At 42.2% G+C, this 126,084-nt stretch overlaps 1 protein-coding gene across 8 annotated transcripts; it reads left to right on the top strand.

The window, feature by feature from the left end:
- Window positions 1–28,188: 28,188 nt before the first annotated feature.
- On the top strand, window positions 28,189–117,070 carry COBLL1 (cordon-bleu WH2 repeat protein like 1). 8 transcript variants are annotated; one of them, XM_081923248.1, is made up of 15 exons: window positions 28,189–28,623; window positions 89,374–89,559; window positions 92,992–93,193; window positions 93,888–94,116; window positions 97,451–97,489; window positions 98,910–99,007; window positions 99,805–100,044; window positions 105,200–105,350; window positions 105,707–105,781; window positions 106,901–107,059; window positions 108,267–108,507; window positions 109,561–109,646; window positions 110,172–111,739; window positions 111,932–112,111; window positions 115,120–117,070. In XM_081923248.1, exons 1-15 carry the CDS (start codon window positions 28,577–28,579, stop codon window positions 115,207–115,209), a joined length of 3,591 nt encoding a protein of 1,196 aa, XP_081779374.1. In that variant the 5' UTR covers window positions 28,189–28,576; the 3' UTR covers window positions 115,210–117,070. The 8 variants fall into 8 exon arrangements, with proteins under 8 accessions (XP_081779374.1, XP_081779376.1, XP_081779373.1 ...); XM_081923250.1 differs by lacking the exon at window positions 28,189–28,623 and adding an exon at window positions 43,161–43,198; XM_081923247.1 differs by lacking the exon at window positions 28,189–28,623 and adding an exon at window positions 43,583–43,794.
- Window positions 117,071–126,084: the final 9,014 nt, after the last annotated feature.

Here is a 126,084-nt window from a genome sequence, read left to right as displayed (position 1 = left end):
AACAAGTCATTATTGTATTATGCCCAGGAGGCTAACAAGTAAATCGCAGTGCAATACCATAAATACACTTACAGTATTTAGGACTCAATGGGAGTTCTGAGGAGAAGTAGATAGGATTGCACAGTAAAAGTATTTATCTGTAATTCACTTTTTATCCTCACAAATTTGGGACACTGAGCCTTGTTTTTATTGAAATCATTTCTCATTGTATAGATTTAGTTTGAAGCACAATCCTCCCTGAACCCCACCTCACCCCCGCCAAAAACCCCTCAATTACCATAGATGGTAATGTGGAGCCTTTCAGACGTTGTGGACTTCAGTTCCCATCAGTCCCAGCAAGCGTAGCCAGTGGCCAGGAATTATGGGAGTTTTAGTCCAGCAATGTCAGGAAGGCACCAGATTGGGTATCCCTACTGTATCATGTGAGAGTCAAAACTTAAAACTAAAAGCCTATTGCCTGTCTCCAGCATATGTTGACTTCAAAGTAAGCCCCATTTATTTCAAAGCAAGTGATATCAAAGCAAGTATGCAGAGGGTAGCAGTTCTTCTATGATTTGTTTTTCTCTTCAGAATGCCAAAGAGGACGGGGGGGGGGGAGTAAATGTGGCAGGAGGGGATCTAAAATGCAGGATATAGCCTAAAGTAATATATTCAGGTTCATTTAATACAGAAGCAAAAGCTGGCAGTGAAACACAAAGAAAACCGAAACACAGGAAATTTTGTCTGAAACACTGTAAATGTTTCTAATCAGCCTCCAAACTCAAGCCAAATGTTAACTATTTATGGGAACAGCTTCCATCTCATAAATTGGAATCAGGCACTGACTCTGGCAGCGTTTAGCGAATGTCTAAAGCAAAGAGTTTTGACGGAGTGGGGGCTTCTCCCTCCTTTTTTGCCTATTGGAACTGTACTGCAAAAATATATATATAATAATTAGATTAGTTTGTGGAGCACTTTCCCATTTATGACATGTGGTTACCTCCATCACGCTGACAAGGCAATTCAATAATAATAATAAAAACCCTGCAAGGCAGCTTCCTTATACCACAAAGATCTGTTGAGGGAATTTAGAACACATTTCTGTTGCATTTTAATAGGATTTAACTGGTGGAAACAGAGTAGAGAAGCCAAGATGAAATGGCAAGAGCTGTCCTTGGAGAACCATCGGCAAATGAGCTGGAGACTGTTGACGGTCCATGGAATACGAATTGCAAACCCCTCAGGAAGAAGCATTTTGCCAAGTTACGAACAACTACGCTTCCCATTACAAACACATTCTCTTTATTCGCATTTTGGAAAAGTCACATTCGATTTAATATGTTAACGGAGAAGGCATGCTTCCCTATACAGTGGTACCTCTGGTTAAGTACTTAATTTGTTCCGGAGGTCCGTTCTTAACCTGAAACTGTACTTAACCTGAAGCACCACTTTAGCTAATGGGGCCTCCTGCTGCCGCCGCGCCGCCGGAGCACGATTTCTGTTCTCATCCTGAAGCAAAGTTCTTAACCCAAGGTACTATTTCTGGGTTAGCGGAGTCTGTAACCTGAAGCGTATGTAACCTGAGGACCACTATAGTTTGGTCTTAGCCTCAAGTCTAGTCCCAGCCTCAGGATTCTCCCCAGGCTCCAGACCTCCTCTCTCCAGGTGACATCCCTAACCCGTTCCAATCTGCGTCCACTTCAAGTGCTATGACCTGGCTGGAATGTGATAATGCCTCTTGCTTGGGAGTTGTAGTTCAGCAACAGCTGTAGGCCCAAAGGGTTCTCCACACACGTACTAGGCCAGAGTTTCCCAAACTTGGGTCTCCAGCTGTTTTGGGGGACTACAGCGCCTAGCATCCTTAGCTAGCAGGACCAGTGGTCAGGGATGATGGGGATTGTAGTCCAAAAACAGATGTAGACCCAAGTTTGGGCAATCCTGTATTAGGCCATCTCAGTAACGACTGAATTATATAGCTTCAAAACAAGCAAGAACATAACAAGGGCCATTGCAGAACATAAATATTGAGGCTGAGCTTTGCTCTAATTTGGTAGGCCAGATGGCTTTTACAAACATCAGAAGCCTACTGCTGCTTTTTGGACCAGTCTACAGACCAATATAATGTTGCACATCACCCCAGTCTCCGAGCAGGGCAAGATTCCAGGCGCTTACCCAAGGTTTGGTTCCCTTCTGAATGAGGCACAGTGGAGACACTGGTGTCTTTATGATATATGGTTTATTTTACACCTATATGCAACCTAAGCCTACGATGGAGGGGCTCACAGCATTAACACCCCAAGAGGGTCTTCTCCCATAGCCACAGCCTTGGATCCCAACAGAAATTGGGCATAGCATGTGTCTCCCAGCTGCTTCTAGCTTGCACACACAACTCCCAACTCTGGCCTTTGTCTTTCTCACCACCAGTGAATTGAGTGACTGAGAGGGGGGGGTGCACCCATTTGCTAGCTGGCACAGAGGCACTTCATTCGTTACCTTAATGGCTCATACTTAAGAGGACCATTACCTCACCAGGCAGGAAGCTAGCCTGGCCATTCCAGGAATGGAATTCACACTGGATCCAGGACTTTGAAAGGTCTCAGACATGCAGCCTACCCCTGCCCCACTCCTAACAATGTTATATTTAGGGCCTTTCCAGCCTTTTACTATTGCGGCTCACTAAAATGCACCACTCCATTATATGAAAGCTTGTAAAATGACTATAACCGCTTAGAGCACATTTTTAAAACAATCACCATGGTTGAAATGTTTTAGTGCAGAGCAGATGTGGGGAACCTGACCTCCCCCCCCCCCCGGATTCTTAATCTAGCCATACCGTACCCATCCTACTATTTCACATGCTGCTCTTCTGTTCCATAGAAATATAGCCATGTAGTCATGATCAACTGTGTGTTTGATTTCTGTGTGCAGGGCGTGTAAATGTTTGGAGTTGTCCACTGCCAATATGCAGACCCCAGCCACATTCCCCCTAGGCAGGCATGGCCAAACCTGGCCCTCCAGATGTTTTGGGACTACAATTCCCATCATCCTTGACCACTGGTCCTATTAGCTAGGGATGATGGGAGTTGTAGTCCCAAAACATCTGGAGGGCCAAGTTTGGCCATGCCTGCCCCAGGGCCTTTGGTCTTCAGGCAGCCTAATATGAGAAATGTCGCCACAGGCCTTACTAAAGCATGCTCATGGTGAGTGACAAAATGTATTTAAAATATCTTTTCCTCCACCTCTAAATTGGCAGCCCATTACTATTAATAATGTGGATTCTGTGTGGGGGTGCTAATATAGGATCTATCCACCGTTAGCCGAAACGAGTGAAAAAATAGTATTTCCCCCTCACACTGAACAAAACCACGCACCCAAACTTCAACACCAGCCTCTACCTAATCTTCAGCTCCAGGGGACAGAATAGCACGTACACATGAAGCCAGCAGATAAGTCCTGCAAGGGCCCAGCAGCGGTAACCATGGCTACAAACTCACATATAGACATTGGAGCGGTTGTGGCACAAGCCCCCGGCTCCTTAGAATGATGTACATCAAAGAGTCAGCCAAAGCTCCCTCTTCTCTTCTCTTTCCCACTTCCCTGGCAGACTACCAGCACCAGAGAGAACCTCACACAGAACATTAAATGCTGCTTCCAAGCTCCAGCAAATGGAGGTGTCTGGAAGGACTCAGAGGCCAGGAGGAAAGGGATACACAAACATTCATAAACACACACACACACCCTTTCACAAAACATTAGGGCAACATAAAAACATTTGAACACAAAACAAACAATCATACCTACATTAAAACCAGCATTTTTTAAAATAAAAAACCAACATTAAAACGTCCCATCCATGCAAAAAGGCCACAGATAGTTAAAAGCCCAAGGCCTCGTGAAAAAGGCTTAGTTTCAGTAGTCTTGACATGAGGACTAGGGTCTTTGCACCAGCCTTTGCATTTAAGCCCACGGGCAGCATGCCTCTACAATTTGCCGTTCCTTTCATTAAAACCATGTGACTGGAACTATTTGTACACATTCATACGTATTTATAAGACAGCCACAGGCATGCTGAAAAGCAGGAACTGCCTCAGCATACCAGAGTCCTTTTTTTGTGGGCAGCTGTGAAGAAGAAAAAAAGAAAGCAACCCCTTTTCTTCCCATGTTACAATCTCCACCCATGCTGCTATTTTAGACACAGGTGTACCCAACCCGGGAGAGACAACCCGAAAATACTCATATCTGGTGTTGTCTGCCAACCCACCCCCTCTTATTTGCTGTATTAATATATTACATTTCTAAAAGGTTTTTTTTTAATTAGCTCTTAGTAGAGATTTGGAGGATTAACCCTGTTTGAAACTAACCTACTTAGTCTGTGAGAAATGTCCAAAAAAAAGTAATTAATATGGATTAACTAGGCATAATAACTAAATACTTTTTACAGAGAGGAAGAGAGAGAGAGAGAGACATGCATAGATAATTTCGTATTTGTAATATTATTTTAATGCTGCAGAATGATTTGAGGCCAAGGAAAGTACACAGAAAGAGCAATTCAGAGCCTAAGAAGGTAAGAACTACCTTGCTAGATTAGGGTCTCATCCACTCCTTACATTTAAAGAACATGGCCTCATCCAAATAACCATGGGAACTGTAATTTGTTATGGGTCCTAGGAGTTGTGAAGGGTAAGCCAGAGCCAGTATCACATACTGCCCCAACATTCCTCAGGTGAAAATAAGGACATTTCTCTCTCACCCCCCCCCCCATAAATGCATGCGTGGATGTGACCTAGAACAAAGCCACATCCAATCCAGAGATGAATCTCCTGCATCAGTTAGCCAGGTGTCATGGAAAGGATGCTCCTAGCAAAGGCATGATGATCCTAGGCTTTCTATTTTGCTTGTTTATTACCAACACCTTGCAATGCTTTTCTTTGTCTGCTGGGGTATCATCTTAAGGAAAATGGGGGCCACCAGCTTTCCTGTTGCATTTCAAACCACATGAACGTAGAGGAGCGGGTGGCTGAAAGTGGGAATACCGTTTAGGAGAATGGAAGGGGAAAAGAGCCAGAATTAGGGTGGCAAGAGAGAACAGGGCTTCTGCACCTTTAATAGTCCAGTAAAAGAGGGATTTTCAGCAGGTGTTGCTTGATTAAAGGTGCAGGAGTGCTTTTTGCATATTATCTCCTGGGTTTGGGAATTCTGGTACTGGGTATAAAGATTGTCTGTGGAGATAGGACTTCACTGAAAGGACTTGCAGGTAACATTGCCTTCAGCCTCTGAGGGGGACAAGTTGAAACAAACTTTGCAACTAAAACCTTTTCCTTTTGTGGTCTTAGAGTAGTTGTGATGCTGTTGCTGCTGCTGCTGATGTATCGGGTGTGTTCAAACGCTGCATTGGCTGTAATCAGCTTCAGGGAGACCTAATTAGTTAATTTAAAGGGGCATGTTTGCAGATTATATGGTGCTGGATGAAAAGCAGACTGTCTAGTTTCCGGCCTTTTTTTCCTTTTTCTTTTTGCTCATCACACACCATTTCACTCAAAACTATAATTTCCCCTGACAAACTGGCAAATGGCTTCAGTCATAATGAGCTGAAGCTTACAGGCTGGATGAGATTAGGAAAATGTAGAAATGGCTTCAGCAAGGGCGTGGGGCACCTGAAATAGTCAGCAAATGACAGATTAGAAACATTTTCATTGTTGTGCATTACTGTATATCACTATGTTAGTGGGGGAACAGGGATCACCCCAGATCCCTGGGTGCCAGATTTCCCCTTCTTAAGTTCATGGGTGCTGGGGTTTAATCAGAGCTGAAAGGCTGAGCATCTAGAAGGCTCTTCATAAAGATACGGATGCTTAAATTTATCTTCCTCTTCTCCTCTGCCATGAAACCCAAGACAGCATACATGCGGTTCCCATGTGGTCATTGACCCAGGCACTGACCACCAGCCCCAGATCTGCTTAGTGTCAGCAAAATGGTGCTTTCAGACTACACCCTGGTAAATGGTGTGCAATCATAATCCTGACCTGCTTTAAGATGCTCCTGATCTTTCTGCCTCACTACCTGTAGACATCGTTCTTCATGTTCTTCTTTGTCCAGCAATGCCTTTCTGTATCTTGGAGTGCTCCTTTTAATGACTTCCCGTACAGATGCACTTCCTCCCCCCAAGGTTATCTGGACTTCCTGCCAGGGGCTTCCCAGAAACATCTGTCTGCCATTGTTTTGGAACAGGATGGTGTGTTTTACTCTCAGACTGATCCAGCAAGGTTGTCTTCTTAAGACCTGCACTTGGGGGTAGTGTAAGCACTGCGTCTGTTACTGGGGGAAGACTGTAGCTCAGTGGGAGAGAGTTCTTGTGTGTGTGTATGGAAATTCCCAGGTTCATCCTGCAACATCTCTAGGTAGGAATGGGAATGTCCCTTGCCTGCAACCCTGGAGAACCCCTGCTAAACAGACCAATGGTTCTGTGCATGTTCCTATGAGAAATTGAGTGACCTTGGAGCATAAACTGGAGAATAGGACAAGGTAGGAGAGGTAGGGGCTTCCTTCCCTTGCATAAAAGTATGAGAGACTTGGAAACAGCCTTTTCCTTTTCCAATTTCTCAGCCTTTTCCTTTTCCAATTTCTCATAAGAACATACACAGAACCATTGGTCTGTTTAGGGAAGCTTTTAATGTTTGATGTATTATAGTATTTGAATATTATTATTTTTGGAAGCCGCCCAGAGTGGCTGGAGATGCCCAGCCAGATGGGCAGGGTATAAATAATATATTATTATTATTATTATTATTATTATTATTATTATTATTATTATTCCTTTTGGGAACTGTAGCTTACCCTTCACAAAGCTATAATTCCCAGCACCCTTAAACTACAGTTACTAGGATGCTTTGGGGAAAGCTAGGTGCTTTAAATATACACTTCACTTCTCCTCAAGCTCTTTAGCTCAGTGGGGCACAGCAGCTAAGCCAAGCCTTGGTTTAGAGCAGTGTTTCCCAAACTTGGCCCGCCAGCTGTTTTTGGACTACAATTCCCATCATCCCTGACCACTGGCCCTGCTAGCTAGGGATGGTGGGAGATGTAGTCCAACAACAGCTGGAGACCCAAGTTTAGGAAACACTGGTTTAGGGTGTCATCCAAACCTGGGATCATGGTTAAGGTCTGTCTCCTCCTTCAGCATGATCTGTAGTCAAAGCTTTCCATATGGTTACAGCTCATAGTTAGGGAAATACCCTAATCAGGATTCTGAATTCAGATTGTTATGCACTGAGAAGCAAAACAGCCACAAACTCCTCTCCAGGAGCCAACATATTCACAAACCATACTTTGGTTTTCATGAGATGCGAACAAGGTCAATTCTGAACAACTAGAAAAAAATCCCAAAATGTGTCACATTGGAGCAACTTTTAGAAATAAGGAGACCCAATGTGGAGTGCTTTAATCCTAAAAATAGGTCATATAGAACAGTTGTAATAATCACACTTACACTATTGTTATCATTACTGTTAAATTCTTCTAAAGAAGCTTGCATTTCTTAGTATACGAGTGGTTCTGCAGCGTGTAAGGACATGTGCAAAACATGTTGCCAGATCTTTGTAACTTTCTGCAGCCAACAGTGGTCTTCACCCTGGAAGACACTGTCTGCAGCTTTCTCAATTATCGCCCATTGAAACCATTTCATTTAACAAACATTCTTAGTAACTCTGGGTTAGATCATCAAAATGCCTCTGCTGGATAGACTCCCAGGTTCGGAGCGTTTGTCTAATTTTCTCACCACAATCAGAGTGATGTCAAATAATAATAATTGTGCCTTGGCAGGGTGATGTAATGGCCCTGTAAATACATACTGGAACAAACTTTTCCAAGTTAATTGGAGATTTCTGCCAGGGCCATTGTAACTAAAAACATAGTGGTCAATGCTACGGGACACTTGACAATATTATTTAACGGTGGTTTCCCGTCACTTGTGATCTCATCTGTCCTGAGGAACCACTATCCACCCAGCGGCCAATGTGGATCTGATCATTTGGATTCAGGTGCTACAAGCTGTTGAAGTTTTAGTTTTTATCTCTCTCCCACTCCCCACGCACACACATGCATGCGACTCTAATTTAGACAAGACAGGATTAAGGAGACATCAGTTTCCAGTCAGCCAAGGAAGCGTTCATTGTATCAAGGCATAACCGGCCATATGTTGTTTCATCAGCAAACTGTATTGTGGGCCCATTTCTCAAAGAGGCCAGAGATAATCTCTGGGATAAGCGGATTCCGGAGCTTATGAATTCAAATAAACTTTGGCGCTGGGCAGCTTTTAAAAGACGAGGCAGAGGTGAGAGAGGGTGTGTGAAAATCGCATTGTGGGGGGGAAAGGAGAAGAATGAAGTAGCGCCGTAGGCTGTTTTCGTTTGATCTCATTAACCCTCTCTGGCCCACCTAGGGATTAAGGCAGGCATAGCCAACATGGTGCCCTTTGGAAGTTTAGATCCCGTCAGACCATCCATCATGACCAGCTGTCGAGGACGATGAGAGTTGTAGTCTGGTAACATCTAGAGGGCAACAAGAAGGTGGAGCAGACTGGGAGGTGGAGGTGTCAGCAGAAGTGGTGACAGGGTTTAGTGAGCAGGAAGAGGCTGTGGCAGAGAGCAGTTCAGACTCTGGAGTCTTAAGGGGAGGGTGGCCAAGAGGCAGAGCGAAGATAGGCTTCTTGAAGAATCCAGGGAACCCACCCCCCCTCCTGCTGCGATCTGATCTCCCCACCCCCTGATCTCCTGGAACTTGCAGATAAATGAAAAGGGCAGAGCAGGTGGGGGTTGGGCACAGACACAGCCTGAGATTGCACAAGAAAGACCCCTTCAGTCCTCTCAACTGCTTCATCGGGGCATGAAAGAGTTGCTGAGACCACTAGGTCAAGAGCTGTGGTTTGTTTCCTTGAATAAAGAGTTAATTTCCCCAACTTTGGTTGATTTATTGTTGCTGACTTATGCCTGACTCCAGCTCTGACACCACAGCTCCCTTGACCAAAGCAGGCAGCTGCAGCCGCGCCGATGCATGTGGAAGGGGCATTGATAATCATCAGAGGAGGGAGGGAGGGAGGGAGGGAGGGAGGGAGGGAGATGGGTGCTGCCCGTGGCTTCCCCCACCTGCAGCTCCCCTGATTATTGTTCAAGGCACCCCAGTTGAGAACCACTGCCCTAAAGAATCTGTAAAATAACTTTTGAAGCAGTTACAAGAGAAACGTGAAAGCCAGGTTTTGACTGTGGTAGTAACTTACTAATTGTGAAGGAATTACATTGGATAAAATATGCTTACTTGAGATTTCATTTGAAAGCAATACATTGGTGGGGAATATGTTTCAGAGATCCAGCGTGTTAGCGGTTTTGGTATGTTATAATTAGGCCTTGAGGGGCTGTATATTTAATTTCTGTAACAGCTTGGTATTGAATTGACGAAACATTGAGCTAAATCTGTAAATGCGGCAAATGTCAACTGTTTTGGATGGACAGGCAGAAACGTCCAAGTGGTGACACTTTTAACTTTGAATCACCTTGTGAAATTTGCAGCAGCTCTGGCTGCTATTGGGACAGAAACTAACCACCAGGGGGCACTCTGTACTTAAACACAGAGCAAATGGGTTGCTACCAACAATTTGGTATCCACGCTTAAAAACAGACTTTTCGGTTTGCAAGGCTGCCATCTACCACATTGGGCCATTGCCACATAGATATCACAACTGTCATCAAACAAATCCAATATAAATGTAATGAATGAATGAATGAATGTGTGTGTGTGTATCTATATATATATCTATATATATATATCTGCTTAAAATTCACCCAATATTGCATATAAAACACCACCAAGTAAGCAAAGAAATTTGTTTCCAGGTAGAAGTGCGTAAGGTTACAGCCTGACTTGGGTTGTGTATAGACATGTACAGGGTTGGGGCGCATGTCTCGCCTCTGGTCCCAACGCAGACAGAATTAGCTGCACTTCTTATTCTTGTGGTTCTGGCAGCAGCCTGTGTTTATGCCCTTGGGTTGCATCTGTGTGCTCAGTTCTGTTGAAATGACCAAGATGATTTCTTTTTCATGGTTTAATGTATTCCAGAGCCAAGGTGCCTTAGAAAGGCTTGGTGGCGGCAGTTTAGCTTCTAAGTGTTGAATGTCCTGGGTCAGATTTTTTAAAACATTTTTTTTAGCTTTATTTTGTGGGAGGGGTGCTGCAGAGTGGTGTGTTGTCCAGCATGTGCCTCTGGGCAAATTAAGATGGTGGGTGAATGAGTCCAACCAACACTGTGCTTTGTGGTGCCCAAATATCAGCAAAGTTTCCAGAAAACAAAAAGTAAGTTTGCAATGGCAGCAGGGCAGAGAGATCAGGCACAAAAGTTCCAGGTAGTAACGTGACAACTGAAAATGTGATGTTCGTCCAAGCTTTCATCCACATCTAATTCTTAGGATTTGAATATATTATCAGTCATTAGCTTCTTGCTCCTGTTTCTGCATTAGTTTCATTGCAATGTTCCAAAGATTTGTTTCAATACTCTTCTGTTGTTTCCAATAAACAGTTGTAATCTGCTTTGGGGACCAGTTTGCTGTGGAAGTGAGATACAAATACTGTATTTCACTGCATACCGGTTGCCACCACGTAATAGGCACACCCCCCTTTTTTGGGTCCTAAAATCGGTCCCAGAGCATTCCCCACATAATAATCGCTGAGGTAATTCTGAGCTGAGCTGGGGGTCGGCATGGGGGCTCCTGCCGGTTCCTGAGGCAGTGAGGGCTCATTGGCTTGCCAGCCTGAGTGGACGTCCAGTAGCTGGAGGAGGCAAGGCAAAGCCAGGCCCATTGCCACCGCCTTGGGCTGCACAGAGTCGAGAGGCAAGGAGGTGGTATGGGTGTGGGGCTCCTGCTTTAAACTGACGCCATTGGCTTTCACTTGGATCTGGCCAAGAAGCAGAGGTAGCTGGAGGAGGCAAGGTGAGGCTGCTAATGTTGCTCCTATTGCCACTGCTGCTGCTCACCTTGGGCTCTCGCTCTGGTACTCAGCCAAGAAGGGGAAGCAGCAGGTGAACCACCTCGGCCACCCGTCTGCAACCCCTTCCTCCACCTCTGCCCCGTAATTTACCGCATAATGGTCACACACCCCTTTTTGGGAAAGGAAAAATGGGCACAAACTGTGTGACCATTAAGCGGTCAAGTACGGTACCTCATGGAACCATAGCATTGTACAGTTGGAAGAGACCCCCGTGGGTCACCCAGTCCAAGTCTCGGCTAAAGCACCCATGACAGATGGTCATCCAATCTCTACTTAAAAACCTCTCCAATGAAGGAGAGACCACAACCTCCCAAGGCAGTCCTCTCCCCTTAATCTAGAACAGGCTTCATCAACCTTGGCCCTCTAGATGTTTTTGAAACTACAATTCCCATCATCCCTGGCCACTGGTCCTGCTAGCTAGGGATCATGGGAGTTGTAGGCCAAAAACATCTGGAGGGCCGAGTTTGAGGAAGCCTGACATAGAATGTAAATTGATACTGGACATTGTGTTCCCCTTAGTAAATAAACACTTCAAGCTCCCTTCCATCCAAGCAGCTATTTTGTTTTTGCAATAAGCATGGGGTTTTTTTAATTTCTGGAAAAAACAGTTGTTTCCTAATTTTCTTTGCAAGTGAGATCTGTTGACCTCTGCACATTGTGAGCAGCTACCAAGAGTCCTTTCCCCTTCAAAAACAGGGCAGTTGCTCAAAATAAAACTATTACAGCATTAGACTTTAAAAACAACTTGTCCTTATCTCACCCTTGTGCTTAGAACACTGCTATCAGAGATGTAGCGCAGTGCAGGATGACCAGCACAATAGAAGAATGTCAGTCACCAATGGGTAGGCCACACACACACATACAAAGGGGCCTGGTTGTCAGGATAATTTTATTTTTATTTTTACTCCTCCCTTTCAAATAAAAATTACCCATGGTGGCTTCCACAAGATTCATCAAAAGGAATAGATGCAGGAATGTAAGCTAAAGCAGGCTGCGAGAGACTTGTTCTGACATCCTTTACCTTTTCTGACAGAAGTGTCTCTCTGGGAGTTTTTCTCCTCCTCAGGCAATAGTCCACAAACTTCACAAATAGTGTTTCCATGGGGGAAACTGTTGCTTTTATGTTGGTTGACAGCAGGGCTGCTGTTTCTTTTTCAGCTGGAACCATAGGCGCCGACTCCATGGGGCCTGAGGGGGTCTGAGACCCCTCAAAAATTCGTTTGGGGGGGGCTCTGCCCCCCAATAATTTAAGAATATTATTAGTTATATTATGCTTTGTAAAATCACAAAATTATGTTGGTATTTTTTATTTTCCTTGTTTGACGATAGTTGCCTTTTAAAATACATTCAGTAATGAGTTAAAACAAAGCCACTCCCGATCTAGAGAGGGGGTGGGGTTGCGAGAAGCGGGGATTCCCCCTAGCTCATTAATATTCCCCGCCCACGGCGGCAGCCAATTGGCTGCCGCAAAGGGCGGGCCCTCACAGGTTCACTTAAGGTCGGGGCAGCCCGGGGCTCGCCCGTTTCGTTCCCCCAGCAGCAGCGGTTTGGAGGTCTTGGGCCCCCCCAATATTTTTTATAAGTCGGCGCCCCTGGCTGGAACTCATCAGAACTCGGTTCTGGAACTTCTCAGGTGGGCGCTTGAAGTGTTCATGGTGGGTTCTGACACCTCTTTTTCTAGAAAAATAGCACTGGTTGACAGTACATGCAGCCTGAGCTGTGAACCAAGGAGGAATAGTGCTAGCCCAATTTTGCTGCCCTCCCTTCCCAGATCAAGGCACATTGAACCCATGGCTGGCCAAGTTATTTTGACACCTGAGGCAGTGTATCCCACAAATGCCTCTTCCCTTCTGTGGCAGTCAATAATAATAATAATAATAATAAAAACAAAAAATCCTAAGCAGCAATTTTCTGCCATTTAGGACATCCTAAATCAGCTACCTGAGGCAACTGCCTTACTCTGCCTAATGGTAGGGCCTGCCCTAAGGGGAATACCTTTCAGTTTGTCTGATAGCCGTAGGAGCTGGAATTTCTGGAGAGGCACATTATGGTCTTCTCTCAAAAAGTCATCTATCTTCAGCATGTAACAATCTCACCCTCTGATGTTACAAGTTCTGATATTGCTTTTAAATTCTATCGTCATTGTGTATGGCATGTTTGTGTTTTAGTATTGTTCTTCGCCACCACTGTGGAAAGGCAGAATATAATTCTAAATGACGTAGAAATAAGCCAGTAAATCTTGCCAGCTGCCTTTTGAAAAAGTTCACCAAAGTTCTCCGGCGCATCGGATTTGAGCATGTCAGAGGGAAGGGCGGGGAAGAGGCGAAACGTAAGAGTCAACCATCTGTTACATTCTTGTGCATATAATAATCAGGCATATCATGGGAGTGGCACATTTCTGCATTCCGCCTAGAGAATGCCTCACAGCTTCCCCACTGCAGATACATTTCTGCAATCTATCCTTTCAGAGCTGTTGCTAAATTGCTTGAACAACAGTCTCCCCTTCAGTTGCCTCACAAAAAGTTATTGATGGCTTCTCGGTTGGGAAACTGAGCATCGTAAATCTTTGGAGGCAATTCCTGAAGATCATTCTCTTTGATATCATTCAGGGGACCTGCTAATGATTCACCTTTCCAAAAAAGAAAGAACATTTTTAATGCTGCTGTTAGGCAGCGAGACTCTGGAAAGGGTGTCCAGGGTGGGGGTGGAGAAATTTCACCCCATTCATATTTTTAAGGGCGCTTACCTAATTTGCTCCCCCCCAAAAAAAACAAGATGCAAAATGAAACACAGCCCTCTGCTGAAATTTGCATTTATCCAAATTTTACAATCCTTCAGCCAAGTAATGGGTACAAAATTGCACATATTATGCATACAGTGGTACCTCGGGTTACATACACTTCAGGTTACATACGCTTTAGGTTACAGACTCCACTAACCCAGAAATAGTACCTCAGGTTAAGAACTTTGCTTCAGGATGAGAACAGAAATCGCGCGGTGGTGGCACGGCAGCAGCGGTAGGCCCCATTAGCTAAAGTGGTGCTTCAGGTTAAGAACAGTTTCAGGTTAAGAACGAATTAAGTATGTAGCCAGAGGTACCACTGTATTTACTAACATGGCTGGGGCTCAGCAGCCTCAGTCTCGTCCTCCTCACCCACCCTCCAGCAGCCACTACAAGTTGCCCAAGGGAGGAGGTCAGCAGTGGCAGCCATGGAGAGGTAATAGGATGTTCCTTTGCAGCAACTGCAGCTGCATCCACTGTCGCTCAGGACAGGCGCTGGCTCATCCTCCACCCTGAGCTTGGCAGTGGCGTCACTGGCAGGGGAAATGGGACATTCCATTTGGGGCACTTGAAGTGTATGCAATATATGTGTATGGGAGGGAACCTAAGTCGTATACGGTCACTACTCATTTTTACTGGAGCGTGCGTTTATGAAAATCTAGCTCAGGGGTCCCTAAACTAAGGTCCGCGGGCCAGATAAGGCCCGAGGGACTCGTTTATCTGGCCCAGGGCAACCGCTGCTGCCCGCTCTTACCAGCACTGTGCTGCATGGCTGCCCACTTCCGGGTCAGAGGAGCACCAGAAACAGCTTGTGTGCATGTGCAAATGTTATTTGTGCATAAGCAAGCATTATTTCTGGTGCACATCCAGGTCAGAGGAGGCCCCTAGCACAAGCTATTTCCGGTGCTCCTCCAACCCGGAAGTGTGCCGGAAATAGTGTGTGTGCATGCGTATGGGCACGTGCTCCCCCACCCTCTGGCTCGCTGAGCAATCGGTTCTGGAGACACTGGCCCGAGGCGCAGTATGTTTGCTGACCTCTGGTCTAGCTCCTTGGACACAAAACACCTTTCACTTAGCATGTTATAATTGAGGGGTTTTTCTTTCTATCTTTGGAATGCAACTTCCCCACCAACACCACGTCAAAAGATAGGAGTTTTACCACATCCTGTAGAACTGCCGTTTTAATGATGCTCTGGTCTTCATATATCTCCACAGACAAGTGGCTGTGTTATCTCTAATGTCGTCGCTTAATGGAAGTGGTTTCAAACAGTTAATTCAGAGAAAGGGAGTTGGGGAGATGGATGGAAATAGCTCTGGGTTGTTTTCTGTAACTTCATTTGAAAGGAGTTATAGCTGCTTGGTGTGATTTAGGATATGGCTGTTTTAAGCATCTGGCTCCTGCTTGGGGCTTCAAGTCTAGGAAGAAGCAGTAGCTGGTCTGATTCATCATATCTTCTGTTTCTCCCATGTTTGACGCTGGCTGTGAGTCAGGCTTTCTAAGAAGTGCCTCTCAGACAGATGATCATACCATCTATTACTGCCTCATGGGAGATGTCTGGTATTCTGATGCCATGCCTGGGTAGAGTTATCTTTGCCTGCCCCAGGCACCTGAAACATAGAAGGATCGGTGCAGACGTAGAGCTGTTTATAAATCCACATACACAGCATTAAACGAAAGCAATTGGAGGTGCAGGAAGGAAAGAAGGAAGAAAGGAAGGCAAGGCACTGGGTGTGGAATGAACCGCAGACCCTCCAGGTGTCCCTCTTTTCCAGGGACAGTCCCAGATTTACAGAAGCCTCCTTGCTTTCTGATTTGATCCTGCTTTTCCTTAGGATGTCCCTGTTTTCATATGAGAAATGTTAGAGTTATCCAACCCCCGAGGGAGGCCCCATTAGCTAAAGTGGTACTTCAGGTTAAGAACAGTTTCAGGTTAATAACGGACCTCCAGAACGAATTAAGTTCTTAACCCGAGGTACCACTGTATTGCGTTATTAAATATGTTGGAAGCTGCCCAGAGTGGCTGGGGCAACCCAGTCAGATGGGTGGAGTATAAATAGTAAATTTATTGTCATTATTATCATGGAATAGGATGTCCCTATTTTCACTGGAGAAATGTTGGAGGGTATGGTGCTGCACTGTTAAGAATCTTTCACCAGTGCTGAACTGAATTAATAATTACAACAGGCCTAATTTATGACCCACTATGTTGAACACAGGGACGCGGGTGGCGCTGTGGGTTAAACCACAGAGCCTAGGCTTGCTGATCAGAAGGTTGGTGGTTCGAATCCCCGCAATGGAGTGAGCTCCCGTTGCTCGGTCCCTGCTCCTGCCAACCTAGCAGTTCAAAAGCACGTCAAAGTGCAAGTAGATAAATAGGTACCGCTCCGGCGGGAAGGTAAATGGCGTTTCCGTGTACTGCTCTGGCTCTCCAGAAGCAGCTTAGTCATGCTGGCCACATGACCCAGAAGCTGTATGCTGGCTCCCTCGGCCAATAAAACGAGATGAGCACCGCAACCCCAGAGTCGTTTGCGACTGGACCTAATGGTCAGGGGTCCCTTTACCTTTACCTGTGTTGAACACAGTCCACCAGCCAACAATCCCCCAGGCACTAAAACTAAGAGGCTCCTTTTCAGTCTTTAGTGGGCTGCCATAGATGGCTGATAGACTGCTTTTCACTTGTCAAATGACAAGTCATGCAGGCCTTGGTCAGAATGCAAAACCAGTTGCCAAAGCAGCAATGAATCCCAAATGAATCTGACTCTCAGCTTTAGTGTGATGAATTCAGGGAAAAAATGCAGTGTAAATTCTGAATATCTCTGTATAACAGCTAAGGTTAAGCACCTGATGCACGAGTCCCTATGTTTTTTGTTGTTGATGTGTATGTATGTATATATATATATTTCAGCATCTCAATTCAATATAAATTGAATTAGTGCACATTTTCTAATTGGGGATAAATAACTGAATTCACTAGCAGCAAGAACAATGTAGACTTTGTTTCTAGAGAGAGCAAACACTACAATTAGCATATGAATACTTTTTTTTTTACTCCATAATAAACAGAGCAAAAAGTAGGATTTATTTATCATGTTCCTCCCCCCCCCATTTTTTTTTATGACATGGATAAAATCACTTGCTTCTTAACACTTTTACATAATAGGAGGATATTTTATTATGCTGTTAATGTCATAATTTGGATAGCTACTAACAAGTGACAATTTGGACGTCAAGATGGGTGCCTGGGGCTGTGGTTTACTGGCACAACCTGTTGCTGAATAAATGGAAATCAAAAGATCTATAAGTAATGCTCTTTCACCTTTGCAAACTTTGTCAACAATATAGGCATTTGAATTAGGCTCGCAAATACGAACAAGCTAGACAGGACTGAAGCACCCTAATCCAGCAATTTGTTACGGAAATGGTGCCTTCGGGGGAAGGAACGAAGGTTGGAAATTAAACTTTTTTTTTAAAAAAAAGTAATATTTGTTTAAATTATTATTTTTTAAAGGTTGTGCATGATTTATAGAAATTGCAGTTGATAGCTCAGGCAGTACAGCATGAGATTCTTAATCTTGGGGTCATGGCTTTGAGCCCCACCTTGGGCAAAAGGTTCCTGCATTGCAGGCGGCTAGACTAGATGACTTTTGGGTCCCTTCCAAGTCTACAATTCTACGACATTTCAACAGCATTTACAGTGGTACCTCGGGTTACATACGTTTCAGGTTACAGACTCCGCTAACCCAGAAATATTGCTTCAGATTAAGAACTTTGCTTCAGGATGAGAACAGAAATTGTGCTCTGGCGGCACAGTGGCAGCAGGAGGTCCCATTAGCTAAAGTGGTGCTTCAGGTTAAGAGCAGTTTCAGGTTAAGAACGGACCTCCGGAACAAATTAAGTACTTAACCCGAGGTAACACTGTAGTGGATTTTCCTGATCCAATGGCACAAAGTTTGCATAGAGGTTAGACAACATTGGCTATTCACTGAGCATTTGTTCTGATGTATTTGCAGAGGGGTTAGACCAGTGCCTTTTTTCTAGAAAAAAGGGTGTTGGTACGCTTGCACTCCTTGTGGAGAGGGACTCGTGCTCCAGCCAGCCTCGGGGTGTGGTCTGCACATGCACGGGTCGCGATTCATCGCTTCTGCGCATGATGTGATTTTGCGCGTCTGCACATGTGTGAGCGGCAAAACCTGGAAGTAACCTTTTCCGGTACTTCCGGGTCACCGCAGGACGCAACCTGAAAACGCGCAACCTGAAGCAGACGTAACAAGAGATATGACTGTATCTTATTTTAGAGAATCCAAACAACATCTTTTTGAAACTGGATAAGACTTATTTCTGAGTAGACATGTTTAGACAATTCACTTTGACTTGCAAGCAAGACGTTTTTGATAACACAGGAAGAGACTTTTGTGGAATGGGGCCTCTCAGCCCCGTGGAGGACAATGCTGGATAATTTTATTATACTTTAGCTGTTCTGGTGTGGAAGCAACCATGTTTTCCCTTTCAGAGTCATTTAGTGGTGCGAGGCATTGTTTTTGCACAATTAGCTGGAATACGAAAGATTAATTGAAATAATGTATCTGAGAACAGAGGAGTTAATCTCCACTATACCAACTAGTGTGGTTCAGTGGTTAGAGTGGGGAGACCCGAGTTCAAATCCTCACACCACCACAAAGCTTAATTGGACAACCTGGGACTGGTTACTATTTCTCAGCCTAATTTACCTTGCATAATTGTTGTGAAGGGCATAAAGGCAGGGACAGTGTACACTGCCCTGAGCAACTTTAGGGAAGGATAATAATTACTAGTCTTGGTATAGCTCAGCAGAACAAGTGAGTTTTGTGGAGCAATTTACATGCGGCAGAAGCAGTTCCCGGGATAGGGTGTGACATCTGAGTAGGAATAATGACAGTGGGGGAAAGGGAGCAAAGCTTATGTGTAATAACAATCATTGCCTAATAGACTTGGGCATTGTATAGTCCAGTGGGAACCCACTGGTTGTTTTTTTCTCAAACATTTTGATTTGAAATCAGCAATTTATGTCCAAATTTGAGGAGGAGAGTTTATGTGGGTATTTGTGTTTGGGTTCATGGCAGTTACCCACAATGGTGAATTCAGTATAGCTCTGTTTACAGAACTGAGGTCACAAAGGATTACAGTAGTACCTCTAGTTACGAACTTAATTCGTTCCGTAGGTCCGTTCTTAACCTGAAATTGTTCTTAACCTGAGGTGTGCTTTTGCTAATGGGGCCTCTTACTGCCGCTGCGCTGCCAGCACGCGATTTCCGTTCTCATCCTGGGGCAAAGTTCTCAACGTGAGGTAACTCTTCCAGGTTAGCCCAGTTTGTAACCTGAGGCGTTTGTAACTCGAGGTACCACTGCATCTGTCATATAGGACGTGGCTGCCTTTGACATACAGGTGGTTGCGACAATTTGCTATCCTTATTTCACTTCTGAAGCACATACAAAACGTTTACAGGAACAATTATCATCGTAGTTGGTTACTCCAGGGCATAGCCTTTCCTGATTTGCAAATCACTCACCACTTTTTTTATAACTCACCCAAGCTTTTTCGTGTTCCTCAGCAAAGGCCTTTCTCTAATATCTCCGCAACTGTTTTTTCAACTTACACTTAAGCCTACAGGTAATCTGCAATGGTAGCAATTATAATTTAATGGTTAACAAAAGCCCCATTAATCATCATGGAATTCATTGCACTGATCCTGACCGTGTCTCAACAAGATAACAGGCAAAACATATAAACGTCTCCAATGTTTCTGAGTCAATTTGTTCACTGTTGACTTCTTAGGAAGAAGGAATAACAAAAAGAAAGACATTACTAAGCATGTTTACTTAAAGCAACTGCACATGCTACCCTGCCACTAGGATGCTGCCAAAAATTGTATTATCGTGGGAACTTCACCCCCCCTGCTGAAACCTTTACAAATCTTTACGTTTTAGAGTACCTTCGTCATGTTGCAAGTAGTCAAGCCACTAGTTCTATACTCTTAGGGACTGAAGACAGCACCAGGGTGACTCAGATTGTGCTAAAGTTGATCAGCACGATAAGGTTGATTAATTTTTACAGGTGTGTGTGTGTGTGTGTGTGTGTGTGTGTGTGTGTAACTCAGCACAGGGATGTTGGGAAAACTGAGTGCAGTCAGACATGCACTCTGGATTTTACGAAAGCTGATTTCAAAAAGTATAAGGAACTACTAGGTGAGATCTCATGGTCAGAAATACTCAAAGAGAAGGGAGTTCATGATAGATGGGAGTTTCTTAAAGGTCACAATCACAAACAGTTCCAGCAAGAAAGAAAATTTGTTGGCATCCGTCCATCTCAGGAGACAATGGAGGAGTGCGCATTTGAAGGCATCTAAAGAAACTGGCGCAGCTGCATAAGGAGCTTTCAGATGAGCTGAGATTTAAAAGGGACATGTTTAAGAAATGGAAAAAGAAGGAAATCATGAAGGAACAATATAAAGGGGTAGCTAGGCAGAGAGAATGTCAGGTGGGCTAATGTTCAGAATGAATACAGGCTTGCAAGAGAAGTTTAAAACAATAATAAAAAGGGGTTTTGGGGAGGCTATGCTCAAAGATGAGGAAGAACAAGGAATTTGTAGGTCATCTTTGTGAAGAAGACAGAGCAATGCTATCAGGTGACAGAGAGAAGTCAGAACTGTTCAACGCCTAGTTTGCCTCTGTCTTCTCCCAAAAGGAAAACAGTGCCCAACCTGTTGATAATAGAATAAACAATACAAAGAGGGAACTGCAGCTCAGGATTGGAAAAGAGATGGTAAGGGAATGCATAGCTACTTTAAATGAATCCAGATCTCCAGGGCTGGGTAAAGTGCATCCAAGGGTACTAAAGGAACTTGTAGGTGTAATCTCAGATGCTCCGTCTATAATTTTTTAAAGAAATCTTGGGGAACAGGTGAGGTCCCTGTGGAATGGTGGCAGCCAAAAGTTGCCAATTCTTCAAAGCGGGGGGCGGGGGAGGATCCAGGTAACTACCGACTGGTCAACTTGACTTTAATACCAGGAAAGGTCCTAGAATAGGACCTAAGTGCCTGTGAGCAATTAGAAAAGGATGCTTTGCTTACTAAGAGTTTGCATGGGTTTCTCAAAAGCAAGTCATGACATACTAATCTTACTTCTTACTTTTTATGGAGTTACAAGCTTAGTAGACCGAGGAAATGTCATGGATGTAGCATATCTTGGTTTCAGGAAGGCTTTCAATGACATTCTTGTGGAGAAACTTGTAAAATGCAGAGTAGACTATGTGGAATCTACATGCCTATTAAAAACGCTGTGAAGATGCTTTCTTAAAAAACGTTTTGAGAAATAAATTGAATTTTGCATAGCTCAGTCTATGTCTCAGTCTATGTCACATCTAGTGTCACATTTGTATATTGCACTTTACAACACATCTGGAATTTTTATTTGCAGCTGTATAGCTGAGTCCTATGCTACGGTTTACGTGGATTTGTGGCTGGTTGACGGACCGAACCCAGAGTGCTCACCAGGGGTTCTTTCTCATCCTAGAAAAATGTGGGAAGTGGAGTGCTACAGGGTTTTATCCCTGTCTTCCCGTAGAAGTAGTTCTCTCTACGCTTTGAGCTGTTTTGCAGTGGTTTGTCACACGGAGAAGCCTCGCTGATGAAATGGAATATATAGATATATAATTCCAAGGTGAGGTGAGCAAAAGGAAGAGCTCACCACACAGGTTAGCTGCTGCCATGGGGAGCAATTTGGGAGTCCTTGTTCCTGCTTATTCTCTTTCATCGCTCTTTCCTTTGCAAAGTGCACCTTGAGTAAGAGTACATGAAATAATAAGGAGGAGCGTCCCACCACCACAAAGTACTTTTGAGGCTTAATTAAATGGGTAGATTGCAAATGGGTGAATGATTAAAATGAAGAAACAACTATTGGCTCATAGCAATACTTCATGTGGCGTGAACCTGCCCCTACTTGTTCCCTGAGAGAGATACTTGGAGGCTAACATGATGGAACACACTGATTGAACAGAATGCTACAAAAACTATCTGAAAATAATAATAACAATAATGCAAAGCTATTTGGGAGAGGAAGATCCTAGAAGATCTCAAGTCATTGTCCTGTGTTTCATCATTGCGCTGCAACAGCAAAATTGTAATGCTGTCTATCTGTACTTTATTAATAGAATAAGGCACCTCTATTTTCCACCTAATTAGCTGAGTGAGTCATAATATGAATCTAACAAGGAAAACACCCTTCTCTTTTATAATCCACACCCAGCTTGCACAATGCTTTCCAAAGTCCATTGTACTAAATTTTAAAACATAGAATGTGTTTTAAAGACAACGTTGCAAATGATGCGTGCAAACACACGCACACACACACACACACTGTTCATCTTTAAGAGACCGTGGGACTTATGGCTGGGTTTGCTAGAAAAGACAAACATGGCAATTCTTCTGGGGTTTGATTAATACATGATTAGCATAAATTGTAACAAGCTGTCCCTGGTACCTGCAAGTTATGCTAACACAGGATAGAATTTGATAAACCTTAAGCATTCTGCACTACTCACCACAGTGAAATTTGAAGGTGGCAGTGAGTACATTAACTCAATAAAGTGGGCCAAGATACAAGCTGTGGGTAAGTACTTTGGGTAAATGATTGACCACATCACCATTGAGAGTGCTGCAGAAGATAGCACAACTATTAGGTTATGCCTGGTGTTATGCTGAAGCCTGATTTCTTTTGTCAAAAACAACTTCCAGGTCATTTTTGAAAACCTGAGAGGAAACTTGCCATTTTATCCCTCTTCTCTCAACACACTGGTCCTCTAACATTTTTTCAGTGAAACTGAACATCCACCTGCTGTTCCTAAACAATGCAGCACCTTAACTGCCCTAACACCCAGTTCCAAAAATTAAGCCCCCTCCGCAACATCTGGGATGCAATCATCATTTAGGAATGGTGGCTTTTTGACTGGAAGGAAATGAAAAATTCACAGTACTTTGGGCTAAGTGGCATGAACAACCCCAGAGCTGCAGTTCTTAAAAAGTAATATGACAACACAAGTTTGTGGACAGGGGAGCTCTTTATCAAATGACTTGTGTAGATTTATTGTGCACACACATTTCTGGGATGAACCCAGCTGAAGTGTCCTGTCTGTTTGTAATAACAACTCTGGAAAGACAGGAAATCCCACCCCATCTCTGCTAAATGTATGGAGTAGTTTGTGCTGCCTCCACAGTTCCTGCTCATCCTTCAATACAGTTGTTGCCTCACATTTCAACATGGCTTCCTGTTCTCCCGCTCAAAGCTTAGGCCACAAATGGGTAACCGTGTGGCCCTCCAGATCATGCTCAATTCCAACTCCCATCAGCCCCAGTCAACATGGCAAGTGATGATGGGAATTGTAGTCTAGCAATATCTGGAGGCTCTCCTTAATAGAAGGCAGTTCTCTTTCTGACCTGTTTGTATACATGGGACAAATCAGCCAAAGTGAAGAGTACAGTCCCATAACATCTCAGACCCTCCAAGTGTCCCTATTTTCCAGGGATGTCCCTGATTTAGAGAAGCCGTCCCGGTTTCTTATTTGATCCCAGAATGTCCCACTTTTCCTTAGGATGTCCCTATTTTCATTGGAGAATTGCCAGAGGGTATGGTAAGATGTCCCTATTTTCATTAGAGAAATGTTGGTGGGTATGGAGTTATCTGACCCCCAAGCCGTCTGAAGGCAATCCTGTATAAGGAAGGTTTTTTATGTTTAATGTTTTATTATGTTTTTATATATGTTGGAAGCTGCCCAGAGTGGCTGGGACAGCCCAGTAAGATGTATGGGGTATAAATAGTAAAATTATCATTATGGAATGGGATGTCCCTATTTTCATCGGAGAGATGTTGGAGGGTATGACACCTGCAATGAATGAACTCTGGGCAGAGGTACAGAATTCAACTCCTTTCTTTTCCTGAATGTGCTAGTTAGTTACCCAAAGAAGACACAGAACACCTTCTGCACAATCTGATCAGTAAATGGCTCAATAGTTGGTGAAATATTCAACTCTGAAATAGTCTGTAGCAGAGCCCTAACATAATGCTACGGGAAGCAAGCCGTCCCTTTGGAAACATGAACAAGAGAGGGGGCCTCTGTTCTCTACAAATCCTGTGACTTTTTGCCATTGGAAAGATCATGGGATGAACTTTTATAACACCAGAGATGTTAGAAATTCCTTTCAAAGCATTTGCTTTAAATTAATATGAATTTGGAATAAAACACTTGCCATCATACTCTAAAGTGCAAAATGTATTTTTAAAATACGTACCTCTTTTCATCAGCAAATTAAATCCCCAAAAGAACTATGCAACACATTTGGCTTCTACTCAAGAAGTGGCAACTGAATGACCAAATAATGTTGTATGTGGAGATGCCATCGGCGTATAGCTGACATCTTGCCCCTGTATTTCCGGCAACATATAATTATTCCTCAGGAGCATGGATTACATATCAGATTATTATGGGGCATAAAAATGAACTGATTGCAACAAATGCTCTGAAATTCACTGGTTTTTTGGGTGGGCAATGTAATCCTGAGATCAAAACAAACACAGAGGAGGCAATACAGGCATCGAAGAAAGTGATGTATTATCAGAAGCAATCTTGTAGAATCAAGTGACAGGCTAAAGAGGACCTATTTAGAGCTGAAAATAACTGAACATTTTCTAATAGGCAAAAGTATGTGTACACATGCACACTGCACACACAGAAAGACAAATGCAAAGGATTTCAGGAGTAATTTCATGGGAAATTACTTTCACTCTGCACTTGAAATCTGCCACAGCACAAAGGGTGTGACAATTCAACTGTTCATTGTCAGCAGCCTATAAACATGTTCCCCAGTGATGCTCAAGGTATTAAAAAAAACAAAACAAAAACCAGACACCCTATTCCTATTGAACATAAAATTTTAAATGACTTGAATGGGCACTCAGTGTAGGATTCACTATTTTTTTTCTTGCTTCCCTGCATTAGAGAATTGGTCACATGCGCCCCCACAAACAACATGAAAAAGCACAAAACCATTTTACGGAAGTTGAATTAATAGAATATTAGTGGAATAAAAGTTGATTTAATAGAAATGATCTGTGCCTGCAGTCGGAAAGTGCAAGTGGATGGGGCTTGGGAAAACAAGCACACAAAAGACTTTTCACTTGCTTATAGCTGACACAGTTGTACTCTCCTGGTTGCAGCTGTGGCTGATGTGTCTTTTGCATTTCCTCACAGCTGGGAATATGGGCACTGCTCCATTAACATGTGATAAAGGAATAATGCCAATGTGTCCCATGCTTCAGGGAACTGTAGCTTAGAGAGCAGCGTAAGTTCACTCACAGTAACGGAAATTTCCCACTGGTCCCTCTTCTGTCTTTATTTTGCCCTGAGAAAGAGGAGCCCAAACAGGCACAGGTAGTATAATTCCACTCCTTTTGATTTCAATAAAGCCAGTGTTCATCAATATAGTCACCGATCAGGTCCAGGACTGTTCACCTTACAGGGACTTAACAGAGACTGTTTTCTTTTTAGGAGCTCAGGCGACAGAGCACCAATGGAAATCCAGCCGATTCTCTAGCAGTTTTTGTCTTGGGCTGGGAACTAGGACAGCTTAGCAGGGTGTTTTCAGAAACAACATGTGATCAGGATGTAGATACCTGGTAAGCAAGCAAGGAGCAAAATGGAGCATCCATGCCAAAAAAAAAAAAGACCATTCAGTCTTTGAATAATCTGAAAATTCCAGAGAAAACACATTCATTTCATAAGGGGAAGCACGACCTGTCGATTTTTCTTATGCCATCGTTACTTTAAGCTATTCTGCACAGCGGCAGATTCCGGTGCGTTTGTGTGTTTTACCAAAGGAGCAGGCTGAAAAATCAACAAAAGATATAAAAACCATTGTTTGCCCATTTCCTTTTATTATGCAACTTGCATTATGTGGTACGCACTGTAAACGTAACGAGAACAAAGGCTTACTTATCCATATATGTAATGTGCTGTGCTTTTGATGTGAGATTAGGTACTGTTAAGATCTCTTGAAAGGACAGTTATGTAATAGGTAGACAACCAGTCACATTTATGATCTTCTTGCCAGCTTTAAGGAGACCAAAAACAAGTCCAGCACAGAGCCAGTTTTGGTTATCTGCATTTGTCAGATAAACAGCAATCATATGATGCCAACTGAACATAAGAAAAGCCCTGCAGGATTTCACAAAAGGCCCATCTTCCCCAGTATCCTGTTCTCACAGTGGCCAACCAGATGTCTATCAGAAGCCCTCAAGAAGGAAGTTTATTTACAAATGTACAGAGGGTCTGGCTTCTCCAGAGGATTGGGGGCCCCTGATGTCACACGATGTCCTGACGTCACAATGAGCCAGGGGGCAGAGCCAAACTCGCTCTGAAAATTTTGGGAGCCTGGCCTCCTAAAAAATACATTTGGGGCATCTGAAACTGTCTTGGCCCCTCAGAGTCAGTGCCAGGTGCAAATATGTAACCCACACAATCATTAAAAAGCACGCCCACAATATAAAAAGGCAGAATGCAACATATAAAAACAAAAGAAACAAAGATCCATAAAAGCGTAATTAAAAACATTATTAGATACTGACTGGGTTAAAAAGAAAATTCATTTCGCAGAGGCCTGTCAAACAAAAAAGTCTTCAAGAGGCATCTGAATGAAGGAATGGTTCTACTGAATCACTACAGTAGGGAGTTCCACAGGGCTTGGCCTGCCACATGGAAAAAAAGCTGTCCCTGGTGATGGCCCCAGGGGCTTGGGGAACCAACAGAAGTGCCCCATCAAAGGATCTCAGTGATCAAGGTGGAACATAAGGAATCAGGTAGTCCTTGTGACATGAGCACAACAGCAGTCTCCCCATCTGTGTTCCCCACAACTCCAATACATCTTCAAATCCCTGCTCAGTCAGCAAGCTCACTGAATGACCTTGGGCTTGTTCTCAGTTCTCAGCCTAAGCTTCCTCGCTGGGTTGTTGTGAGGATCGTAAGGACAAGGGGAGGAAAAAGCAGTGTACCCATTTTAAGGAAAGGTGGAACATAATACAGAGTGAGTCCTTTAAAAGAGGCCCCATGGATACAGAGTACACATGTTGCACGGGGCCTCTTTTAAAAGACTCACCCTGTATAAATGTAATAATAACTAAATGTAGCCTGGGCTTTTATGGGCTAAAACAGTAGTTCTCAAAGGTGTGGCAGGAAGATGGCAAGTGTGAAGATTCAAGGACCATCAAAGAAACATTTAAACATTTCAGGGTAGTATAGTATCAAATGATTATTATTTATTTGCAGAATATGGCTATTCTACCGTTCTCCACTTCATATTGTTGTGAATGGGGATTTTCATTTCTCAACAAATATGAAAGATCAGAAAAAAGAAAATCTTCTTTGTGTTGATGAGAATTTGTCTGTCTCAAACTGGACCTAAATAAATGAGATTTCCTGGCAATAGCAAGCTCACACCTCTCATCGAGTTTTTAATATTTGGTTGGAAGCCAAATAAATAATAATAATCAATAAGGGTAATAATAATAATTTAGACATTCTTAAGGTACATATGTAAGTAGCTCAATTATCATTATATTTTGGGAATGATTCATTCATTATAGCTGCATTGTTTTATACTTTCTGCACGTCCCATGATCACATTATAAAGTAGTTGTGCTCTGCGTTCTAAATCAAGCACTGCCAGGAGTTCTTTCTTTCCGTTTCTCAGGGTATTTCTTATCAATAACAAATTGGGCAGTGGCGCGAGCAATTCTTTATTCCCAAAGTGTGGCGCAGAGGAAAAAAAGCTTGAGAACCGCTGGTTCATCAGGCTGCATGAAGCAGAAGAGGCGGGAAAAGAGCAGGAGAGGTCGAAACGAGGAGCGCAGGGCGAGACGCTGCAGGATCAGTCCCTCCCACTCCCCCACCTGCAAGGGGCTCTCGGTCCGCTTGGCTTTCCCGCCCTAGCGGCCGGAATGGGGGACGGCAGCTTGGAGCAGCCCGTTAACGGGAACAGCTGCTGCTCCGGCAGTTCGCTGGGTGAAAAGAGGGGGGAATTCCAGCGCCGAGGCTGAGCCCGGGAAAACGTGAGGAGGGACGGCGGCGTGCGCGCGCGTGTGGCGAGGCCAGTGTGCGCCAAGGCGGGAAGCCGCAGCTAGGGCTCCCCCGAAGCGGAGGGAGGAGGAGGAGGAGGAGACGGCGGCCACCGCCAGCAGCAGCGCGGAGGAACAGGGAAGCTCTGTTTCCCTCTGGCGTTTGCGTCCGGGAAGGCTCCTCGCTGCCAGTTCCCCACTCCCTGGCGAAGTTTTCCAAGGTGTGGTTTCAAAGGGCAGCCTCCCATCCCTCTGGCGCTCCGTGCCGGGCTCCCGCTGAGCCCCAGGGGAAGCAGCAGGAGGAGGAGGAGGAGGGAAGGAAGGAAGGAGAGAGAGAGAGGGAGGGAGAGGGAAGTTCAGAGCGGACCGTCTGGGCGCGCGAGGGCAGCAGCCGGGGAAGGAGGCGAAGAATGCAGGGCTGCTGCCTCCCAGGGCGGCGGGACGGCGCGCTCCGTCGGCGTGGGGGCGACAGCCCTTGCCGCCGCCTCTGAGCGCGCTCTGCCCCTCCGCCGCCGCCACAGGTGAGACGGGCGGGCGGCTGCCTTTGCCTGCGCGCCTCGGCGGGAGCGCTTTCCTTCGCGCGCCGCCGGAAAGGACTTCCAAGCTCCTCCACCTGGAGCCTGCAGCCTCAGCCGCCTCGGAGAGGAATGGACGGCCAGACGTGCGCCGCACCGGCTCGCCTCCCTCCTTCCGGGTAAGCAGCACCCGCAGCCTTTGCCGTCTGCTTCAAGGCGCGCGGAAGCAACGCAAACCACCCCGACCCCCCCCCCAGCCCTTGCAAACCTCTGCGGATTGAACGAGCAACTTGGCTAAGTTGCAACAAGTTGCCTTTCTGGCGCGCTCCGCCTCCTTTTCTTCTGTCCTGGCCAAGAGGTCGAGAGTTTCAATAGAGGTGGAGCGGGGTGGGTGGGGGCGTTTGTGTTTGGGGTGGTGCTGGTTTTGACTCAACAGAGACCTCAGCACGTGAAGAACGTGGTCTGTAGAGTTGCTGTGATAATAGAATCCATGAAATGTAGAGTTGGAAGGGACCCCCTATGGTCATCTAGTCCAGCCCCCTGCAATGCAAGAATCTCAGCCGAAGAATCCCCGACAGTTGGTCATCCGATCTCCAAGGAAGGAGAGACCGCCATGTCCCAAGGGAAACCCGTTCGCCTGTCGAACAGCTCTTAGTCGAACAGGGCATTTCCTCTTTGGATTTAGTTTCTGATTCTTCCTGACAGTTTGGGTGTTCTGTTTGGGGATTGCAGTTAAGACTCGCCGGAGTACTTCTGAGCAAAGCATGCTTGCTTAGACTCGCACTGTAAGAAGCACGTATTTCATACTCACGTTATCTATCCATCCATCTATCTGTCTTTGTGTGTGTATCTCTTAAGCAGTGTATAGTATACACACTTGCTTGGGACTGGGAGCAGGCTGTGGGGCATTTACTTTGGAATAAGCAGATCAGGACTCAATGAAAAGGCATAAAACCCGAATACCCATTTAATGCTCCATGGTGCACATTTCCACATCAGTGTGCACAGGATCGCAGCCTGGTTTTGTGAGGTTGTTTTTTGTGTGTGGGTTTTTGTGTGTGTGTGTGTGAAAGGCGTTCTATGGTATAATGGAGAGCCAATCTGGTGTAAAATGCTGATATTTTTCCTGTTATAAAAAGTTTGTGTGTGGGAGAAACCCATCCTTAGAAGTAAAATACAATGTGGAAACACTTGGAGAGCGGGAAAAGGGAGGGGATGAGGACAGAGTGTTCTGGTGAAAAAATAATGCACCTTACAAGGCACCCTGTTCAGATTCAGTAAATACACCCATGGAGGTCAGGTCAACTTAGCTTCATAAAAGGCAATTGTTGGGCTCGAGCGTTTGAAAGGCAATACCTGGGAATGCTTAGGAATCTGCAGAGAGTTTGAAAATCTCCTTGGCTACGTAGCAAACCATCTTTAGCATGTATGTGACTGTGATGTAGAGTTGAAGGGAAATCTCTCTCTGAACAGGAAAGTATATGTTAGTGGAGGGAACAGCTGTGCTTCTAATAAAGAAAACCTTAAAACAAAATAAAAAATGCATAATCTAGTAGTGCAAGGAAGGCACTGCAAGAATAACCTAATAAGTGTGCTTCATCTTCTCCCTATCTTTTGGTTACTGAAAAGAAAAAGCCACTAAACTGAAAAGTTGAAACTTGCCTCCAGTCCATTGGAATGGTTAGGTTCAATCATGCTTCCAAGGGAAATTAAGAGTGAATGTTGTTCCTGCGTCTCCAGTTCTTTTCACTTCCTCCTCAGGGGCTGCATCTGAAGAGTTAACAAGTGTGCTGACTGTACTTAGCGTTTGTGTACACAAAATAAAAGAACAGGTAGTTCAGCACATGGCAGCTAGACAATCTGAAAATATTGTTGGAGAAATTCAGGTCCTGGCCTTGTCCAAAGAAACCAGGAGCAATGTAGCCAGGCTAAGTAACACTCTAGTCTCTTCCCCAAGGCATTTCATTGTTCATTTTGTGCAGGTATAAATGAGGGTGTATGAAACAGAGTACGCCGCTCTGAAAATAATCTAATCTGTCTTTTGTGTCAGGTTTGTGTGCAAGTATAGTGGAAGCACAAAAGTGCAGATTTCATTTTTCCCTGTAGATTATGATAGGAATTTACTTTAGCAACAGGCCAGAACCTGTTCTTTCATATCATTGTACGTTAATATGTCTTGGTTATAGGCAGGAAATCTGTTGGGACACCAAGCCTATTTTAAAAGCTTAATTATGTGGAAGAAATATTTTTTAGTAGTCTGGATTAGCTGACAGTATTGCAGAGAGTACTCGCCGTGTCTGTGAGCCAGAAAGAGAAGTTGGAAAGAGAAGAATGGGTCTGCTTCTTGTCTGTTGTCCATGCTGAAGCACAGCAAGTAGGGAAACTGTAACGGAAGAAGAACAAATCAGAACTCAAGTGCTGCTTGCTTTAATAATGCGAACAAAGGCTGTTAAATAAAAATAAGACAATAATGCAAAACGCATGTGCTGTGGTTTTGGGATCAGGGCCAAAGGATGTAATGAACACTCCGAAGGGACATGAAGTGGCTCAACAAAGTGAAAAGGCATCTGCCCCGAACGGTTCCTGGCTGGTAGACCACCTGCGAACCATATGTAAGGCCGCTCTGAGCTCCATGGAGGGAAGACTAGGATATAAATACAGTAGTACAGATAAGTGGCTGATGGTGTGTTTTTTTGTTTCAAGGCACCTGGTGTCTCCTAGCAAACTTCTTTTAGGTTGAAGTCCCTCTGCTTTGTGTGTGCCCCTTACTTTGATTCAGAATGGTGGGATATCCTTTGGCTTTTCATAGGACTGTTAAATTTACAGTGGCACCTCGGGTTACAGACGCTTCAGGTTACAGACTCCGCTGACCCAGAAATAGTACCTCAGGTTAAGAACTTTGCTTCAGGATGAGAACAGAAATCGTGTGGTTGCGGCACGGTGGCAGCAGAAGGCCCCATTAGCTAAAGTGGTACCTCAGGTTAAGAACAGTTTCAGGTTAAGAACGGACCTCCAGAACGAATTACGTAAGTTCTTAACCCGAGGTACCACTGTATACCTCTGGGGTTATGGTTTATTTTTTTTTTAATATAATTTTTATTAGGTTTATAATATACAAAATTCAAATTCCACATACATATTTCCATAAATCTAATGGACTCCCCCCATCCTCCGGACACTGCATTCTCTGTAAAACCAAAACCTCAGCAATTTGTTGACTTGTTTTAAACATAATAATATATCTTCCATTTTATCGTGATATCTGGTCTCTAAACATTTCAATCCAAATCCATTAATTTTTAGTTTCAACACAATAAAATTATTTCATTACACCACTTCTGTCTTGTTGTGCCTTATTTACCAATTCAAAGATTTACCGATACTGAAGCTATAATTTCCTAGAGAGAAGCATTTTTTAACATTCATACAACTTATAATGCTTTTTCAAATAGTCCTTAAATTTTTCCCAAACTTCCTCCGTTTCTTCTTCTCCCGAGTCTCGAATTCTGCCAGTCATTTCAGCCAGTTCCATATAATCCATCAGCTGCGTCTGCCATTCTTCCAATGTGGGTAGATTTTGTGTCTTCCAGTGCTTTGCCATCAAGATCCTTGCTGCTGTAGTGGCGTACATAAAGAAAGTTCTATCTTTCTTAGCCACCCTCTGGTCTACCATGCCCAGGAGGAAGGCCTCCGGTTTCTTGGGTAAGGTGAGTCTAAGCACCTTTTTTAGTTCATTATGTATCATCTCCCAGAAGGCCTTCACCTTCGGGCAGGTCCACCAGAGGTGTAGAAATGTCCCTTCCTCCTCTTTACATTTCCAACATTTATTGTCAGACAGGTGATATATCTTTGCAAGCTTGACTGGGGTCATGTACCACCGGTATGTCATTTTCATAATATTTTCCTTCAAGGCACTACATGCCGTGAATTTCATTCCGGTGTTCCATAACCTTTCCCAGTCTTCAAACATAATGTTGTGCCCCAAGTCCTGCGCCCACTTTATCATGGAGGATTTAACAATCTCATCCTGTGTATTCCATTTAAGCAGCAAGTTGTACATTCTCGAAATTAACTTAGATTTTGGCTCAAGCAACTCTGTCTCTAGTTTCGATTTTTCCTCCTGGAAACCCACTTTTTTGTCCGCTTTAAAAACTTCCTGGATTTGAGCATAATGCAACCAATCTCGCACCTTGTTTTTTAACTTTTCCATACTCTGCAACCTCCATTTATCTCCAATTTTTTCAATTATTTCCCAATATTTAGGCCAATGGGCCTCCATATTGAGTCTTTTACGTGCTTTGGCCTCCATCGGTGAGAGCCACCTCGGAGTTTTACTCTCCAATAAGTCTTTATACTTTGACCAGACCATAAAAATTGCCCTTCTGACAATATGGTTTTTGAACAATTTATGAACTTTAACCTTGTCGTACCACAAATATGCATGCCACCCAAAAGCATTATCAAATCCCTCCAGGTCGAGGACATCGGTGTTCTCCAACAAAATCCAATCCTTCAACCAGCAGAGGGCTGCAGATTCATAATATAACTTCAAGTCCGGCAGGGCAAACCCCCCTCTTTCTTTCGCATCTGTTAGTATTTTAAACTTTATTCGGGGCTTTTTGCCCTGCCAGACAAATTTAGATATATCCCTCTGCCATTTTCCAAAACATTCCACCTTATCCACGATCTGGAGGGCCTGAAACAAAAATAGCATTTTCGGCAAAACATTCATCTTTATAGCAGCTATTCTGCCCAACAAGGAAAGTTTCAGTCTTGACCATGTTTCCAAGTCTCTTTTGATCTCTGACCAACATTTCTCATAATTATCCTTAAACAAATTCAAATTTTTGGAGGTCAGGTGCACCCCTAAGTACTTTACTTTTTTAACCACATTTAGTTCTGTTTCTTTTCTGAACTCGTCTATTTCGGTAGTTGTCAAGTTTTTTGCTAAAACTTTAGTTTTTTGTTTATTCAGCTTGAATCCCGCCACCCGACCAAAGTCAGAAATTAATTCTAACGCTCTTTTAGTACTAGAGGCTGGCTCCTGTAATGTTAATACCAAGTCATCTGCAAAAGCTTTCAGTTTATATTGTTTCTCTCCGACCACAATTCCCTGTGTCAACCGGTCATTTCTAATCATGTTCAATAGCACCTCCAGGACTGAAATAAACAACAGAGGAGATAGAGGGCACCCCTGTCGTGTCCCTTTTTCAATTTTGAACTCCTCTGTCACCACGTTGTTTACTATCAATTTAGCTTTTTGTTCTGAATAAATTGCTTCTATTCCATTTTCAAACCCCCGCCCTACTCCCATCCTTTCCAAATTTTTCTTCATAAACATCCAAGAAATGTTGTCAAAGGCTTTCTCCGCATCAATAAAGATCAACACCGCTCTTGTATTTGAGTTAGTCTGTAAAAATTCCAAAATGTCAATGATGTTTCTTGTGTTATCAAATAAATGTCTGCCAGGGAGAAAGCCTGCTTGGTCCTTATGAATCACTTCATTTAATACTTTCTTAAACCTGCTTGCCAAAATGTCTGCAAAGATTTTGTAATCCACATTTAGGAGTGAGATAGGACGGTAGTTTTTAAGTTGAGTTTTTTCAGTTTCTGATTTTGGTATCAACGTGATGAAAGCTTCTTTCCACGTTTCCGGTGCCTTCCTCCCCTCCATAATCTGGTTGCAAACTTCCAACAATGGTTGTATCAATGAATCCTTCAATGCCTTATAATATTTGGAAGTAAGTCCATCAGGTCCCGGAGACTTGCCCAGTTGGAGGTTCTGAATGGCGCATTCAATTTCTTGGATTGTAATATTACAGTTCAGGGTTGCTCTCATTTCCTGGGGTATTTTTTGTAATCCATTAGTTGTGACAAATTGGTCCACCTCCGAGCCTTTTTGTGGCCTTTGTGAATAAAGTTCTTTGAAATATCTCTGGAAACACTTTCTAATTTCCTCGGGTTTCTGAACCATTCTCCCTTCAATCTCTAGATTTGTAACTGTATTAAGTTTTTGTCTCTTTTTCAACTGCCAAGCCAACAACTTCCCGCACTTATTAGCAGATTCAAAGGATCTTTGTTTCATTTGTTTAATTTTCCATTCCACCTCTTGATTTATCAGTTTCGAATATTGTGCCTGGAAAAACTTCACTTCTCTCAATACTTCCTTTGATTTAGGCCTGGATCTCAGTTTTTTCTCTCCTTCTCTTATTTTCTCCAAAATCTTCTCCTTCTTTTCATTCCAGAGCCTTTTTTTAATCGTGTTCTGCTGTATTAGAAACCCTCTCATAACTGCTTTACTTGCGTCCCAGATTGTTCTTTTTTCCACATTTGTCTTTAAGTTTATTTCAAAATAGTCCTTTAAAACTTTTTGGGCCTTCTTAACAATCTCCTGATCTCTTAACAAAGCGTCATTCATTCTCCATCTGAAAGATCCGGTTGTATTTAATCTCAATTCCATTCTCAAAGCGTTGTGGTCGGAGCAGGTTTTTGGGCAGATTTCCACTTTTCTGGTCTTAGGTGCCAGCCCTCTAGTTATCCATATTTGGTCGATTCGCGTCCATGTCATGTGGGCCTCAGAAAAGAAAGTTCCTTCCTTCCCTAGAGGGTTCTTGATCCTCCATATGTCAATCAAATCCAAATTGTCAGTCATTTCGAAAAAGGTTTTTGGTAGTCTGCCGTCTTTCGTTATATTAGCACTTTGCGACTTATCCATATTCACTGAGGCGACTCCGTTCATATCTCCCAACATGATAATGTTGTTGTAATCCAAATAATCCAGCATAGTCTCATGCAGCTTCTTGAAAAATTCCGATTTTCCATCATTTGGGGCGTATATTCCTAGAATTAAAAACTTTTCTCCTTGTGTCTGAATTTCAATTGCCAAAATTCTACCCTGTTCATCTTTAAATACGAATTTCGGTGACAAGTTCTCCTTTGCATATATCACCACTCCTCTTTTCTTAACTTTGTCCGATGAGATAAATTCTTGGCCTAGCCTTTTGTTAATTAACACTTTTCTGTGGAGTCTTGTCACATGTGTTTCTTGCAGGCAAATAATGTCCAATTGTTCTTTTTTCAAAATATGAAATACTTTTCTCCGTTTTTCTGGAGAATTCCCGCCATTTATGTTCCAACTAAGAAGCTGTAGAGACATCCTGGTCTACTTCTTAAATATCACAGTTGGGTATCTAATTTGTCCTCCGTTCCCGAAGGCTGTGGTGCCGGTCCGCCTCCAGATGGTACGGGTCTTGGTGGTGATCCCGGTGGTGGAGGCCAAGAATCTACAGCTCTCTTTTGAAGGTCCTCCTCGTTGTCGTGTAGGAACTTCTGGTGGTCCTCTGGTGTTTTAATTCTTACCTTCTTTCCTTTATAGGTGAATGATAAACCTTGAGGAAATTCCCACCTGTAAGGGATTGCGTTGTACCTTAACAATTTAGCCAAGTCTGTATATGAAGCTCTAAGGTCCAACAGATATTTAGGAATGTCTCTATAAATTTCTGCCCTTTTGCCTTCAACTTCCAGAGATTTTTTAAAATGTTGGTCTAGTATCTTGTCTCTTTCCTCTCTTGTTCTCAAACAAACCAAACAGTCTCTGGACTTGTCTTTCTTAACCGATCTTCCCAATCTGAAGGCCGTCACAATTTTAAAGTCTTTATCTTCCTCAACCCCCCAAAATTTAGAAAACAACTGTGTCAAAAATTCCTCTAGGTTGCCCTGCTCCAGCTCTGGGACGGCCCTCAGCCTAAGATTACATTCCTTACTTTTCAGTTCCACCATTGACAGGTAGGCTTGCTGTTCTCCTACCTGTCTTTTCAGAGGTCTTACTTCCCCTTTGATCTCCTCCACCTTTTTGCACGCTTGCTCAGCTTTTTGATTGGCTTCCGCAGCTAATTTGTAGTTCTCCGCCGTAGCTCCTTGCAATTTCTCAATAGCCTGAGTATGCTGGGAAACCTGATCTGTTAACTTACTGATAGTAGATGTAGCTCTGTCAATTTTAGATGACTGATCGTCCACCTTCTTATTCAAAAGTGCCAATTGTTCCAAAATTTGTTTCAAGACTGGATCAGTTCCTCCAGTTGCCATATCTTCTGTTGCAGGCGTTTCAACTTCTTCCTCCTGCGCCGTCAGCACAGTTGGTACCGAGGATCTGCGTTGATGAGTCAACGTTGTTTGAACAAGCTGCCCAGCTCTCTTATCTTTTTTCTTTTCTTTAGCTTCCTCAGCCAAGGCTTCCTTAGCTTTAGATGCTCTTGTTTTCCCTGGGCCACTCATTCCCCAGCTGCCTCTGTTCAAGGTCAAATAGTCTTTCAATCCATGAGAAAGGCAAGTCCAGAATGTAGACAATTAAACCACAAAAAATCCCAATAAGGTACAGTTCCCAGACCTCTATGCCTCCGCAAATCCACTAGGGGGGGTTTTCAAAAGAAAGAAAGTTTCTTTTCCACCATCAAAGTTCCTATTTCAACTTTTATAGTCCCCAAGTTCGTAAAGGAGGCTTTCAGATAGTTCTGTTTCAAAATAGTGCCACAAGGTAGCAGAAAGGTTCCAATATCAGTATTAAAGCGATAGTGTATCCATCAATGCAACAATTTGTACTTAAGAAAAAGTTTCAGCAGCCTGACAGTACTCCTTTGCAACACTGGCAGTCCGATAGCTCGGTTATCCCTTCAATTCCACGTCACTTCACAATAGGAGGAAGATTCCTTAGCGCAGTAAACCAAAAGATTTAATCCTTCAATCTTTTTGATTTCTAAAAGAACACAGTCTGTTAATGCCCCTTCATACTAATTTCAAAGTCTCTTTTGAGCGCTTCAGCCCACATCGGGTTCTTTGCTTTGCTCTGATTAGCAGGACCGGGAGACGGACTTCCTGTTACTCGCCTCCCGTTTTCAGCCGAATTAAATAAATTTGAGTCAATCTTTAGTACCCCTTACTCACGGGTAAATTGCAGCCAATTCCGATGATTTTCAAGAAGAAAGGTCGACGCTCATCAGCAACAGCAGCGCGGCTTCACTTCCGCGAAAAGAGCGATGAACTCACAGTGCCGCTCCCCCTTTCACGTTCCGGAGCCTCTTACGAGGTCCCTTCCTCGTTTCTGGGGGAGCTTCTGGCACCCGCCGAGTCCCACGGCCGCAGGCTCGCTCTGCCTACGGTTTGTCTTAATGGGTCTCCGCTTTGCCGCAGCGGACGACCCTTTTTCGCGGAGCCCCTCTTCACACAGTAAAGAGGACCGCCATTGCCGTTTTGCGCCGCCTCCGGAAGTCCTCTGGGGTTATGGTTTAGAATGCCTACAGTCTAAATTGTTTTTAATGTTTTTAATGTTTGTATTTTTTATTGTTTCATTTTTTATGTTTGCTGCCCTGGAAGGAAGGCCAGGATAGGAATTTAATAGAATATACAGAAAAGTCAGCTATAAACCAAGTGACCTTTGTTATGCCCCAGTTCATATATTTCACTTAAAACATGCGTGCATTTCTACTCCACTTATAAAATGTCTTAGACATGTAATTTTTGGGGGAAGTGCAAACAGATTGTTATTCCATTTAGGATATGACAGAGTAGCACTCTTCCAGGTTTTGTTTTGCATGCTGAAGATCTCAAATTCATTTACCAGCTTCTCTGGGTAGGGCTGTGTGAGATGCCTGTCTAAAACTTGGGGAGAGCTGTTGCCAGCCAGAGTGTAATCCTAGTACTATACAGGTTTCCTCAGAAGCAAGTCCCACTTTGCTCAGTTAAGCTTCATTCTAGGTAAGTGTGAATAGGATTATGCCGTCAAAGGCGTTTCAGGAACAATACCAAAGAAAATCCCAAAGAAAACATCATTGTCTCTCTTCCCTGTACGTGGGAGAGTTGTAGAGACGTTGCAGAGAAGTTTCGCTTATAAAGGCCATGTGCACAGAAGCAAAACCAAGGTAGCTTTGCTTTAGGGAAGGGCTGTCACACAATGTAGAACATACGTTCTGTGCGAAGAAGGTCCCAGGTTGGGGCTGAGAAGGATTGCTGGCTGAAACCCTGGAAAACTCCTGTCAGCTTAATGAGCAAGGTGGACTTGGTATAAGGTAGTCTTTTTTATATGTTCAGACATAGTATACAAACAGCTATTGAACTCGTAGGAAATGGTGCACAAGAATACTAGCATCTCTGGACTGTGCAACTCTCTCTTGTCCCTTGCCACTGGATATCTGCTGTGGGGACCAGGTAGGAAATGATGTGAAGAAGAAGAGAAGAAGAGTTTGGATTTGATATCCCGCCTTTCACTCCCTTTAAGGAGTCTCAAAGCGGCCAACATTCTCCTTTCCCTTCCTCCCCCACAACAAACACTCTGTGAGGTGAGTGGGGCTGAGAGACTTCAGAGAAGTGTGACTGGCCCAAGGTCACCCAGCAGCTGCATGTGGAGGAGCGGAGACGCGAACCCGGTTCCCCAGATAACGAGACTACCGCTCTTAACCACTACGCCACACTGGCGTAGTGAGTGAGTGAGCTGAAGCACCCTCGAGTTAGGAATGTCCTTTAGGTGAAGTACATTCAGTCCCCTAAATTAGTGTTTTCTGAGATGTGCTGTTAGGGAGGTATGCTTTGAACAAGATGAGAAAACCATTGTTGAGGTCACCTATAGCCTTTTGGTGACGATATCTGTTCCTCCTCCCCACCCCCTTCCATACTCTAAAATATGCTGTTGAAAAGGAAATATTTGCTAACTTTCATATCCATGTGGTCCTCAACTCAGTGTTGTGTTTTCATTTGTTTGGGGCTGCCATAGCGACCATAGGAAATACTGTAGATATGGGGGGGGGGGAGACCCATCCGTACACAAGATCAAGTGACTCAGCTAAGTTCCCTTGCTAAGTCATAAATGAGTAACATGTTGTGTATTTCTGGTGTGAGGTTCAGCCCTGGTTTGTAGTAGCTTGGTATCCACTAATCTTTATTTCCCTTAATTATTATTTTTTAACTGTTGGAATTTAACTGGTAAACACGAGCCACTGAAACATTTTATTGCAGCACAGCAGTTCCCACGCCTCTGAATCTGAACGAGGTTACTGGAAAGATTGTGTAATTCCCCAAAGGGGACAGTGTTTGTAATAGTAATTTCCTATGAATGAATGAACAACACAATGAAGGCAGTCTCTTCCATGAACTGATGTTCATATGTTCTTAGAATGGATGTGGCAGTTAAGCCCCACGCTAGCTGAAAGCAATTGATTTTTGAATGAAATATGCATGTGCATTCCTTTATTGTAACATCAAAATGCAGATGCTACGGCTGTAAACATCATCTGGAGGCTGGAATGAGAAACAGTAGGGATCATATGACTGCTGACAGGAGCAGCAACTGAAATGTATGATGCGATGCCATTGCATTGCTCATTTCTCCATTCCACTTTATTAGCTTCTGTTTCTGGGGGTGGGAAAAATTCATGGTGTGATGAAGTCCTATCACAAGGTTTAGTTTCTTGGATATTACTGGGGAGAGAAGGGGAGGAAAGAGATACGGGGAAGCTGCTTTAGAGGCAGCCGCATGACTTCTGTTGCATTTGATTTTTTTTACTATTAAGTTGCAGAAGTACACTCCCCACATAGCCCAAGTAACTTCATGTTTCCTAGCAGCTTGTTCACCCTACCACAAGGCTTTTTTAACTGAAGCAGCAACTCTACTGGAGTTGGAGAGAACATAGGGAACAAATATGTGTTGCACTTAAATCATCCTAGTTTCTCTAAGTAGCGAAAAATAAAACAGTTTTAAGGGCAGTGTGCTAAGGTCGGTGTTCTAACCACCTTTTCCTCCTTTAGCTTATTCTTGACTCCCTTGCCATATGAAAGGTACAGTTACCTCCCTAGTTTGTTTGCTGCTTCTAGCGTTTGAAGAGTTATTATGATGATTGTTGTTGTTGTTGGTCTTAATGTTTTCAGTAGTGACATACTCCTCAGATTCTTTTTTCTTTTGGCATCTGTTATTATCTGTGTGCCCTTGTTCCCCTGAAGTTTGTGTTCTTTGCAAAAAGCCGTATCCTTATGATGAAAACAATATTGTATAGATAATTACAAATTGATTCAAAGCTGAATAAAATGCACAGAAAAGCACACTTAGGTAAATATGTGATCTGTTTTGCAAGAGAAGTCGGGATAGGATCAGTATAATTGCTTGGGAAGATTGGCATTTCTCAAGAGAAGTGGGAGGTGGGACAGAGGATCACATGGTTCTTGCTTATGGATTTTACCATACTGGAATTCCGTTCTGCTTTCATTAAGGTTCAGGTTTTGTTCTTTTGTTTATGTTCCCCACCCTGAGCCTTTCAGGTGGGACAGGCTATAAATGATAATTAAGCAGGAATGCTATTGGCTTATCTCTGGCTACAAAAACCCAGTCCAAAGGAAAATGTGTTAAAATGGCTTGAGCTTTGGCCTGTCCCCATGAAGACGGGAGGTGAACAGCTGTGAGGCAGACACTAGTCATCTTTCTTTAGGGAAACCCTGCTCTGAAAAACATAGAAACAGAAGATATTGGGGTGTATGATGTTGGCTGCCCTTGTAGCAGTGGGTTTCCCAAACTTGTTGGGAGGACTACAATTCCCATCATCCCTGGCTAGCAGGACCAGTAATCATGGATGATGGTGGTTGTAGTCCAGAAACAGCTGGAGACCCAAGTTTGGGGAAACCCTGGGATAGAGTGTCAGACTTGGACCCAGACCCCCAGGTTCAAAAATTCTGTAAGTCATGAACTCCTTTGGAAGCCCTTTGGTGATTCGCTCTCTCTCTCAGCCTACCATACAGGGTTGCAGTGTGGGTAAAAAAGGAGGGCAAGAACCTTTTATACCACTTTGGAATTTATTGAAGAAGGGACAAGATAAAAATGTAGTAGTGATAACCATAAAAATGACTAGATAAGTTTGTGTAACAAATATTGAGAATAAAGAGGAAGAATGATCTAGTGAAATTCTGTAAACCGGTCCTTTCTGCTGCAGCTAAATAATATACATATAATATATATACATGAAATATAATAAATACTTTTGCCTTTAAGCCATTTGTTTCTCATCCCCGAAAAGAATGCACTAGCTTTTTCTGTGCTTCAGACCCCCTAAATTTCATTATTTATTTACCTGAAGAGAGGCTAGCGAACATCACAGTGCATTTTTTTTTAAACCACCAGTCCGACCTGAAAGAATACGATTATACATTTTAAGTTGGCTGCTCAGAATCAGGTTTAAGCACTTCCCTTTCTCCTGCAAAAATGTTATGCACTGCAGCCAGTTGAAATTTAGAAGATGGCGGTAAACTGCAGTGTGTGAACGTTTCCTTTGAAAATATCTGTAGACATAATTCCAAGCGGGCAGTTTCAAAACCCAGTGTTTAATTTTCTTTTATTGCTTTATCATGGAAGGTGCTAAGATGACCTCGTGGTAAGGAGGGTGGAAAGTGATTTTGGTAGTTGTAGTACCTCTTCTCTGTTCTGAAACTAAGCTGGCGCCAAGTAGGCCTATGACGCAGGCCTGTAGTGTTTTTAATCCTGCTGTGTCCAGGAATTGGTGTGGTTCCTAGTATAGCTTGCCAGAAATCCTCATTGCGTGTTTGAAATATCTTCAGTGCTGATGTTGTAGCCTTTCACCACTGGAGAGTGTTGCTGTGGGAAGCAGATCAAGGGAGCTTTTGGGGGTTGGGGAATGTAGCTACCAGGGTGGAAAAAAAAGATGTGTGGGAAGATAATGTGCACATGTGGAGCAGAAACAAGGGTGTGCAAGTAGAATTTAGCTCAAGATGAATGCTGTCCTGTCAGAAGTCTATAAACAAATGATAGGGCTTATGGATGACTATGTGTTGAAGGTATATTTTAAGAGAGAAAAGAGGTGCAAAACTTGAGAATATTACTGAATATGTTATTGTGTATATGTGTGTTCTGCAGGAAAATATAAATGCATTTGGGTGCTTTCTGTAATAGTATGGTGCTTTTATTCTTAAGTTTGAAAACAGCTCTTACTGCTGAGCACTTGGAAAAACTGTTTTGACAATTCGGTGTTGTGATTTTGTTTTAGGTGTGAAAACAGTTAGGAAATGGAATCGGTAAAGAGCAAGAACGCCATACTATTACAGAAGGCATATTAAATGCATAAATATACAATAAAGTAGTTAGCAATATGTAAATCTGGTGCGCTAGTATTGCACCCATAGGCAAAACAATGCCCCTGAACAGCACTGTGCTCTTAGATACCTTCTCTCTCAATATTTTGACCCTTACCCAGCCTACCACTGCATCCAGTCGCTGGCTTAAAACAGTCACAGACTTTTGGTTTGAAACACAAGGTGGTTCTTATTCTAAGTTTGAAACCATACTGGACCCTACTAGCGGCTTTACTGCTAGGAGACGGTCCATCTCAAAACAATCTTTCCAGTGAAAACTAAGGAGTTGGTTTTCTTTGTGCAGCCTGTTGAGGCCTAAACAACATTTTGGATAAAGTCGTCGACCATTTTGCGTGGGGATTCTGTTCCCCGCCACCACATGCGTTGGTGCAGCATGTATAAACGTGGCCCCCCTGCCTCGTTCTGCTCTGCCCCTGTCCTACCTTCTTCCAGATCCAAAAGGACCTGTTCATTGACAATCACAAGTCATCTAAAATGGTCATAAATCTGCATCTTGAAGGCCTGGGTTTTGCATGACAAAAAAGATGGCAGCTTTGAAAAGAAAAGGGAACAACTGCTACACTAATGCATGAGTAAGCATGCCTGGTAGGCAATGCGGGTTAAAGTATTTAGCGCGTAAGTAGTTTTATGTCATATAGATAACAGTGGCTATATGCCAGTTGTTTATATATAAACACTGTTATATTGTGTTTTTTCTTTAAGAATGATCTGAAGGTTCTGCGGCGATTAAGGGAACAATCTTCATCTATCTGGGAGGTGTTGCCCTAGGGAGCCTGAATGTTTGTCAGCTGCTGAATATGATGAAAAATTGTTTTCTTTTGTTGATTTGGCTGAGTGCAGCAGGACTCTTATGAACTCTTAACAAAAATTATACTGAGAACTATGAGAGAGAATGCTTCTTCAGCAAATTCTTAAGACTTGTGAAAGATTGCTGAGTAATATCTGCATTATTCTTTCTTATTCATAAACACAATTAAAATGCAGTGGACAAGAGTTTGCGAATAACACTGGAGCATGTTTGGCATTTGTGGAAAGATTTGTGGCATTGCGAGGGAGGTTGAAACCTGGCAGAAGGCGAGGCCTTTGACAGGGACTTTTGCATCCCACAGTTGTTTAAATCCAACTCTGGTCCCTGTAACCTCACTTCCTGCAGTGAGGGAACCGCCAGGAGGTCCTCAGAGCTGGATCTGTTTCCAGAATGAACAATGGAGGTATACAGGGCTGAAGCTGTTTAGGGCTTCAGCACTTTGAATTGTGCTTGGAAATGTACTGGGAGCCAATGTATAAGTTTTAGGACTGGTGTTCTATATGGTCCTGGTGGCCGCTCCCAGTCACCAGTCTGGCAGCTGCATTCTGGATTAGTTGTGGTAGTAGTAGCAGTAATAATAATAATAATAATAATAATAATAATAATAATAATAATAATAATTTATTTATACCCTGCCCATCTGGCTGGGTTTCCCCAGCCAATCTGGGCGGCTTCCAGCCGAGTATTAAAAACAATACAGTGTCAGACATTAAAAATTTCCCTAAACAGGGTTGTCTTTTAAAAGTAAAATAGTTGCTTATTGCCTTGATGGGAGGTTGTTCCACAAGGCAGGTGCCACTACCGAGAAGGTCCTCTGCTTGGTTTCCTGTAACCTCACTTCTTGCAGTAAGGGAACCGCCAGAAGGCCCTCGGCGCTGGACTTCAGTGTCCGGGATGGATGATGGGGGTGGAGACGCTCATTCAGGTATACAGGACCGAGGCCATCGTAGTTTCCAAGACACCTTCAAAGGGCAGTCCCATGTAGAGCGCATCACAGTAGTCCAAGCAGGAGATAACAAGAGCATGTACCATTATGGCGAGACAGCGTGCAGGTATACCAGATGCAGAAGAGCCTGCTGGATCAGGCCTGTGGTCAACCCAGTCCCAACATTTGTGTTCTCACAGTGGCCAAAGAAGATGCCTTTTGGGAAGCCCAAAAACAAGACCTGAGCACAACAGAACTCTCCCCTCCTGTAGTTTCTGGCAACTGGTATTCAGAGGCATAGTACTTTTGACAATGGAGGTAGTACAGTGGTACCTCGGGTTACATACACTTCAGGTTACAGACGCTTCAGGTTGCTAACCCAGAAATATTACCTCAGGTTAAGAACTTTGCTTCAGGATGAGAACAGAAATCGTGCGGCGGCAGCGTGGCGACAGCAGCGGGAGGCCCCATTAGCTAAAGTGGTGCTTCAGGTTAAGAACAATTTCAGGTTAAGAACAGACCTCCAGAATGAATTAAGTTCTTAACCCGAGGTACCACTGTATAGAGAAATCAGAAACGGTCTCTATAGTATCTCATTATGTAGAATATAAATCACAATAAGGCAGTGAGTAAAGATCAAAGTAATGGATAAAAACAATACATGAAACAATCCAACCACAGAAAAGTGTAAAACAAATCACCAAATGTCAATTCATAAATGCTCAATAACAAGGGCAGTTCAAAACAACTCAGAAGCCTAAAATAAAACAGTCCCTTCCAACAGGCTGTACAAGAAACACCCAATTAATTCATATTGCAATAAAACCCAAGAACCATTAGTATTATTCATAAGCTTAAAAACTGCACGATTAACAGCCTGTAAGACAAGACCTGCCATTTGCCAGGGAGGTGGCGGCGAATCTTTGGAAGCCCAAGATGTGCTGGATGTTAAGTAATCTACTCTGTTAGTATGAGAAACGTGGCTCAATCTTATTTAAAAGGCGTCTTTGAACAGCCCACAGAGCAGTGTGAACAATGCTTGTTCTGTGTTAGGCTAACAGAAGCCGGGCTCTGACATTCCTTAAAATACCAGTGGCCGAAAGAATTTCTGATGTGGCCTGATGACTTACCCAAATTCTGCCTCGATTAAATTAGAAACCTAAACAGTGTTGCTTTAAGATGCAGTGCCGTTTTGTTTGTGTGCTTCTGAGGAAGACTTTGTGACTTTTCCTTTTCTGTTAATAGTGGTGCATCTTAAGAACACTTGGAATTGTAACAAGAGAGCAGTGAAGGGTCTGGAACTCTTAGCCATTTCGGTCCTGAGTTTTGTCTTCTAAGTACAAAGAGATTTTGATTTCTGATTTTCTCTCTCTCTCTCTCTCTCTCTCTCTCTCTCTCTCTCTCTCTCTCATGAAACATTAACTCATCCTATAGAATAAGGCAGCTTCTCAGAACCTGGTTCGATCCAGGTGTTTTGAACTACAGTTCCCATCACCCCCAGACCATTAGCCATGTTTGGCTGGAGCTGATTATAGTCCAAAGCACTTGGGAAAGTTTAAAAAGACTAGAAGAAGTCAGCTGAAGCTGAGTTAATGCATGCATGCCCATTGCTTGGTAACCTAAATGACCAAAGAAACCAGTGCAGATCACCCTAACTGTCAGAGTTTCACATCATCTCCAGTACATTCCCCTACTCCCAACAGAGAGAGTTCACATGTTCAGCATGCACATGAGTCCCTGAGTGGTGTAGGATAAACCATGTACATGCACATCTGAATTAGCACATAGATCAAAAACAAATCAGAAGATGAACGTAGAAGCGGATCACAAGAGTTTCCATGGTTTCAGTCTAAATGGCTGTATTGCTTAGTTTCAAATATTCCCTGCAAATAGTCTTGTGTGTGTATGTGTCATCTGTCCCTTTCTGACTTGGTTGTTTTTTAAAATCAGAATACTTTCCCTAACTTTCCAACATAAAAATTGCATCCTTTTGGAAAATAATCATATGTTCCTCACAAAACGTATTAGAAATATACTTCCTGTTTGTGTGCCCATTGAGTAAGTAAGCAAAAGATTAAGCAAGCTTTGGGAATCGTTCGCCATAATAGGTTCAGGTTCAGCCACTAATCTTACCAGAAATGTGGTGGGAAGCTTGCAACAGGCTCTTCCTGTTGTACAGATAACAATGAATATTGTTTTCTTTGTTGTCATTGCACTGACTTTCACATGCTTCCAATTTAAATTGTTTGCAGCTGTTTTTCAATCAGAGTTAAATCAGACAATTAAAGAAAGGAGAGGAATACCTGAGTACCTCCCTATTGTTTAGCACAGCGTTGCAAGTTTACCAACTTTTGCAAAAGCCACTTAATATGTTTAATGTTTAGGTAGACTGGCAGAACAGATCTGATATTGCAGAATAATGCAGATTGTGTCTTTGCTTAGCTATGTTGTGTAATAATAGGAGGTGTGTGGGTGCTTTTTATTTTTTAAGTATTAGGTGGGTCAACATTTGTGGCCTAGGGAACATATAAAAGTTAAGTGTGTAGTATCTCAGCTAATTCAGGAAAGTGATTTTAAAATCTCCCTTGCATTGTTGTTCCCTTGCTCCATTGCTCCCTTGGTTTGCTGCATGTCAGGTGCAGCAAACTGCAGACTTGCGTGCTTTCCTTGCTCCAACCCCTGTGTGGCTGAGAGAAGATTGAGAATCTTCTGCTTCCACTTCAGATTGGCTGCAGTTTAGTGTGTTGTCGGAAATGCAAACTGTAGTTAATCTTAACTGGATGGTTGCTTTTTTAACCTAGCCAACTTCATATACTACAGTTTGAAATTGGTTTGTTTTGACAAACCACAGTTGTGATTAACCTCAGTTTGTCTGGGTGTGGTTATGAAGAACAAACCATGGCTACTCTAAAATGGAAGCCAAAGCTTCTAAACCACCTCCTCTTGGAGAAGAACGAGCCAGGTAGGGTGCATGAGCCTCATTCTTGCTGTGACTTGTCCTCATAACACTAAACTATGGTTCAGATTTCAGCTTTATGTATGAATGAGACCACTGAGTTAGACCATTGACTGTTTAACTGAGTACAGTGGTACCTTGGGTTAAGAACTTCATTCGTTCTGGAGGTCCGTTCTTAACCTGAAACTGTTCATAACCTGAAGTACTACTTCTGGGTTAGTGGAGTCTGTAACCTGAAGCGTTTGTAACCCAAAGCATTTGTAACCTGAGGTACTACTGTACTGACTACAGTGGCTGGGAGTTCTCCGGGGTTTGAGACAAGAGTGCTATTTGGAGATGGCAGGGACTCTACCTTGGACCTCTTGCTTATAAAGCATATACTCTACCACTGATGTATGGCCTATCAGCTGAAATCATGGCTGTGAATTCACTGACAATTGTAGACGTTGGTGTCACACATCTAGGCCACATCAACTCACCATCAAACGTATTGATTTACTCATGAGAATTGGTGATCATTATAAAAGACGAGTCAAAATGTGTGTTACAGAGGACCACACTTGTAGTTCTTCTGTTTCTCTCATTTCCAAGTGGTATTGGAATGGAAATAGTTGCCACCAAGGTAAAGCCTGAGGTGCCTTTTGTCTGTCCAGTTTTAGTTCAAATAGATTGATGTGCAAAATTGTAAAAAGAGGTGGACATGAGATTTGGAGATTAAACGCTGCAGCTTTATTAAAATAACCGAAATTAGAAATAACCAGTAGGATGAGCAAAGACGGGAGTAATTAAGCGACCTGCACTTGCCAGGGCAACTGGTATGACTGTGCAGCCACAAACAGCCAGGGCTCAAGCCTGAGCCACCTAAATAGCATCTGTGGGCTAATCTGTAAGGAGGTGAAGTAGCAGATAAACACATAGCAGCTGACTAGCTCTGCTGTGTAATGCCTGCCCAGGCCCTACCCCAGAGCACCATGTAATCCTTACAGTAGGTGCAGAAGCAGGAGTTGCCACCACGATAATATATCTAGAATACAGAAATCAGACAACCAAAGTCCTAACTGTATACTGTTTTTATTTCCTAGACCTGGACAGTACCACAAATATGGTGCTGATAACTATCCTTGACTGCAAGTAAATACAAAAGCAGGACCCTAAATTGCCTCTTAGAATGAATTAGAAACACAAAGACTGTGCTTTCTAAGTTTACTTGCGTCTCTAAATTCTGCTCTCTGTTTATCAGAATGGCCAAACACTATGAAGCCGAGGTGCTTACTGGGATATTAAGAAGCCTTAACATTCTCTTCCCTTATGGTTGTGCAAGTATTAAAAAATCATTCTCCTGATATTGCTCTTCCAGTCCTTAATAGTGAGGATGCCTTACTGTGCCTGTGAATAAATATTACAAATCACAGGAACATTGCAAGCTTGAGAAATACTCTTCTTTTTCTTGGGATGAAAAGGAACACACCCAAAAATTACCTGGCATAAAAACCCACTCTGGTCTCTCTCTCTCTATTTATAGTGGTGTAGTCCTTGGTTTTAATTCTTTTCCATCGTCCAAACAGCCAGCTCTTCATTCTACAGTTCCTTACACTGAAAAGCAGCCAAAACTAGCACAGGAGAGGGAGGTGGTTGTGGTTGTGGAAGGATTTCCAGCTTGCCAAAACTCAGCCCAGAGCAAATTTGTTTATGGCATAGTTGTGTAAACCTTTGGGAATCGTGTTCATGGAACAGCTGAAAGAATCACCCTTTGCAATATTGCCGGCTGGTAAAGGATAGGCTTTGTGTAGTGTACAGGCAGGGCTTGAATAGTTTACTCAACACCAACAGGTTGGGTTCCCAGAAGAAAGTTCACTTTTGTTGTGACAGCTCGGAGGCTTCCCTCCTCCCTCCTTCTTATTATACAAGTAGTCATTACTCTGATGCAGTCATAGAAACTCTGCTTGCTTTCAGAAGGTAAGTAGCTGGGATTTTGTTGGTGTACTCAGTCCTTACAGAGCGAAGACTACAATAACAATAACACTTTTAATTTATGTCCTGTCCCCTGATGAAGTTCTGTTGCATATTCATCAAAGATGCCACTTTGTGTTGCAGTTTGGTGTATAATTGCTTTTTCTTAGTTAGCTTTTATCAACAAGTTTCAGATAGAAAGGGGAAAAAAGCAAAGTTACTTGCAAAATAACTATAATAATGAACATATCTAACTCAGACCTTGAATTTCAAACAGAGTTAAGTTCTCTGTAACATGCTGGCATCCCTTGCCCCCATTTTTACTCTCATCAGATTTTAACTATGGAATTAAAAGAGAGATTTTGATGACAGAATACTGCAGTACTAGTCCTGGTGAGCAAGAAGTGGCAAATATGCACTGAATTTGCCACGGCATTTCCCCTCCGGAATATTGAGGTTTCTTCTCTTTCTCTAGTACAGGTTTATAAAGTCTCAGATCAGAAGAAACCATTCATTCAGTGTTCATGTCGCCATCATAATTTTGAAATTCACAAAGGTGAATCAATAGTTTGTCCATACTTAGACATTTAGGTATTCAAATCTAACTGATAAATGAACTCAGGGTGTGGGAATCTGGGTAAGCATATATTTAAAACGAATATTAATATATATTAAAATACTATATTGAAAAGCATATATCAAAAAGAACTTTTCAAATGTTTTATATTAATTGATGAATCGGGAACCTAAAGAGCAATAGCTTCGTGAGCCATCAGTTTGATTACCAGATCTTTAAAACATGTAAATTGATGCCTTATATCTGTCATCCCCAAAGCATCTTGAGAGTTTGCATTTTTCGTCCTGCTTTTAGGAAACGGAGATATTACTTCACTGGGCACAAACTGAATACAGTAATGTACATTTGGGTATGCACTGTATTTAAATATTTTTCACTGTACCTGATTGGCTGCTTCAGTTCTATTGTGGCCTTTTGGTTAAGATATTGCTTGCCTCTGATTTGGTGATTGAAAACTGATGTGGAAACTTGTGAAATACTTGCTGTTGGTTCAGCAAAGATTAATGTAGTCCTGAAATTATTTCCTAGAATCATAGAATGGTAGAATTGGAAGGTGCCACAAGAGTCGTCAAGTCCCAACAACCCACAGTGCAGGAATCTTTTGCCCAATGTGGGGCTTGAACCCGCGACCCTCAGATTAAGAGTATTCTGCTCTACCACCTTACTTGACTTTCTCTGCATATTGATTTAACAGTGAGCTTCTTCAGCCCGTGAAAATGAAAGTACGGTAGTTGTTAAACAAAAATTTAAAATGCATTGGTAAAATTAGTAGCTGACTGGTATTCTGTAAACAGCCTTAGGGGGTCAATATACTGTCACCACGTCAGATACTGGTTTGCTAATTGCGATTTTGGTGTTAGTTACACAGCTAACACCATTTGTTGTAACCTTGTTTCTGGTATGTCAAAAGTTGGCATTCTGGAAAAATTTACACTCATGTATATGAGTTTTTAAATATTTAATTTGGATAAAGCCCTTTTACATTTTTACATTTTTAAAACCAGACATCTGAACTTCTGATGCGAAACAGATGGCTTTATTTCAACATTTTGTTGTCACATTGCATCCACTTAGATGTCCTAATTTCTTTCTTTCCTTTTTTTCTTTTTTCTTTTTCTTTTTTTGCAAAAGATTGAAGATAAAATCCAGATGCTTCTCAGATAATGCCAATGGATGTTTCTTTCACTGGTATTTTAGCGCAGCCTATCTTTTAGGGTTTGGTGTATTGGAAACAGTGCAGCAGACTGGCGTGACCCAGAGATTTGGAAGAAGCCAAAACACTAGGTAAAATATTTGCATTAACAGGCCACTCATTTGGGTGACTTATCAAATTATTTCCGTGGATACAAATGCAAATGTCTTATTATTGAAGGGTCATCCACAAAACATGTTTAGAAATGGACCTGTTTGCTGAAGCTGATTTTTTTTAAAAAAGCAAATTGACTTGACTTATGGGATTGTATTTGGAAAAAGTAGCATGGATTACTTGCTCCAACAAAATCTATTTGTTCACATGAATCAATCCTGTATCAGTAATCAATCATCATACTGTTCTTTGCTGCTGTCAACAGCAAGGATGATGTGGGTTAAACTAGAACCTGGTTTAGAGAAAAAAACCCTTGTCACAGTTAGGTAAAGATTGTGTTTCATTGAACCTGTATATCGGTGACAACTGTGGAATGTTACTAAGAGTTTAGGAGTGGTTTTTGTTGGGTAAGCTTACATGCCCTGCTGGCCTGATTGCCAAATCCTTGGCATCACTACAGTTACTGCTTATCATAGCTGGCTCTCAGAACGGAGATTAAAATCATGACCCAGTTTCAGTCTGTGGTCTGAGAGCAAACTATGGCTGTTTTGCATGTCTCATTAAATAATAGTTAACAACAAACCATGGTTTAATGTTGAATGCACAGCCTGTTGGTGCATACTGTTAAAAGGTTTCTCACTCCCAGTGGCCCCTCTTCATGCTCTGGGCAAGTTGCCAGGAAACAAACTAGAGTCCGGCTTCCTGTGATGTCTCTCTAAATAAACCATGTGACATCTCTCTAAATAAACCATGTCGACCATGCACCAGCACATTGCTTGTTCACACGAAACAATAGTTTGTTTTTAACTCTGGCATAATGCCATTTGGAAACTGAGTTGGTGTAGACTTTCAGCAGTTGTTCCATATCTGGAGTGGATGGATAGAGGAATACTTTGTGGATATTTCTGTTTCTTACAACAAGGCAGCATAAGAATGGTATGCGTCCATAAATCGCTGTACAGTGACACACGTAATACTTCAGTTCCATGTGTATAATATGACACACTCTTTGGCTTTGCGTTTTGCAGCGGGGGAGTAGCTGAGATGCAGAAATAGCAGAGAACGGTTTTTTAAAAGTGGAATTATTGGTGGACTGAGCCAAGAGAGAGGGTGACGTTGGGACGCATGTGTGTCGTGTCTCCTTTCCAGAAAATAGTTGGAAGAGAGTTGCATAGGTCCTTCTCACTGCCTAGCATTTTAATAAAAAAGAAAGAAACTCTTTTATTAGTGAAATGGGAGCTCGTTATATTTTTTTACGGAATAGTATATTGGTTGCTTTATATGTAATGAAATTAATACTACTTACATGCACACAAATGCAGACAAAAATGCCCCCTTCTTCGTTCCATTAATGTTTTTACCTGTTCGTTTCATTTCAGCTTATCCTTTGTTACCTTAGTACTGATACTTTCTATGCACATGTGTTGCTTTCTTGCAAGACTTTAGGTTTGGCATCTTTCTTTCTTTCTTTCTTTCTTTCTTTCTTTCTTTCTTTCTTTCTTTCTTTCTTTCTTTCTTTCTTTCTTTCTTTCTTTCTTTCTTTCCCTTGAAGGATGGATGGTTCGGTGGTAAGATGAGGTTGTTGTTGTTTAGTCATTTAGTCGCGTCCGACTCTTCATGACTCCATGGACCAGAGCACGCCAGGCACTCCTGTCTTCCACTGCCTCCCGCAGTTTGGTCAAACTCATGTTTGTAGCTTCGAGAACACTGTCCAACCATTTCGTCCTCTGTTGTCCCCTTCTCCTTGTGCCTTCTATCTTTCTCAACATCAGGGGCTTTTCCAGGGAATCTTCTCTTCTCATGAGATGGCCAAAGTATTGTATCCTCAGCTTCAGGATCTGTCCTTCCAGTGAGCACTCAGGGCTGATTTGCTTCAGAATGGGTAGGTTTGATATTGAGTCTCCTCCAGCACCATAATTCAAAAGCATCAATTATTTGGTGATCAGCCTTCTTTATGGTCCAGCTCTCACTTCCATACATCACTACGGGGAAAACTATAGCTTTAACTATACAGTGGTACCTCGGGTTAAGCACTTAATTCGTTCTGAAGGTCTGTTCTTAACCTGAAACTGTTCTTAACCTGAGGTACCACTTTAGCTAATGGGGCCTTCCACTGCCGCCGTGCCGCAACCACACGATTTCTGTTCTCATCCTGAAGAAAAGTTCTTAACCTGAGGTACTATTTCTGGGTTAGCAGAGTCTGTAACCTGAAGCATCTATAACCTGTACGGACCTTTGTCGGCAAGGTGATGTCTCTGCTTTTTAAGCTGCTTTCTAGGTTTGTCATTGCCCTTCTCCCAAGAAGCAGGCGTCTTTTAATTTCGTGACTGCTGTCACCATCTGCAGTGATCGTGGAGCCTAAGAAAGTAAAATCTCTCACTGCCTCCATTTCTTCCCCTTCTATTTGCCAGGAGGTGACGGGACCAGTGGCCATGATCTTAGTTTTTTTGAAGTTGAAAGATGAGGTTATGAAGCAATAAAATTTGTACAAGGTCTTCTTTCCTCCCCAAAGAAATTAGGGTAATGAATTACTGAGATATATGTCGTGGATGGAAGTGCACTTCGATTTCTCATTCACCACCCAGGCCTAATAATAGAGGAAGTGGCAAATGGTTGCGAAGAGGGGAGGGTACAATAAGTCTGTCCAAACTAATCAGAGGGTTTTGTTTTATTTAATGGCAGAACAGAGGAGAAGGGGAGCAGATTACATGGTGTGGTGTGGGCCTCCCTGCCTCCACAGATCTTGTGATTTTTAGAAGATATGGACATACCATTACATTAAAAGGGGGAAAAAATGTGGTGTTTAGGAGCGGGGGGTACATTCCACGTAAGTAAAACTGGAATTAGCAGCTCAGCAACTAACACTCCCCAAAATAAAATACTTGCCATGTTGGAGGGTGAAGACTGGAAAGGATTTGTGGAAACAGTGATGCACAAAGCATGCATACTAATTACATAGCTGCATTTACAGGAGGAAAACAGGATGCTGGTTCTGTTTCTTTTTCTAAAAAAATAAACCCTTACAGTATAAATGAAAGGATGTGTTTCTATTTATAGAAGGCAGTGTTAGACCTTTTAGTCAACTGTATTGCATTGAGTAATAGTAAGTCACCATATTTATTGAGGACATGTTCCTCCTTGGGGGTTTTTTAAAGTGTGGTCTGCTGAGCTTTTCCAAAGTGTCTTACTTTCCCAACCTTTTAAAGATGACATGCTTCTGTAATTCCTTAAAATTATAAATGAAAAGATTTGTCTAATAATGTATGTATAGGAGTTTGCTATATACATTGTCTTAAGACTTAAAATATCACCGCGGGTGATTAAAATACTTTGCTGTATTATCTTTTAAAATGTTTTCAGCAGGCTTTCTCTTAGAAAACATACCAAATTTTTTTTACAATTATCAATGGTAAAAAGCAAAAAAACCCCACACACCCGTGATATTGAGGATTAAGGATTAGGGAGAAATTAGGTTCAGTTCGCATTTAAAAGTAAACCCCCCCCCCCAATTCTCCCTTCCCAAAATGATATGCAAACACAGCCATTGTTTGACATTCAATTCACACTCCTCCAGATTTTGCAATGAAATTCTGCAACCAAATTAGGTGTTCACGAGTGTGCTGGGGGGGGGGGAGAGTTGAAAAATGAGTGTACTAGGTGAAATTGCATATAATAATGTATTGGGAGACATATGCAGTAAAGGGTTGAAGATTTTTGCACATCAGAACTTTTTTTTTTAAAAAAAACCAACACACCTCAGACTGATGTGCAAATGTGGAGAACTGAGCTTAAGATTGGAATAATGAGAAATCGAGGGAATCTGAAATTGCTATATTGAGGACAACCTGTAGAATATTTATGCAGAGGGAACAGACTCCCATTACTTTCAGAAAAATAAAAGAAAGTGCTAGTTATTTAATCATCTCCCCTACCAGCTACAATTCTTTTCTTTTTTTAAAGAGAACGTTGTCATATTGTTTAGTCTGGTCCTTCTACTAGATCTATACATGCAGCAAAAGATGGACAAGTATGCACATATTCATTGTTCCTTTTAAAAAAAATCTCCTTGCAGGTGGAAAAGAGCACAGTCAAGTGTGGTGATGGTGGAATTTGTACTACTACCTGTTTATTTTCTGTACTAGTTTTTTTCCTTGCAAGTTTTTTTTTTTAAATTAAATAAAAGGGGGAATATCACAACATGAGGTTCTTCCTCCTCCAGTTTGGGGTAGGGGTGTCCATTTTGTATTAGGGTTGCTAACCAACCAGGAGAGGGGGGGAAATCCCTGTCCAGCAGGTTTTGTTAGCCTCTAGGCTAGTTGCCAACATTTTTACTGCATAATAAGGCAGAATTTTGGGCTTCTTTCCATAATTCTTTGAGTGCTGTGTGTGTGTTTTGAGTGGAAGGCAGCTGCATGGTTTCCATTTTAATTTGCTCCAATCTCTGCTCCTTATTTTTTCCCCACACGGTCCTCCATGAGAAGACTGCAGGATACATCTGTCTGGGACATAGGAAGCTGCCTTATACTGAGCCATTGGTCCATCCCAGCCCTGCCTGGAGTTGCCTAGGATTTTACCTGGTCCCTTCTGCATGCAAGACACATGGTCTATCATTGAACTGTGATCTTTCCTGTCAAGGCTGTGGGCTTCCTCCGTAACATTTCCTTCCTTGCCAATCTGTGCTAGGCAAAGTGGTTGATGTAGCACTGTGGGGAGCTGTGGTAGCTTGTGTGCTTTGCATGCAGTTTAATCCAGCAAACCAAAGGGCTCGGTTTGCAAGTGATGTGGAAGAATCTTTGCCGGTTAGAGTAGACCAGGGTTTCCCAAACTTGGGTCTCCAGCTGTTGTCGGACTACAACTCCCATCATCCCTAGCTAGCAGGGCTAGTGGTCAGGGATGATGGGAATTGTAGTCCAAAAACAACTTAAGTCTGGGAAACCCTAGAGAAGACAATGCTAAGCTAGATGAACAAACAGTCTGATCTGGTACAAAAGCAGCTTCCTATGCTCCCAACACAGAGATGCAACTATGAACAGCACAGTTTGCTCTTGTTATTTAACCCTTGGCATCGTCAATGGCAAGGATCAGGTGGATGAGTGATGAGAAGGCTCTCCGCCTAAGAACTTGAAATGCTCCTAACAGTTAGAATGGATAATACAGGACTAGGTGGACCAAACACTTTCTGTGTGCATATACGTACATGGAAATATCCCATAGCATTCTGCCAAAAAGCACTATTGTTTTGGTTCTCGAGAATCCCTGTTTGATAGCTGCACATGTGCAGACTGTCCAGTGGTGATGATGATGGGGGCATTGCCATATTTTCTGTTGTGGCCTGAGATGGGTCTTCATCCTGCTGGATCAGGAAATCAGGATGCAAAGGATGCTGATCAGGAACTGATCAGGAACTACTCTAGGAGAACGCAGTTGTGTTCATATTTCCTTCCTACTCTACTCTAGGAGAACGCAGTTGTGTTCATATTTCCTTCCTGTCAGGGGAGGAAGTCCCAGGATGGTCCTTGGCCACCACTTCCCTTTGCTAAAGTTGCTCATGTCACCTCTGCCCGGGGCCGTACACCAGCCACAAGATTGGATCTGGGCCGCAGTCTGGTGCTACGAAAAACATGCTGTCTCGGTCTCAAGTCCTTTGTGGCCTGACCAGTTTGGCTCATGGCTCATTTGAGTCTGCTTCATCCACCTGCCCTTTTCACTCCCTTTGCTGCTGGAAATTTTAAAAAATGGTTATAACTTTCTTTGGAGATGAAAGTAGATGAAATCTTCAAAGTACAATAGTCCTTGTGGATAAAACCTGCCAGATTATAGATATCTGGGGCATTTGTGCTGGACACATCATCATCATCATTAATTATTATTTTGAGGAAACTTCTATAACTTTTTTTTAAAAAAAAAAACATTTTTTTGAGGCAGACATGAAAATTGCAGGCAGGATCACATAGTTTATATCGCTTACAGATTTCAAAAATACTAAGTGATTTAGAAATGCTTTTAAGCAAATAAGCAAGCTATTGTAAATGTTTATTTTAAGGGTAGTTCTCTCCGGCCATGCAATAACTTTAACCAAAAAAAAAAAAAAAAAAAACCACGAGCAACTGAACCACGTTGTTAACAAGGCCAATCTTGTGATTGCAAAACGATAATGATTTTAACTTAATATCTTCCCGTCACTCTGTGGGCTGTGGGTGGGTTACAACAATTTAAAATTCAGCATTGAAAACAGTTTTCAAAACTTAACAATTACAAAAAAAAATGAAGTGATTAAAAAATAGGCTTGGTCCTGAAAATATGCATCTCTGTTGTCAAAGATCAGGGTAAAGAGCCTCAGAGTTGGAAACCGTGGTTGGCAATTTAATTTATTTCTCTATTAATTTTCAAAATCTAAAACTGTATGTGCTACAGGCAAATAAGCTGTGGGAAACTCCCTTTTGGCATGGACATTCAGTGGACAGAGTTTTCCACTTGAAACATCTGTGTGAGTCAGCTTTAAATAGGCATTAGGAAGAATTCTTATTCCTTTTATGATCACGCTATATTTGCATAATTTGAAGCTGCTCCTTGTCAGACATTTGGTTTGCATTTATCTGCTGTTCATCTTCAAAAACAGCATCTGCTTTAGAATACAAACTGAGCAGAACAGCAGCATATCACATATTTAGCTTCTGGATAATGTGGCCTGAATAGCCTTTCACCATGGTGTTTAAAAATAAAAGAAAACCATATGTCCATTTAAAGTGCCATTCAAAATAAGATTTTACATTTTTTTTCTTTCTGTGACAGAAAATTAATGCTCATGATTTTCTGCATACAAAATGCTACCTCCTGGCTCAAATCTTCCTCTTGAACAGCTTACCAATCATTAGTTCTGCATAAAATTTATCTTAGTTCTGGTTACAGAATAAGTGTTGAGTGTTCTTCAAAAGAACACAAGAGTTTACAATAACTGGGTTTAGTCTATTATTTCTGTTCCTTCTCATCCATTTGTTATTTGCTGCAACATTTGCCAGCCCTCTCTATAGGCTATGTCACCAGGGGCCACTATATTTTTAACTTGGTAAAATGGCTGGGGATGAGCATAGAGCTCAGTTGGGATAGCTCTTCGTGTATGGGATTTCAGGTGTAATTTCCTGATAAATGCCTGTTAAATAGGATCAGGTAACATGGCTGAAAGAGACCCTGGAGAGCTTGGGCCAACCTGAATAGAACTGGGATGGGCATCCTGTGGCTGTCCAATTGAACTCCAGTTCCCATCAGCCTCAGCCAGTATAGCCAATGGGCAAGGATAATGGTGGTTGTAGTGTAATAACATCTGGAGGGTCACAGGTTTCCCATCTTGGAATAGACAATACTAATGGTCTATCTCAAAACAAGTAAGTAGTTATAAGCTTTCTGTTTAATTTGTTTCTTTGATGTTTAAGAAGTTCTGGGAATATCCGAAAGTATTTGTAGCTACATACAACGGGTGGGGTTTGAATGAGTTTGGTTTCGGATTATAGATGTTCCCCAGGATATCAGCAGAACTCTGGGCAAATATTTAGTGAAACATTATCTGTTGTGTATAATTTCTTTAATTCCTCAGGGTTAAAGTGGAAACAGAACTTAATCAGTGAGAAACAAAAGGAATTGCACAAGATCGCAAACAATGGCTGTATTTACATATTATGTTAAGCCATAAGTTTCGGTTGTTTATTTGAAGGATTTACTTGCTGTTCATCAGCACAGATACCATCCAGGGTGGGGCCCAGCATAAAACAAAATATAGATTCACAACTGTAGAACCAGCTAATCAAAAACAGGCAGCTAAAAACAACGTCAAGCTTACAAACACGTAAAACTCACGGGCAAACAAGTTTGGTTGTATCTGACTAAGCCATTCTCTGAGTTGGGCCCATTGACTTTCGTTAGTCAAGTCACTGGTTTCAGTACGTCTACCCCGAGTGTAACTTAATTAACACAACCAACAAATTTTAACTTGGTGCTGAAATGATAACAGTTTTGGCACTTATTGTGCTTGTAAGGAGCGGGCATTCTGCAAGTGGGGCACCACTTGTTATCGCCACATAACAATGTTCCCCTCTTCAGTGTAGAAGAGATTTTCATTTGTTCACCACGATGTACATAAGCAGGAACGAACCACTGTGAATCTTGGGCTCACTCTCCTTTGTCCATTTCTAGTGCAGTCAAGAGGATGAGTTTCATTCTGTGAACCGCCCTGAGACCTCCGGGTATAGGGCAGTATATACAAATTCAATAAATAAATAAAAGAAGTTTGGAAGCTTCAATTTCTGCTTCATCACAGCTTGCTGTGTTGTCTGTACAAGGGGTTGTGTTGAATATTTAAGACGGCATTAGTACCTAGATTTAGAAGCTGGCTTGTTTGAAACTTGCTGTAGTGAAACTGTGGTGTTGTTTAAAATTGTTTTTGAATGTTATACATTACTTTGTAGTTTGTATTTGTGGGCTGGGGTATTGTTTAGGGACTTGTCAGAGAATGTATTTTTTATTGGTTTGTGTTCATTTGTGTTGTTAACTGTTTTAATTATTTTTTGTTATGCAATTTGTGCTATTTATGTTGCAGCTTTTCGTTGTAACCTAAATAAATAAATAAATGAAATAAATAAATAAATAAATAAATAACCTAAATAAATAAATAAATGAAATAAAACAAATATGAGAATTTATCACCTGACAAACTGCCATGAGGGAGCTTTCATCTGTGTTGCTTTTTGCGGTTTTGTTTGCCATGTCACAATGCCCAGAAGCAGTTCAGTGGTGATAACTTTGGGAGCAACCATTATTTAGTCTTTAAGATGTCCTGGGTTCCCCTTCTCATGGGAATCCCATTCCAAACCAGGCAGGAAAAAGTTCTATGTGATGCACCCACACAGAGTATTAATGCCTACTGGAAATTCCACATTATTGCCAAGGGAATATGACGCACACTTAACTGTTAAAACTTCCTTTCTATTGCATGTTTTTAGTTTCTGAGCTTTCTTTCATAGGAAAGTAGTCAAACTTACAGTTTGAAAGGAGGGTAACACAGAACCCGGACAAATATTCCTTTAAGGAAGCATTTAACGATGTATGGAAGTTATAGAACAAAATCATGAATTGGTGGGCAACAAGAGAAAGGCTTGGTATACTTATAGTTGCCATGCAGGAATCTGATGCAATTGTCATGCAGGAAGCTCTATTTTTAGTAAGAGTCAGTGCTGTGTGATTCTGCCAAAAATAGAAATAATGTCTCAAGATTGCCCAGCATCTGGGATGGTCTTAATTGAAACAAATGGTACTCTAAAAGTGACAAATGGCAACAAGTCACTGACAACTTTGCCTAGTGTGTCAAAATGTCATGTGAACCTACGGCCTTTGTCTGCATGTTTGTTTTTACAGTGGGAATAATGGGAGCATGATAAAGGAGGTTTGCCAGTAATGGTGTGATACAGTTAGTCTTGTAACACTACTTCTGAAGATTTTCACTGTGCTGATTTATCAAATCCTCTTAACAACGCAAATGAGCACAGGTTGGTTGCTAGGGGTGCAATTGCTGTTGCTTGTTGACATCTATCTGTCTCTTGGGTGCACCCTTGGGGGAGAGGGCAAGCTGTTGGAAGGTTGCAGCGCTCGCTGTGGCTGTAGAGACCGATGCAGGAGAGACATATTTTGTTGCAGTTGGGGCAGAGGAAGTCATCCAGTTGTGCTGATGCAGATGGGCAATGGCATTTCTTATCCCAGCGGCCATCCCTCCTCTGGTCACTGCTATGGATACACAACTTGACTGCTTGTCTCCTGGCACTGCGGTCATCTGCAAGGGATGCCTACATGGCAGAGTTGATGTTGCCAGCCTTCATGCCACGCTTGCAGCCATCTTGGTAACACAGAGTTGGTCTGCCGATGGGCCTGGTGCCTGAAGCCAGCTCCCCATACAGTTATTGATTACAAATTCAAGTACCATACTGAATTGTTTATAAATCCCATGTAGTAGTTGAAGCTGGGGAGAATGCTCCTCTTTTGATTTGAAAACCATTCACATAAAAGATTATTCCTTCACTCCTGTGTTTGCCTCTTTTCTGGTTGGTTTTGAGCATATTCCTCACAGTCTGGGAATATATAATACATTCTATTGTTTTCAGGTTCTGTGTATACTCAGAGATATCTCTGGAGACTAATTTTCCTCTTTAGGAGATATGTAGATGTGTGTGGGCAACTGTATTTCAGAGGTACCAAGTAGTCATTCATTAATAGCATTCCAAATATTTCTTTTTGTCCTTTTTGTATTTATCTGATCTTGTGCAAATAAAAAGTATTTTATTTTAAAAGGAAGATGTTTCTGTTCTAGAAACAATAAACAGAGAGCAGATGTACAGCTAAGCTCCCAAGTTCCCATGATTGTTTGTGTGCCTGCATGTGATGGAGATCAAAATTTGTGTACTGTCCAGTATTTCAGTTGGGCATGACGCAAGTAAAACTATGCAGTGGATATTTAGTTTTATGGTCTCCAGGAGATGTGAGAACAAGTCTTTCAGGTTCTGTCTTCTGTTATAATAGGAAAGCTTTTTTAATCTTTGGGGACGGATGGACACATAACCACATTGTTCATTAAAACAGCTTCGTAATATCCTAGATGTTATTTTTGATAATTGTAGGCATGAACAAGATGCTAAGTTAAACCCAAAACAAAATGTGGCTTTGCAGAGAATAGTATAATGTGAAGAGATTCTGTGATGTGTGTATTCTTACTTCCTAATATCCTAGCAAAATATAGAAGCTATTATGTAGAAGACTTTGTACGCTCTAAGAAGCAGCAATAAAGAGAAGCCTTGGACAGCCCTGGTCAGCAGTTCCCCTTCTGAACTGTTCACTGAAGGTGAAAGCTGACTTTTGTACCTCACCCCCATTTCATGTCTGTGAAGAATTCTTGGTCAATAGTCTTTAGAGAAAGAGGATATGGGAAATCTGGGGAACCAGCATTGCTCCAGGTGTTGTGGCCACGTTTGAAAAATAAAAAACAAGAAGTCATGTAAAGGTGTCATATGTAAGTTAGTTTCTGTGGTGCAACTGATCATCTTTAGGGAAGTTGTCAAATACAGTGGTACCTCGGGTTACATATGCTTCAGGTTACGTACGCTTCAGGTTACAGACTCCGCTAACCCAGAAATATTATCTTGGGTTAAGAACTTTGCTTCAGGATGAGAACAGACATTGTGTAGCGGCAGCAGGAGGCCCCATTAGCTAAAGTGGTGCTTCAGGTTAAGAAAAGTTTCAGGTTAAGAACAGACCTCCAGAACGAATTAAGTTCTTAACCCGAGGTACCACTGTACAAGTAATCTATTAGCTTCTTCAGCAGGCAAAGGAATTTTCTCTCTCTCTCTCTCTCTCTCTCTCTCTCTCTCTCTCTCTCTCTCTCTCTTCCAATTCTGTCAAATAAATATTAGGGCCGGTGCAGAATCTTTGCCCAGTTTGGAAGTGTCTATGAGCAGCTGTCTGCCACTCCTTGGGAGGAACACCATGACAGAAATTCCATACATAAATAAAATGACATTGTTTGCCTCGTGGCTCCACCTTTTGAATTTCCTTCTATGTTCTCTACCTGTGTTTGGTAGGACACCCCTAAAACCCTTTTGAGAAGCCTGGTTAATTTCAGCTCACTCAGAATGCATATCCATATTAATTTTATCCTAGGGTGGTGATAGGAATACAGAACACCATAATAGTTGAAGGAATTTTCAGGAAAACTTGAGGGCACAGCAAGAGGACATGGACACATGAATACACCTGGAATTTCAGTTTAGTGCTTTTTTTTTGTAAGGTCAGTCCTTGTAAGTTTTTCTTTTGTTTTCCTGTGCTATGCTTACAGTATTTAAAAATACATTTCGTAAGATTGTTCAGCCCCATTTCTTTGAGTTACCCTGGAAAATAATATTTTCTTTAGCATATTTATAAATGGAATTAGATCTGATCTAGCATCCCTGAAGTTAGCTGGTTTTCCCCTTGACTTCACTTAGATTTGAATCAGGCCTTTAAAATCCTGGCACCAGTGATCAGGAGCTCCTGTTATTAATTTACCAGCTGATCATTGCCTCCTTAAGATGTTCTTTCCAAAAGACCTCAATTAGTAGCTGGCTGTGCAGTTTAGTCATAATGTAATCTTATAGGGTTGGGGTTTGTGTGTGTGTTTGTGTTGTTGTTTTTTTGCCCAAGCTTTTTATTTCAACAACCTTTATACTGGAGAGACTGAAGTTTAGTTGTGAGTTGGCAAGGCAATACAGTTAAAACTGAGCTTTGGAATTTTTTGTTTGACAAAGTAGATTCTGCTTCTCAGAACGACTGCCCCCCTGGGGTAGGAAAAACTAGAAATAGTTTGCAGCTTGGTTGATGCCCTGACACATTTTAGCTCAATTACCTCATTTTTGTGAAGATTTAACAGTTTAAGTAATATGCTAAAGCAAGTGTGCTCTGGTTTGTGTGTGTGTGTGTGTTGTGTGTGTTGGGAGCAGTTGCATTCCTCTATAATTTGGAAATATTTTGGCAAGGCAAAGTGCAAAGAGTACTAAAAAACAAAACAAAAAACCTCCAGACCTAAGTTAAAAGAATGCTGTTACATTTTCAGGTGACTCTTTAAAAGAGTTATGAGTATATAATAACGTGGGGATTTGGAATAACTCCATGAGGTTTATTTTACTACTACTACTACTTTTTTGCCTTAAAAAAAGACTCCTTTTCAAATGAGTGTGGTGATTGCATCTTTTTGTGAAGCCAGGGCAAAGGAACTATTGCTGTAATATTTATGGTGTTACCCATATTGTGGCCCATTTGAAAGCAAGTTTGGTGTAGTGGTGTCTGGCTAGCACTGAGAAGACCCAGGTTCAAATGTGTGCTTAGCCACAAAGCTTGCTGGGTGATCTTGAAGAAGTCAATTACTTTTACCTTAACCTACCTCACAGAGCAGTTCTGGGAATAAAATAGGGACAGGGGAACATGTGCACTACCTTGAACTCCCCAATGAAAATAGGGACATCCTTAATAATAATATTAATATTAATAATACCTCAGCCATCTTACTGGGTTGCCCCAGTCACTCTGGGCAGCTACACACACTCTCTCCCTATACAGGGCTGCCTTAAGATGTCCTCTAAAGCAGTGTTTCCCAACCGGTGTTCCGCGGCACACTACTGTGCCGTCAGACATTGGCTGGTGTGCCGTGGGAGGGAGGCGGGCGAGTCGGGCGGTGAGAGGCGGCGGCGGCGAGGATCCGCGTCGAGCCGGGGGCGGCTCCGCGGTGGTGGTGCTGAGCGGCGGGGCAGCGCGTGCAAAAGGGAGGAGCGCGAGACAGCGGAGGAGGAGGAGGCCGGCATGTCCGGGCAGCAGCAGCAACAACAGCAGCAGCAACTCCCGGCGACGGCTCCTCAAGCCCCGCCGCCGCCCCCTCCTCCGCCCGCTATCGCCGCCACCACCACAACAGCCGCCGCCGCCTCAGTTGCCGCCGTCCCTCAGTCCCTCGCTCTGCTGCCTCCTCCCACCCCCAAAGCTTGGAGGTTCCCCGGCAAGGGGGAGGGAAAAAACTTTCACTTTCGTGTGTCCCTCCCGGCGTGACGCTGCGCGCTGACGTCACGGGGCGGGGCTTTAATGGTGGTGTGCCGTGAGATTTTTTTTCAGTAAACAGGTGTGCCGTTGCCCAAAAAAGTTTGGGAAACACTGCTCTAAAGGTTGTATAATTACTTATCTCCTTGGCTCGGGGGTCGGTTAACTCCTTACCCTCCAACATTTCTCCGATGAAAATAGGGACGTCCTAAGGAAATGCAGGGATCAAATCATAAACTGGGGCGGCTTCTATAAATCTGGGACTGGCTCTGAAAAATAGGGGCAGTTTGAGGGTCTGATGTATGTGTGATAAACCTGCAGCTTAGAAAGAAGAAAGAAACTTAAGGCCCTAGTAGGCCAGAGCCCTCTTAGGATTAGCTCCTGCGAAAGTGCCTGGAGTTGCATAGGTAAAGACTATTTCTCCAGCTGCGACTTTTCCGACCACAATGTGTCAGAGAAGGCAAAAAAAAAAAACTCCTGGTGGGAGTTATCCTCCTTGAACCAACAGAGATCAGACATGACAACTCGGGTCACAGTTATTCATGCCTAGGCATTGTTATTTGCTTATGAATCACTTTCCACTTGAGTGAAACATGCTATAATATATCCATAGTGCTTTCCTATGTGAAGGCTCCATTTGAAAAGTTTCCGGAGCAATGCAAATGCAACCCACTAGGTGGCAGCATAGCTAGATGCTGGTTTAAATATATTTGTTTCCTTTTTAAACAAATCTATATTAAGTTTCTGTATAGTTTTATTTGGTCTAAGATTACCAAGCTGTCAACTATACTAACTCTTCCTGTAAAGGTAAAGGTACCCCTGCCCGTACGGGCCAGTCTTGACAGACTCTGGGGTTGTGCGCCCATCTCACTTAAGAGGCCAGGGGCCAGCGCTGTCCGGAGACACTTCCGGGTCACGTGGCCAGCGTGACATCGCGGCTCTGGCGAGCCAGAGCCGCACACAGAAACGCCGTTTACCTTCCCGCTGGTAAGCGGTCCCTATTTATCTACTTGCACCCGGAGGTGCTTTCGAACTGCTAGGTTGGCAGGCGCTGGGACCGAGCAGCGGGAGCGCACCCCGCCGCAGGGATTCGAACCGCCGACCTTTCGATCGGCAAGTCCTAGGCGCTGAGGCTTTAACCCACAGCGCCACCTGTGTCCCAACTCTTCCTGTAATGGGCAGCAATTGTTAAAACAATTTTGCTGAGGTTTTGGTGAGTTCTGGGGATTTTAAGTTGGTATGGCCTCACTTGTAAAGTTAGTATTTTGAAAAATACTGTGCGAGCACTCCAGCGAATTCAGGCTGTCAGTTAATGTGGGCCTCTAGCAATATCAGCCAATCAAACACCAACCTGTCAATTCTTGTCCCTTCCTACTTGCACAGCTACTGCTGCTGCTCTCCTCCAACTGGGAAACAAAACACCACAGTTGGATGCCTGAGGTTGCTTGCCTTCTATCCCAGGCACCTATCTGTGGGGTGCTTTGTTTTTCAGGCGAAGGAGATGGATGCTGGGCAGGCAAGCTGCCAAGTCAAGAGAAGAATTAGGAAGATTTTTGGGAGTCTGTATACCAACTTGCCACATGTCCTTTCTGTGTTTAAACTCTTTCATTTCCTTCTGGTCATCTGTGCTGTGATGCTGGGGGTCCAGAAACAAATATTTTGCAGTGCTTTCCCATTTTTCACCCCTTTGAAAGGTTTATTTTACACTTGCCCTTCTGCATTTCACAATATCCTGCTTGGAGCCAACTCTTTCTGCTAAGTATCTGGTACCTTTTCAAAGGACTATGTCAGATCACACAGAGAACCCCTCTCCCACATAGGAAATGCGCAGTGTACCATGTGATAGTTAAGGATGTTATTTTTCCCCTCCCAAAAAATTCTAGCACCTCAGGCTGAGTGCCTTTTGAGCATGTGCTGTTGGCTCTGTTTTGTGGCACTAATACAGTTGTGTGTACTGTACTGTACACTAGCGGGAGCTGAGTAACCCTCCTGGAGTATTCCTGGTACGCTGTCTTTTGGTTACCAAGAGTTAGTGATGATATCTTCTGTGTCCTTCCTTACGATGCATACTGAGCTGAGATCTGGAAACTTGCATGAGTGAAATTTCCTTACACAATCAGAGCTCAAATAAATTAAAGGTTTCCTTCAATTCAAAATTGTCCAAGTGACATCCAATTCAATAAACTCCAAGCTTTCTGCTGAATATTAGAGAAATAACAAACGTGGATTAGTATACACACAGGTCCCGCTTTTACCAGGACATTGTTTGTTAGGCGAGCATTCATATAACAAGCTGCAGATTTCCATTATTTCCTACAAGAATATTTCAGATCTCCAGTCACACCATGGTTTCATCCTAAAATGGCTGCAGCCAACCAGCAAAAGAGAAATTGAAAAACAAACAAACAAACAAACTGATTTGTTTAATCTCATGGTTTCTTCCTGAAAGTGACTGCTGTTGACCAGCAAACCACAAAAGTAAGGAAGTGGGCAATCTCTGACTGTTAGGATATTGGAATCAGCTGTGTAGTGAGGTTTGGTCATAATTCTTTGTTTGGATAACTGAATTTGTATTTATAAAACAAGTGTTTTATTATGAAAACTTTTTATATCAGTTGTTCACTAACTGCAGCCACTGGCATTGGCTCAACCCCTTCCTGTGTGAATGCATTCTACACCTTGATATTGGTGCGGGTGCAGGTTTCAAAGGGAATGTTGCCCGTTATTCTGGTTTTGATCTTCTGTTGTCTTTGAGAGTAAGGCAGCAGGCAGTGGAGGCTGGTTGATTAGGACAAATAGGGCACTGCCACCTCAACCTTGATCCGCCGTCAGTCAGTCAGCCAGCCCTTACATGTCTGCCTTCTTGTTTACATCCAGTCCCAGGGCTGGTACTGGCTGTGAGCTTCCTCCTCCTTAGTCTCACTGTTGCCCTTAGTAGAGAAGGATGGGGACAGAACAAGAACTAGTCATTTCTGCTTTGTCAGTGACTCTGGCGCCATCTGCTGTTAGCTTCCTTGCCTTCTGCCCCACCAGTTCCAATGGGGCACCAGATGGCAGCTGATCTTTCTCCAGATTTGTTGCCCGTTGATGGCCTTTCGGTCGACCTTGCTGAGATTGCTCTGCTCTCTCCTTTCTATGCTAAGTGTTTTGTGCTCCACCATCTTAATTACTCTGGTTGGACTGGCATTCTACCTTCTTTCCCTACTCAAATAAAAATTCCTGTGCCAAGAATAGATTTCTTTTTGCTGTAAAGGTGTCTTCCTCCTCCTAAGCGTGTCTCTCGCTATCCTTGCCTGTTTGCTGCTTTAAAGACAACACTTTAGGGCTTTCATCTTTCCACCCTTGACTTTTTCTTGCCCTCATTTCCTGCCTTGTGCTCTCTGCACAGGCTCATATGCTTGCAGTCGCCTTGGTCCTCTACTCTCACTCTTGATTTCCAGTATTTTGTTCTGTGAGCTTGGAACAGCATCCATCTCCATGTCCATCAAGCCAACTCCCTACACAGGCTTCCAGCTATGCAGAGGACTGATTCAAGCGGTAGCCCTGGTTGAGATGCTGAACGCTTTTAGGGGCGGTATTCCTGTTTGCAAATCATACCCCTCTTCTGAGGTGGCAAATTCCCCCTCTCCTAACGTGTGAGATCTTTTTCATGGGAGAACTTTTTAATAAACAGCTCCCCAAGGTGGAAATATCTGAGATGATTCTGAGTTAAGTTTGAAACAAAAGGTGGTGACTTTTAACAGTGCTTCAAATATTTGAAATTGCTTTATGATTCCAGGCCTTTATTCCATTTCACCTTTCTAATGCCTAGCCCCTCCTGTTCGTTCTTTTAATAGAGGTACCCGGAATTGAAATTGGGAACATCTGCATCCACATGCATAAGTTCTGTCCCCTCCACAGTTTACTCGCCCAGGTAAAGGGATGATTGAATGCATTTGTTTCCCAAAGCCTTTCCTAGGCTGCTATCTCTTTGGTATTTTGTGCCTCCTGCCTGCTCAATACACCTTTGTTCACGGTGCTTCTTTTTGTACCCAGCGCCTGTTGGTTCCAAGAAAAATCTCCAACAGTAGAAGCAGTTGATTGAACACGCAGATTCCTTCAGCACAGGGATACACGGGCTACTTTGATGCTATGTCAAGGTATTTAGATGCATACTTAATCTCATGCAAGTAGAGGTTTCCATAGCAGGAAGTAGATCTTTCTATTACTAGCAGTTCCCAATGTTTTAAACATTCAATTGCAACCCATCAGGTTGCTCTGATTTGTTTTATTCTGTATGAGCTACCAGAAAATATTTAGGCTGCTTAATGCAGTTTCTGGAATTAGCTGAAGCAGACATGTCAGGATTACTGACGATCCAAATCTGTAAATGTGTTATCTAGGTTGTTTTGGTCCAGCAGTGGGATTATAAATAGGAAGGCTTAATGATGTAATTAGCTGAAGAGCAATGGATGAGGCGAGATGGTCGGTTCATCTATATGTACGCTTTAGGGGTTTATATTGAGGTGGTGTTGAAGAATCAACATGTGTCGAGTTTGGGGTAAGCTGAACATTCAGTGCATTGTGATAAATATATTTAACTTGTAAAAAAAAAAAGGAAAAAAGATGCATTCTGCGTTAAAAAGATTGGGTACACTAAAATTCCAGTGTTTTAAAGCTAGTGTTGATAATTCAGACTGATTTATGTGAGTATACTGTATATCCTAGTAGCTGGAGAGGTCTGCTATCACAGGTTATGAAGTTTATATAGTCAGTATCGATAGTTGTCAGTGTCTCTGTTTAATCTATTCTTTGTTATGGCTTAATGCTATCTTGTAACCATACTCGAGGTGAGTTTATGTTTACATGACAAAAGAAACTTGATATTCAAAGTTGTTGGGTGGTTTTTGTATTATTTATTTTGCAACCTTTGAAGCTCTGCTTTAAAAACACAAAATCTTAGCCATTCTTTATTGGTTGTGGATACAGTATTTTAAATATCATATTGCAGACATCTCAGCCGTGGGCTGCAGTCCATGATTCAGCCGTGGGATTTAGAGGTTCATAACTGCTTGCCTGGATTATAGCCGTGAACTACAAATAAATTTATTCTAATATTCCCCAATGCTGAAGTCTGATTTGCTCGTTTTATATTTGGATTAATTTAACTTGCTGAGACTGCTTTTAAAAATGCTACTGGCTGCTTCTATGTGATGTTTCTTAGTTTTTCAATAATACAAATTGAGCTTTATGTATCTGTTACACTTTGAAAGGAACATTAAGAACAGCTGGAAAACTGGCAGCATAACTGCATGTGTGCTTACTTAAAAATAAGTTCCTTTTAATCAGTGGTTCTTGCTCTTAGGCATCTGTCTGTGTGTAGGATTGCAGACTTATTTAAAGTGCTTCCACATTAGGTGTTCAGAACTGCGATTGTTCACTCTCTCTTCATGGAGTACCTAGAAAACACCAGCTTCATTGTCGTCCTGTATTTTCCCTGTGGTTATTTTGTCTTTTCTTAGGCTACAGAAACGCTCATCACTTTCCAGAACAGGAGAATAGTGCATCTCTACAGGTTTAGGTGCCTTTAGTGCTAATCTTTTGGCATTTTAAAAGGATGGGGTTTTGACACGGTCAGTGATACATTAGAAAAGTGAACATACAATGACTTAGCACACATTCATTATAACCTTGTCGTTTTATGACCCCGTTTTGAGTTACTAGAACACTTTGCTGGCTATTTTAATGAAAGACCTGCAGTGCTATGCCACCATAATGCTATGATGATATTATTATTATTTTAAATATATATATATTTTAAAATCATTTCTGGTTGCTCCCATTTGAGCAGTGACCAGAAAGTTTCTAAATTCATTTTCAAAAATTAACAATATTGTATGATCATGCAGTTAGCATTATGGTATGGTATGCCTTGTTTTCATTAAAAAATGCAGTTAACACAATAGCAGTATAATGCATTTTTTTCTTATTATGCTATCATATTCCTGTAATAAAAAGCACAGTAATCCTGACTGCATGAAAAGTCAGTTGTAATTCTGCTTGCAGTGGATGAACAAGTTTTGGGTAGTACTAGGAGCCCCCCATTTGGAAGCAACTTTAGTCCAGGGATTTTAGTTCTATGTTCATTCAAGCCATAATGAATAAATAGTGATCGCGGCTGGTGGTTAAATTAGTTTAATTTTAATGAATTCATTATACAGTGGTATCTCACTTTTCGAAAGTAATCCATTCTGGAAGACCGTTCAAGTTCCAAAACACTCAAAAATGGAAAACTCAATACGGAAGTCTCAAAACGTAAAACTCAATATGGAATCTGCGTTTCATGTTTGACTTCCGAGGTGCTTTCAAAAACCAAAGCATTTACTTCCGGGTTTACGGCATTTGAAAACCGAAATGTTCGTCGGTGGAGACATTCGAAAACCAAGGTACCACTGTATTCTAAAAAAATTTAAGCAAATAATATAAATGAATGCTGGGCTAAACTTTACTGAGTGTTCCCCCCCCCCCCCCGTCTAAATATAGATGTTCAGTCTTCAAATGCTATGATTTTTAAAGCACACTGATGTCATAATTTATCAAGAATCTCAACATATCTGAAAATGACTTTGCCAGAGAAACACCCAAGTTGCAACAATTTTTTAACAAAGACTGATTCTTAAAATAACTTGGGTGTAGAGTTCTGTACAATTAGACTACTTTTGTATCAGGCGTGTGTCTTTGTTTCAGAGTCAATACATTCCCCATGGGTAGGTCTTACTAAGTCTGTATGTTTCAAGCCTCTCCCTTCTTTTGATGAAAAGGGGTGGGAGCGGGGAGACAAAATATGATAAATTGAAGCTGCTAATTTTGTACTACATCCCCAAACTTCAATATTCCTTTTTCCCTCAGTTAATTTACATATTACATTGCTGAAACTTTGAATATAACTTTCTGTTGAATTATTTGTGTTTGTTTCAAGAAGACATGTTAAAAAGATGACAAGCCTGTTGTTTCTTCCTTTACTGCTTATATTGGCTGTTGCTCATACCACAATGATGAGAGTTTGTTACTTAAGAAAAAGGATGATTGAGGTACAGTAAAGGTGCCATCTCAGCAGCTGGCGGTGATTCACAGCAGACTTGGGCTGTTTGACAGGAAAGGAAAGACTAGCCAGGCTAAGTAGCCAGGCTAGAAGCAGTGGTCTAAGTTTGAGTCTGGGGCAAGGCAGGAAAAGAATTGGAGTTGTCCCAATGGGTTGGCATACCCACCCGCCAAGCTTTGATAGGCAAGGCAAGCTTACCCACGAGACTCCTTTGCTTTGTGAGAAAGTTGAGCATGCAGATGCACACTGTGTCACGCAGAGGGTAGATCTTTCCCCAATGACAGCAGCACCAAATGCTGGGTGGCCAGCTCTGACTCCATCCCTTTGCAGTTGGTTGATGCTCTCCCTGGATTCCATTGATTCTCCTCTCTCCCTGGGAGAGAAGAGTGGAGATGGGAGTTCTGCTTCCCCATCCAGAGCAACCATACCCTGGGAGAAGAAAGTACCTGTCTCCTCCTGCCTCTGTTCCTTGTTCCTTGGATACAGCCCCACCCTCCATTCCCCCCCTCCAAATCCATCTCCACCTGTCATTCCACACCTAAACCTGGTGATGCCTCGAGACACATGACACTCCTTGATGTTTGACTGAAGCATTAGTCATTGGAGGGCTTGTGCAGTTTTGTGCCTGCCTTTCTGTCTGTTGAGTTGCACCAAGTATTGAGTGTTTTTGGAACTCACCTTATTCTTGATGTGCAGATGATCGGTGACAGGCGATGGGGGACTCTGTGACTCGATCTCTGGGTTAACAGTCTATGCCTGAAACACAGGGTGCATTATGATTTGTGCATCCTGCTCCACATCATCAGAGATGTTTTGTGTATGTGATATGATGGGAGATGCAATACGGAATCTCCTTTCAACTCATGCATTGCCCATGGCTGGATCTGTTACTTGGGTGTCCAACATGCTGCTCTTCTTAAGTTGCTGGACTCTCAACAAGCATCAGCCCCAGCCAGCATGGCCAGTGGTCAGAGATGATGAGAGTTGCAGCCCAACATTTAGAAGGGGGTTTAGTCACAATCTAGTGCAGTGGTACCTCTAGTTACAGACGCTTCAGGTTACAGACTCTGCTAACCCAGAAATAGTACCTCAGGTTAAGAACTTTGCTTCAGGATGAGAACAGAAATTGCACGATGGCCGCACGGCAGCAGCAGGAGGCCCCATTAGCTAAAGTGGTACTTCAGGTTAAGAACAGTTTCAGGTTAAGAACGGACCTCCAGAACGAATGAAGTTCTTAACCCAAGATACCACTGTATAGTACAATGCAGGAACATTTTAGGGGACCAGAAAAGGAGATGGTGTCCCTTTTCTCTGCTGAAACTTCCCCTACTCCACAAGCCCTAAATAGTATTTTAAAACTTTAATTTCCTGGTAGACGGAGTCCTGAGCAGAAATATTTCGGTTTGGGGTTGGGATGCGGTAATATTGGGGGTTCCCACTTCCTATCATTGTAATTTTGAACATCAAATCTGTCTTAGACTTAAATCTTGTTTGTATTTTATTGTGGGTTTTAACCGATAATGTTATATTTTTGGTGTATCTTCTGCATATCATCTTGAATGCTAGTTGACTTAGCAATTAGTAATTGATAGGAATAAACAATCGCTCCACTTCATATTCCTCTTCTGTGAAATGTTCTGCATCATTTGAGGATATGTTCCCCCCCCCTTTTGTGTTTTAGATGGCTTATTGAAACGTTTGTTTTATTTATGCTTAACTTTACTTCAAAAGTTCTCATATCGGTGTACCAAAGTGTGAATAAACTATTCACATAACAATATACACAACTTTAAACCGACAAATTAACACACTGAAATGCAACACTATCTCCAGAACTAAAAAGAAAACCCCAAACAGAATAGAGTACGATTCCAAAATCACCTAAGATATTTCCATTTGAACGAGACGCAAGATAATAAACCAACCCTTTTGATAGCAGCTTGCCATTAAATGTCTTCAGATGCAGCACACACTATTTAATCTATCACCTTCCTTGCCTGGAAACTAAGTTTAGAAACAGGTGAGAAACAGGTGAAACTCTGATGGGGATGGGCTTTCCAACACCTTGCATAGCTTTCAGCTGCTTCAGAGGTGCTGGCTTGTCAAATTGAAGGAACTTTCCCCCTCTTTTTGCCTTCCTCTTTTTCTACAGGGATTTTAGAAGCAAGTGGGCGTGGTTTATTCGTGCCTCCTTAGAGGCAGGGAATAAATACTGGCAACTTCCACGCACACTTTCTGTTATTGGGGAAGCATTCTTTCTCTTCTCCAGAAAAGAAGAGAAAACAGAATTTGGGAGGAGATTGTGTCCCTTTTGGAGGCATTTCCATGGGTTGTTCCACAGGCGTAGCTGTAAACATGGGGGAAAGCATTGGGATAAGAGCTACCGGCAACTTAGGAAGCTGCTTGTAATATTCTGTTTAAATAGGACTTTGAACCGTGTTTTCCCTCCCGCCCCTTCCATGTACTAAGAGGAGAGCAAAAGTGCTCTTTGTATTCCATGCTTGGAGCTGACTTCAGAGCCATACACCAGAACGGCTGCTGGTGAGGCACCTACTGCTGGAAAAATACCTGAGGTAAGTCTAGTTACGTGGCTTACCTGTGGCATGCAGCTAGAGACATTAAGAGTATAGAGGGGTCTGAGGGTGGAAGTGTGTATGGGAGGGTGTGCTTTTTACCATTGACTGCTTAATGCAGTTTCTGTATTTCCAAACTTTAAAATTCTTACAAGTAGAAGGGTAAATATGTAAGGGCTTGGAAGATAGATTGGCACTTTCTGCCTTTGAGACCTGCAACAAAGCAGAAAAATACTGCGCAAATTTTGCATAGTTTTGTGGTATTAAGATTGCAGCCCTGCTCATACGTACCTAGAAGTAACTCCCATGAAGTATGGTAAGACTTAGATTTTGAATGAAAAATTCATAGGAATAGGCTGAAGTGCATTCTTTTGAGCTTCCTCAACCTGAATACTGATTTTGCTTGTGACCTTTGCTAGATTAACATGTGTTTGTTTGTTTGTTAATGTCTGAATAAAAATCCATTAGCAAAAGCTTCAGGGAGCATACTGGAATTTGTTAAGTCAGTCTTAGGATTTTAATATTTGCTTATTTTCAGAGATATTACAGTGGTTCTTCCTTTATTATTGAGCCTGTTGAAATCAATACAGAACAATCAGTAGCTAATATTGGCTAAGAACTATTATCTGACCCAATTTATAGTAGCAATAAGGTGTGGCCAAGAAAACTGTCTCTCCCCCCCCCCTCTCTGCCTTCCTTATTAGTAACATCATAGTATTAGAGAGTCCATAGAACAAATGTGGGGTAAAAATAACTTTCTGCTACATTTCAAAAATTAATATTAAGCGACATGCATTATTATATGAGGGCAAGCTGAAGGTTGATTGGAATCTTCCAGTGGAATTTAGTAGTTTGGGTAGGGATTTTTGACTCTCAGCTGTTTTAGCAACAACAAAATGTGCCCCTTCCCTTAATATTACATACAAAATAATCGAGGTTGCTGAGAAGACTAAAGGCTTTTTTTTCTGGGATGGGTGAGAACGAAGTGAAAGGACCTTAGTATGTATGAGGAGTGCTGAATATTCCTACTGAGCATGTTCTCAGAGGCATCCTGTTAATAGCTGGCTTCCCGAGGCACAATTTGACCCCCAACTCTGATTGTTAGACCTCTTGGCACCCAATAATATTTCATTTATAAGCCAGCAATTCACAAAGTATTTCTGGAAAAGATGTAGCAGAACTGTTGGTGGGGCTGTACTGGATGAGGATACTTGCACTTTACAACATATTTACTTATTTTTGCATTAATAGCCTTGTTGAGGGTTATAGGCAATAAGGGCTTTCTTTTTCTTTTCATATGAAGGAGCATTTACTCATGCGAGACCATGACTAAAATGGTGCTGTCCAGACACAGCTTTACCACTTCGATGAGAATAAGATAGCTTGGTTGGTAGAGCACGAGGCTCTTTAATTTCAGGGTTGTGGGTTCCAGCCCCACATTGGGCAAAAGATTCCTGCATTACTGGGGGTTGGACTAGACCAGCATTTCCCAACCTTGGGCCTCCAGCTGTTTTTGGACTACAACTCCCATAATCATCAGCTAGCAAGACCAGTGGTCAGGGATGATGGGAATTGTAGTTCGCAAACAGCTGGAGGCCCAAGGTTGGGAAACACTGGACTAGACAACCCTCTTGACTCCTTCCAATTCTATGATTCTACTTTCTAGAAGTAGAAAGTAGAGAATGTATCAGATTTTCTCCAAAAGGCGTGTCCTTTCCCCCATTCTTAGTGGAGACATTACACACATACACCCCAGAACACACATATTTGCCAGAGTTGCATGGGATGCTGGCCTCTTTTCGTCACCAAGAGTCACATGAGACAGCCTTGTACTCTGGAGTGTGTTGCCTGTCAGAGAATCACCATCCTGCAAGGAACCTGTCTTCTGTGTATCAGGCCTGCAAGGATGCCAGGAGACTGGTAGATGTCTTGTTTGGGAGAGTTGATCACTTCAGGTGGAGAAGCTTAGCATTCCCCTTTCTTCCATTGTCTGGTTTGTAACCACGTAGTAAGTACAGTTGTGCACATCTTGGGCAAACCAGCTCTTTCTTGCAAGTTGCTGGCCTGCTAGTGACAGGGCTGTTGGAGCAAAGGCAGTGTTGCTAGCATTCTTTCCAGCATGTTGAGCAATAATTTCAACACAGAGATGGGCACTGTATTGCATTGCATTCCTAGTGGTATCTGCAAGCCAATGATAATCCCGAATAACTCTTAAAGCAATATAATAATTATGATGAATTGCGGCGGCAGATGGTTGCGAGACACGTGAAATTAAACACACACAAAGCCAGGAAAGCAAACACCCCTCCCAACCTCCATGCTTTGATTCCTACATTTAACTCCCTTTTTTTGTTTGTTTGTTTGTTTGTTTGTTTGTTTGTTGCAAGCACTAATTCGCCATCATATTTCTTTCTCTGTCTCTGTCTCTTTCTTCTCCACTCCCTCCTGGTTACTGGAACAAAAGTCCAAAATGCTGTCCCTCTTAGCCAAATGACAAGGGGCAAAGGGTGGAGAAGTTAAAAAAGAAAGGTTTATTTCAAAGCTGCAGCTGTGAGTCTCGGTTTGGATATCTCCAAAAGAACCAGTGGCTTATGCCTGCAATCCAGCTCCTCTTGTACGCTGAGGCTGGCAGATCGCTTGAACTCAGGAGTTCAGGGCTGCTGAGAGCTCTGATGACCAGGTGTCTGCAGTAAGTTCAGCATCTCCTCAACATGTACAGCTTCACATTTTAATCTCACTTAATTTAAGGCTTTTCACTTCCCAACTTGGGCCAGTCATCAGGTATCAGCAGAAGCTATCTCACATGACTTTTGTGAAGATATAGGAGGTATAAAATGGCTGCAAAACGGGGCTTGGTTCTTGTTTCTTGTATTTTAGGCATCGCGTTCTGTTTCCTTTCACCAAAGTGATGTATCTTTGTAAATGGACACGTTTTGTTCATCTCCCCACCCTCCACCAGAAAAATTTAAAAGCCAAAAATTTAAAAGTCACATTTTGCAAACAATCACTCAGAACACATTAAAAGGTATTTGCTGTGGTGTGCGTAATTTCAGGTTCCGCTCATGCACATAAATCCAAATGGCATGTTTGCAAACATTGGGGAGCAACTTCAGGCACACAAACATACATATATATATTGAACCAACTGCTGTAAGCAAAGTAGTTCTCTCTGCCAGTCTTCTGTCAGTTTTGTAAATGTGACGGTTATATGTTACAGCAGTGGTCTGGAAACTGGTTTTCTGTGGCTTTACTGTCCTGACGGAAAGTGTTAAAGGCACAGCCCTACGCAGGCCAGGCAAATCATTGTGGGCCTTCCTGTACAATTCTTTTTCCTCCAGATGATTCTGTTTCCTTTATCCCAGTACCATGGGATAAAGCCACAAAAAGTGTTTACTCTGCCACTGTTGTAATGTATAAACTGAGCAGCAAAGCCACCACAGATGCATTGGCATTTATGGGTACATGCAGAACCAAATGGGTTGCGGGTGGCGCTGTGGTCTAAACCGGGCTTTCTCAAACTTGGCCCTCCAGATGTTTTTGGCCTACAACTCCCATGATCCCTAGCTAGCAGGACCAGTGGTCAGGGATGATGGGAATTGTAGTCTCAAAACATCTGGAGGGCAGAGTTTGAGGAAGCCTGGTCTAAACCACTGAGTCTCTTGGGCTTGCCAATCGGAAGGTCGGTAGTTTGAATCCATGTAGTGGGGTGAGCTCGCGTTGCTCTGTCCCAGCTTCTGCCAACCTAGCAGTTTGAAAGCATACCAGTGCAAGTAGATGAATAGGTATCTCTGCGGTGGGAAGGTAAATGGTGCTTCCATGCACCCTGGAACTTGTCACGGTCTTCCGTGTGCCAGTATCGGTTTAGTCATGCTGACCACATGACCTGAAAAGCTGTCTGTGGACAAACAGCCTGAAAAGCAAGATGAGTGCCGCACCCCATAGTGGACTTAACTGTCCAGGGTTCTTTTACGTTTACATGTGGAACCAGTGGTAATCCTGGAACCACTTTTCCTGCTACCTCTGTCCAACACACTAGCCCATTTCCCTTTATTGTGTTAAAACGGGTAGGAGAGGTACAGATGAAGAAGGTAATCGAGTTTTGGTTGAAATCTGTGGCCATCAAATTGCAACACAGATTCCTAGTTCACCTTTGTTATCTTCCTCAGGTGAGAAGGAACACAATGAATCACATCTCTAAATGGCCACATAGCTGAAAAGACATGGATGTAAATCCAAGAGAAAACCTGTGTCTGTAAAAATCACGCCACTTTACTTTCATTGGCTGTGCTGTACATTCCTTTGGCTGGGCAGTATGTTAATCAGTGATTAGTCACATGATTTTGGATTGGACTGCCAAAAAACAACAACGAAATACAACAATGTGCGCACTCAATCCCTTATTCATTACTAGCAGAGATGTCTTCTCAACATTTGGTCACTCTTCTGATTTTGCCACTGAGACCATTACGGCTCTCCTGCTTTTTCTGATCCTAACAAAACACATCATTTATCATCATATAAGAGACATGTCTGTCTGGCTAGGTGTAGATATGATGTAATTAATGCAACAATAATAACCCCAAACACACACTAACCTCGCCACGAAAACGAAGAGAACGGTGCAATTGCTACATAAAGAGAAGCCCATATTTGAAAGAGAAGCACAGGTTTGAAATCCAGGAGGCTTATTTATTTAAATTCTAGTATTTATGAACCACTTGTGGCTGGGGAAACCGAGCCAGATGGGCGGGGTATAAATAATAAATTATTATTATTATTATTATTACTTGCTGTAAATGCATCAATGCCTATGAGGTTCTTACCATCAGCCTGGGCTAAATTAGACCGTACCCTACAGTACGTTGCTTACAAAAACTAGCATTGGTGAGTGAGTTCTCCTTTGAAGGGCATTTTTTGGCCATTATTAGTCATCTAATAAACAGGTAGGGACACGGGTGTTGCTGTGGGTTAAACCACAGAGCCTAGGACTTGCCGATCAGAAGGTCTGTGGTTCAAATCCCCACGACGGGGTGAGCTCCCGTTGCTCAGTCCCTGCTCCTGCCAACCTAGCAGTTCGAAAGCACGTCAAAGTGCAAGTAGATAAATAGGTACCGCTCCGGCGGGAAGGTAAACAGCGTTTCCGTGTGCTGCTCTGGTTTGCCAGAAGCGTCTTAGTCATGCTGGCCACATGACCCGGAAGCTGTACGCCAGCTCCCTCGGCCAATAAAGCGAGATGAGCGCCGCAACCCCAGAGTTGGTCACGACTGGACCTAATGGTCAGGGGTCCATTACCTTTACCTAATAAACAGGTATTAGTAACTTGGGAACTCCTGGTAAGTTTCTTTGGAACACAGTTTGATATCTTCACCACAAGAATTAGACTTTAAAGGATTGTAACATTGCACATATAGTATGGATTATTTTATTTTATTGCTAAGGTGGGTAATGCTGCTCTGTTACAAGGTCACAACATTGTTTGCTGTTTGTCAGGGATGTGTTGGATAAGATCAAAGGGTGCTTGCCTTGCTAGGTAGTAGTTAACACAGTGGCAGCTTGTGGGATGTAATAACTTTTACTGGTTTGGGAGCTTGAGGAAAAGGAACTCATTTCCCACATTTGCAGAGACAAGTGCTCTGTTTGATTTGTATTATACAAATCCTTGGTTTGTAATGAAAACAGGTGCATAGTTTATACTTGTGCAATTTTTGCTACTCTGTAAAATTACAAAAGTCACCTAGAGGAGGCTTTTTCAACATGATTGGCATAAAACTTGTAAAAACAAAAACAAAAACTTGGCATTTTCCAACCGCAGTTGGCCCCACCCCAACCTCTGCCCACATCCCACGATAACTCTTGCTCTCACTCTCGGCTCTCCTCCCACCGAACCCACCATCTCCTGTGCAGTTTTGAAGAAGAGGAGCTTGAATACGTGAAGTTCATACAGGACAGGGGGACACTGTTCTCCAAAAAAAGGGGGGGGAGGACAGTCACGTTTTTCTAGGGATGGATGGCAACCCTATCTGGATAGCACCTCTTTCTTCACCTGCTACCCGGTATATTTGGTACCCTCCTATCTGTCTCTGTGCCTTATACTTTTAATTTCCAAGGAAGTAGAAACACACAGCCCGATCCTATACATGTACAATCAGAAGTTTTACCCTCCACATAGGCATGCGAAGGATTCTCTTCCGTTTCATTTAATGGTTGGTCAGATTTTGTGGCACATACAGTGGTACCTCGGGTTACATACGCTTCAGGTTACATACACTTCAGGTTAGACTCCGCTAACCCAGAAATATTACCTCAGGTTAAGAACTTTGCTTTAGGATGAGAACAGAAATTGTGCAGCGGCGGCGCAGTGGCAGTGGGAGTCCCCATTAGCTAAAGTGGTGCTTCAGGTGAAGAACAGTTTCAGGTTAAGAACGGACCTCCGGAATGAATTAAGTTCTTAACCCGAGGTACCACTGTAGTTTGTAAAATGGACCCCACTCCCATGACTTGAGTTAGAAATGGATGTTAGCAGCTATACCATCATTCTATGTGGTACAAATTGAATGGTCGGTTACTTGCTTTCTAAAATAGATTGAAATCTTTGATAAAGTAACTTCGTTTAGACATGTGCAAAATCGACTATTTCCTGCAGCAGTGCTTAGTGAGATAGTGTCTTTTAAAGCAATGTTATCTGAAGGTATCTGCAAAATGGTTTTGTATTTGGAAGTTTTGGTTTAAATGAATGACAGGGGATACCGTGCCATAGATTATGATGCCCATAGCTAGACTTATCAGCATTGGGGAGGAAGTGGTAGTTCTGCTTGCCTTCAGAAGTTTAAGATATACAGCGGAAGCCTTTTCTATTGGTACCCTAGCAGCTGTTGGTTTGGTGTCTGACTACTTGGGGAAGGAACTTCTTTCTCGTGGTACTAGACTGTAGAATACTCTCTTTAGGAAATTTCACCTGGTGCCTATTTTAATATTTCATTGTCAGGCAAGAACCTTTTAAAACAAATTCCAGACATTTTAATCTGATCTGGGCTTTTAAATATATATTTGTCCTGCTCCTCTAAACTGTGTAATTTTAATATTCTCATTTTCATTGTATTTTACATTGTACTGGGAATTTATTGAAGTGTAGGATGTAAATCCTTGAAATAAAATGTGTGCACTAAAAATTTCAGGCTGTGGTAGAAGTCTTGGGCACGATCTAGTAAAAGTTGAGTACCCTGGATTACTATTGATTTTAACAGAAAAAATCCACACATGTGCTGAAATAAATGGGGTTTAAAAGTGCTTAACTTTTCCTGAATCTAAGCCCCTGGCATTGCAGGTTATATAAATAGTTTATCATCTCCCCACCTCCCCAGAATATGTTCCTTTTGTCTCTTTAAGGCCACAGCACAGCTTACATCTACTGCAAGCTTCTGTGCAAGCACAGAACTACTGTGCACCACACATTAAATTTCAGTAGAACACTGCTTGTGTATTTCAAGGGATATTGCTAAATAAACTGGGTATCAAATCTTTAAACGCCATCAAATATAAACATTGCTGGTTTTCTTCTCTCGAACCCTCCTGCAGTTGAAACTGTGTGTGCACGCCAACTGTCTCTGTTTATAAACTTTTGTAAGGCAGCTTTCCTGCATTCTCTGCTAAGTGCTGTCTGTCTCAGTCTAAGTAAAATATTGCAGATGACAGGCAGATGACTTGTTCTTCTCACACTGGTGCTGGTGCCACTCACTTCCTGTTTGCCTTGTCGGGGTGTTTCCTGAAGCAGCCAGCATGTCTGTCATGCAGGAAGCAGAAAAGCTAAAATAGCACAGACATTCCCAAATGTATCGCTACCTGGATGCGTTGCTTGTGAGGGTGTACATTGGTCTGTCTCTGATTCCTCCCTCCCCTTGTGTCTTCAGCCTTACACCTCAGCTGATTCCCTAATCTTTCCAGCTTATTCAGCTGACTGCAAAGGGGCCAGGCAGCGTTTAAATTGCAAAGCTTCCCAGTTTGCTGGCATGCAATTCCCTTCAAACGACACTCATTATTTTTTCACTATTATCCCGTAATATTAATAAAACAGAAATTTATGCATGGAACCATGACTTTTTTTATTGTTGCCATGTTTATTTCTGCCTTATCTTGAAAGTGCAAGAACGAGAAGCTTGTAATTCTGAACTCCTGTTTACACCAAATAAATCCGTCTGTACTTATTTATTTGGATAATGCTGCTAATTCAACAAAGCAAGATCTAACAAACTGATTTAAAAGATTAAAAGTATTTTGTATAGAAAAGAAATTCCTACTGCCTGTTAGCTTGTTTCCTTTCCTTTCCTTGCTTTTCTGGTGGCAGTCTAATTTCATTCCTTGTTTTCCTTAGTGAAAGGTACATTTAGGGTCAAACTAGAATTGATGCCAGTAGATATAATTTTGAATGCTATGATTGGGACCCCCCTTCTCATAGCTATATAACACCCCTGGCTACTGCTGGGCTGTGGTGTCAGTCCAGATTGGGATTTATTTAACCCAGTGTTTTCTTAGTTCTCTCCTGGGATTGACTGCAGCTTTTTTTCTTTGCTGGGCTACACGTGGGGCTTGCAAGAAAATGTTGCGGCACGTAAATGCTCCTGTTCAGAGTTCCTGCCTGCCTGTTTGCCCAGCTAGCTAGCTATGACCTTTCTGAGGATATTCCATTCCATCCATGGATGCTTTAGTTGAGATTCCTGCATTGCAGGGAGTTGGCCCAGATGACCCTCAAGGTCCCTTCCAGCTCAACAATTAGCTATAGTGATTCTATTATTCCTCCCTTCTGTGTCTGCTGGATCCTCCATTGGGTTATCTTTCAGGGGTCCTGCCTGTTAAGCCCCCACCCCCACCCCGCTAAAGTTTTTCTATTTCTGCAAATGCTTTGGTTCCAAGAAACCTGCTGATAACCTCCCTCTTGTGCGTGGATGTTGCTGTTTTAGCTGCGTAATGATAGCTAGTTGGAGAACGCGTTTGCTGTTAGTATGTATGTTGATTGATCTGCAGTCACGCAACACTGCAGAAGTTCAAGTGTGTTTTAAAAACTGCAGGAGCCTTTTAATTAAATGGCAGAGATGCTAACAGTCGGAGCCTCACTGTTAGTGGCTCACTTCAGCTATGGAATCGGGCAACAAAGGCTTACACAGTGGATTTTTTTCCCCAAGTTATTGCAGGGTCTGACACACTTTCCTTAGGTGCCATAACGACCCTGGCTGAAAGCATGGATATCTGTGACAGATTTGGCTTTAACCTGCTGCTCAAAGTATGCTTTTTTGGCCTTTTGAAGTAAGAAAATGTCATTTGGACTTGGAGCCAGCTGAAAAGCGTTTCTGTTTCCAGGACTGCTGCTGTCCAAAGGTCATATTATCAGATCTGCGGAGGGGTCAGTGCCAATTGCTTAGAAAGAAGCAGAGAGCAACTGGCGGAGCTGGCTTCTGGTTTCAGTGTGGTACAAAAAAGGGTTTTCCAGCATTCTGTTAAATTATCAGCTTAATTACCGTGCTTTACGGGGCCAATCACTCTTCCCTTCAAATGTATAAAAGCTATTTAAGGGAAATACTTGATGCATAGCTGCATAGGAAACTCCTTTACACAGAGTTAGACCAGTGGTCCATCTAGCTCTCTGTTGTCTGCACTGATTTGCAGGGGCTTCCCAGTGTTTCAGACGAGGAATCTTTTACAGGCCTTGCTGGAGAGTCCAGGGGTTCCTTCAGGATTAGAGGGAAATGTTTTCCTTGGCTGGAAGTAAAAAATTAAAAAAGGGCACACACTGCCCCATAATCAATGGAACTTGTTAGTCATTTACAAGAGAGGAATAACACAGTCCTTTACTGTGGTTTACTTTATTGCTTACTCATAATACTAGAACCTGGAGCAATCCAATGAAGCTGAACATTGGAAGATTTGGGATGGAAAAAACGAAGTACTTCTTTACACAATGCATGGTTGAACTATGAAATGTCCTTCCGATACGAAAGATTCGAATTTCATAGAAAGTGATATGTGTGTGCGTTGGCGCATGCACACCTGTTTTTAAAATTTATTTTAGAAATCCTTAAGTATTCAGTTTAGGTTTTATTTTATCGCATGGAATAGGCCGGAATTGGCAGAAAGCGAGCAGGGGGGGGGGGAGGAAATTGCAGAGTTTGTATGTCGGTAATCAATAAGGGCAGGAGATTGCTTTCCTATCCCAAGACCACAGGTATCCATTTGTCGTGCAGCATTTGCCAGATCCTGCTCACACAGAAATTCATTGGGTGACCAGAAACACCTCACACTGTATCAGAGATGGGAGGGCAGTGCTTGGCTGAATGTGAGAGGAGGGGGAGAAACAGTAGAGGTGGGAAATAGCTGACTTCCCAGTCCCTCATCCAGTGTGTTGTGGCTTTGCCCCAATCCACCCATTCTACAAGGTTCGGGAAAGTTGCAACTTCCTTTTAAGGCAACCCCCCCCCCTCTTCTTTTAAAGCAAAGGTCTAATCCAGGGGTCTGCAACCTTTAAGACAAAAAGAGCCACTTGGACCCGTTTCCGAAGGAAAAAAAAAACTGGGAGCCGCAAAACTCGTCATTATAAAAATAACTTTTTTGTCATTTTTAAATATTATTTCTTTGTTTGACCCCTCAGAATTACTCCTCCTCATAGAAATAAACGTTAAATTAACAAGTTACCTTTTGTGTGTGTGTGTGTGTTCTTCACTCCCCTTCAAAGCAGTGACCAGCATACATGCCCCCTTTCAATGCAGTGACCAGCGTAAATGCCCCTTACAATGTGGTGGGTGGGTGGGCGGGAAGGTGACGTCAGGACGGTGCGTGACTAACGCACACACCGCCCCCATGCGATGTCACAGCCAGTACAGCGCCCGCCACAGTGGGGAGTGTCGGGGCGCACAATGCGCCTCCTCCCCTCGCTAGTATCCGCCCCGGAGCCACGGCAAAGGTGTAAAAGAGCCACATGCAGCTCCGGAGCCACGGGTTGCAGACCCCTGGTCTAATCTCAGGGATTAGAACTTCCCCAATCCTTCCTAAATTCTCCGTACATACATACATACACACACACACATATAAGTCTATAGTTCTCCTGTTTACTTTGTTTACATTGAAGTTCTAAAGAGAGAAATTCCCATGAGGCACTCCAGGCTGTGGTTGTGCATCTTTAATATTATGCATTATAATTTTGTTAGCTTTATGCCCTTCTCTGTCCTCAAGGCTCTGGGAAGTTTACATAAATATTTATAATTTTTGCCTTTCTAAAAATAGTGTCTGGAGAAAGAACAAAGAAATGGCATCCCTCCTTCCAAATATTCAGTAAATGCTTTCAAAATAGTCAATGACTAACCATTGTGAGAAAGAATATAATGACCTAGATGAACCTTTGGTCTAATCCAGTGGGCCTCTTATGCGCCTTTTACTAATGGAGCTCATGGTATAGTGTTAAGATCACAAAAAACTCAGTCTTTTGTGACAGCGTACGTACATAATTTTACTTTTGTACGCCGCCTTTCCGTAGTTAAAACCACGCTCAAGGTGGCTTGTGATTACAAACACAGCAAAAGTAGCCATAAACAATAAATTATAAACATTAATAAGTACACAACCAAATTAAACAGTTTCCATATAAATCATAATAAGATCTAAAATAAAGATACAAAAAAATCAGTATCATAAACAGGAACAACCACACTCCCAACCAAAACCCCTAGCAATATCCCAACCCAAGAGTCTGTTCAGCAGCCTCAGCTTTTGTAGCTGGAGTCAGTCAGGGCCTGCCCTCCCAGGCCAGGTGGGAAAAGACCTGTAAGACAGGGAGCAAGTCTTCCAGGACTCACAGCCAAGATGTAGGTGGATGATGATCAGAGCACATACCATGTGGACAGTTGTGTGATAAGGATTCATTATTTTCATAAATTGGCATTTTTTAAATTTAAGAAATAAACTAAGGACTGAATTTGGAAAAATGCTATGAATTGCCCAGTTGGTTGGTTTTTATCTTCTTCTCCCATGCACCATTCATTTGTTTTCCCACACTCCTTTTAGAATTACGTTTCTAAATATAAACACTGAAGTTTCACATAACTCAGTACTGTATTCTGTTTGTGGTTTGAAAGTTTTCTTTTCAGAGCTTTCTGAATCAAGATGAGCTTTGTGTTGCATGTCAATTATGCAGTCTGTGCGAGGCACAACTCTTGACTGTCAGATTAGCCTCTAGGTTGGGGGTGGACAACACAGACTGAAGAAACACCACACATCCCTGCAGTCTTGTTCTCACTTGTTTCCTTTCAGTTGTCTACTCACACTTTTTCTCGCACCCAGTTCCAGAAGGATGATAAATATTATTGACATCTTCATTCTGTAAAGCAGAGTAGGCTAACCCGTGGCTCTCTGAATTGCTGTCGGTCATCCTTGACCATTGCCCATGCTGGCTGGGACTGAAGGTACTTGGGATTGTATCCGAAGTAGCTTGGAGTAACTTGTTTCATTTGTGCAGTGGAACTTCTCCCCCTGCACTCCCTCCCATGTGCCCCCTATATCTGTTCTAGGGGTTCCACCAACTTTCGGGAACAGATTTACGTGATGGGGGCAAAGAGGGAGGGACATTCTGTTGCTCAGTTAGAAATCCTTGTGTTAAGATGTGCCAGTTGGATACTGTCCTTGAAATCCCATCAACATCTGGGGGGGGGGGTCCACTGGATCCCCACCTCTGTTATAAAATATGTGCAGCAGCGTACTTGTTTTCCTGCTGGTTCTGTCACTGTTTTTCTATGAATCTGAAAATTCTAGTAGTCGGTTTGAGGGAGGGAGGAGTGAGAGTGGAAGCCTGGGCTTTATATATGGAAATCACCTTAGTCTCCTCTGGAACCTAGTTTAGTTCTTTGCTGTGCCACATTACTGGAAGTACTTACTGATGGGGACAACGTCCAGTAGGACAGGACATCCTTTCACTCCAATTTTGGTGAATCTGTCACAGTGGAGGCCAGTGGATCAAGTAGTAAGGCTGCCATAAGGGTACCGGATTGCTCTGTGCACACAGGGGTCCATACTAAGCGGGTGGCGCTGTGGTCTAAACCACCGAGCCTCTCAGGCTTGCTGATCGGAAGGTCAGCAATTCAGGTGTGCGTGACGGGGTGAGCTCCCTTTGCTCTGTCCCAGCTTCTGCCAACCTAGCAGTTCAAAAGAACACCAGTGCAAGTAGACAAATAGATATTGCTGCAGCAGGAAGGTAAATGGCATTTCTGTGCACTGTGGAACTCGTCACGGTTCTCCATGCGCCAGTAGCGGTTTAGCCATGCTGGCCACATGACCCAGAAAGCTGTCTGTGGACAAACGTCAGCTCCCTCGGCCTGAAAAGTGAGGTGAGCACCGCAAACCCATAGTTGCTTTTGACTGGACTTAACCGTCTAGGGGTCCTTTACCTTTACCTTTTGCATACTATGCAGATATGGGCTGGTACAATCATCATTTTCTCTCATTGAGTTATTTGGGGTTACAATATGGGGTTGGGAATAATGAGAGGGGAAGGGTAATTTTTTTAAAAAAGGAATAGATGAACACAAGAGTGCTCTCTACCCTCAACGTGTCTGGAGGGGCACTGGATGAGATAGTTTAATTATCTTCTGAACCCCCCCCCTCCAAGCTGCCTCAGAATTGCAGCCTTAACCAAGTCTTACTTTTCAAAACAGATGACACATGATTTCCTGCTGTATTCATGTATTTACCTGGTCATTCCTGCTACGTGCACCATGCTGTTCAATGTCAAGGCTGAATTGCTTAATAGTTGTGTTTTCTGAGAACAATTTCACCTCCCTCCCCACAGGTGTTTATTTAACTTTTGTTTGCTCTAACATTCTGCTAAGTGAAGTTGCATGAAAACGAAGCAGACTTCACAAATCAGACACAAATATAATCTTGCATTGCCTCAGATCCAGTGTTTAATAGTGTGTGTGTGTGTGTGTGTGTGTGTGTTTTGGGGCTGGTAATACACATGTTCAGCTGAAAGTTATCAAATTAATGTATACTGAATGGAGCACATACATGTGTTAACTATCCCTAAGTTGTGTCTTACCACCATCATGTCCCTCCCCCCGCCCTGCCCCCAAAATCATTGCCGTTGCAGAGCATCCCCATGGCTTACTGCAAGATGGAAGGGTTATAGCCTGAGCAAAACTAAGTTGTGTATTGCCCGTGTTCCTTTACCAGATTTTATAGTGCAACATACTTTAAAGATACTTGGCAGTGTGTTTAAGTAAATGTTATAATGTCTGTGTCCAGTGCTGTACATTTTAAAATATGTGACGCAGAGCTGATTTTAATATGATTGTAGTATATTTCTGTAATGTTCAGCTTACCATCTTCATGTAACATGTTGTGAAAAGCAAATATTAAAGGGGTAGAGAGAAATTTAAAAAATACTGCATTGTTTGATTATGCACTTTGGAGAAGGTTAAATATATCTGTTTCATATATATAATAATCTCAAGCATCACAATCACAGTTGTCCTTGCTTCCCAAAAGTGGGAAGTTTGCAAAGGGATGTCCAAAATCAGACTGGCGAAACTCTGAAGGACCAATATCTGTTCCATCTTATCACAGTCCTGTGCATTCAGATGTGAATTCCCAAGTACAATAAGTCAGGATCTGGACTCTTAGATAAACTTGACTTCTTAAAGTGCAGCTTTGCAAAGAAAAGGCAATTGTGTGAACCAGGAGGGGGAAAGAGCTCAATGGCGGGGGGGGGGGGAGAGAGAGAGAGAGAGAGAGAGACAATTCCAGCATAGTTGTTCAGGAAACCTTGGGGTGCTTTGCAAAACAATCCTTGAATTGCTTGATCACTGTACTGGTAATTCAGTTTGGTCAGGGAGTTTCCCTCAGATTTAGCAGACAACTCAGGAACTGCACAGCTCACTTGCATCCAGGACTCCAGCACTGAAGCCTTTACCCACTTCCTTGTAGTGTTCAGTACTGTTCTGCTGATACGCTTTTTCCTAATTGCGTTAAATTTATGTTCTATTTCAGACGGAAAGCCAAGCCAAAAGCTCCTCGTCCTCCATCTGAGACAAGGATCACTGACTGTTCTTCTTTTGATGATTCAGAACTAACTAACTTCACCATGGAGCAAAAAGAAAACATAATTGACAGAGACATTGAGCTGTCTGTGGTTCTCCCAGGTGATGTGATCAAGTCTACTACTGTTAATGGCAGGTACGTTTAAGAAAGAATTCATGCTGTTTTGCAGCAGAAGTGCTTTAGCACGTACTAATTTCAACCTGGATGTTGAACCTGGAAATCCAATAATGTCTATGTTGCGATCCAAAAACCCAACAAGCTGTTTGTGCCCACATGATTTTGTTATCTTGCGCCGATGTACATTTGTTTTGTTTTTTAGTTTAAATGAGCCTTGTTCCTTTCATTTTTTTGTCCTAGATAACTTAATTGCAGTTCAACTAGAGGTCCCCAAAGACAGATTTTTAAGACTTCGGGGAATAGTGAAGCCCTTCAGCTATCCAGTGGGGCACAGCTCAGGGAAATGCCAAGGCAAAGGGAAGCTAAGCTTGTCTGGCAAAACTCTAGGAAACACTCTCTGGCTGGACTGAGTGAAAATGTAATACCTTCCTTCCACATGACTAGGAAAGACTGAGAGTGGGGTTGAGGCACAGTCACATGGCCCAAAGAGAAGGCTTACAGAGAGTAAGGCAACTTTGCCCTAAGCTTTAGCTCAGGCTGATACACAGCTCTGTTGCTCCCAAGTCTTGGTCAAGAGCTTCCTTGAGCTGTGTGTTCCTGTGAGCTAGGGCAAAGTTTGCACAGGTCCCTGGAGCCTTTAAAAAACAGCATTTGGGGGCTTATGCACACTTCTTTCTAGTTTGTGGAAATTGGCCAAAATGATAAAATTGAAAGAACGGGGGTAAAGTGGAGGCAGTTCTCAGTAATAATTAACGATGAGCAACAAAAGTGAAAGAAACATTTTCTTGCCTATAAATCTGCCCAGATTATTTCCTTTTTAGAGTGTGGCCCTTCAAGGACCTCTAAATTACTCTTTAGATGCTAAAATCTGCAGCAAAACCTGTGAAGATTGGTGTAAAACATGATGGCTGTTTAAGCCATCTGCTACGTAAGAAAAGCATCTTGAATAAAGTTCTGGGAAGGTGGGCTGGGTATTCTTTCATTTGTGTAATGTGTGGAGAAAGAAAAGCATCGTGCGAGTCATCCTTGCTGTTTCTTACCTGCTCCAAAACTTTAGTGGAAATTAGATCTTTCAGTAATGATCTGTGTGGTGCCAGGTATTCTATTTATCACACATCCCTGGCCAATGGATTTGCAGATGTCGCTGCTGTAGTTAGGTTTGGCTGTCTGTGTTTCTTCCTCAGAATTTTACTTAGGAATAGGACCCAGTAAGTAATTTTCCAAAATGCGGCCTAATTTGAAATACTGGAACCCCCTTGAAAATATGTGCAAACATGATTGGCAGGCTGCTACAATTCCGGTGGAACATTGCTTTCAGTTAATAGTTTAAAATTTGTATTTACTGCAGAATAGATGCTGAAATAGAAAAAAAAGGTTTGGTGCAAAATACAGGATTTGGTGACTGATGTTTTCGCGCTTGAATTTTAGACCGATGAAACAATTACTTAATTGAATTGAATGTTTACTTGCAATGAAATTCTGCTCAGGCAGTTGAAATAAAAATATAATCTGAATCATAGCTTTTGGGATGGAAAAAATATATTTTGTTTGGGTATTTTGGCAAATTTAGCTTTTTAAAATAATTGTGATTTGGGAGCCCTTCTAAGTGGAGCCTTTGTACAGGTCATTTAAGTTCAGCATGGTAAGACTTACAAGAATTGATACAGGGTTTGCGGTAGTAAAAGTACTAGTTTGTTTTCACTAGACTGTAAAACAGCAAAGAAAAGCTGCATGTGTATTTACTAGTCTTTAGTTATATCTGGGTGGTCCTTGTTCATGAGCCAGCAGGAATTAGGTATGTGTCCTAGCATTTTAAATAAGTAACCACCAGTCAGTGCTTAACTATTTACTGGGCTGTGTCTCTGCATCCCCTGCCCTTCCTGAAGCTGTTTTAGGAGGGAATCGTTTCATTTTATAATACGATTTGCTCTTTTGTATACTTGCGTACAAAAATAAGGTTTACGGTAAGTGATTGGGTAAAATATTTCAGGAAGACCGGTTCTGTTTATTGCAATTGGCTAGTGTGGAACTGTCCTGCTGTGCAAGGCCAAATGCGCCACAAACTCCATAAACCTTCAGAAATGTAGTCAAGAGACCTGCTATTCCCACTACAGCAACCAGTCACAGGGGAGGAAGCAGTGTGGAAGGCATATTTTTTCTTCTTTTTTAAAGTTACTCTTGGCTCTTAGGCTGTTTGGTAGTCTTTTGGTAAAATGTTTTGTTGAGCCTTGCGTTCAACAAGGCCCTTTTTTTATAATTCAGGGAGGCGTTGTGTAAGCTGTTCCAATTAGGAGGTGGAAAAATTATTTCATCATAATCTCTGTTATTCATTATCAGGGTTGACCCAAGAGCAACTTTAAAGCTTCTGTGCTGAACGTTACTGTGCGGTAGATTAAACTTGAGTAGGAATGTTGCTTGTTTTTTTACAGTCGCTGAGACATTCTGCAGGGTTTTAATCTTACGAAAGTGTTCGATATCTCTGTGCTGCACTATTTCTCGACAGTGTTGAAAGTGGCTTTTGCCTTACAGACGCTGTCGAATCCCAATGAAATAAATTACTGTATTTTTCGCTCCATAAGACACACTTTTTTCCTCCTAAAAAGTAAGGGGAAATGGAGCGAATGCACTGGGCGGCAGAGGGATCCCTCAGCTACCGCTGCAGTCGCGAGCTGAGAGATGCCTCTGCAGCCAGAGCCATGGCTCCCGTCCACTGCTCGCTGTGAATACTAATACTTCAGCGAGAGCTGCACAGCACCTCTGACTCTGCTGGCTTCACAGTGAATTGGGAGGAGGGACTGATGGGAGCAAGCAAAACTTACATGGCTTCTGTCCCGCTTTGCACAGTTCTCACTTTGCTTGCCCATCCCCCCTCCTGCCCCGGTGTCTCCTCCTCCTCTTCTTGCTCCGGAGTCGCTGCACTTTACAGCGAGGCAGGAGGAGGGATGGGCAAGCAAAGTGAGAGCTGCGCAAAGCGGGAGAGAAGCCATGTAAGCGGCTCTCGCTTTGCTTGCTTTAAAGCAAGGAAAGCGAGAGTCGCTTACATGCTCTGTGCAGAATATTTTTTTTCTTGCTTCCCCCCTCTAAAAACTAGGTGCATCTCATGGATAGGTGCATCTTATGGAGCAAAAAACATGGTAGTCTTGAGAGTGCCTACGTCTTCTGAAATGTACTGTACAGGGAATGATAATTTTGCACACAACGAAGGCATGTGCAACCACTGCTTTTGGCCTGCAAGGGGGCAGAGTGGGGGTGGGGCGGGCTGACACCTGCAATGACCTGGATCGCATCCCCCATGCAAATGGGGAGCTGCCTGTACATAATTGTCTTCTGGTTCAAGCAAGGCAAGAGCGTCTTCAAGAGCCAGACCTCCACCACAACCAAGTCTTTCTTAATGACCTTTGGGGAAATTATATAATAACCATTTATAGTCATATTAACATTTTATTCCAGCAAACCAATGATGGACTTGCTGGTATACCTTTGTGCACAATACCGTTTGAATCCTGCCAGCCATACCATAGACCTGATGACAGTCGAGAAAAAGCAGATCAAATTCAAACCAAATACACCCATTGGGATGCTTGAAGTCGACAAAGTGATTTTAAAGCCAAAACAGATGGATAAAAAGAAGCCTACTCCTGTCATCCCAGAGGTGAGATATTTTACAGAATTTTTTTCTACCTCCTAAATACTTTTCATTTAAATTCTAAAGCTTTTGGAGGCAGTAGCATCATTCAGAATTTGTTCATAAAATTGCATATGAAAGTCACTGGAAATTAACCTATATTTGTCTTTGGTAGTGTCTGCCTTGTGACTGCTCTGGGTTCAGAGATGAATTGCTGAGTGGTTGCCTAGGGAGGGAGATAGGTTTTCATTCCATGGGCTCCTACCTGCTGTGATCTGCTTTAAGGAGGGGTGTGCATGGGTTTTGCCTTAAGCAAGTGCAAAAAGTCCTTTCGCTTATTCTCAGTTCTCTATCTCTCATTCCCTGTGAGTTCTATGAAGAGCAGAGAAAGTGTTGACAACCAGGGGCAAGACATCACTACCACATGAGCCATATTCAGTTCATGAGTTCAAATCCTTGGGATATTTGAATTTGGGGAGGCCTTGTTCATATCCTCTTCCAAGTCTTGAATCTTAATAGGGGTGGCCTAAGCCAAATCTTCATTTCACACTGAGAAGAGCTGGAAGAATATGGGGTATAAATTAGAATTCTATTACATCCCCGCCCCATGAAATGTTTTGCGAAAGTTATTAGTAGCAATGAACTCAATGCACTTGATGGATTGAGTGTCTTTCAGAAAGCAAAAGACTATAATCGGTTTTTAAAATTCCCCTTGTTTCAGCAAACCGTGAGAGTCGTCGTAAACTACAAGAAGACACAGAAGACTATTGTCAGAGTTAATCCTCATGCACCACTGCAAGATATCATGCAAATCATCTGCAGCAAATGTGACTTCGACCCTTTACACACTCTGTTACTGAAGACTTACCAGTCTCAGGAAACTCTTGACTTGACCAAATCCCTAAATGAGCTTGGGCTCAGAGAATTATATGCTATGGATGTCAGCAGAGGTAAGATTTATAAACTGGTCTCTTACCAAAACTATTTCTGAAAGTTAATGCTGCAAATATATTCAGAAGCAGTACAACCTACATGCACTCACTAACTTGTTCTGCATTCATTCAGTCTGCATCGATGTGAGAAACCGATGACTTGGTATCTTGTTTTATTCATTTAAAAATATTTTAGCCACAGGGATAAATTGGCTCAGTCGGAGCAACCTGGCCGAGGAAGAGATTGTCAACTCTCTTTTTTCTCCTTGCACTGTTTTCTCAATCAGAATTGCCCACCCAAAGTTGCTACTGCTGCTCATAGTGTGAAGGCTGGGGAGACAGTAAGCAGAACCAGAGCCAGCGACAGGCAGAGGCAACTAATTCTACTTTTGTCCCCAGACTCACTGACTTCTACAGGGCCTGTGCTGAAAATGAGGAGGAGGAAACTGACAGCCAATGTTACATCCTAAATTGGTTGTAAAAAGGCAGGGAGGTCGTGGCTGGCGATGGGTGGGTTGAAGTAGTTGGGACAATGCCCCATTCATCCGAATGGACAAGCTTCCATTCCATTTCTGTCCTGCAGTGGGGAGCAGGGTGCACCAATATTGTGCCTGCCTCCCCATACCTCATCAAGACTAATAGCAAATTTTCTGTTCTCTCTCCAACAGTTTCAGCACTTAGAGAGTCTTGATGACAACCAATGATATAATACTTTGGGGTGTGCAAATTATCTTACATGAATTCCTTCTGTAACCATTACAAAGACCTTGTAATGTGATCCAGTATTATTATTTCTGAATTGCTGATGTAAGTCTGAGGCACAGAAAAAGTGGCCACGAACCCCTTTCAGTTCAGAGCTGCCATAGTATTCGCACTGGCGAATTCCCAGTTCGATGCTTCTTAGCCACTGCACCAGGTTCTTCTTTCCATTCCCTCTCAGCACCATCTGTCTTTGTGCAGGAAAAAAAATGGCACAAAGGTTGACCTACTAAATCCTACATTTGTATTTCCTACCCTCTCTAGGGGTTCCTGAACTTGCATGCATAAAACTGATTTTTTCAGGATAGTAGCAATTGTTAATGGTTGCTTTATATTGTTCCCTTTATAGCGAGAAGCTGACATAGCAGCTTTCATAAATAAATGACTGTCCAGGTATCAGAGTGCATATAGGATTGCTGTTAGGGGAGGACTGTAGAGCATGCATTTTGCATGCAGAAGATCCGAGCTTCAACCCCTTGTATCTCCCAAGTAGGGTTGGGAAAAATCTGTTTGAAACCTTGGAGAGCTAAGCACTAGTCCGCCTTTGCCAAATTGGTGGGATCGAACTGTTTTTGGACCACAGCTGTCATCAGCATCAGTCATCCTGGCCAATGGTTAGAGATTATGGAAGTTATTATCCAAAATATTTGGAGGGCACCATATTGAGCAAGGCTACTAGACAGTACTGAGCTAGATGGGCCCATGGTCTGACTCTGTAAAAAGCCCCATCCTATGTTCCTATGATGCGGGTGGCGCTGTGGGTTAAACCACAGAGCCTAGGACTTTCCGATCAGAAGGTCGGCTGTTCGAATCCCCACGACAGGGTGAGCTCCCGTTGCTCGGTCCCTGCTCCTGCCAACCTAGCAGTTCAAAAGCACATCAAAGTGCAAGTAGATAAATAGGTACCGCTCCGGCGGGAAGGTAAACGGTGTTTCCCTGCGCTGCTCTGGTTCACCAGAAGCGGCTTAGTCATGCTGGCCACATGACCGGAAGCTGAACACTGGCTCCCTCGGCCAATAAAGCAAGATGAGCGCCGCAACCCCAGAGTCGGTCATGACTGGACCTAATGGTCAGGGGTCCCTTTACCTTTACCTATGTTCCTATGTTTGTTCAAATACTTTAAGATAAATGGGTTGTTCAGATAAATAGGTTGACAGATAAACAGGTTTCCTGCCTCCACTCTGGACAGGCCACATGTACAGAAACTGGGTAGGTCTGCTCTTGTCTTACATACCTCCCCAATATACGGGTGTGTCACTTTTTGTGTTTTTGTTTCGGTTAAGTATTCTGGCCTGCTTAGATCAGGGATTTTTGGGTCCCTTATTGAACATTCAATAAAATTCAAACAGAAGTTACTGAAGCCTTTCATCATGGAAACTATTAATTTGAGGGGTAAGCACCCATTTTCATTTTGTTTACTGCCCTTGGACAAGGGAGACGTTTAATTTATCTTGTTAAGTTTGTCCTTTTGAAGTTCTTTTGATCATGGTGTGAGTTCTAGACTAGTTTATTGGATAATTCTAGATGGAGCCAAATACACACCGAAATAAGAGCTTACATTAATTTACCTTCAGGCAGCATGAACAAGTTAGCAGTTAAGAGATGATGTATCCATTTCCAAAACAAAGTGTTCGTTATAAACTTAGTTATATAGATTGCCCTCTTCATTCCATTGTCACATACTGCTGTTCAAAATTTTTAAAATGCAATAGATTTTTTTTTTAAAGCAAGTTAATAAACCAAATGTTAGAAGCCCATTTTATATTAATATTGTGTAGCTATCTTCATAATACCAGTGTAATTTTTTAAAATAATTTTCAGGTCTCAGTTTTGAGTCCCATGTTTGAAATAATAATAAAAAAAGACAAAATTGCCTCTGAATTCCATTTTCCAAATACTGACATACTTAGAACTGAATGGTACTGTATTTTTTAAAACTATGAACATTTGTTTTACTAATAACAATTGTTAATTACTTTTACAGCTGAGGAGGAAACAGCAAAAAAAAAACAGCTCTCAAAAGCAAGAGATTTGTGCATGGTAGAAATTTTTAGGAGGGGCAATTTATACAGTAAAAAGTAAATATTAAATTTACAAATACAGTATGCCAGCGTCTGAAGTGGTGGTTAATATCACCTGCATGTTCCTTGCTTTTGTACTTAGAATTCTAGCTTTTATTCTTAAAAAGTTTACATCTAATCAGCCCTTCATTTCATGATTTATTTCCTATGAAGCATTTGGGTCTGACAGTTTGGTTTGGTCGTATGCCAATGGATACCACTATTTTTAGATGGATAGATCTGGTGAATTTCATTTGTTTTTAATACTTCCAAATTAGAAACTTCCAAATTTAGAGGTGCCTCCGGGGACAGAGAGACCAGGTGCCTTCTCTGCCCAGTTGGCCATCCTTGCTTAAATTACAATGTTTTCTTTCTTTCCGGGTGAAATTTGATAGAAGGGATCACTTCACACACTTCTGCATTTTGAGAACTTGCCTTTGGTTCCTTTGCTTGAGACTGTGATGAAGGAGTTATTTGGGAAGCATTGTCACTATAATTAAGTTTTCATCTTCCTCCCCTCTCCATCTCTCTAGTCACACCGACTGCTGAATTCAGCTTTTCATCTTTACAGGGTGAGTTTGTACCTACCTCAGAGTGAAAGATGTAATATTCTTAAACACAGCCATTCCCAGTTAAACAAGTATTAGGACAAACAAGTATCTTCTAATATGAATGGGATTTGTCTGAATTATTGTTAGAAGAGTAAACAACACAGATTTTGGTATGGCATGCAAGTTCTCCTAAGTTTGAATAGCCCATGAATACTCACTGAACAGCACCAGAGGAGTTATTTTAAAAAAAAACAAAAAACAAACAAACGGGAATTAAAATGGGTTATTTCTTTTGTCGTGAATGGCAGCATTGCAAAGGTCTTCATTCTCAAGAAACAGAAAATTGCACTCTTTCCTATTTTCTGACCAGTAAGACCACTTAGCAATGGCTACAGAGGAAGAGGATGCACCCAAATTTTTCTGGAGGCCAGGAAAGGAGTCTAGTTTGATTGAGATGGGCTGGATTTGGCCTGTGGGTTTGCCATCTTTGAATTACAGCATGGCTTGTCTTATGCAGGTTAACATTATATAGTATTTCTTGAACCATTTGCTTCAATTAGGGGGAATTTATCTATATTACATTCACTTGGGCTTATCTGCAAAACCTCTAAAGATGCATGTGACAAACATTTGGAAACACTTAAAAGCTTATCCACTACCATACAGTGGTACCTCTAGTTACGTACTTAATTCGTTTCGGAGGTCTGTTCTTAACCTGAAACTGTTCTTAACCTAAAGCAGCACTTTAGCTAATGGGGCCTCTCGCTGCTGCCATGCCACTGCTGTGCGATTTCTGTTCTCATCCTGAAGCAAAGTTCTTAACCCAAGGTACTATTTCTGGGTTAGCAGAGTCTATAACCTGAAGCGTATGTAACCCGAGGTACCACTGTATTTGGATGGAAAAGGAATTTTCCTCAACTAGATTACTTGTTTATTACCTTGTTTATTAAAATATTTATGGGTTGCTTTGCTGCTCACAGGCACATGAAGTGACTTGCAACTTTTTTTAAAAAAGAAGAGCAAACTCCAAACTAAACAATATTGCAAACAAAAAACAATTTTAAAAATTGTTTTATTTTCAGTCAAGGTCGTGGGGTTTTGCATTATTACTTTTGTCTTTTTAATTGCTTGGGAAAGATATGTAGATTACATCTTACTTTTGGTATAGATAAAGTGACTTTTCTTTTTAAAAAGAAAAAAAAATCCTACTAAAATCAGACTAAATGTGCTTTGCAGCATTTATGTTTTTTACCTTGCATAATGAAATGTTTTCCAATAGTTATGATCACTGGAAGGGAATCATGTAAAGGAGAGAACATGGTATTCTATAAATTATGTTCTTTTTGAAAGAAATATTTTGTAATAGAAATAGAGATGCAGGAAAGGAAAGAAACAGTACAGTCTGTAAATGATGGCATCAAGTAATGTATTTTATTTTTAGACTCTTGCCAAAACTCGCAAAATTCAGATATTTTGAAGGAAAAAGAAAATAAAGGATTCTTCAGCTTTTTTCAGAGAAGCAAGAAGAAACGAGAACAGGTAAGACAACATAAGTTACAAATATTAATGTATGATAGAAATTCCCTACAATTGGATCCTCTACAGTTCACTCTTGATCCAGACAGTTGCTAGGAGAAAGCAGACTCCAACATCTTTTCTGCCTTCTCGAAGTTATCTGGACTGGCAATAAAAATGTGTTGTTAAACTAGCTGCCCCATGACATTTTTTTCAGTTTCTGCCATGAAACTGTGTGCCCTCTTTTTTGCGGATTGATCGTATTTCACTCAATATATTTCATGAGGTTTTTTTTTTTGTTCCAGGAAGTATTTCCTTAGAAGATTGAACAGTGCAATCATACACATGCCTACTCAGAAATAAGTGCCATTGTTTTAAATGGCATTTAGTACTGAGTAAGTGTTTTTAGCATTTCAGCCTAAAGATAATGTCGTCCTGCATGGCCTAAAGGCCCTATTCTCACTTCGATCTGTTTCATCCTTAGATACTTGTAGGTTACAGTTGTGGAGGCTTAACGTTCTCCCTGAATAAAGAAAACTGTATAAAGAAAACTGTATTCTCAAGGCTGGCTGATGACTGAGTGGCAACAACCCACACCCACACCCACCCACCCACCCACCCTCATTCAAATGGTACCTGTACTCCGATTACTGTAGTAACCCTAGGATCTTCTGTCGGAGAAATAACTTCTGTTCTGGTAATGGTAAATTTGAATTAAGTCCTATAATGAAGGTTGAGAACCCCTGGTTTAGAGAAGTACATTGGCTAAAATCTATTCAGATTATTTTTTAATTGTTGACCTCTTTTCCCCTTCTCAAAAGACTGCCAGCGCTCCTGCAACTCCATTAATGAATAAGCCAAGACCAACCTTTGGCATGAGAGCTAATACAATCTCCAAGCAGTATGACTCAAATACCCTTCCCTCTGAAATGCCGAAGAAGCGACGAGCGCCCTTGCCTCCAATGCCTGCTTCCCAGAGTGTGCCCCAGGATCTTGCACAAACCCAGGGCAGACCCATGACATGCGTGGTGAAATCCAGCAGTGTGGATGAAACTGATAAGGTTGGTTGTCAAAAGTCTCGTCCTTCCTTTAAATTTCCGCTGTGAGAATAATATCAGAGCAACTTCTGTTTAGCTACGGAACAGATAAGCAAGAACATTTATTGCTTTATACATTCTGAATAAATTGTAGCGGACCACAATTTTGAGCCTAATTTATAGGCCGTCTCTAGAATTGCCGTGGCCTTGAAACCAGTTTCTTTTGTGGTCACATTCCATGCCACATCACATGTAAAAAGAGGGATGTAGGTGGCGCTGTGGTCTAAACCACAGCCTCTTGGGCTTGCCGATCAGAAGGTTGGTGGTTTGAATACCTGTGACAGAGTGAGCTCCCGTTGTTTTGTCCCAGCTCCTGCCAACCTAGCAGTTCAAAAGCACACCAGTGCAAGTAGATAAATAGGTACCGCTGCAGCAAGAGGGTAGATGGCATTTCCGTGCACTCTGGCTTCCGTCATGGTGTTCCATTGCACCAGAAGCAGTTTAGTCATGCTGGCCACATGAACTGGAAAGTTGTCTGTGGACAAACACCAGCTCCCTCAGCCTGAAAACGAAATAAGCGCCGCACCCCATAGTTGCCTTTGATTGGGCTTAACCGTCCAGGGGTCCTTTACCTTTTACCTTTACCCACCAGCTGAGCACTTTGCCAGTATGACAAGAGATCACTTGGGAAAGCAGTTGCTGCACTGGGAAAGTGTAAATTAAATCTAACTCAGCCATGCTTTGAAATAGGTTGAATTGAAATAGGTGGGATGTATGTCTACACTATGCTTAGGGAGGGGCATGTTACATTAAGTGAAAAGGCTAGTCAGTTATTTTCAAAGGGGTCCTTTTAAAAGTTGAGTTTTTGGAAATTAAAATTAATCTTTTGGTGGAAGTCCGACATTGTTCAATAATACTAAATCCTGCTGTTGAGATAATTTGAAGCAAGTTTAAGTATCAGTGCTTTTAAGTGCAGCCACTCGTTCTATTAAAAAAAACTTTTTGGGGGAAAAAAAGCTTCTTTTAAAACATGTTAATAACAAATTGGAATTGGAACCCTCCGTTCTCTACTGAACTGATAGTCTTTAAACTTGCATTAAATATGGGGAAATTATGATTCGCATTAACATATTCAGTAACTGGAGAAGGGTTTGACATTTTATGTCACTACCAAATTGCCTTTCTTAGCCCTTTATTTTAAAAAGGCAGTTAAATCTGTTACTGAGAAAAGGTTTCCTTAACAGTTCAAATCTTTGTGTTATGATGAACAAGTTAAAGCCTTAAGGAAATTTAAATTTTCCTTACTGAAAGAACATGGATGTTCAAAACTCATGTTTTTATCTTAATAAAATTGCCTGCTTGTGTAATAATGCATTTTAATGAAGTTATGAAGCAGGCTGCCAGGTCAAATCTATCTATAAATCCCAATATGTGCTGAACTTATTCTAGCACAGTTTTGGGGAAAATTAATGCAGTGGGTAATATCTTGGTAAAGCACAGATTGTCAGTTGTGAATTCCAATTAAAGTTCAAAGCTAAATGTGGCAGTGTAAATTGGAGCACTGCATATTTGTGTTTCAGACATGACTTTGAATTGAGAATGAAAGCCATCGTTTCTAATACATTAGCCTATGAGCATGCTAGGAAGATGAAGAACAGAACAGGCCCAAGAGATGAATTGGATGCAAGGCCCTTCAGTTAATATTGTTTTTACTCAAATCAAGAATAACACAGGAATTTATTTTCTGTTAAGTAGTAGCCACCAGAGTGTGCTGTTCAACAGAGGTTTGGGATTTTGCGTCTTGGTGAGAAGATCCTCATTCTGAGAAAAGTTACTGGTCCAAATATAATGTGCTCCAAATATAAAATAAGAAGACGGGGTCTTTCCTCCCTCTTCTTTTCAGTGTGTAAATGTCTGAAGTTTGGCAAATTTGGGCCCAAGTAAAAAAAAAAACCACACATAGCAGCAACAGCAATGAAAGTAAAAATTCAGGGCATAGAAGCCTATTGAGATTAGTCATGCTAGAGCAGTTTCCATTTTTCTCCCTACTTTGTAGACCAGGAAAACAAACCATAGAATGGCTGGCTTAGCATTGCACATGAACCAACATGCATGGTTTGTTTCTCTTCAGTGTTACATGCAATTTTGGTTTTAGTATTTTGGGAGGCATCATCTTGGAAGATAGCATACCTGAAACAATTACAGTGGTACCTCAGAAGTCGAATGGAATCCATTCCAGAAGTCTGTTTGACTTCCAGAACATCCAGGAACCAAGGTGCGGCTTCCAATTAGCTGCAGGAAGCTCCTGCAGCCAATCGGAAGCTGTGACGGACATTCGAGTTCCAAAGAACGTTCACAAACCAGAACACTCACTTCCGGGTTTGCAGCGTTCGGGAGCCAAAACGTTCGACTTGCAAGACGTTCAACTTCCTAGATACAACTGTATTAGACAACAGAAGCATGGAAAGTCTCACTCCATGAGTGCAAGTTAGGACCCAGGCCAATAACCTCCTGCTGCTTCTTAAAAGGTTTCCCCATAAATCTCATTGCAGCATTACTGTTTTGTGTTTCTTGTGCTGTGGTTTTTAAACTTCCTGCTAGCCTTTCTTTTCTTTTTTCTAATCTGCTATCAATAATGTTATTTTAGGGCACAGATGGGGAACCTTTTTGGGGGGGGGGACTAGGAGCCACAATCCTTAGTGGACCACCTTCTGGCGGGAGGGGGGGCAGCAAATGCCTGTAATGGTCAGAGCCAGAGGCAAAGTTGGTGAAGTACAGTGGTACCTTGGGTTACATACACTTCAGGTTACAGACTCCGCTAATCCAGAAATAGTACCTTGGGTTAAGAACTTTGCTTCAGGATGAGAACAGAAATCGCGCAGCGGCGGCGCGGCAACAGCAGGAGGCCCCATTAGCTAAAGTGGTGCTTCAGGTTAAGAACAGTTTCAGGTTAAGAATGGACCTCCGGAACGAATTAAGTACGTAACCAGAGGTACCACTGTAACTGAATAACTTCTACCTTTGAACAATATTCCAGCTACACACAAGCCAGAAGCTTTTAAACGCCAACCCACACCTCTAGGCAAGAAAGAGTTGTAACACAAATTCCAGGCAGACAGGAGGAATTCAGGAGCAGGATTGGAAAGGCTGTAACCTGGGAAGGGGTGAGGCCTGAGGGTCAGATAGAGAGGTTGGGGAGGCCACGTTCGTCCAGTGGCCCTGAGGTGTTCTGCCCGTCTTGGAACATGTAAGAACAGATGATGAAGTATGGGTGGGGGGCAAAATCGACAGCACAATCATTTCTGAGTGTATCTGTCAGAGGATGGGGGAAGCAGGCTTGCCCTGAGAAAGAAAGGATCCCACAGTAATTTCTTGGTTTGTTGTGCACATCCTTAGTTGGCCACCTCTTCTTCCTCTACCTGCTGCCTCAGGTGGGTTTTGAGGAAGGCATTCTAGGAATCATGATTTGGAAAATGTCCATGCTGCTGTGACAGCTAGAAAGGCCTTTTGAATGTAGGTTTTTTTTTTTTTTTTTTAAAAAGCTAGTATAAAGAAGTATCTCTAGTTGTTGCAACAAACCATTGTGGTGGCAGAGGCATTTTCCTTACCAACTTAGACTGGAGTGGCTGGCTATTCTTTGGGACAAGGGTGATCAAGAGGAAAGAGGAGGATTGTAGCACTATAGGGATCCAGGGGAATCCAGTGGCTGGTGGGGGAATTGGTTTATGGGGAGCCCGTTGACTGGATTTTGCTGAGGGCTTCCTGAAGTCTGGCAATAGCCCTGCCTACATCCCTCTTGTTTGGAATGAAGCCTTTTCACAAAGTTTTGACAGCGCACTAACAATCTGTTGTTAGGAGAAAGCGAACAAAACATCTCTTGCTGCGTTGCCTTTATAGTAGATTACTGAAGCGTCCTTGTCCAAACTGAACAATTTGCTCAATTCTGATAAAAGTGCGGCTGTTTATCCATGCCAGAACGGTAATATCAGACAACAGCAAGGGGGAAAAAACCAGCCAAAAACAAACACTGACTCTACTGTGTCATTTATTGCAGTCTTAACTATTTTTAAATGGAAAATATAAGACTTCGGTTACCTTCTTAGTTTCTCCAACTTACTAGACTGGGCAGAAGCAGAAAATAAAAATAAATAAAAGTTGCTTTGTAACATCCAGGTTTGCTGACATTTTGAGTGTTTGTTCTAAATTTCGGAGCCACAAAGAATCTTAGTGCAAGCCTTGGTGCTTGTTTCCAAGTAACAAATGGGTGCAACTCTCACAAAGAGCAAATGAGGGGGTAACCGTGCCTGAACTGTTCTTCTTCACATTGGGAAAAAGGGGGGAGAGAGTTTACATGTTTAAATGCTCATCTATCCATCCATCCACCTATCTCACATAGAGGGAATTCAGAGAGAAAGGAAAAACTACACTTCTCACTGACATGAGTTTCTATATGCGGGGACTTTATTATTATTTTTTGGATGGTGGGCGGTGATGGAGAATTCTGTCCATGCAGAAGTTGTTTGCGAGAAGTTAAGTCTCTGATAACTGAATGTTTGGTTCATAAGGACACTTGCTGCATCACACTGGAAATTGCTAACTCTCATTGGTATTGCAACAGGAGATTACTGGTTTTGTAGCATTTTCTTTTTCTGCTTCCTAAGTTAGCTCTCCAGTTAAAAGTCACGAAAAGAACATATTTTTTTAAAGGAGCAATTTAATAATAATAATAATAATATAATAATAATTTATTACTTATACCCTGCCCAACTGGCCGGGCCTCCCCAGCCACTCTGGGCGGCTTCCAACCGGATATTAAGAACACAATAAAACATCAAACATAAAAAATCTGCCTGAAGGCTCACCACATCTCACTCTCATAATGATAAGGCTGCTTTTCCCAATAGAGTGCCACGTGGTATATTAGACTGCTTTTGCCATAATCCCTGACCACTGGCTAGGGAAGGCTGTGCTAAACCATCGTTCAGCCACCAATTTTTAGCATTATGTCTGAACTGGATTTCTGATTCACTTATGAGAAATGTTAAGTGCCTGTTATGGGGCTGCTGAATTGTTCATTACATTCACATTTTTGCTTCTGCAAATTACTAATCTTTTTGCTGCATTGTTGATGTTTGTTTGTTTGTTTGTTTGTTTTTCCTACCCTCCCCCAATTCCCCAGGGACTTTCGGGAATAGGAATAGTGAGGACAGGCTCTCTTCAGCTCAGTGGCACATCTTCCGTCAATTCTTCTCTGAGGCGAGCAAAGCGCAAAGCCCCAACACCACCTCCCAGAAAATTGCAAGGCCAAAGTGACAACAGCATTGAGACAGGTAATCTTTACAACACAAATTAGGTTAGGTTATATTATTTCTGAATTCACAGCTTAATCTTGAGGCGGTTTTGCTCTGTTGGGGAGTAATGGCGTCTAGGTTAAACACACACACGAGAGAGAGAGTCAGAGGAGACTCATCATATAACATGTTCAGGAAAGAAAAGTAGGAATGTCCCACAAGAGAAATAGAAAACTGACAGTTTTTCATGCCTGTTCATCTTTGACAAAATGTATTCAGGCTATTTCCCCCACTCTATAAATTTTAGACCATGTCTATGTATATAGGTTTGTATTTAAAGTACGTTAGAATAGGAAATGTTTCCTCTAGTATTCTAAACTGCATTAACATTTCAGGATCGGAGTCTGCAGAATCGATTCATGCAGAAGGCACCATCAAAGGAAGTTACTCAGAAGCACCATCTCCAACAGGTAATTTTTCCATGTGGCATTTAGTGAAAGACAGGCATAGGTCTAGCCACTAGCATGGCCACAGAATTCCATTCCCATTCCCATCGCCATTGCTCCTGCTGAGAGTCACTTGCCACATATACGATTTTTAAGAGACCCCAAGGGGGTTAAGAAAAACAGCTAATAATGGTTTTTGCTTCAGCAGCTTGTTGAAGGATCATTTCTTTGCAAACATTAACAGACGTAACTTAGAACAGCTTTGCTTGTAGCTCCCCCTACAGCTACATTTGGGCTGGATCTAAACATGTTTGCATGTTTGAACTTGAGTTTAAAGCGTTGTTAATTTGAACAGGGAAAACATGTAGAGAAAAACGGGACGCCACGTCGTCATCTGGTGGCCCAATATTGTATGTGGCACACACAACGCATACAAATTGCTTTTTCTTTACCATTCTTAACTGAGTCTCTATTGTCTGCAGTGCATCCAGTTTGAGTGGGGTTTTTTTAAAACACAACTACTTAATACTGTCATTTCACTCTGCAGTAGGGAAGAAGGCTTATTTCCCAGTCACCATGCTGGTGGTAATTCTGAGCAGTAAGATCAAAATATAGTCACAACTCAAGTTCAAACATGCATACAATCTAATACCTGTAGGGCTGTCATGCAATTAAATAAACAGTAGTCGATTAAAAAATTAAACGTGAATCTATGAAAAAAAAATTAAAAATTGAAGTAAAAGGGTATTATTTGTGTTTAGATGATTCATTCACCTCTTGCAGCAGGCACGATTTTGGAAAAGGCATTGCTGTCCATGTGAAAGGGATGAAGGTTTTGCCTCTTTCAAGATGCTGACTTCCTCTAGTTTCTTTTATATTAAAAGCAAATTGTGTGGGTTTTTTATTATTATTTAAAAAAACCACCTTGATTACATCTGTAATCAATCAACTTGTTTCAATTTGATTAATCGACTAAATGCTTCAGCCCTATTAACACAGTGTAACGCAAGCTCCTTTAATGTAACTAACTTGCTAGGGCTGCACCTCTGCTGCATTTACTTTCCCATCCTCATATTTTCTTGTGTTTAGTGATCAGATTAATGCGAGCTAATTTATTGTATTGTTTCCTAACCTGCTTCTTAGGCAATGTAATTGATCTAACTGGGACCACAGTGTCAACAACAAATGCCTCGTGCACCTTGGAGCCAACCAATCATGACCAAAACAATGCGCTGCAAGTCCCAGATGAAACTAATCTGGCTAATGCCGATAATCCCGATGAATCTGAAGTGTCTCTTAAATGTAGGTGGTTGTCATGTTTTGCCTTTAGGAGTGGTTTATTTAGATTACTTGCGCAAAAGTTATCGTGGTAATGCAGTCGGGAAAGCAATTGGGTATCTTTTCTGGGGCAGCCTTCAGGGAACCTGGTGCATTCCAGATGTTTTGGATTCCAATTCCCCCAGCAACCTCAACGGTCAGGGATGGCGGGAGTTGTAATATGACACCAGTTGGAGGACACCAGTTGGAGGACACCAGTTGGAGGAGCCGGTTCTAGAGCAGCAGATGAGGAACCTGTGGGTGGCGCTCTCAGAGACTGCAGCTCCACCAGGGTTTTCCATTCAGTTTCATTTCAAGTGTCATGGGTAGGTGGCCACAACAATGGGCCCCCATGGTACAATTCCATTTAACTCTTCTCTCACTGATGACTTTAAATTGCCCTGTTTTCCAACTACCATGTTTAAAACATAGCAGATCACCTTTATGCTCAGCTTGTTGGTTTATTAAGGGGGTTCAGAGGAAGCGGATTTCTCCCCAAAATTATGATCAGGCTGTTAGGCAGTTTTCATAGGCTATGAAGCCTATGCCATAATAAGTTTTGTTAGACTTTAAAGTGCCTCGTGATTTGTTGTTGCTTTGCTGTAAGAGATTCATGCAAGCAGCCCCTACCCCCCGGAATCTAAATAAATCTGAAATATTAAATGAAAAAATAATACAAAGAGGACTGTTAACGTGTTGAGAGGCACTGTAGTTTACTGGTAGAGGTAATGTTTGGCCCACGGAAGGGACCATCGCTAGCATTGCCAGGTAAGGCTGGGAAAGAGTTCTGCCTGAACCCTGAAGAGTTGCGGCCAGTCAGTGTAGAAAATCAATGGGCTAGATAAGCCAACGAACTGACTCCTGGTGCATAAGTCGCCTTTCTATGAGTTCATTATCTTCTGAATGAGGAGACATTAAGGTAGGAATGTTTTCAAGTGGTTGCCAGTCTTTCTCTGCTCATACAAGCTTTTACTCCATAAGAGCAAAACCTACCACCCTGCCCTGCTGATCTATACTCACATTTATCAGAATTTTAAACTATTTGAGCCACAGGGACAAACACACCCCAAACTCCTTAGTAAGCATACTCTGATTTTCCTTTGGGGTGGTATTTTTTTTTATTTTTAACAATGTAATGTGATATATTTATCTTGGCTTATTATTGCTCTTTATGCTTTCATTGGGAGCGTAGCTGACATAGGCTCTGAATATAGTCTAGAGGAGATAGATGAGAAGGAAGAAATACATGAAGAAACTGCAGGGGCTCCTCTCACTACGCCAGAGGCCCCTATCTCCTTCAGTACTCCTGAAATTCCACGGGGCGTTCAGAAAAACGAGCCTGCTTCATTGGCTTCAGATCCTAGCACTGGGCGTGACGATATTCTGCAAGACTCAAATGAAGAAGAAGCAGAAAATAAGACTGCACGTGACAAGTGAGTGCATCAGGCTTCTTTCTGTAAATGGTGGTAAGCCCCCTTTATATCCTAGAAGGAGAGCAATTGATCGCTGAGCCTACGTTTGTGATTGCAAGGGTACCCTGCCCACTGTAATGGTATCTTTGTACATCAATACTTTTATCTATGAGAAGGGGTTGAGAAAAGTGGTGCATTGGTGCTCTGAAGTACAAAGCAATGCACCCAGTGTTTATGCAGAGTTCCGTAGCAGTATTTCTTCTTTGAGTTACTTAAGATTAAACAAGTTGTTCACCCTCTTGTTCTAGCGCCAAACAAAATAACTCCAAAAGAAGACACCACTACATAACTTGAACTGATAGACTTGAACTTGTTCATTTCCATCACACTTATGGCCTCAATCAAGATAGTGGGTTTTTTAACTTGCTACATGTGATAATTAACTTTGCCAGTGCCATAATGTTTGTGTTTATCATCAATAGTGCTTTGTGAATGGTCACTAAAATTATTTTACATGATTCAAATTATAACAGTGTGTGTGTGTTTCATTTCCCTCTGAGCTCACTACTTTTTCTTTGCTACTTATGTGTATCATCAGTACCTGCCAACTTAGGTTAACACATCATGCATCTGAAAGCCCATGAAAGTTTATACTGAGACTTGGAAACTCAGTGCCCTTGTTTACATTTAATGTTATGGCAAATCGTGGCTTAGCCCAAGCAAGCAAATGTGTAGGCTCCAGGGAAAGAGGTTGCACCCAATTTGTTCCTTCATGGTTTGGTTTGTTGAGTTAAGCCATGGTTTAGCTTGTTGCGTCATCCAAACCCTGCCTCATGGTTTTAGCTTTCCCTACCAACCCACAGTCTGTAAACCATGGGATACCTTGGTTTCGGCTCATGGTTTGTCCGGAGTCCTTAACACCTGGTGGGGGTACAGAAGCAGTGGCAGGAATGCATGGGATGGGGCCAGGATGTAATCACATGAAGAGAAGAATGCCTGAATAGAATATGAGTGGTTTTTCTCAATACGTTACTGATGCCGGTCTGTCTATTGTTATGGTGTGATGTTTTGCAGAGCTCAACATAGTCAAGTATTCATTGCAAATATTACACTTGGCAGTGCTAAGCCACTTGGAGCATTGCAGCCAAATGCAAGCAATGGTGAGTAAATTTATATTGTTATTTGTGCAAGATGTATTTTCAGTTGCAGCGGAATCCTGGCAATGTTGTTGGTGTCTATTCAAACATACTGGGCGGTATCCGACTACAGTGTCCCATCAGCACAAAAGATTTCTGCTTGCACAGTGGGAATTCCCCCCGGAGGTACGCCAGGGGAGGCAGAAATGCTTGCACTGAAGGAACATTCATGTAGTGTTACATTGGATGCAGCCCATTGTGTGAATGGCGAATGTGAAGGAGTCTTCCACAATTTTTTTCTAAGTGGAATTGATGGGTCCTTGCAGTTGCTTGCAGAAGCATACGTATATTTTTAATATTTAAAAAACACTCATGTCTGTCATATACTTATAGACTGCATAAGCTATGTACCAAAAAGCTGTACTCAGGAAAAGTTTAGCTCCATTTTAATACAAATTTGAATGAAAAAGAGTGATTCATGATTCAAACAACTTGATCCTAATGCTAATTTCGAATTTTTGTTTGCTTTATATATATATATATATGAAGGTCGCAGTGATGCAAAATTTCTTCCTCCAACAGAAGAAAGTAATATTGATGTGAGAGAAAGTAACAAGCTTGAATCATTGAACTGCCAAGCATATCAAAGTGACATAGCCGTAAATCAGGAGTGCAGCCCTCAAGCATGTCTAGGGGTGCAAGATAAAAAATGGGATCAGTCCATTGTGGAGACAGTAAAGACTCAGGATGTTGCAATTCAGGCAACCCCACCCGACGGTAATTTGGGGAAGACTGAAGTAAGGGAGAGTACTGGTCCTCAAGGCTGCCAACTGGTCACACGCAAAGATTCAACTCACCTGCACAAATCAGCTCAGGAGAACCAACCCTCAGGGTTCCTCAGCAGGGTACATGAGACCGTAGGAACTATGACAGAGTTCAACCAACAGAGGGAACAATCGGCACATGACAGAGCAAATTCTAACGACAACCAATATAACACAGTTGAAAAGGATAGCCCCATTTTACCACAGAAAGTCGTCAAAAGCCCTGCTAGTTCTCCTCCAAAAGGTTACCCACCTCACTGGCAAGACTCTAAACCTAAACCTAAACCTTCCAATGAGATTACAAGAGACTACATACCCAAAGTTGGAATGACCACCTATAAAATAGTGCCTCCAAAATCTCTGGAGATAGTGAAGAATTGGGAGTCCGACACGGCGGAGGATCGGGAAGCGACCCACTTGCACATGTCTCCCAAGGAGAATTCCCAGGAATTTGGTATGCAAACAGAAATGCTTAATAACTCCAAAAGCCTGAGCCCAACAGGACCTGTTTTTAGACATGAAGTTACGTTGCTAGGGAACGATTCGCTGCATAAAACATACAGTGCTGATAATGCCACAGTTCCTCTCCCTAATGCCGAAGGCAGGAAAATGGAAGGGGAGCATTACAGACCTGGTCCGCAACATGTTGCAGCTCCATTTGTGCTAGGCACGGAAAAGAAAAGTCCGCCCCCACCGGTGCAAGAAAAATCAAGGATCTTAAGTCCTACAGCAAAGCCAAGCAACTTCTATTTACAGATGCAAAAGAGGGCTTCTTCTCATTATGTAACATCTGCGATTGCAAGAAGCAATTCCATTAGTAGCCCTACGCAAAACGAAGCTAAGAGTATGGAGCCAGAAAAAAAGTTGGCCTCGCCAGATCATACTTCTTTTCCATTTCCTAGGACAGTTACTGTTCCTTCTCAATTAGTAGAGGAAAAGACTGAAAACGGACATAGCGAGGAAAAGACCAAAGTCACCACTCCTCCTGCAACAATGCCCAAACCTCTGAATTCCCCCTGCTCCCAGCCTCCTCCATTAAATCTGAAAACCCTGAGGACTTTCGTTTTGCCGCAACCGTATTCCAGCTCCAGGCCCTCACCTTTTGCTCTCGCTGTGTCTTCAGCAGTTAGAAGGTCGCAGTCGTTCAGCAAAACATGTGCATCCAGTGCGCCCAGGCCACTGAAAGAGCAATTGTCCCTTGACCTTTCCTCATCAGTGCCCAACACGGAGATAAAGAACCATTCTCCTCTACAGAGCCCAACTGGACAGCTGCAACAGAATTTTGCAGACAAGGTAAAACCCAACAATAACATTTGTCCTCAGCTTCCACGCGGTGCTTTCTTACATGCATATATCTTGGCATTTTGCAAAATGACATAGAACTGTTCTGTCGTTCACTAAAAGTGTGCATTGCATTGCGTGTTGCTGTCTAAGGTAGCGTGAGCTCACTTGGGGCAATGGTTTTCTTTGTTCTTCTCCCAACAGAAAAATAATTGTGCAACCGATGAGCAAAATAGGCAGGTGCCCTCTTTATCTGGCCACCCAACAACCGCCGTCTGTCAGAGAGGGATTGCTGCGGCTCTCCAGCGCCCTGACCCGGAACAGATCCACCAGAGCTTGCTGGCTGCAATCCGCTCGGGAGAAGCTGCTGCCAAATTGAGAAGGGTGAGGTGGTTGGGTTTCCCCCCTCCTCTCCCCTTTCCTTTTTCTTCTCATCATTAAAATAAATAACAATGGATTTACAGTGCTTACTTTCAAAATCACCATAGCAATCGGTGCTGGCATTAATCTTGTTGAATGAATCTCACGAGTGTGATTTCTGAATAGTGCCAATAGGGGAGATGTAAGGACTGGTTGCAAAATGTTCCTGCTGGCTTTGAGTAAAGGAAAGTGTGTATACAGCTTTTCCCTTAAACATACATTTGGCATAAAGTGTATGGGCTGATTCCCTCTGCCAAATCCTCCATTGAAACAGCTGTTAGGAAGAAGCTTTAATGATCAAGGTCAAAAGGACCTTGCCTCTCCTACCTGTCTTCAGAATTTGAAAATTCCTTGCTAATGCTCTGCTTTCCTGTCTCAGATTTCAGAAAGGTATTTCATCAGTTAGGGGAAAGAAGGCATCCATATAGAGCTGGAAATTGAATATCCTGGGGTCTTTTTTTTTTTTAAAAAAAGAGTGCTTTGTTTGGTTTGTGGCAAGAAGATGAACTTTTTTTATTATTCTGACAGTGCCCCGTCAATGATATTATCCTATTATGAATTGTCTATGACTAGAATATGGTCATGAGAGATGCCTTTTTAAAGCTCTCCAGCCCAAACTGCATATATAGTTAGGTATATCCTTCCTTCTCTGCTTTTGTTATTCCTGTGCTATGCAAAATTTAATCCCACTTTGTCTCTCTCACTTGTCACCTCCTGTGCCATCCCACATTTGTTTAATTAATGAATTTATGAATCGCTTCCCAGGAAGCATCATAAGGAGAGCAAGTACCAAAGAATGCAGACAGTATTGACATACTCAAGTATAAGTCATTTTTTCCCCAGGAGTTTTAAGTTTCCCTCAGTTATATTCTGTTTATGAGAACATTTTTCTTTCTTTCAAAGTAGCATGATAATGACTGTGCTAACTCACTATCTTACAGTATGAAGAAGTGAAGCTGGGGTGAGAAAAGTGTGGTATCAAATTTATTTTTAAGCCTCTTGTGAAGATGAAGTCAGACAGTGTCTGTAAAACATTGCTTCAACTTTTAAAACAAGGCGTATTGCACGGGGAAAGAATTAAACACTTAAGTCAGCAGACCCAAAGTTACTGCATTCACTTGTGTGTGAAGAACAAGTGAAAGGACATTTAACTCCTATTTAAATGGCAAAGTTCGGCTAATGCTTTGTGCTATTAAATTGGGTAAAAGGTCTGTCAGGTGCTCTCAGCATCCGCCAAGCATTCAAGAAACAAGGCAAAAATTGCCACTGCATTCAGCCAAGCATTTGCGCCCCCCCCCACTTGCTTTAATAACTCGTTAGGGTACAGAGCCAAACTCTGTGGTCTTTTGTGCTGCAGTTTTATTCCTGCTGAATAAAGCTTGCAGTAATTGCTAACCAAATGGGTCAAATGAGGTTGGGGTTTGAAACTATTTCTCTCTCTCCAGAATATTTCCATCATATGACTGAACTCTCCCTGTTAGTTTCCCTTGGGCTCACACATCTTAAGGCATTACTTTCAGTTTAATAATCAAATGAATGCATAGGCTTATTGTATTGTCTTCAGCAGGCATCTGCAAACTCCAGGCTTGCTTGGAACTATGTTTTAAAAAAACTAGAACCTGGAGGTTCCAGAACCAATTTGAGCCAATTGGAAAACAGTGGCTTGGTGAAGAACAAAGCCAGATGCAAAATGGTGGCTCAATGGGCAGTGCCCAGTTTACCTGTGCCCCACCCCACCCCACAAAACATGCACTGGGATGGCTGTCATATGCAATGACAAAAATTTACATCTGAGTAAATTCTAACTTGCCAGTGCCAAATCTACTGCAAGTCATCCAATGATCTGTCAGCGGGTCCAAATTAACCTTCCACCCAGCCCTAGTCTACAGTGCACAGTAAAATTAGTGATGTGGCAAGAAATAAATGTTCTCCAGATGAATAATCGCTTGTGTGGTTTGGAAACATGGGTTTTATATATTTTTCATGCGGCTGAGTGCATATTGAACCCTATGTTTGATCAGACTGTTTCAACTAGCTAGCTTTTACTTAGTGATGTTGAAAATCAGTTGAGCTTTAGCAGACAGGAGCGAGGCAAGTGTGTGGTGACATCATTAAAGTAATCAGCTTTGTGGGGAACATGAAACCACAGACTGGAGCAAGAATTAAAAGAGAAACAAGTAATAAATTCCTATTGCTTGGTGTCCAAACAACTCACTTAACAATCACAGCTCTGGCTTTACTCATTGGCTAAAAACACTGACAGGCATATATACTGTATTTTTCCATGTATAAGACGCCTATTTTGGGAGTCTTCGATTTAAGAAAATGGGGGGGGGCTTATATCCATGTATAAGACGACCCCAGATTTTAAACATTATTTTAGAGTAAGAAAGCCTAGTCTTATACGCAGAAAAGTACAGTATATATGAAAGCTCAGTGCCTGAGTCTCTTTCCTAGGCTGGTTACCATATGAATTCTTACCACACAAACATAACCAATATTACATAGGCTTTGTGAAACTGAGCCACAGGGGTGAAGCTCTTCAGTGGCTATCACTCTAGCTCAACAAAGGCAGGCCATGCATTTTTGTGGAATAACCATGCACCTCTCTTAAATTTCTGATGTGCCCCGAAGATCCCTAGTAATATGGCAATTGGACCTAAGGCAGAGTAACATCTGTTGATGTACCCAGATGGTGAATTGAGTTTCCCAGCATTTTGACACTTAAATTAGTATAAGATGCATTAGACCTTTCTGGAGAGGAGGGTGTAAGTAGATCTGTTCATGTAGCTGCATTTTATCCCGCCCTTCCTAAGGAACTCTAATCGACTGATGCATAGGCCCAATTTATTTCAGCAGCTCTACTCTCAGCGACAGCATTCAAAACAGTTGCAATTATAAATTAACTGGTGGGTGACTTCCATTTTGCATCAGGTCTTCCATCTACCTGACTACCTTATTTTCTCTCTCAGGTTGCACCTCCGTCAAATACAGTTGCCATTAACGGAAGATCCAGTCTCAATTCCTCAGTGTCCGTAGAAGGAAGATACAACAATCACTAGGACTTCGTACCAAATATTTTGCACTTTATCCACTACTGCATAAAACTACGGTTAATTGCATATTGCTGAGGACTGTGTGTAAATGCAAGGTTGCGATGGTATATATTGTCAAGTGAAGCACAGAAACTTCATGGAAGTCCTGAAAGAGTTATTAGAATAGATATAATTTATAGCAATATTTTTTTCGCCCTTTTAAAGCTGAAACTGCTGCTTCAGAAAGCATAACATGGCATAAAAGTTTCGTTCTTTTGCTGCTGTGATCTGGTAATGTTGATTTCCACTTTAACCTTAATTAATGATGTTTAGCAATATGTTGTATGATGCTAATGTATGAAGCTCTTAACTGCCTAATAATATTGTTCACAAATGCATGAATTTACATGCACAGTTCTGACACCTGTTGCCTTGGAAATTTATTGCTGTACTCTCTAGAAATGCAGTTGCGCAAGCTTCCTTTCCTTCTGCTAAAAATGCAGGACAAGATCCATCCAGTGTCATGCTGCTTCAGAATCCCATCGATTGCTTAAGTTCTGTATTCAAATCAGTAGGGTTTAAAAGTGCTTAACTTTGGCTGCATCATGTCTTTTTAGGATTAGCATTATTGGCCTTTGTATATTTTCCAGTACCAAAGTGAAGAAATAAAATAGAAGGTGAGTTTTCTTATAAATACTAGCATTGTTATACGGTGTTTTCATGCACACTAGAAAGTGCCTTAACTGCTGTAACAATGCTGATAAAATCGCAGTTGTTTTCCAAAAGCAGTAACTTGGTCAGCATCCCAGGCCTCTATAGAAGAATCTGAGCAGCATGGCATGAGTACTTTTTAGCAACCTCTAGGACAGGGCAGGGAAACTGAGGCCAGATGTGGTACAATTCCAGCTCCCTCAGCCCCAACCAGCATCACCAGTGGTCAGGGATGGTGGGCGTTGCATCTGGAAGGCCACAGGTTCTCTGGCCTTGCTCTATGAGCTGAATCGTTGAGGGCAGATTTGCGCAATCTAAAATGTAACAGGTAGTAGGTATGAATAGGAATCAGTGTTTATTTTCTTAATGTCCTGTGCTTACCTTTAGCATACCCCATGCTCTCAGCGTGCTGCAAGTGTGATGGTTGAGCAAAAATAGGGAGGGGGGTTTGCTGGCACGGGCAGGGACGCAGAGTTTGGGATCTGCAGAATGAAGCATATGGGAAATTTTGTTAGCTGACATGCAGAGCTCTCTCGAGAGCTAATACAGCTCTGAACTGCAGTGAGGACTCCAGAACCTTATTTGGCACTTGATACAAATTTATGGGTAAGGAAAAGAGGACTGTGGCTCAGGTACAGCTTGAGGCATTCTCAAGGCCATTGGCCCAGAGCTACCAAGTTTAATTTATTCTTGTTCTCAGAAAAAAAAAACAGTATCTTATTTCACGTTTAGGTAACTTTTAAAATATTTCTTTTAAGTTCAAAAAATTAAAGCTAGGGGATGCAAAACAAAATAAAGCCCAAAGTCCTCTTTTTGTAAGTAGGAGAAGAGGTGGTGGTGATTTCTGCATTATAAAAGCTTCTTTAATGACACTTTAAACAACACAATGTCAACGAAGTAGTTTTACGAGTCTAATAAATTCTACGGTTGTGAAATTTAAAAATTGCTACTGAAATAGACATGTTAGGTTGAGTAGCTATGTGCAAGACAGCAAAATGCTCAGCGGCGCTTCTTTTTCTGTTCATCTTTTCCTGTCCAATTAATGTTGCATTTGTGTGACAAGATCTATTTGTGATCCTAGTTCTGATCAAGCAACTGAATTTGTAGATATATGCTGCAAATACTGGGATATTTTCTAAATAATTACGGTTTTGTTAAATAAAAGTAATTGTATTTAGTTTTATTCTTAAATGATTACGTTGAACGACTTACTGTTTTAGAACATTCTGGTTACCCCCCCCCCAAAAAAAAAATATCAAGTAAGCTCCTACGCTCCCCCCCCCCCCCGGACTTCCAGAATGAAGGAAGGCATGCAATACACAGTTGGTAACTAAAGGAATGACTTTGTTACATACCTGACCTTTGATTGGCCACATCACTCATTGTTCATTACTGGCAGTAGGTGAGATGGCAACAAGGTTGATTTGATGCAAATGCACCAGCAGCAATGCTATATCGTAGGCATAGACAAACTCTGCCCTCCAGATGTTTTGAGACTACAATTCCTATCATCCCTGACCACTGGTCCTGTTAGCTAGGGATGATGGGAGTTGTAGTCCCAAAACATCTGGAGGGCTGAGTTTGCCTATGCCTGCTGTATTGGTTTAACCTGTATGGTTGCACCCTCTGACCTCACCATTTCCCCTTGTACCTTCTGGTAAGCAGCACCAAACATAGGTTTGCTGCCTGAGTCACTAATGCAATGGAGCTATAAATTAGATGAACATTTTGGATGTCTTGTCCAGTAGCGAGATGGAAGTATAAAGAACTGTTATTCAAGGCATTATTTCCAGATGAGTATCCCATTTTGGTTACTTGCAAGCGGAGAAAGATAAAGTGAAACAAGTTCAATGAAGCAGCAAGAACAATCACAGATAGAATAGAGGAGAGGTGGAAAAGGACTACGCCTCATTTGCGTAGTAAAAAAAAGAGTGTAGTTGTAGCTGCATACTATGTTGACATAAAACATCACAGTTGGGAAAGGTTGGTAATGATGAAAGATAAAGAGAATGAAATTAAATATACCGATGCCTCTCACATAGACAGAAGACTTTGTGAAGCTGGTTTCAAAGGATCCCCCAACACTGAAGAGGGGGGTATAGATTCAGGGCAAGAGGACCTAAGAGCACTTATCAGTCCCTTCGCTGGTGGAATTTTCCATTGGGCTTTCCGTCAGTGCCGGAACAAGTCTGTTTCACTTCAGACAGAGCACACTGACACAGCACTGTCCTCAGTAATAGCCCGAGAAGCCTCTCTCAGCAGCCATTCTCCCCTCTCTCTTTCATTCACCACACGAAACAGAAAGTGGTTAAAAAACAACATTTACTGGAATAATAGTCACAAGAGAAATGGGATGCTTCTGTCATGGGATTCACAGTCAGCCAATCGCATGAGAGCTACTGTCCGGGGGGGGGGACACCCGTGTTAAGGGTACGCAGTAATTTAACATAAGTAAACATTCCCATTTCAGGAAATTAAATCATTATCCTTAACGCCTTTCCCATCCTTTGCTACTTTAGGTTCTATAACTGGCCTGTAGATGCATGCAAGGAATTGAAAACGAGACTTTCTGCATTCAAATGTGTTCTGTCACTGAGCAATGGCTCTTCCCAGGCAATGTTGGGAGGCGAAATTGCCAAGGTCCACACTAAACAGGTGCATGCCTACTAATTGACTAGCAACATAGCTGCTGATTCCATCAATTCATGCCTGTGTGCACAAAATCTTCTTGCTTTACATATAAATTATTTTTATATGTCTCTGAAAAGTGACCAAAGAGGAACATTATTATTATTATTATTATTATTATTATTATTATTATTATTATTATTTATTATTTAAAAGGGTCTTGCTCCTGGTAGAAACCATGTTGTCTGCCCTTAGCCCAGGGCAGGTTCATATGAGAAAAGATGGGATTCCCTGAGACTGCTGGCCAGACCTTAGAGGCAATTAATATGAGAAGAATTTTACAAATATTGAATACACAATTTTGCTGCTAAGGCGCAGATGTGTAACATGCTGAGAACAGCACATTAAAAATTCTCTCAGTTGTCTCAGCTAAAATGCAAAAATAGTACAGGGTTCTGCTTCTATAATTTGACACAATTAGGGAAAGAGGCACAGCAGGCAGAAGACCTCCTGTGTTTCCTAGAACCTAAATTTGGATTTTCTTTTCGTAGAACAATCTTGTGTTGAATGAAATGCTAAAAGATTCAAGGGATGGAGAATCACTTTGAAGTGTGAAGTTCATCCAAATAGTTTACAGTTTCTAATCACAGGCAACCTGTCTAATTGGTATTAAAGAAATGCGGTAGGGGGTAATTGTGCGGAATAACTGTAGCAGCTATAAATAAACACTAACAATATTCTATAATATCAGCTGGAAATAAAAACCTGCCAGTGAGTCTGATGGTTATCTGGTTATAATAATGGAAATGGTCACCAAGGCAAATGTGGTTTTTTTTGGTGTGTGTTTTTTAAAAAACCCTGTTTTTCCAGGCTGTCACTCTTTTGGAGTTGAATCACATATGGCCAAATTCAGGTTGCACAATTGTATTTGATTGGGAAGTCATGCACTACAAACCTGCTCCCCTCAAACAACAGACTTTTTGCAGTAAAGGAAATGGGAAAATGTAGTGGAAACTGTGGGATAAACACTTGCTTTGACACAATGCTATCCTCTCCACAGACCAGAATGAATGCTTACTAAGCAGCCAGCAGTCTCGCTGCAAAAAAATTGGGTGAATGTTTCAATAAACAGGTTGTCGGCCCTAATTCAGGACTACCAGAGCTTTGTGTCCTTTTCAAACGTGGCCTGTGCTCACATCCATTTGAGACCCAGAGACTGGCAATAGGAGAGTGCATCATGCAAGGGTGCTCAGGAACAAGAAACTGCCTTGCATCAGCTGAGACTGCATCTAGCCCAGCACTGTCAATTCTGACTGGGAGCGGCTCTTTCCTGTCACCTGATCGTTTTAGCTGGAGTTGTCAGGAAGTGAAAGTGGGACTTCCTGCATTCAAAGCCATCCCAGCTATGGATCCCCCTCGTGCAGAACACAAGATCATTCCTCTCTCAGCATTCACTACAACACATAGAGGGCTTTGTGAGCCTAAGAAAAACAGTGCGCACACAGCTATGATGGCATGAAGCCACATGAGAAATTCTGAAAACAGGGACCCCTTCTCAACCAAGGTAAGATACTTAGATGTATTAATACAACTTTGAATATCTGGTGACAGCAGGAACCGTTTCTGAACCAAAGCAAGGCATAGTATCTTTACAAGAGAGGGAGAAAGGGAGAAAACCAAAGCAACTTGGCCAACTCCTATGATATTTTTTTGACCATGACCCTGTGATCTGCAAAGTCTTATCAGGTCCAGTAGCCTCAGCCACCACTGACAGCTAGGGTTCTCAAAAATTGTTGTTGTTTTATTTTATTTATTACTTATACCGCCTATGTGGCGGGGCATCCCCGGCCACTCTGGGCAGCTTCCAACAGGATACAGTATTAAAAACACAATAAAACATTAAGGACTGCATACAGCTTATGCATATTTAGTATCTACATTGTTAATTGAAGGAAAATAAAAAATCGGATGAGGATGCCAAAAGGAGTTCACAACTTACCTGAAAAGCCCCAAATGTCTTCTGCTGTTTTTGAATTATCCCAACCTTGAGGAAAGCAAAGGAGATGACTCCATCTTTTAATAGCAGTGACTAAAATTTTCTCTCTGGTTTTTTTTTTTTAATGTCAAATTTTCAGTTCTGTTTATATTTCAGTTCTGTTTATATTCAATTCTGTTTATATTTATGGTATATTGGAGCAAGGTTTCAAAGTTGTGGTCTGTGGACCACCAGTGGTTGGTAAGCTCATTCAAGTGGTCCGTAGCATGTCTGGATTTGTGGTTGAAGACAGAGGAGATGGCATGTCCATTACATGAAACATATTGATTTTTAATTCTGTTTTATTGTGTTTCTCTTACATTGCGTTATTGTATTATAATTTGATTTCTATGCAATTCTAAACTGTAATACAATAAAACACAGGAACTAAAAGCGGTTAAAACACAATTAAAGATCGCCCCGCATCTAACACAGCACAATGGCTGCAAAATGGGGGGGGGGGGGCGGGGTTCCACCAACACCTTCAACAATTTTCAAATGGTCCATGGCGAAAATGTTTGGGGACACTGTAATAGAAGTCTGGTGAATCTCCAGGTAGGAGGGGAGGTATCCCCTGTTGAAATCTTGGACTGTCTGTGAAATCTTGGACTGTCCTCAAATGTACCTCTGCAGCTCTGGTACATTTGAAATCAGTCCTTTGAAACATTTCCCAGCTATGTGCTATAGAACCTACTCCCTCCCCCCAATTTATCATTATAATAGCAAAATTCAACTCACCCAACTCACCCTTAACATAATACTGTCCACTCCAGGGGTCAGCAAACATTTTCAGCCGGGGGCCGATCCACTGTCCCTCAGACCTTGTGGGGGGCCGGACTATATTTTGAAGGGGGGGAAATGAACGAATTCCTGTGCCCCACAAATAACCCAGAGATGCATTTTAAATAAAAGGACACATTCTACTCATATAAAAACACGCTGATTCCCGGAACGTTCACGGGCCGGCTTTAAAAGGCCATTGAGCCAGATCCAGCCCCTGGGCCTTAGTTTGCCTACCCATGGACTCTTCAGAACCTCAGGCAGAGCCTCTTTCCCATCACTTCCTGCCTTACTGAGCTGCTGTCTGTCTTATCCACAACTCATGCTACTAGCGGTTTTCTTATGCTTTTCATGGGGGCCCTTCATCCTTTGCTTACAGGGCAGCTGAACACAATGCAAAATGGAGACCCCAGCTGCTCACAATCTTAAGTTCCAGAGGGTCCATCCAGTGTACTGGCTCAAAGCATCATGTTGCACCCCATTACTCAGAGTAAGGCCTGTATGCATGAGCCTGAGGTTTTTCTCTCTGCAAGTGCCGTATTTTTCGCTCCATAAGATGCACCAGACCATAAGACGCCCCTAGTTTTTGGAGGAGGAAAACAAGAAAAAAAATATGCTGAATCTCAGAAGCCAGAACAGCAAGAGGGATCGCTACGCAGTGAAAGCAGCAATCCCTCTTGCTGTTCTGGCTTCTGGGATAGCTGCGCAGCCTGCATTTGCTCCATAAGACGCACACACACATTTCCACTTACTTTTTAGGAGGGAAAAAGTGAGTCTTATAGAGCAAAAAATACGGTATATTTGCACCTGTGCATATAAATAGTAAAGGTAAAGGGACCCCTGATCCTACATATAAATAGTCATATGCAAATTTGCATCAAGCACTTGTGTCCTAAGTCTTTAAAGCCTTTTAACCTAGCAACAACCTTCTACTTTGCAAACACACTCGCCTGCAATTAATTCTTCCACCACCCACCAGTCCTCTCCAGTGCAATCTGACAGACATTTCCAAATGGTCCCACTTACATGCACAAAATAAGAAATCTCAGCTGTTTGCTGCAAAGCTGTTTGCCAAATGCGGGGAGGTCATGTGGATGTAAAGGTTATGTATTTATATCTTCCGTTGCAATTTACGTTCCAGACAGAGATGTTTTCAGAGATTTTTCAAGACTGAAATGTCCAGCAGATGAGGCTCATGTTAATGGTTGCATTTATTTTGGCGTTTATTATTCAAGAGATCTTCCTGTCTGCATGGCTGAATGTGGGAACATCTGATTTCCCACCATGTCAGCCAGTGCTGGAAAAATATTATAAGGGGGGCGGGGAAGAAGGAAAACACTGTGCAATTTACAGCTATTGTGATGTGCAAAAGCATAACTCTCTAATGCTTTGGAAATTTTCAGGAACTCTTTGCGGCCTGACTACCTTGCACTTTCTAAAACGAGATGTCATGCTTTGCTTAACACTTTTGCTGTAACAATAAGGCAATCCGAACAGCTGCAAAATTAACCCTAAAATGCACTTACTGGCCTTAATTATGCTTTCGGGTTTATCACAAAGTGGCAAGCAGAGCAATTTCCTGGGTAGAAGTTGTCTATGAGAGTCAATGCCTTTTATGTGTGTTCTGGCTTCCTAAAATTGCCTCTTAAATTGGGCTGCAATAGTGCAGGATTTCTAATGTCAAACAGTATTTGCTTCTTGCACAGATTTATTGGGCAATGCTGGCATCTTTGCCATCTCATCCTGTAAAAAAACAAGAAAGAAAACCTCCAGTGAGAAGGGCTGCAGTAGAGCCAAGTCATGCCATGTCCTAGAGATGGTATACACATCAATGGTACACTGATAGAGGATTCATGTGCACTCCATTTCTAAATTCTCCTAATTTTTGCCACAAACGGACATGTGGGAAACTTGTGATAGAAATACTGTAACATTTGTGCATTTTGATGGCTCTTGCAGAGATTCTGTGGATTTTATTGTAATACTGGGTCCAAATGGTCTAATTTCCACATAATAACGCATAGGGTTATATCCTTTAACTAAGGTAAAGGGACCCCTGACCATTAGGTCCAGTCGTGACTGACTCTGGGGTTGCGGCGCTCATCTCGCTTTATTGGCCGAGGGAGCCGGCGTACAGCTTCCGGGTCATGTGGCCAGCATGACTAAGCCGTTTCTGGCGAACCAGAGCAGCGCATGGAAATGCTGTTTACCTTCCCGCCGGAGCGGTACCTATTTATCTACTAGCACTTTGATGTGCTTATGAACTGCTAGGTTGGCAGGAGCTGGGACTGAGCAACGGGAACTCACCCCTCACGGGGATTCGAACCGCCGACCTTCTGATCGGCAAGTCCTAGGCTCTGTGGTTTAACCCACAGCGCCACCTGCGTCCCTCCTTAGTTAGGAATGGCAATTTTCTATACTGCAATTTACAGTGCAATGTTATGCCTGTTTACCCAGATGTAAGTCCCACTGTGTTCATTGGGGCCTATACTGTAATGTTATATGAACATCCCTCATCCTATAATAATAAATACAGTTGCTAGGGAGGAAGCTTCGCTGAACACAGTGGGATTTATTGTCTATGGGAAGGATGCATCTGTGACCTTCGTTTCTGTGGCTCAGATCCCATAACCACCAGAGTTATTTGCTCCTCAGTCAAACCCCACTTTAAATTTGATGGTTTGAATTTTGATCTAGATTCAAAGCCCCGTTTCATATGTTCATATTATATTTTATAATCAAAAAGCCTTCTCATCTGGTTTTTCTGAACTACAACATGATGTTCCTTTTGCTTGCTCAAATGCTTGTAAGTTAGAGATTCCATCAAGTAGAAAGATTATTTGTACTGCAAAAGCTATTATTTTATATAGCAGTAGCAAAATGGCTAGATTAGAAAATGGAATGTCTCCTAAGCAACTACTGAATGGAGATGTTTTGATTAACAGGAACGGTTAGAATAGTTAGGAAAGTTGCTTCTGAACTGTATTTTAATTTACAGATGATTCGATCAACACTATATGTGCCCACTTCTTTTTCAAAAGCATGCTAGCCAACCAAGACAATTTACTTAACATTGTTATCTCATTCCCCCGCCAAAAAAACCCCCCTTCCCCCTCGGTGAAATGTTCTCCCCAATGAGATGTGCCAAGAACCATCATGAGCATCCCTTTGGCCCCAGGTAAAATCTTTTAACACCACTCAGTTGGCTAGAGTGTGGTGCTGATGACACCAAGGTTGCAGGTTCGATCCCCACATGGGACTGCATTGCAGGGGGTTGGACTAGATGATCCTTAGGGTCCCTTTCAACTCTACAATTCTATGACTCTATCATCACCCAAGCATTTCACAGATTAGGGTGATCTGTTGATGGCATGTTTTTGCTACAAACGTTCCAGAAGTCTAGTCATGTGAAATGAGTCTTCTTCAAGGTTAAGTTCTCCAGCATAAGCGAAGGACAAAAAGAATAAGGAACAAAGCTCCAGGAACCTGGGGAACCATAGCTTAACAAAACAGAGACCTGCCCTACGCTGTAGCTGCTGTTATAATTTTTAAAAGCAACAGAAGAGTTGGAAAAGGAAGGACAAGGAGGCACAAGTGCAGAGAGCTGAAAGAAGAGTAGAGGGCCTGTCCCCTAATTTGCTAACCGGCCTGCTTTAAAAAAAGAGAAAATGAACTGTGCTACCAGACCTAAGTTCTACTGAAGGACTGAGCAGGAAGGAGCCACATGCAAGGCCTGAGGAGAACTGTAGCTTCTGGAGACAGCTTTTGGACCACAGGCTGCTGAACACTGAACGCTTTCCACTTTGCCTTTGGAAAGAGTTCCTTGCAGACATAGGGATGCTTTGAGAAGGGCAGAGGATAAATTGCTTATTCTGCTTTCTTTTAACCCATATGTTCCCTATCCTTTGTACATCCATTCAACCTACAAATTCCTTTGCTCATCCATTTCTTTTTTAGAAACTACCTAGCTCCTTATTAAATCCCATATGCCCAGCCGCATCACAAATTATTTGGCCTTCCAGACATTTTCTGACATGGCACAAAATGTGCCTAGCTGCATGTTAGAATAAATCCTGTGTTGACTGACTGATGGTGATAATAATAATAATAATTTAAAACGCAGCGTAGAAGGTGAGATGTGTGGAAGGTACAAAAATATGAGGGTTCATTCACTTCTTCCTCCACATTGAGCCACTTTAATTAAAGCCAACCAGGTTTTATAGGAACATTGATATATGCGTGGGTGTCCTTTCATAAAGAGGGAATCCAAAGGGCTGTGAGTCAGGCAGTCTGACTGTATGAAATGAGGAAGCTTTAATTATGACAGTGTTCAAATTAAAACTATAGAAAACGTGTCGATAAAAAGCAATGGCTTAAAGTAATTGCTGGTTTTATATGGGATTCCCTTTAAAAACTGGCAAGTGGTTGGATGAAAAACTGCATTCCAGTAAAGTATAAAGTATAAACTTAGCAAGTTGCATAAACAGAATCACATCTAGGGCACATCATGCAGCATGAAAAGGGAAGCCTGGGGATAAACCCTTTGGTCTCTTGATTGTTCTGTTTTTAGCAACTTCACAACCACATGCATCTTGCTCCCCATCACACAAATGCCACTGATAGCGCCACATTAAAGCTTTCATTCTATGCCTGGAATAATCACCAGCCAACATTTTATTCCTTAAAAAAACTTTTTTAACAAGCTGCTTTTAAAAAAAAAAAACTTCTATTTTTGCTCTTTTAAACTA

Source organism: Podarcis melisellensis (assembly GCF_964234715.1).
Source record: "Podarcis melisellensis genome assembly, chromosome: 1".
NCBI classification, from domain to species: Eukaryota; Metazoa; Chordata; class Lepidosauria; order Squamata; family Lacertidae; genus Podarcis; species Podarcis melisellensis.
The sequence above is the reverse complement of the archived record's forward strand: the minus strand, read 5'-3'. Positions and strand labels throughout refer to the sequence as shown.

What these genes read in the sequence shown, in the direction of transcription:
- COBLL1 (XM_081923247.1), top strand. Translation starts at nt 43,598, where the DNA reads ATGTTTGGCATTTGTGGAAAGATTTGTGGCATTGCGAGGGAGGTTGAA. An exon ending in CTACTCCTGTCATCCCAGAG is followed by an intron (nt 93,194 to 93,887) that starts GTGAGATATTTT and finishes CCCTTGTTTCAG; the next exon opens with CAAACCGTGAGAGTCGTCGT. An exon ending in TGCTATGGATGTCAGCAGAG is followed by an intron (nt 94,117 to 97,450) that starts GTAAGATTTATA and finishes CCATCTCTCTAG; the next exon opens with TCACACCGACTGCTGAATTC.